At 37.4% G+C, this 144,179-nt stretch overlaps 1 protein-coding gene across 2 annotated transcripts; it reads right to left on the bottom strand.

The window, feature by feature from the left end:
• Positions 1-19,806: 19,806 nt before the first annotated feature.
• On the bottom strand, positions 19,807-76,818 carry LOC131037393 (mitochondrial outer membrane protein porin 5). 2 transcript variants are annotated; one of them, XM_057969530.2, is made up of 8 exons: positions 76,548-76,818; positions 76,240-76,308; positions 64,429-64,496; positions 21,611-21,721; positions 21,374-21,460; positions 20,810-21,018; positions 20,341-20,671; positions 19,807-20,178 (listed from the first exon to the last, which is right to left on the bottom strand). In XM_057969530.2, exons 2-7 carry the CDS (start codon positions 76,286-76,288, stop codon positions 20,365-20,367), a joined length of 831 nt encoding a protein of 276 aa, XP_057825513.1. In that variant the 5' UTR covers positions 76,289-76,308; positions 76,548-76,818; the 3' UTR covers positions 19,807-20,178; positions 20,341-20,364. The 2 variants fall into 2 exon arrangements, with proteins under 2 accessions (XP_057825513.1, XP_057825507.1); XM_057969524.2 differs by having other exon boundaries at positions 19,807-20,671; positions 76,548-76,817.
• Between the last annotated feature and the right edge of the window lie 67,361 nt (positions 76,819-144,179).

Below are 144,179 nucleotides of genomic sequence, written 5' to 3' on the forward strand. Positions count from 1 at the left end.
TGTACACAAGTTTTATGGATGAAGCAAATGTTGAAGGATATAAAGGTTGATTGTGATGCACTGGTAGTTATTCATTGTGATAACTCTGTTGGTATCAATATATCAAAGAATCTGGTATTTCACTCTAAAACAAAACACATATCTATCAAGTATAACTTTTTGAAGGAGAAGGTTGAAGCAAATGAAGTTAAACTGGTTTATGTGAACACTAAAGAACAAATTGCGGATATTTTCACTAAACCTTTATCCAAGGAATCATTTGAGTACGTAAGAGACAGATTGGGGGTTTCTACCCCTTCGACAGAGACTTGATTGATGCAGTTTGGCATCAATCCGGCATGCATTATCAAAGATACTATTCATTTTGGCACTGATGAAGGATGCTACTGCTCAGGGGGAGTAGTCAGCTTTGAGATTCAGAGGCTTATGTTTTTGCTTTGATGTCAAAGGGGGAGAGATAGTGATGTGAAAAATAAATTCAAAACTTTACAGAGATATTATTCACAGGGGGAGAGACATTGATATTCAGAGCTATATGCAAGAGATTGTTGGTTGTCTTCCATAGGAGGAGACATGTTTGGCATTTCTTGGTACTTAGATGTTTTTCACATCTAGTGTTGCCATCAATGCCAAAGGGGGAGATTGTTGGCCATTTGGTGGAATTGATTATGTATTGCATTGATGTTTTGTCATTGATGTCAACACTAGTTGTTTGGATGCTTTATCGGCACCCTTCTGGTCCCGGTAGGTTGAGTAATCTTTGGTTAACTTGGATCTGCCATGAACCAGTTGACTCTGATATAATCTGGTGATGGAATTGGCTTGTTCATGATACTTATACTCATATTTGGTGAGTTGGTTTTGGTATGGTGATTGGATGCTATCCTGCTTACTTTGAAGATTGGTTTATGGTTTCAACGAGGGTTTCACCGCCAGAGATTTTTGGTGGAGATCTTTGATGCATTGCATAATTGGTGTTGGTGCAGCTTGTGATAGAGTTTCAGGATTTTTTTGGTGATCATGTTCGAGACTTGGCATTTGGATATTATTGTTGAAGTGTGTGGACCTATACTTGGTCCCGGTTGATATAGGTTATGGACCAACAGTGATGTAACGTGTGGATATGACCTATTGTTGTATTTCTGGGATGTCTTATGTGTTGGATATTATTTGTTTTGGTCTAAGGCCGACATGGTTTGTAATTATGTAATTGGTTTATTGTTTGGTGGCTGACCTGATTGTTTATGGTCGAGGGTTTGTATAAATAAGATGTAAGATCTCATTGTAGATCATCATGGTTATTGTAAGAGGTCATGGTCAAGGAATGTAATGTGTGAATAATGTAATATCATTCAGGCAGAGGAGTTGGTCAATCATTGGAGATTGAATTAGGTCTAGAAGAGGATTTAGTCCTCTGGTATTGAGCTTAACTGGAACTGTACTCAGGCATAGGAGATGTTATCTTTTGCAGTTCAACACTTCTCTGGATTGTAGTCTAGATTTGTATGTAGTCAGTGAGACTCTTTTTGTGATGAGTGGTATTCTCTAGGTTGTTGGTCTTCCTGCAAGTGCAGGCCCCTTCATTGTAAATTCACATACTTACTGCAGAAGTATTATCTGACTATGGGTAGGCTTCCCACCGTGGTTTTTCCCTTTACAGGGTTTTCCATGTACAAATCTTGGTGTTGTGTGGATGGTATTTATTCTGTGTTTATTGTTTATACTTAATTGGATTAACTGCTATTTCGGTATTATTGTTTTGGGTTTCAGTATTGTTGTTTTAAATTGCTAATGCTTCTGATAATCTATGACAGCTGATTAACCCCCCCCTCTCAGTTGTCTTCCGGTTATCTAAATTGGCGAACAACTGACCCTTCACATAGCCACAAGGCTATCAATTAGCATACAACAACCCATAGGCGACAAAGAGAGACAAACTAAGAAGGGGTACAAACCCCAAACAAACAAGGTTAGACAGACCAAACAAACCTATCAAACTTGTAACAACCCGAAACCCAACTCAAGAGTGGGGAGAAACACCCAAAACTTGACAAAGAGGGGTTTACAAAAGGGGGCAGACTTCCCCTTCCACCAGCAACAAACAACTATCTAGGAAAAATTGTCATTAGGAACATTCAAAGAAAAATCAGGCAGGGAGGACCCCACAGAGTTATTGCCAAGCTTTTCTTGAAGACCAATACAACAAACTGTTGTTGCAGATTAACAACAAGAGTAGAATCACCAGGAGTAGAGAGGATTTACGGAGAAGGAGCAACAGAAGTAGGAGCCATGGGGGCAAAAGAGGCCACAACAACAGTAACAAGAGGGTCAGTGAAAGCTTCATCAACAGTAAGGGGCACCTCATCTCAGGAGGAGACATCATCCTCCTGAGAGGACTCGACAGAATCAACATTAACCATCAAGTGATCTTCAGAAGCATCCTTCCTTGAAGTAGCAACACCTTTGTGGGAGGAGAGAGAACAGTACGAAGCTAAGTGGCTCATTGAGAAGCATCTTCGGTAGTGAAAGGGGAGGCCCTTATAATCCAACAATTGAGTCTAAGGCCTATCCCCAACCATTAGAACTACATCCCTAGGGAGGAGCAGAGATATGTCAATATCAATTTACAGGCGGGCAAAAGTAGAATGACCCATGGAAGACGTGGCATCATCGACCTTCAAGAAGATTCCAAAGGAGTTATCGATGGCCTCGAAACAAGAAGGCTCCCAAAAATGGAGGGGAAGATTAGGAAGACAGACCAGAAGAACAACCCCTCGGAGAAGGAAGTTCACCAACAGAAGTTGCAACACTAGAAAGAGGAGCAGAAGAAGCCACAACTCCTTCTAAAAGGGCATCTATGGGGGGAAGAGATCCGCCGCAACATGGAGAGACATGTCGGCAGCAGTACCCACATTACTCATAGTAGGCACATCATCCACATAGTGACCCACAATAGGAGCGCCAGCAAACGGGGGCACAGGCACAGGCAAGGAGAAGTGTGCAACGATCGTGTTGCAGAGAGTGAGAGAACCCATTTCAAAATGATTATGTGGAAAAAAGTAATTGGGAAAAAGAGATTAGTTTACCAAGTTGTAATCAAGGAAGATGATGGATTTCCAGAGCCAAAAAACACACCAATGGTTAAATTTTCAGGGAAGAGGCAGGGGTTTACGAAAGGGTTGATCACTTCCATCGAGGCCACTAAAAAGAATTTGGGAGGATCACTATTTTCATTTAGGGTATCCTAAGAAATGGAATATGCGACCGGAAAGTCAAGAAACAAAACGCTCTCCTCCAAGGAAATGGGGATACATAGAGGTTGTGTCAGGTAGAGAAGGTGGATTCAATAAAATGGCAACAAAGTTCTGAAGGTTGAAAGAGGATAAGAACAAAAGCATAGAAAAAAATAAGGATATTCCAATAAACGAAGAGAAAAGGGTTTCCTTGCACATAGAAGATGAGGAATGCAGATATGCAGTACAAACATTGAAAGAAATGGGGCTCTTCATCAAGTGGGCCAGAGAATGGTCGGCTTTTCTCAAAGTTCAAAAATGGTGTGTGGAGGTATGGGGACAAGGATGTGTAGTCAAATCCCTCATGACTAGCTTCTTTATGGTAATTTGTAGAGATGCCAAAGGCAAAGATGATATTCTCCAGGGGGGGCCTATATGATGGATGGAATGGGCATCTATATTAAAGACTGAGAGTCGAACTTCAACCCCCTTAAAGCTATCATCAAAGAGGTTTCCATCTGAATCAAACTCTACAATTTGCCTCACAAATATTGGGAAGAGTAAACCCTTCAACAAATAGGTAACAAGTTGGGGAGATTCCTAAAGTTGGATGAGGCGGTGGAGTCAATGGATTCGAACGTGTATACCACGATCTGCATTATGTGGCAACCTATTCCCCCTCTCCTACAAGAAATAGAGTTGATAACAAATAAAGGTATTTGGATACAAAAGATTGGAGTTGAGGCTATCATTGATAGTTGCAAATCTTGTAAAAAGGATGGACACAAGTCAGATGAATGTTTGAGGAATGATAGGTAGGAGAAGCCAACCTAGAATATAGAGTGAGGAGTCAGAATACAAGCAATGAGGAGGTCCAAGCCAGTTTTTCTATAGAATGAATCCTAAGAGGAAGCAGTCCAAATGAGGAGCATAACCCCCAATATCAAAACATTCAAGACACTCAACACGGCAAGGCCATGGAGATCAAGGGTAGGGGAACATAGTTGAAAAATCTCTCTGAGAATCGGGGAGTGCAACAATGGAGTATCAGAATCCCAAATAGCTATTGATAAGGAGAATCTAGTATCATCTGATAATATTCACAGGTTGGAGAGGAAAAACAATATGGGCTTAGTCATCAATGGCTCAAAGATTGGGAGAACTCCGCTGACGGCCCTAGCACAAAGCAAAGGAGATGGAAACAGGCCAATCATTTCACCAAATAGAGTCTACCAAAGAAAATTCTCATTGAAGAGAAGTAGAGTCGAGGAAGTTATGAAGGAGGAAACGGCTGGATGTGGGACCTTTGATATTGGCAAGAAATCTGCAGCCAAATATAAATCTCCAGCGTTCCAAGTTTCTCCCAAAAGGCTTAGTTTTGGGGGAACAAATTTCTTAGGGCAAGGGGAAGAGGATCCTTTTCACATAGAAGAAGAAGAAGTCATAGAAAAAATAGCTATCTATCAAATAGAGGCAACCTCAAACAAACTAAATCTCGGAGAGAAGAAATGCAAGGGCGAGAAATCACAAAGGGTCCTCTTATAATTAGCTGGAAATGCAAAAGGCCAAATGAAACTAAGATCCGAGAAGGGAGCCCCCCTTCTCAGAGAGAAATGAAGCTCCTATCATGGAATGTCAGGGGTTGCAATGCCCCTGACAAGATGCACCTGATCAAAAGGGGTGTTGATCAGGCGCGCCTGGAAGTTCTTATGTTGCAAGAAACAAAGTTGAAGGTGGAAGATATCAAGGATTTCCAGAAAGGCTAGCAGGCATGGCAAGGGTCCTTTGTGGAAGCGGAAGGGGCCTCTAGAGGTTTGGAGGTTTTATGGAAATCACAATTGATTAAGGGTGAATTCTTAGCTCAAAATAAATTTTGATTAGCAATGAAGATTAAAGCTTTGATGGAAAATAGAGAATTCATCCTTGCAAATGTCTAGGGTCTAGCGTTGAGCAGAGCAAAAGAGGAGCTATGGTCCCAAATCTCAATTTTTCTTAAAACATGGGGTAATTATCATGTGATATTAGGAGGTGATTTCAATGCTATAAGGAACCCTTTGGAAAAGATTGGAGGGGTCAGGGGGTAAATAAACAACAACTAGATTTCCAATAGTTTATAGCAGATAATGAGTTGATAGAACCTAAGTTCATGGTAGTTACACCTGGACAAACAAGAAAACAAGGAACAAAAACATATCTCAAAAACTTGACCGCTTCCTATTGTCAAAAAATTGGAATAACACTCAAGTTTTATGGGAAGCATCGATCCTCCCCTACTCTGGGCCAGATCACTTTCCCATTTCTCTACTTCTCCAATGTGATTTGGTTCCTTTAAGATGCCCTTTCAAGTTTGAGAAAATGTGGCTACGAGATGAGAAATTGAAGGATCTTCTCGAACAATGGTGGATTAAGGTACCTCGGGGATTTGGAACCAAAGAAATTGTGGTAGCAAAAAAAATTGCAGTTAATTAAAGGGAAATTGAAAGAATGGAATCGAATACATTTTGGCAATATCTTTGCAAAAAAGATCAAAATTGAAATGGAGCTGGCAAAGGTAAATGAAAAGGTCATTCAACAGGGGATAACGGAGGTGGAGTTTCAGAAGGAGAAGACCCTACATCAATAGCTAGCGGAGATTCTTGCAAGAGAGGAAATATTTTGGCGTCAAAAATCAAGGAAGTGTTGGCTACGAGAGGGGGACCACAATACCAAGTTATTCCACATCTTTACAAAGGCTAGAAGAAGGATCAACAGAATTAGTGAAATTAAGAATCTATAGAGAATCTTACTAACTAACATGGAAGACATCAATGGAGAGGCAATATCCTACTTCAAAAAATTGTTGTTTGCGGATAATGTTGATCCTATGGAGAGAGATAGAGAAATCTTGGACTGAATTCCTCATTTGATCACAGAACAACATAATGCTAGGCTTATTAAATAGGTTTCTTTGGAAGAGGTAAAACAAGCTTTATTCTCTATGGAGGGAGACAAGGTGTCGCGTCCGAATGGCTTCCCCGTGTCTTTTTTTCAAAAGATCTAGGATAACACTAAAATAGATCTATGGGAAATGGTAGAGGAATCGAGACAAAAAAGATATTTGTCGAAGGAGCTAAATAATACTTTGATAGCAGTCATCCCCAAGAAAGAAGCAATACAAACTTTTGATGACATGTGTCCAATTTCCTTGTGCAATACTAGTTATAAAGTCATAGCAAAAGTCATGGAAAATAGATTAAAATGCATTTTCCCTGAGATAATTTCATAAGAACAAAGTGGTTTCACACCAAATACATCTATTGTAGAAGGATTCATAGTTGCATGAGGCGGTCCACTCAATAAGACAGGCAAAGACCAACAAAATTCTCATTAAATTGGATATAAAGAAGGCTTATAATCATGTGAACCAAAGTTTTCTACTCAGAGTCATGAATCAATTTGGTTTTCATACCTAGTGGATTGAATGGATCAAGAAATGTATATCCACTTCGCGTATATCTATGTTGGTTAAGGGAAGTCCACAAGGTTTTTTCTCCACCTCTAGAGGGATTAGACAAGGTGGCCCATTATCCTCCTTCCTATTTGTAGTTATGGTTGATGCTTTGGGAAGAATGATTAGCAAATGAAGAGAAACTGGCAAATGGAAAGGTATTAAGGTAGTGTGCAGGGTGGAGGCAGTTACACACACTCAATTTGTTGATCACACACTACTAATGGGAGAGGCCACTACAAGGAAAGCTAGAGTAATCCAAACCACTCTATACTATAGAATCTTTGGGCAAGTAGTTAATTGGTATAAGTTAGAATTCTATTGTTTCAACACATAGATGGATGTTCAGAGAGAAAATGCAAGGGTCCTGGGAATAAGAATGGGGAGGTTACCAAGGAAGTTTCTGGGTACTCCTTTGTAGGAGCTAATAGATCAAATCTTTGGAATAAACTTGTAGAGAATTGCTTGGGTCATTTGGAAGGCTAGAAAAGTAGGTGGTTGGCTTCGACGAGTAGACTTATTATGTTGAAATCGGTTATCTCAACTACTCCCTTATCCTCAATGTCGTCTTTGAAAAATCTAGAAAAAAATAACAACGATCATAGAAAGGGGAATGAGAAATTTTTTCTAGAATGGCAACCAAGATAAGGATAAAGTCCCACTTCTGGCTTAGGATAAGATATGTAAGCCCAAGAATCGAGGGGTGCAGGTATAAGAGTTTGCAACTGGTAAATGAAGATATGGGAGCAAAATTGGTTTGGAGTATGTATTCCAATCCAAATCAAAAGTGGGCAAGAATTATGTCAAATAAATACTTGGACAGTCAAAATGCAAAAAGAATTCTAACAGTGAGAAATTTGCAGAGGATCAGCCATTTGGAATTTTTTGGTGGACTGTAGGAGAGTGATAGTTGATTATGCCTCATGGAAACTTGGCAACAAGAGAAAGGCAAATTTTTGGATCAACTCATGGGAGACGCTTCCAAACCTGAAAACGGATTAGTCATGGTAGGAGATCAGAATTGTTGTAGAAAGGAGGTGGGGAACTAAGGTGGCAGATTACGTGGTTAGGGAAGATCATCAAGGAATTGTCAAATGGAGGTGGAAGGACCCCGAAGAACTAAATTTGGACATAGCCCTAGAATCCTGATTTAAAGAAATGTTGAATCATAGATACATTAAGCTTTCAGAGGAGGGGGACATATTGATTTGGTGCGGATCAAAAAATGATAAGTACTCAAAATTGGGTACAAGTTGCTTGATTCAAAGTTGGCGGAAGAAAACTGGCCATATCACTTGTGTTGGAATGCCAACTACCTTCCAAAAGCAAGATCTTTCACTTGGCTGGCTTTGGGAGTTAGAATTCTTACAAGAGACTGATTAAACAAACTAGGGTTCATTGGTCCCTTTAGGTGCATCATGTGCAGGAAAGATATGGAATCTACAAATCACCTCTTGCTTCATCGCCCTATTGCCCATGAATGTTGGTTGAAATTGTTAAGTACACTAGATTGGTGCCACCCTTTGACTGCCGACATAAAATCATGGTTTCAAAGCTGGGGAATAGGGGAGAGCAAATATGTTTATTCAAGCATTTGGAACATTGCCCCTTCAGCTTTGATATGGGAGGTGTGGAAGGAACCAAACCAATGCATTTTCCAAGAGAAGGAAGAAAATGAAGATCGATTGTGGAGTAGAATAGAACCTTCCATCTCAGAATTGGTTAGCTCGGCAGCATCTAGAGTGAATGTAAGAAAACATCCTTACAAATGGATGGATAGTAAGATTCAAGCACATTGGCCCCTCATTAAATTCAAGCTTGTTAATGGGCTTCAAAGGGTTAGCCCTTCAAAACATGGTGCTAGTCCAACAAAATGGTTACTACTAGAGCAGGGATGGATCAAGGTAAATTTTGATGGTGCTGCTAGGGGCAATCCTGGCCCATCTAGTGTTGGATGTATGGCAAAAGATTGTCAAAGCCAACTTATTGCTAGGTGTAGCCATCATCTAGGTGTGGGATCCAACAACGAAGTTGAAATCAATGCAACTCTTTTGGCAGTCCAATTGGCAAGCAGCACGAGGGTGGAAAATCTACATCTCGAAGGAGATTCTCATATTATTGTACGTGCTATACAAAGGGGCAAGGCCGAAAATTGGAAGTTGGATCGTGACATTCAACGTATTAAAAGTCTCCTCTCCACATTCTAGAGATATAAGGTTTCCCATGTTTTGAGAGATGGTAACAAAAGGCAAATGAATGTGCATATTTGGCTTTCGACCTCCAAGAAGGTGAGATCAAATTGTGGATTATCCACACATATGGCCAGAATATTGAAGGGGTTTGAAGGACATAGAGGATGGGATCCAATCGTCAAGGGTTGAGGTGGCAAGACAAGCTGGCAAAAGGTGTTTCAATTTAAATTTTGAATAAGTCGAAGCAGAGGCTCCATAAACTTTGTCAGATAGATTATTTAATGGGAGGTAATTGTATTGAGTTGTGAAGCATATGTATCCAAGCAGGAAGATCTTACCGTACTGTTGATGAGAAAAGGTGCGACGGTTCGCTCTTGATGGCCACACAAACCTAGCTTCGTACTCAATTTGATAGATTGGCTGACAAAGATCAAGATAATCTAATTGCTTACTCCCTGATATGTTAGATGCATTTAAGGGAGATCTTCGACCATGGTTGAGTTGGTGCGATCAAGATATTAGATTCACTCTACATCATTTATTATTTCAAGTGGCAATATGTTTTTGTGACCCTAAGTATTTTTCGAGAAGAGACTCGGTGCAATTTCAAGCGTTCGAGGGAAGTTTGAGTTACACTCTGTGTGGAAGGCCATTGTTGCAAGGGAATGAAACCAAATTTCTCCTTACATGCGTCAAAACCCATGGTAGCCTTTTAGGGACGCATTTCAAATGAGCGTCTATCGCATGTTTTTAAGTTTGAAGACCAAGATTTCTTGAAGAGTTAAAATCGTTTTAGAGATGAATATAAGAATGTTTAGTTGAGCTACAGAACCAATGCAAATACAGCCACAATGTTTTTGGTATGGTGTTTTGAATTAGAGTCCAAAGACATAGTGAAATGGCTGATTAGCAATTGTGTCAGAGAGGAATGGTGTACGGGCTTGGAGAGATTCATGGGTATGGCAAAGGATGGTGAAGGTTTTGTTTTCCTTGGTGGTGACTGGCTGCATGTGAGCGTGTTCATTCCTCCTCTGAGGTTGTTCCTCCTTTGGAGTGTCAGCTGCAACAAGGAGATGCACAGGGCCTCGGCCCAAATCGGAATGAATGGTGTCAAGGATTACTTGAGGGCTAAGCATGCATAGAGCATTAGGGAAGAGTTGGCAAAATAGGGGTTGCATGTGGAGCAACCAACACCAACGACGGCGGCTTCAACAGCAAAATGCAAACAAGGTAGGTCGATGGGATCAACAAAGAGCAAGTCGGTTTGTGCTCTGCTAATAGGTGAATCCTCAGGTCATAGAAACGACGCAGATGGATCCACATCCATGGTCGATCAGGCAGAGCTAGTGGTTGGCAAAGGCAAAGCTATTAAGGAAGTTAGTTTTGTTTCATTCTATAGTAACAATAATGTAACATTCAGGGGTAAGCCCTTGTATTTTGGAATCAGATCGAGGAAATGTAGATGTTTTGACTATTTGTTTGCTATAGATGGAATGGGGATTGTTTTGGTAGACTGCATAATTTTTTACTCTGCTGCTAATGTATTTCCTTCTAAAATATCAATATAAAGACATATTTACCGATTAAAAAAAGAAGTAACTGCGAAAAAGAAGTATTACCTTAATGAATTTAATTTATAATTGGACCACCTATAAAAGGCCTGTATAGAGTTGAATATTTTTTGGAGAGCTAAGGACTAACTCACATCATCTTTGATATGAAACAAAAAGGCAGAAAAGACCAAAATAAGTTTGGGAAGAAAGAGTTTGTATCTTGTGTACAGTAAAGACTATGGAAACAAAAAAGCATTTTATTTTAAATCGCAAGACACATGGTGATATCAGAAACAACTACATAAGTGATTTAACAACTTATTTTCAAGATTTTGTCAACGTTGAATGGGTGGTGAGAATGGGAGAGCTCATTATCAAGCTAAATTGCAGAAGATCAGCACTTCAGAATGCTAAATTAATTGGATCTACTGTCCCATAAGCTTTCTTTGACCTTGTGCACATTAAAAGTCTTCTAATTTATTCTTGTGCTCTTGCTTCCCAAATTCGTATTTGTAAATAAGCCTAGATAGACGCTAATATGATAAACACAAATTTGCCCCTTTTGAAAGCCAAATGAGGCAAATCCATAATTCTCCAAAACAAATAAAAATGAAGACGGCCTTGACTCATCAGGCAACTGCCCGCAGACCATGCATAGATAATGCTTACTTCTTATTAACTTAGAATGAGATTATAGTTGCCTTTGTAACTCATTTCTAACATCATAAAAGGAGAGCATTTTTTATTTCATTGTATCTCACAAACCCAAATCCTTATTAACGCTTCAAGAGCACAATTTTGGAAAAAAAATGTCTTAATGTTTTTCCCGCCTAGAGCAGTGTTGTGACCATTTCACACATCGCCCCATTGCAAATGGGGACCCCCTCTTTTTGCTCGTTTTTTTTTGCTCGCTTTTCGCTTCGCTTTTAGGATTTTGTTAGTCAGTCAGTTGTCTGGATTTAGGGTCTAGCCTTAGGGTTTTAATTAACGTCTTTTCAAGCCAGAATCCAGTCAGTTTTGAGAGTTTTTGAGCTTCTTTTGTAAGAATGCAAATTTTGAATGCAATAAATTCGCCAGAATGGTCTATTTTCAATTGGAATTTTGAGTGCAGAGCTTAAATTTGTCTAAGTATTGAGGATGAAATGTGAATTTTTGTCCAATTGACTAATTTTGACCAAATTTTGACTTTTTTTATTTTTGATCCCGGGCATTGGGAATGGTTGGTTTTTGCCTTGGGAATTGATTAAACTTGTAAAATCATGATATTTTGGCCTGTAGGAGCAAAATCGCTCCTGTCCCTCAGTGAAGGACCGGAGCTCGTTTTCAAATATCTTACTATTCCTGCAGGACCAAGATGAATTTCGAGTTGGAAGTGATGAAGAAAGGCGAGATCTTTCCATTGAATATAAATTGAAGATTTTCACGAACACAGAAATACCTCCAGGAGAAAAATCGCTCCTGTCCCTCAGTGAAGGACCGGAGCTACAAATCAAATATTGCTTTGTCCTTGCAGGATTCCAATGACCTAACAATTTGAAGATGTCCAAGGGAATATGTTTTATCAAATGAATATAACTTGAAGTGCAAACATGAAGGAGAATGACCCAGAATGCTAAAATCGCTCCTATCCCTCAGGAAGGGACCAGGGTGAAGTACATTGTAGCTCCTGTCCCTCTCCAAGGGACCAGAGCGATATTCTTCATAGAGCAAATTTCAGACAAAGATCAAGTCAAGTTTATGTTTGATGGCAAGGAAGGAGGTGAAATGAAACTATTGAAGACAAATTGAAGATTTTGAAGAGTCAACAAAGGACCCTAAATGCCTAGTTCGCTCCTGTCCCTCAGGAAGGGACCAGAGCGATTTTTGTTATAGATGATTTTCTTGCCCATTTTGAGTGGATCCCAAGGCATAGATGAATGGAATGGAACATGACGAATCCGTTGAATATAAATTTTGAAGATGACGAAGTGAAATAAGGCCTACAGAGCTAGAATCGCTCCTGTCCCTCTCCAAGGGACCAGGGCGATATGATGGTTATATTGCTCCTTATTCAAGTTTAGGACATTCCAAGACGAGGAACAAGGTGGCAAAGGCGTTTCAAGGCATTTCAATCAAGCACGAAGTTACAAAGGTCGTCACGTTGAAGGAATTTGCACTCAAATCCCCAGTTCGCTCCTGTCCCTCGGGAAGGGACCAGAGCGAAATTTGTATAAGGACATGAAATTTGAAAGTTGATCACGTCCCAAGTATCCAAGGGAATCGAAAAGGCTTCATTCTACACGATGAAGACAATTGCAAGTTGAACAAGGCAAAGACGAGCTCAAAATGTTGAACTTCGCTCCTGTCCCTCAGGAAGGGACCAGAGCGATATTGAATGCATTGGCTAATTCATGCAAAAATCACGTAAGGCCAAGACTTCACGAGGTCATACAAGGTTCAAGGCGTCTTTTGAAAGTGATATATCAAAGTTTGGAACGTCCAAATGTTATCAATCAAGCTAAGGAGTCTATATCGCTCCTGTCCTTTGGACAAGGACCAAAGCGATTTCATTAAAAACACTCATGCTCCTTCAAAATCAAGACAATGCAGGGATTGGCGAAGTTAAAGACGACCTTTGGAAGACAATGAATGAAGAACGAAGATCAAATGTTTACAAATTTGAGCCAGGACATGGAGATCGCTCCTGTCCCTCTCCAAGGGACCAGGGCGATATTTGCCAAAACACATGATATCCTTTAAAGATCACTTTGAGATAAAGTCGCACATGGTTTTAAACATCATTTCGAAGGCGATACAAAGGGAAATGGACGTTAAATATTACCAACTCGAACTTAAAATGGAGAAAAGACAAGGATCGCTCCTGTCCCTCTCCAAGGGACAAGGGCGATGATCCTTTAAACATCAAAACGTCTTGTGAAAAGCAAGTGGGACGAGCATGGAATGAACAAGCAAAGTTATTATTCACCATACAAGGAAAAGTTGATGTCAAAATGGAGAATTTCAAGTGAAAACGTTAGGATCGCTCCTGTCCCTCTCCAAGGGACCAGGGCGATATTACATCCAAGGGCATCTCTTCACACATGCAAGTCAATCAAACTCGAAGGACCCGACAAAAATAATGATTTGAACATAGAAATGCAGAGATTGAACGTCAAAAAATGCAAAAATCGAGACCAACATGATGGATCGCTCCTGTGCCTCTCCAAGGGACCAAGGCGATGAGTGCGATTTGGAGTTTATTAATCAAAGGTGGTGCGAACTATCAATCCAAGGTGGCGCTAGTAACTTCCAAGGTGGTGCGAATCTATATTGAGCGAATTTGCCAAGGCTTGAAGATCACGTTAAAGGGGAATTTGAAGATCACGTCAAAGGCAACTCAAAAGGTGGCGAATTGCTATTTTGCTAAGGCGATTACATTGAAGGCTATTTTCGATCTTTTTGCCTATGCGATTTTGTCCTTTTTGCATTCTAGAGTTAGCTCTCTCTTGAGGTATGGCGACCCCGAAGGCGGGAGCATCCACCAGTCGCTCAGCTCTCATGAAAGAAGATCAGAAGACCGAAGAAGTGGAGACCAAGATCGTGTCGAAGTGGAGCAACATTGGAGATACAAACTTGGGTAACTTCAGCACGAAGAAGTTTCGAGAGGTCCCTTACATTGGCAAACCATCACCTGTCGCCCGGAGAATAATAGAGAGTGGCATCATTAAGGCGGTCGGCTTTCCTCCAGCTGTTCAGTGCCATGAGTTGATGATCGAGTGTGCTCGTCACTATGATCCACAATCCAGGACGATCGTGTCCAAAGAGGGAAACATTTTGGCGTACCTTTCAGAGGAAGCTATAAGTGAAGCTTTCCATCTTCCAGAGCACAGGGACATGATATACAAGAGCATAGAAGGAGCCAGATCAGTGTACGAAGATGATCCAGATGCTTGTCTAAGCATTATCAATAAGAACTGGCTACTTAAAAGCCGTCCCCGTCTGAGCAAGGTCCCGAACACACCGCACAGGATTGACTTCCAAGAGGAGTACAGAGATTTGATTACCATGCTCAACCGAGTTACAGGAGCCCCTCATGCCTTCTATTTTGAGAAGTGGATGTTTTACTTCATCCAGGTGATCGTTCAGGGAAAAGGTACGATACATTGGGCTAGGATGATTAGCCATTGCTTAGACGTACAGTTGAGGAGACTCAAGGCTACTAAGTCCTTCCACATGAGTTCATATGTCATCTATGCCTTGATCAGGAGTGTTGAATACGCAGGACTACCTCACAGAGGAGTGATTGGAAGAGGACCCGGCGAGGTCAGAGCTTGTGATTCCTATGCCTACTTGCATCATCCGCCAGGGAGCAACTATAAGTTGATTAATGATACTTTCACGATGAACATCACAAGGACGTTGCAAGGTGGAATTCACAACAGGTTATCTCAGGATGCCCAGGAATTCATAAAGAGGTACGGTGCTTGGTTCATTCAGTTCCCGAAGTTCACTTATATTAGAGTGCATGGATGTCCTTTACCTCCATACATGTTGCCGAGATATCCGACAGACAGAATTGTGTTACTTGAAGTAACAAGACAGTTGGCAGCATATGTGAAGGCATTCAGACACAGACATCAGAATGGAGTTCCAGTACCTATCATTTTGGGTAATTCAGTTGAGGTATGTCCTAATGCTTTAGCTATGGATGACGCAGAGAGGGAGTTAGCCTTGTATTCTTTTTCATCTTTTGCTTTGAGAGAAAGCTTTGATCCACGTGGACATTTAGAGGAGACAGTCGGCAGGAAGTTTAGACATGAGTATCAGATTGAGGATTTTATGATGAATCTCTTAGATGATCTTGAAGTGAAACGAAAAATGCATTCCAGATTACCTTTGGATTTCATCAGGAAATGCAAGATTTATAGAGTGGCCGACCAAGCTCAGGACAATGGCAGACATATCTAGTCTTCCTATGATCGAGAAAGCAAAACAATAAGGTTAGATTGGAATGAGCCCGAGGTCGTGGATTTAGATACTTTGATGGCACCAGTCTTGTCTTGTACTCGCAGATGGGTTGACATACAACATCAGAAGTTGAGAGAACAAGGCATAGCCATGACTTTCACTTTGGAAGAGAAACCTGCCGAAGGTGGAGCTAGTGTGAGTGAAGGCAATCCTAATCCTAGAAATTCAGGTGAAGGAAACCTTCGATGTGCCAGTGAGAGCAATCTCCATTCAAGAGGTTCGAAGAGGAAAGAGAGACCTGGAAAGAGAGAATCTTCCAAGAAGAAACAAGAGGCTAACAGAGATCGATCATCCGGTACTTCTTCTAGACCAGAGAATAAAACAATTCAAGTGGAAGAATCCATGGAGTCGATGGTACAGAACGATAGGCAGGAGGAAGGACAGGCACAGCATGGGTCACCAGATGGGTCTCTCCAAGACTATGAGTTAGATGAAGACAAAGTAGACAATGAAATATCATCTCCTCCCAGACAAGAAGAAATAGTGCATAAAGAGATTCAAGTTCAAGAAACACGATCGATTATCCCAGATTGGTTGAAGGAAAGATTAACCAAGGTGATCGTAGTAGAGGACGAGGACAATGCAATTGATTTAGAGAGCCTTGTTGGATGCTCACATGAAGTAACAGAGAAGAGAAAGGCTACCAAGATGTCCAAGATGATTCGAGATGAGACTGGATCTAGGAAATTGCAGATAGCTACACCAGCAGCAGACAAATATGAAGGTGAGATCCTAGCAGAAGAATATGATATACAGACTTTTGAGTTAGGACCCTCTACAGCAGAACAGACTTTAGATGATGCCACCGATTCATTTGAGGCATTGAAAGACAAGCTTAGAGAAGAAATGGAGAAGAACAGAAAGCTTGAGAGAGAGGTCGGTGCATGGAGGACATATTTCAGTCACATCAATGAACCTTTGGGACGTCAGGATCCAGCTAGATCACCAGTGCAAGCACTTCCGCTTCAATCAATCAATGAAGCAGAAAGATTCAGGAACATGGTCCAACGTACAAGTAATTGGATGGATAGATCTCATACAGTGGCCATAGAGTTTGTTACAAGGATGATGAAGATTATTCATCAAGTTATCCAAGTTCTTGAGATGATCCACAATTTGATGATAACAGTAGCTGCATTCGCCCATACCAAGGATGTTATCATTCCTGTCTTGAAAGTTATTAGACACACATCAAGGAAGGTCTTAGCACAAGAGAAGATCTTGGATGGAGAATCTCACAGTTTGTTTCATTGGTCAACCTTACTCCATATGAAGAGTGTTTTCTTTGAAGACATCAGTACTAGATGTGGCCAAGTTGAGGAGGTGATCAATCCTATCCAGGACAGAGTATTTGAGGTACTTCGTACCATTCTTGGCAAAAGGATCGAAGTCGAGACAGATGTGGATATGCAGGAACTAGAGGATAGAATCAAAGTCATCTTTTGCAAGGACGCAAATGTTACAGATGAGCAGTATGATCAGATGTTTGCCACCATGCTCCTGATTGAAAGGACGAAGGAACTTGAACCTTCATGGGACGCAGCTCTTCTAGATGCATTCGATCAGGTCATCCACTTAAAAGAGAGTGTGAAGAATCTTCTCGAGATTCCAATTGCAGAAATCGAAGGAATCGTTTCAAGATTCATTGCATATGCTAAGAAAGAAAATTGGAAAGGGAATAAGATTCTAGATGAAAGGTTGTTACAGATGACATGACATCTTATTTCTCATTGGTTTATGTCTCCTAGGTTTTTGTGCCAAAATTTAATATTTGGCTATGCATTTAATATTGTTCAGTAAAAAGGAGGCCATTTGTAACAAACCCTAATTAGGGTTTAGGTGTCATGATCTTGTCCGTTGATCTACTTTCAATCTGGACCTTTCATTGTAATTGAGGATGCTATTTATACCCTCATTTTTCATTTCAATGAATAATAGTGTAATAATCAATAGTTGATGTAATAGAGAAAAGAGATTAGAGCTAGAAGCAATTTTATTTTGTAGCAAGATTGAGTTTTGAAGAGAGGAATTCAAGCAATTGTTGTACATGATGATTTGGAAATCAATGAAATATTGAAGTTATGGTGTTTTGTTGCAAATTTCTTGAGTTATCTTCATGGTTGTTTGATTTACTTGAATTGTGCTCAATCAAAGTAGCTTGTTAGTTTGAAGGACATTGTGTGAGACTTGATCTTTGGTAGGATTCGTAATCCAAACCACTAGCTTCTTGCTGATTGTAGGAACGCCTTGCGTGGTCAACTGGAGAATACTTTGAGTCCCTTAACCTTCAATCATTATTTTATCTTGGATATGTACCTTCGTGGTAGTGTCCATGATATTTGATGCATTGAATATCATTTTATTACCTTAGAAGATCGCACTAATTTCAATTGAGTTGTTATCTTATGGCAAAATTGAAGTTGGTTGAATCTTGCCAAGTCTTGTCCATACTAAGTCATTCATAGGGTTAGACTAGATTAGACCTCTTTCAAACCCTACTCCTTTTGTTATTTTTTGAATAGTTTCCTTAGTTTAGCAAATCTTGAACTTTCGGAATACGTAAGGCCCCTTGGAGGAAACAGCAAATCACATCATACCGCTGGAGGCTTGTCCACACGTAGAGACCCTACTAAAAGAACCTTGGAGTCTTCCTAACTGATCCTTTACACGAATCTTCAACAGTTAGAGACTATTTTCTCAAGAGAGGATAAGATGCCTATTGGTATTTTATTCTGTGTATGATGGTGTACAAAATACACGTCAACAAGCAAGCAAGCAGCTCTACGAGCTGAAGTTAGGAATAACACTAGCCTTTTGTCTTGGTAAAGCCTTCTAGGTTCTTTGTATTTTTCTACCAAGGACTATCTTGGCCAAGACCCTTCCAGACTTCAAACGTATACATGTTGCAGTTTGGCTGGAGCCTTCAAACATCCTTTCTAACAGAGGTCAATTATAAATAGCTAATTGGAGCGGCTGGCCTTACCCATGACACATACACAAATGCCAAAAAACAACATTAAGATCCCTAACCCATACAGGGAAAATCACTATAATGTTGAATAAAACTCGTACTAAACCATCTACTCTGGGCTAATTATAAACCATATAACTGCAATTATGAAAAGAGAAAAAATTGCCTGGAGAGATGCACTAGGATAACTGCAAACTAGAGTATGTACATGTCATTGGCACAAGACAACACAATTTAATAACGCGATATTCTTGCATTCTCCTTTTCTCTGCCACATGCACTTGCTAACCTCAAGACTGCATCAATTGGCATAGAGGTTTATATGTACGCATTGCACAAAACCAATAAATAGGGCAATTTCAGAGATTCCAACATTATTGGTTTTCATTGAATTTGAGATAAATAGAACCAGCTTTATGACATCAATGTAGTAATGAATATTCACAGCACTTGGTAATTCTTGAATTCTTGGGTTGATTTCTGAAATCTCTCTAAACAAGAAACAAATCATCCTCGTGCAACAATATTCCTGCACATATTGCATTTTAAGCAAGACTGAATCAATCTTAGTGTGCCTGCCAAAAACTCTTTACTGCAGGAAAATAAACTGGTTCTTTGCTGCATTGCTCCATATAGTTTAAACTCTTCTTTCTCAATTTAATAAATGAATCTTGCAATTTTAGAAGGATCTAAAGAAGTCATATTTATACTGCAATATCTGTGAATTGAACAAGAAGATAAGTGCGAAGGCAACAAAGAATTCATAAATTGCAAAATTTGAGAATGATTATTTGGTTTTGTTGTACCTCTTGAATATCTAGAAACGAAAATGATTTAAGGAAATAATGCAACATTAAGCAAATGCAGAAAAACAAATAGTTCCGTTTCTGCTTAGGGATATCTACACATGTAAGAAGAGTAGTGAACTTCAGTACGTACAGTATAATCAAGAGAATAAATAAATTGCAACCAATCACAAGTTGAAGTTGCAGAAAAGATATCTAAATGGTCAAAAGGGACCCGCCAAGACCATTGCAATCAAGAGGGACCATATAATCAAGAGAATAAATAAATAAATTGCAATCAACCACAAGTTGAAGTTGCAGAAAAGATATCTAAATGGTCAGAAGGGACCCGCCAAGACCATTGCCGTGACTTTGAAACATCTCAAAGTTAATATTTATTCTAGATATTTTCAAGGGCAATTAAAACTGCAGTCTTTTGCACAGTTGCTTTACATATATCAAACATTCAAAATTGCTGAGGTGCTTAGCTAAATTTCACAGGCATTAATTTGTTTCAAATCCAAGTTAAACTGTAGAAACCTTATCACAACTTAAAATGCACACACCCAAACTGCGAGTAAGAGAAAAAAGGTAGTGTGTTTAAAACACTACAAATAATTTAATAAATAACTGCCCCAGTTTTATTTCGAATAGAACTCTTGCTGCCTAACATAATTTAATAAATAACTGCACCAGTTTTATTCTGAATAGAACTCTTGCTGCCTAACAGCTAACACTCCAGGTCACGTCCACAATAAATAACCTAGCATCTAATCTCATAATTCATGGATCTTATTCAGGCACAAAGGAGCTCTAGTTAGATTACAGTCAAAGAAATTTTGTTCTTGTGATGAACTCCAATGCCAAACCAGGTGCATATTAATCACAATTCTTGGATAATAATCAAATAGATATCCCGCCTGAGTAAATTCTCGAACTCTACAATTACTCTGCTCTTGCACAATAAAAAAAGGATGATTATATATTCTTCAAGCTTGTATAAATGTTCCTAATCAATTCAATCTGACATCAGACTCCAGCATTTTGAAAAAGAATAAAGTAGCATATGCTTCCTGCAAAAATCAAAATGGCCTACTTTCCAGAAAAAATACCCTTTATGTTTAGAACAGGCAATCTCAGGGCTTCAATGCCAATGCCAAACCAATCTTGGGAGACTTATCAAGGGCCTTTGTGTCAAACTCTCCAGAAAGACTTAACACAGATTTGGGCATGAACTGATGCTGAAGTAGTGCACCAAGCTTCCCATGGTTGTTAAGCCGTGTTTTCACTGTGGTGATAGGGTCAAGAGCATAGGAACTACCAACAGTGAAAGTGTTCTTGTTTTCTGAAAACCTGCGTGAAATCTCAGCAGCAACAGATGTGTTTGCAAGAGGGTTGACTACATGCAGATATGATGCTTTCAAGGTGTCACCCTTGTCCGCCCTTATGAACAAATCAGCAAAACCAGTATAAGTTTCAACTAAAAAGTCTCATATATGTCATCAACACCATTGCATATACATACTTCATATTGTATTTATAATAAAGAACAGAGTTGATTAGGAATATCAAGATACATACAATATGACAGCAACACTGAATTCAGGTTTTGCAATGCCTATGCCCGCATTGTACTTCGTGAATAAACCTGAAGCAGTATCATATCCTACTTCACCACCAACAGTAAAAACCTCGCTTCCAATTGCCCCAGAAAAGTCCATTACAGTCTTGGGAGTCAAACCAATGCTTGAGCTGAAGCCTGCATGTTCATGCAAATATTGCATGTCTAACTGGACAAGGAAAACAGAAGGATAACCAAGAAATATGTAGATCAGTAGAAAATGATCTAAGACAATCAACACCAAACTAGACATTTTGGGGATTAGCAAAGCAAATCAAACAGTACAATCCATAAAGCTAAAGAATAAATGCCTATTAGTTTTGAAAAAAAAAATAGGAAATGCCTTAAGCTTGCACATTATGACACAGCATTGACATAATAAGAACCTAGATGCTTTATGACCCAATTATAGCAACAATGTTCCTGAGGATGCCCCAAACAAATCCTGTTAATTTAACTCCGCAAAAATTGATAAGCAGAAACTAGAAAATAAACCAACGTTAAATCTAAACCCTTGTACTTACCTTGCCAGATTTCTCATCCGGAAATTTGAAGCTAAGAACAGTCCTTGTACGAGGTATGATTTCATCAACAGTTATTTTAGTTGAGATCTGTCATTTAAAAGTTCAGATCTATTCTTAGAAATGTTCCAGGTAAAGTTAGCAAGGACATGACCATAATTGAGAACCAGAAAAACAAACTTAAAAGAAAGCCTAAAAGAAAGGTATTAAGCAGTTTAGTCATATTTTCATGTTACACACATTGGAATTTGTGTCCACTTTTACATCAATAGTGGAATTCTGGTACTTGTACTGTGTGTTAATATCACCAGAGAAAAACCCCCCTCTGTTCACACCAGTGGATGTAAAACCCTGTCCAGTCATACAATCAAGTATGAGCAAGTGGATATAAAAATGTGAAAATAACTGCAAATGATCATCAATAAAAAACCACGATACAACATTAAGAAATTATTATTCCCTTGTCTGCTAACCATTTAAACTAAAATTTAAAACAATCAACTGAAAACATGGATTACAAAATAATAAGGAATTATTATTCCCTTGTCTCCTAACCATTTAAACTAAAATTTAAAACAATCAACTGAAAACATGATTACAAAATAATAAGGGTTGGTGGAGTAACATTCAATCAGAAAAAATGCTTGTGTATTGAATCCCTCTTTGGTGGTCTCAAACTTAATTGAACACCATACATAACACATGCGTACATTTATTCATATTTAAATTCAAGTCTAAGTTAAAAATATAATGTGTTGAGAATCGAGATAACATAATAATAATAAATTAAAAATGCAAAAGTTGTGGTCTAACGTCACACTCCAAGATATTGTCAGTATTTTGTGCCTAGTGTCACTTTCTAAGATCCCCTGAGGTATTCACACATCGCCCCATTGCAAATGGGGACCCCCAATTTTTTTTGCTTTCTAGGATAGTGTTAGAGTCCTTTGCTATTAGCCTTTGCATTGGAGAGGAATTGATGGTCAAGAAGCCAAGAGTCAGGTGGATAGCCCTGTGTGAGGTATGAAGTTTGAATGAGTGGTTAGGGTGGTTGTCAAGCTCAATTGCTCAAGGTCTGCAATAACAAAATGGTAGAAAAGAGGAAGTCAAATGGAGCCTTCAAAGAACAAGTCTAATCAACAATACAAAGTGTTCCTTTTGTCATCTGAGTGACTTATATGCATCCCAATGAGAGGTGACTTTCAGAAGCAAAAATTTGACTAAGTATATAAAAAAATTCTACTGCTCCTCCCTCATTAGGAGCGAGATCCTTACCAAGCTCTCCAAGTCACTTAAGATACCTCTCATCATTGTTTAATATCTCAATTTGATCAAGGAATCCAAGGAAACATCAATTGGGTCAAGTATGTAGGCAACTTCAAGTGCTCGAAGTTGAGGGCGAAAAACTTCAAGTGCTCCATAGTTGGAGCAAAATTCACTTCAAATGCTCTTGATTGAGAGCGAAATTGATCTTAGAATGCACCATGAGCCTAGTTTGAAACACTCGAATGGATGAAATGAAGGAGAGTAAACAAGAAAACGCTAAGTGTCAAGTTTCAATTAACTTCAGGTGCTCCCCAATAGGAGCGATTTCACTTCAAGTGCCCTTTGATAGGAGTGAAATTCCTTTTTAGGCCTCCCATGAGGTGAATTTGACATGTTTTCATGAATGAACGGTTGAAAGACCTAAGGTTTGAGTTGATGAAGCAAAGAAAAGTGAGTGAGAAAGAGTTAAAATCGCAAGTTGGAGCGAACTTCAAGTCCATCACCTTTGGAGCAAACTTCAAGTGCATCACTTTTGGAGCGAATTTACCCCTAAGGCCTTGAATGAGTGTGATTTAGTGCATCTGAATTGTCATTAGTGAGCGAGACTTCGTTTTGGAAAACAATTTCAAGTGCTCCTTTGGAGCGATTTCAACTTCAAGTGCTCCCTAGTTGAAGCGAAATTCACTTCATGTGCCCAAGGTTAGGAGCGAAATTTGCTTATAGAGCTCTTTTCCAAGTTAATTTGATGCCTCCACTTGCATGAATGACAAAGTATTCAAACCTGAAGTGATGAAGGGTAGAATTGGACTAAGGTTTGAGAGAACTTCTATTGCTCCTTATTGGGAGCGAAATCCTCTTCTCTTGCCTCTATCTTGGAGCGAAGTCATCCTCAATGCATTCATTGAAGGTGATATGATCAATTCTGCGCTAAATCTTAAGAGATCAATTGGTAGAGAAGTGATGAAATAATGCTAAGCCTCCTTTACTTCTCATCATGAGCGAATTTGCTCCAACTTCCATTGCCCACCCTTAGGAGCGACCTCCTCTTATCAAACCTGCAAACCACATAAAATCAGACATTATATCAAATTAGGAAGTTATATAAAAGGTATACATCATGTGTGTTTGATACCCATTTGTTTGTTTTGCAGGAGATGAAGAAAGAAATCAAGGGGATCAGGTTGGAGGAGGATCGAAACAAGTGTCGTAAGGAGGAAATTTCAATGTCAAGGTCAAGAAGATGTCCTCAAGAGGAAAACTTCATCAGCAAATACAAAAAAACATCAAGGATGGTGATTGCAAAGCAAAAGGAGGAAGATTGTAAGATCTACACCACCATGCAAAGGAGAAAACTACATTTACAAGCACGAGAATGCCCAAGAGGAATCACAACTCACCGCACCATGGAGACATGAAGAGATCAGGATGACCAAAGGAGAAATCATACAATCACCCCAAGGCAAGCAAGCAAGGATGGAGGAATGACTCAGCTACATCAATGCTTCTCATCACCACTACTTTGAGCGAACTTGAAATGTTGAGTATCAAGAGATATCTCTCAACATCCCTTCATGATGAGGAATCAAGTCTACAAATCCAAGTCGAGGTGTCATCCCAATCACTACTCCAATCAGAGAAGTTCCACATCAACACATCCGGATTCAATGAACCAAGCTCATCATATGGAGGCACAAACTTCGAAGCACCTACCCCCACTGTCTATTGGCCGAATATTCTAAAGATGACGTATCCAAACAATGTAATTATTTCATTGGCTAAGAGGAGTTTGTTGTAACAAACCTGTAGCGTCGTAAATTGTACGCACTTGCTAGGGTGGTACAATTTCAAACCTAGTTTAGCACCCGCCTTGGCGCATTTTGCATTTTGCATTGCATTTCCCCTTTAGCACTTAATTAATTAAATTAATTAGGTCTAAGGTTCTATTTCATCATCTCCCATATCATAAAGTTGGGCCCTTTTCATTAAAGTGTGCCCCTTTCATTTTATTCTTCCAATACATTATTTAATCAAAAACCCTAATTAGGTCCTATTTTGAACTTGGGGGCTTGATTTCGAGGGTCAAAACATCTCGAAATCACCTGTAACTTCGGGATTCTCTCTAAAATCATCATATCCAACGGCCCTGAAAATTTGGTGAAAAGTTGTCGAGACCATGGCGCCCGGAGTGCACACGGTCCCGGACATTTTTCCCGAAATTTTAGGAGCGCAATCCAATCATAAAATAAAGCTTAACCCCACGAAATTGGCGGGAGATTCAATCTCTAAGTCGGCCTAAAGATAAAATTAAGACCTAGGGTTTCATATATAAGAGCTCTCTTTCTTCATTTGAAAGGGGAGAATTTTGGTTTTGAAGGACCTTCTATGCAGCGAAAGAGCAGATCTTTGAAGACTTCAACAACATTCAAACATCCATCCATCAAGCATTCTATCAATTTCATTCATCCATTTAGGGCTTTGAAGACATTGAAGAGCAATAGGGGATTACCGACTGAAGATTGGCTTGTACCCCTCCCTTGGGGTTGGGTATGATTTCATGTTGTTTTCATGTCTTTGCATAAGCCTCATTATATCATTTGTATTCATGCTTTAGATCACTTTGCATCTTGATTTGGAGCATTTACATTATCATTTACAAGCAATTAGGGTTTACTTTCTAGGTTGCTCTAGTTTGCTTACTTGCATTTTAGGATCTTGCACACACACAAGGTCTGCACACACATTACTTTTACAATACAACTTGGCTATTCGTGGAGGTGGAAATCACCAAAGCAGGGGTTTGACTAAGGCAAAACCCTATATAGCCGCCCACCATACCTTTTCAGATATAAGTGCAGGTTTCGGAATTCGGACGACGCCGCAAGTTGCAGATCTGGAAGAAGCAGACCGAGACAGAACTTCACACCAAGTTTCAGAGCAAAAGACCAGGACAGGGGCGTGGGGCGCCCTAGTCCCTGGGACAGGGGCGCTGGGCGCCCTGGTCCTTTTGTCAGACAGCAATTTTCAGCATTTTTGACAGCTTTTCAGGTTGCAAAACAGCAGTTTCCAGAGCAGTTTCAGGGGCAGAATCAGGACAGTGGCGCCCGCGCCCCCGTCTCGAACATTTTCATTCATATTTTAACACCGGGTATGCATTTACATTCTTGTCTTGTCCTTGTGTTTATAGCTTTCCATTATTTAAGTTCAATTCTGCAATCTTGTTATTAGTTCATACTTGCACTTTGGGGTTAAGAATTGAACTTGCATCATTCTATCTATCATTTGCAACAAAAGAATAGAAATCCTAATAGGTAGCCCGTGGCTCTCTCTTCCACAAAAAGAAGTAGCCAATTGTGTGATACCTCTAGGCTCTTTCGTATTCCACAAGTGTGTGATTGAAAGTGAGATTAGGACATGTTTGCTTAGTGTCACTTTTTCCCCCACACAAAACCCTAATTAGGGTTTCATTGTAAAATCTTGGCCATTGATCTCAAATTGATTTAAGCCATTGAATTGTATTGAGACCATTATAAAAGGCTCTAGTTCTTCATTTGTAAGGGTTAATATAGAGTAATAGAAGAGAATAGTGAATAGCAATTAAGAAAAAAGTTAGATTAGGAGAAGGCAAAGATTGTTGCCAAACCTTGTTGTAAAGAGCAACTTATTTCATTAAAGTTATGGTGAATTTGATTTGTTACTTCAACAACTTGCATGGTCTTTACTTCTCAATTTAATTTCATGTTGATTAGATTGAGTGGAAGAATTTGTTGAATGTATTTGTGTGGAATACGTTTAGTCCATACCACTAGCCTCTTGCTGATTGTAAAAGTGCTTTGCATGGTCAACTGGAGTCACATGAGCTTAACTTCAAATTGTTATACATCCATTGTTTATGCATTAATTTGAATAATAATCAATGTTAGATGGTAATGATTTGAACATCTTTGAATTATCCCTTAGAAGATTGCACTGAGCTTGTGTCAAATTGTTCAAGTTGATGGTGAGACCTTGCCCAGTAGGATTCTATTGAATCATTCATCCATTTTCTTCCATTCTTAGGATTAGAATAGGCTTCCTAAACCCTTTCCTTTTGTCCCTTTTTCAACTCAAGATAGTTTAGGATAAAAAGAATCACAAGACTGCAACATCAGATGATCGAGTTCCAGCGATTCAAGCATTCAACAATTCAACGTAAGTACCCTTGTGATTCCAGCATAATCACATCAAACCAACGAGCTTATCCACACGTCGTGACCCGACATGCCAAAACCTTGGAGTTGTCTCAAGTGATCCTTAAGCTAATCTTCAGCATTTGAGTAACTTTGTTCAAGAGAGGATAAGATACTTTTGGGTATTTTATTGTGTGTTCACATGTGCATAAAAAACACATCAATAGAATTGGCACTAGGAGGGGATGAGGGCAATGAATTCTTGAACAGTTGAACTCCAAATCATATTAATTCATATTTGCGAGGAGTAATCTTATAGCCTTCTTTTCACTCTCCTCCACACTCAACAGAATTAGGAGGGCGAACATCGAATTGCATATCAAAAGAAGTTCTCTTCCAAGTGGAGTCATTAAGGGAGAATCTACCTCAAATCTTTCAAACTTACATCCTCCTCTTCACACTCAACAGAATTGAAGCAAAAGAAAGGCATGATTGTGGATACATGAATAAAACAGTTGTTCAAGTCATACTTTGAAGCTGTCGCCAACAAAATTTACACAAGAAAGAAGGTGATCGCTAAATTGTCAGTTGAGCTTACAAAGGAAAATAAGTACCTCATGCAGCTGGAACCAGTTGAGCTTTCAAGCTAAATTTGAGATTTGCAAGATCTCTTTATTCCAAAAAATCAAAAAAAAAAAGTGAAAATCCAAAAAAGTAAAAAATTCAATAAAAAAAAAATTAAAAAAAAGAAAGATTTCTTGATGGAGCAACAACAGTTTCAAGATGAGCAACAAGTTGATATTCCTCAATTTTGGTGCAGACTAAATATACAACTATACCCACGTTGATTGTCAGAATTTGTAGTACTAGGGAAGTGTAGAATCCATGAGACAAATAGTCGATATGAAATGCATTGCTTGACATACCTATCAACGATGGAATCGACAACGCAAGGAAAGATAATCTTTTGGGATGTTCCCAAGCCAGAAGCTGAAGAAAGCAATTGCAGTGTCCTAGAGAGAAAGGATCCTCTTTCAAGCTTCTTATGGATGATCGAAAGTCAGCTTATTTTGAATGGTGAAATGCGTTTAGAAGACATATTGCTACCATTTTGGTGTAGGATTCATAATGCACCCCACTCCGAATTTACTTGCACATTGTGCGAAATGGCTATCAACCAAGTCAAATATCAGTTTGGATTGCTAGCCTTATTCGAGGAAGAGTGTATTGCAAACAGATCTTGGAGTGCACACCTTGCAGCTGAATTTAGAAGAACATATGAACAAGACGTTGCTACATCACCCGACAGTGAAAAGAGCCAATTGCAAGCTGATGACACAAATCAACTTGATGATCAATGTATTGCAATGGATAGCTCACCATACCTTGCACCTAAAGAAGAATGCCATGGAACAAAAGTTGAAGAAACAAATGAGAATGCTCAAGTAGTGATAAGGGGAGATCAAAGTGTTGAGCAAGCAATCAAAGAAGAAGATGACTCGTTCCTTGAAGAATTTTCGCTCATACTACAAAAGGAGATTATTGAGAATGAAATGCAAGAAGTTTCAAATAGCAGTCTTGAAGGAGAAGAAGAAAACAATCATATAGAGATGTTGAATGAAGAAATGCAATTCATCATAAGTGAGCCCAAATATGAAGAACAATTTGAGGGGGCACTGAAAGACCTCATGGAGGAAGCACAAATGGAGTTACTGCCAAAATTTTTTCCAGATAAACAAGTTGCTACAAGAGGCACAATTCATCATCAACTTCAACCTCCCGAAATATTATGGGATGAATTGCAAAAGGATAAGACAAGCAGTCAAGGCATCACAATTGAAGATTACTTTGTGTCCAAAGAAGATGAAGATATAGTGGAAGACATTCAAGCCACCAAGATGCTAGTAGATGAAGATCAAGGTGTGGAGACACCAAGGCATAAAACTCTACAAAACATGGATACTAGTGAGGATCATCAAGAGATAGAGAAGGAAAGTGATGCAAGAAGCATAGATGACTTGAGGGATTATCACACATTTGATGTTTCACCATCCCAAGAACGAGGAATTGAGTGTTGTACTATTCAAGATGATGAAATCCTTGGTGAGCATCCATCCTTACCATAAGAAGAAGGATCAAATGAAGGATGTCAAGTTGTCCTAAAGGAAGAACTTTCAAGCATCCTTGAAGGTGAACAAATGGAGTTAGAGAATGAAAGACACTTTGATTTGGTGTTTCCATCAATGTTAGCATTGGAGCAACCGCTAGAGAAAATTTTTGAAGAGCAAACACTCAAGGAGACTCTCATTTTCGAAGATATGCTCATGGAATTTAGAAGGATGCGTGGTTTATGCATAGAGATGAGTGGGATGTCATTGTGAAAGCAAAGAATACTACACTATTCTAAGGGGCGCTAAGCATATTTCAAGAAGAGCCTGCAAGTGAGGATCAACATGTTGTGAATGCTCGTGGAATGGTACATCACCAATGGTGACCTCCAGAAGCGGCTGATGATATCTCATCTTGTGATGTGAAGTTGGAAAGCATGCAAGAGTTTCCATTTGAACTCGAAACATGCCAAAACCTTGGAGTTGTCTCAAGTGATCCTTAAGCTAATCTTCAGCATTTGAGTAACTTTGTTCAAGAGAGGATAAGTTACTTTTGGGTATTTTATTCTGTGTTCGCATGTGCATAAAAAACACATCAACACCCCTATGGTTTTCACCCAATTTTTAACTTTTCCCTTTGAAGTAAATTTGTCAAACAGTTGGCTTGCTATATAAATGTAAAGTTTCTTGTTTGTAGAGAAGTACTCCAAAGTTTGCAATAGTTTCATACAACATTTATTATAATACTTTGACATTCACAGTAGATAACAAATATTTGCATCATGGGAAACAACTGATAGCAATCGGAATTTTCATTCAATAAACTGCAGATATATAATCAGATTACACTCAATACAAATTCAGGCAATCTCTGATCTTAACATAGCAAATCTGTAAAAGTCTACAACTGTATATTGCATGGCTCAGAATTGTGTAAAAGTCAAATCAAGACTAATCCCATGCCCAAGCAAATGCACCACCTCTCCATTCAAACCCATATGCCAAGGAAAGTATTGCCATATTATTAGAATAATTAATTCTTTTAGTCAATTACCTTTTTAGTGGTTCTATTAATAGTCATTTCGTTAGTCATTTAACTTTTTAGTTCATCATCTTAGTTGTCAACTTATTTAGCTTTTTAGTTCGTTTAGTCTTTTAAGTGCAACTATTGCTTCTTTTATAAGAACGCATAGTTTGATTTTTAGTGTTTAGCTTCGGTGTAAGCGTTTTAGCTTCATGTTGAAGCTTTAGTTTAACGGTTGGTTCTTTCTAGAACACCGTTTTGTAATTGCTTTATGTTAAAGATGGTAACTTCAGCAGATATCATGTATGTCGTACTTATGGAATTCTCGGGCTCTTATTTGTTTTCGGTTTGCTTCTTCAATAGCTGGAAAATGTTACGGTTTCATTTTACACGTCTCTATTCATACTTCATGTATCGAAGTCCTTGAGTGCTGTAACCGACTTTGATTTAGCTGGTAAACCGTTTCTTTTCTTTCGTTGGACTTCATCGGCTCATGATGTATGTCGGCGTGTAACTGAAACCGTCCTTATTGTCTCGTCTTCTACCTTCTTCTTGAGGAGTCTATCGGTTATTGAAGCAGGTTATTTATTCATGTGTCATGGGTTATTTAGAAGATGATCGGCATTCTTTGAAGGGTCTTTTGCTGTGACTTTGTATCTGCTATTATTTTCTGAGTTGATCATTTACATTCAGCTGTGAACATTTGAGTGCATAGATTTGTTCTATTGCATCTTCTTCTACATTATTTTTGTAAGCAGATTTTCTGATAGTCAACTTCTATTTGAGCATTATCAATCATTGTTAAAATGATTGCCTTCTAAGTAAGAAAGATATGTACTTATTTTGAGACTTCAATAAAATCTATCTTTAGGTGTGGCTGGGTTTTTCACCCTCAGGTGGAGGGTTTTCCCAGGATAATTTGTTGAGTTCTTGCTCTCTTAAGCTTTCTTAGATGTTATTATCTGTGTTTTAGCATTCTGGTTTTATTTTTAACATGGTATCAGAGTGGGTATAAAGATAAGATCCAGAATCAGATTGCTTAGTTTTTTAAGTTCTCTTTATTTGGAGCTTTAGTCTGCTTATTTCAAGTTTTTCATCATGGTGAATGGACTCAAAGTTGAAGACAGACTGGATGGTGCAGCCAATTAAACTTCATAGAAATTCAGGATTCTTATTGTGCTAGAAGATAATGATCTTCTTAACTATGTGAAGACTGTTGTAGATGAACCTTCAAATGACACTGAGAAAGATCAATGGGGGAAGAACAATCTCATGGCTAGAAAAATACTAATTGATTTTGTTAAGGATCATCTAGTACATGTTATATCCAAGTTGAATTCAGCCAAAGAGATGTTTGAGTGTCTTCAAAGCTTGTATGACTTCAATAGTACTAGTATTATCTAGCATTGAGACGTCAACTCCTTCATATCAAAATGGCTAGAGGTGAATCTGTTGTTTCTTTCTTTATGAAGATTACTGAATTAAAGGATCAGCACAATGCTATCGGTGATTCTGTTGAGGATAAAGATCTTGTTATGCTGGCCATGAATGGTCTTCCTCACTCTTGGGAATCTTTCATTCAAGGTATTAGTGGAAGAAATGAATTACCTAAGTTTGATCGATTGAGAGATGGAATGCAGATTGGAGGCAAGTGGAATTGGACGTAAATCTCATCATGAAGAAGATCATGTTCTTGCTGCCCATACGTCTAAAAAAAGAGGAAGGAAAGGAAACTTCAAAAGGAATAGAGATAGAAATTCTGATTCAGCTCCCGAATCTAAGAAAAGAAAGGATCTCTCTAGGGTACAATGCTTCAGATGTGACAAATTTGGTCATTTTGCTAGAGAATGTCCTTCAAGACTCAAGCCTCAAGTTGCTGCAACTAATGTTGAAAATGTTTCTCCTCATAGAGAGTCTAGTGAAAATTCAAAAGGGTTTTTATTTATTTCTACTCTCTGCAGTAACATTCCTACTGATAGTGATACATGGTTTATTGATAGTGGAGCCTCCTGACATATCACTGGTTATCGTGAACATCTCTCCAACTTGAAAGAAAAAGATTCGCATCTTCAAGTTATCATTGGTGATGATGCATCTTATTCTGTGAAGGGTGCTGGTTCTACTTCTTTTTAGTTGGATTCTGGTATTCCTCTTCTTCTGAGTGATATTCTATTTGTTCCTGATATTAAGAGGAATCTGATTTCTATTTCAGCATTAGAAGACAAGGGATATCATGTTGCTTTTGTTGAAGGAAAAGTTCTTGCATGGAAGAAGAATACCACCATACAATCTACACGTGAGATTGGTGTTCATCATGATAGTCTTTACAAGCTTTCAGCTCGTCCTATTCAAGCTTTAGCTCATGATTCTTCAAGCTCAAGTGAGTTGTGGCATAAAAGATTTGGTCACCTGAATTTCAAAACCTTGTCTTCAATGGAGAAGGTAGTTGTTGGTCTTCCAAAGCTGAATCAAAATCATGAAGGTGTCAACAAGGGATGTGCTCTAGGTAAGAATGTTAAGAGTACTTTTCATAGTAGTAAAAATAGAGCAAAGGATATCCTAGAGTTAATTCACTCTAATTTTTGTGGTTCTGTGTCAGTTGCTTCCCTTAGTGATTTTTGGTATTATGTTACCTTCATTGATGATTTTTCTCGTTAGTGTTGGATTTATTTTCTTAAGTCTAAAGAATCTGATGAAGTGTTGTCCAAATTTAAAGAGTTTAAAGCACTTGTTGAATATTTATTTAACAAGTAAATAAAGATTCTAAGATCTGATAATGGGGGAGAATATGTTTCTGGTTTATTTCATAACTTTTGTGTTGAAGTTGGGATTAAGAGGGAGTTATGTGTCCCTTATAATCCTCAACAAAATATTGTAGCTGAAAGAAAGAATAGGACAATTGTTGAGGCAGCAAAGGCTATGATCCATGATCTAAGATCTGATAATGGGGGAGAATATGTTTCTGGTTTATTTCATAACTTTTGTGTTGAAGCTGGGATTAAGAGGGAGTTATGTGTCCCTTATAATCCTCAACAAAATGTTGTGGCTGAAAGAAAGAACAGGACAATTGTTGAGGCAGCAAAGGCCATGATCCATGATCAAAGTCTTCAAACATTTTTATGGGAAGAAGCTTGCAAGACAGCAGTATACATTCAGAACCGTAGTCCTCATCAAATTCTAGACAACATAACTCCAGAAGAAGCTTTTTCAGGTACTAAACCTGACATTAGTCATCTCAGGATTTTTGGATGTCCTGTCTATTTTCATGTTCCAAAAGAGAAAAGAACTAAGTGAGAACCTTCAGGGAAGAAAGGCATCATTGTTGGTTATAGTGAATCTTCAAAAGCATATTGAATTTACATTCCAGGTCAAAAGCAGATTGAAATCAGCAAGGATGTGTCTTTTGATGAAGATGTACCACTGATAGAAAAGATTTTGAGTCTCCTGAGGACATAGATATGGCTGATCCAGATTCACCTTCAGAGATTTAGAGGAAGAATACAGATTTAGAAGATTTTGCTGATCCTATTGATCCAATTGATTCTATAGATACTTCTGCAGGCCCCAATATTACTCCAGCTATTAAGAAAAGACCTTTGTGGGCTCGAAATACTATGGAAGAGGCTGAAAAATATGCAGCCCCTCGTGGCACCTTCAGAGAGAGTAAAAGGCCTCATAAGTTTGCAGGATATGTTCCTTTCATGAGTCACTTTTTAGCATCCGAGCCCTCTAATTTTGAAAAAGCCTCAAATCAGCAAGTGTGGAAGGATGCCATGATGGAGGAATATTAATCCATTATCAAAAAAGATGTGTGGGATATTATTCCTAGGCCCAAAAGTAAATTTGTTGTTTCCTCTAAGTGGTTGTTTAACATTAAACATGCAGCTGATGGGAGTAGAGAAAAATATAAAGCTAGATTTGTAGCTAGAGGTTTTTCACAAAAGGAAGGCATAGACTATGACGAGACTTTTGCACCTGTAGCTCGTTATACCTCTATCAGAACTATTATTGCTATTGCAGCTGTTAAAGGGTGGGAATTGCATTAGATGGATGTAAAGACACAATTCTTGATTGGCGTAATTGAAGAAGAAACTTTTATTGAGCAGCCAGATGGATTTGTAATTCATAAGAAAGAATCTCATGTATGCAGATTGAAAAAGGCCTTGTATGGCCTTAAGCAAGCTCCTTGTGCTTGGTATGAAAGAATTGATCGATATTTGTTGAGCTTGGGTTTTCTCAAAAATGATGCAGATCCAAATATCTATTTCAAGGTAATTGATGATAAAGCCTTAATTTTAGTTCTATATGTTGATGATTTATTTCTTACTGGAGAGGATGATCTTATTGCTAGATGTAAGAAAGAGTTAACTTCTGAATTCGAGATGAAAGATCTTGGTTTGATACATTATTTTCTTGGTTTAGAAAAGTGGCAAAGACCAAATGAAATCATTTGGAGTCAAGGGAAATATGCTATTGATATTTTGAAAAGATTTGGTATGTTAGATTGCAAGTCTATGGCAACTTCCATGAAAGCAAATCTGAAAAAGTTACATGAGTTTGCAGCTCATTCAGATTTAGTTGATCCTACTATGTATAGGCAATTGATTGGATCTTTGATGTATTTAGTCAATTCAAGGCCTGACATATGTTATGTTGTTAACACTCTCAATCAGTTTATGAGTGAGCCTAGACAGATTCATTTTGTTGCAACTAAACATATATTGAGATATGTGCATGGTACAGTGAGTTATGGTCTGAAATATACTTCTTGTGAAGGTCTGAAATTGCAAGGTTTTTCTGATTCAGATTGGGCAAGATGTGTACCTGACAGGAAGAGCACTTTCGGTTGTTGTTTTAGATTAGGTTCAGCTATGATTTCTTGGTGCAACAGGAAGCAATCTTGTATGGCCCAAAGTACAGCTGAAGCTGAATATGTTGCAGCTACTACAACAACTAGAGAAGTAGTGTGGCTTCGTAAATTGCTTGCAGGATTGTTTGGACAGCCTTTGGAACCTACAATGATTCATTGTAATAACCAAAGTTGTGTGAAGCTTTCAGTTAATCCTGTCTTTCATGATAGAACCAAGCATGTGGAAATAAAATATCATTACTTGAGAGATATGGTTCAAAGGAAAGCAGTGGAGCTCAAATACATTTGCACAGAAGAGCAAACAATAGACATTCTTAACAAGCCACTTTCGAGAGTGAAGTTTTGTTATTTTCGAGATAACCTTGGTATTGTAGAGAATGTTGCTCTTGCTAAGAGAGAATCTCAACTTCAATGAATCTTTATATATATGTTGTTAATGAGTTTTTCTCTGTGAGAGAGAAGTTCGAGGTGAAATCCCTTGTAATGCATTTTTCTCTATGATGAAGAAATTTGAGGTGAAAGTCCTTGAGGCTCTTTCCACTTATACGGTAGCCATAGTGGATGTCATGTTGAGAGACTCCATGACAACATCACGTTGATAGATTCTGTGATGAGAGCTTGTGTTATTTCACCTATGGGAGTAGCCATGGTGAACATCATGTTGAGTGAATCCATGATGTCTATCACGTTGAGAGAATCCATGATTAAATTTTGTTGTTTGTCATGTTGAGAGACTATGACTTGAATATCTGTTAATGATATCTTCTTCGTTAAGAGGGAGTGTTAAAGATGGTAACTTCAGCAGATATCATGTATGTCATACTTATGGAATTCTTGGGCTCTTATTTGTTTTTGGTTTGCTTCTTCAATAGTTGGAAAATGTTACGGTTTCATTTTACATCTGTCTCTGTTCATACTTCATGTATCGAAGTCCTTGAATGTTGTCACCGACTTTGATTTAGCTGGCAAACCGTTTCTTTTCTTTCGTTAGACTTCATCGGCTCATGATGTATGTCGGTGTGTAACTGACACCGTCCTTATTGTCTCGTCTTCCGCCGCCTTCTTGAGGAGTCTATCGGTTATTGAAGCAGGTAATTTATTCATGTGTCGTGGGTCATTTAGAAGATGATCGGCATTCTTTGAAGGGTTTTTTGCTGTGACTTTGTACCTGCTATTATTTTTTGAGTTGATCATTTACATTCAGCTGTGAACATTTGAGTGCACAGATTTGTTCTATTGCATCTTCTTCTACATTATTTTTGTAAGCAGATTTTCTGATAGTCAACTTCTATTTGAGCATTATCAATCATTGTTAAAATGATTGCCTTCTAAGTAAGAAAGATATGTACTTATTTTGAGACTTCAATAAAATCTAACTTTAGGTGTGGCTAGATTTTTCACCCTCAGGTGGAGGGTTTTCCCAGGATAATTTGTTGAGTTCTTGCTCTCTTAAGCTTTCTTAGATGTTATTATCTGTGTTTTAGCATTCTGGTTTTATTTTTAACACTTTATATACATTGTATATTCGTAATTAATTCATTCAAGATCATCCATCCAATTATTTGAGCAATTATTCAATTATTTTTCATGGTATTAGAGCAGGTCGATGGGATTTTTTAGGATTTGGCAAATTTTTTAATAAAAAATTTGTAAGCCCTTACCTGGAATTTATTAGGAGTTCGCAAGTTTGCTGGGCATGCTAGGGTTTGTGTTCAGAAGTTTTTTTCTGCAAGGTTTATGGCCGTGGTTTTTTTGCAAGTTCAAGTCTTTTTGGGCTTTTGTTCTGAGAATTTGTGACTTGCAAATTTTTAAAATTTGTGGGTCGAATTTTCGCTTTTTTTTTTGGGCACGAATTTTTCCCACAAGTCAGATTTTCACGTTTTTTTCTACTCACAATTTTCAAGGTTCAGATTCTTTGTTTCTTGCCTAAGTTTGTGGCTTTGGTTTTTTCCGAAATCGCACTTTGTGCAGCGATAGCGGCGGATTATTTTTGCAGAGTCTGATTTTCACGGCCTGTTTTTGGTCTGCAATTTGTTTTTTTGGGCACATGACTTTTTATTTCGCAATTATTTCGTGATTCTCCCATGGGTTGACTTCAGGTTCCTAATCTCAGCACGATGGTGGGAAATTTTTCAGCATGTTCCTGATTTTTCCGCGTTTACGTTGGATTCTATGCACGATTTTTTCACAACTTCCGCCCACAATTTTCAAACGTTTTCTGGGCACACAAAGGGTTTCTGCAGCAGTGTTTGTTTTTTTCGCGACTTCTACGATTTTTTGACAAAAAAAAAATTTGTGCACTGCACATTTTTTACTGGTTTCTTAGTCTTTTTCGTGATTTTCACACTTTTACCAGACCTGCGGGGGCGGCGGTGGCTAGGGTTTTTCCCTAATATTTTTTTACTTTTTTTTTTAAATTGTTTTTTTTTTCCTGACTTTTTAAAAAAAAAAATTTTAAAATCAGAGGTTATTTTTTCGGCAAATTATTATTTTTCTGATTAATTTAAGGTTTCAAGTTTGCATGAAATTTAGTTTTCAAGGTTTTCCAGAATTTTGCATCTTGGGTTTCATGCCAAGATTTTTGCCTCGAGCATTGTGCCTTTTGTTTTGTTGATTATTTTTCTACAATCTAGGGTTTGCAGAAAATCTATGGGTTTTCAGCAAATTTTGATATTTGCACTGGGATTTGTGCCTCGAATTTCCTTCTAGTGTTTCAGATCCTTTGTGCAACGGTTTCTTTTCTGATTTTTAATCAGATTCTTCTGTCTCATGCCTTCACTAGGTTGACCTCGGTTTTCGTGATGGGTATCTTTCACCAACATCATGTTGGAACACAGTCAAATGTTCAACGGCCGCAACTACAACATTTGGAAACAACACATGTTAACGATATTTGAATATCGTTGCCTTGATCAGATTGATTTGGGCAAAGCCTCTCGTTCTACAAGTCCCAAGGTTTTCACAATTTTTTCCTAAAAAATTGTCTATCGCTTTTCTAATTATTTCCACAAAAATCATGGGAGGGTTTTGCTTTATTTTTTCCTCAAAAATCAGGGTTTTTCAGCATGATGTATGGTGTTTTGTCTTGCAACATTTTAGGGCTTTCACGATTTTTTCCTCAAAAATTGTTTGCGGGGGATTTCACGATTGTTTCCTCAAAAATTGTTTGTTAGGTTTTCACAATTTTTTCCTAAAAAATTGTCCGTAGGTTTTCACCATTTTTTCCTGAAAAATTGTTTGTTGGTTTTTTCGATTTTTTCCTCAAAAATCATCTATAATTTGCGAAGTTTGCGTGGGATTTTGTCAGTTTTTTCCTCAAAAATTGTGCTTTGTTACAGTCAAGTTTGGGTCACACTTGGAGTTGCCAGGGCGAACATCTACAACCGTGGTATCTTCCAATCTGTTTTGGAGTTGCTGGAGCAAACAGTGCTCAATACTCTTCTGCAAAAGGGTTTGTCAATTTTCCCTCAAAATCATGGTTTCAAGTTTCTATAATTCACATGTGACAACTCTATAATTCACGTGTGTTTGTGATCAAAAGACCTACAGTGTCTTCTGTCAGGTACTTGGTTGATAAAACGACCATTAAGGGAGGGTATTAGAATAATTAATTCTTTTTGTCATTTACTTTTTTAGTAGTTCCATTAATGGTCATTTAGTTAGTCATTTAGCTTTTTAGTTTGTCATCTTAGTCATCGACATATTTAGCTTTATAGTTTGTTTAGTCTTTTAAGTGCAACTATTGCTTCTTTTATAAGAATGCATAGTTTTCTTTTTAGTGTTCAGCTTTTTAGCTTCATTTAGCATTTTAAGCGTTTTAGCTTCATGCTAAAGCTTTAGTTTAACGGTTGGTTCTTTTTAGAACACCGTTTTGTAATTCTTTTATATACGTTGTATAGTTGTAATTAATTCATTCAAGATCATTCGATTATTTGAGCAATTATTCAATTATTTTTTAATATCCAGCAAATTGGAATACCAAGTCCAAAATTAATAATGCCACTGGTAATCCATCCAACTCAATAAGAAGTAAGAACTCATGTCCCCTCCAAATTGCTGATGGAAGATCATGACTAGAAAACAATGACTTTGTTGAAGGAAACGACCTCTTAAATGGAACAATCTTTACAGCAAATAAGATGCTCAGATGAGACAAGCTGAATTTCATACCATTTCATACACCCATGCTAGGATATACAAATCTGCACACATCCATGTTGATAGAACAATGCCTAGGGCAAATATATTAGCACAAGAGTTTATACAGCTTCTTCACATGCCTAAGTGATCTTAGTTCAAACCCACAACCTTCTGTAATAAGAGAATGAATCGACCAAACTTTCCAATTATTTATTTCTTGTTAAAGCACTTACCAAGGCACTGAAAAACAGTAACAAGGCAATCTCAGATTTCTTGAGATTTAAAGATTATTTTCATGGTTCAAGATTTTGGTGAGTTTGATTAATTTTGGGTGCTAGGTTAGATTCCTTTTTGCTAAATCTAGGATAAGCTTTGTTGTACAAGGCAACAAAAATCCTCCTCTACATCTATTTGTGCGGCTTTAACATTTATGATGCAGATTACTCTCTCAAACAGATAATTTAAATGCAAAAGAGTTATTTACTAATAGTTTTAAAGATGAGTGACAATCGAATTTTAGACCAGTGGCATTACATGCCCCACAATCCTAAATCATCACAGCAGACATGAATTGTTATTTGTATTAAGAGTAGATGATAAAAGGGGTGGCATTATTCTGTGCAACATGAGTGAGTCTGGAGTTTGATTAATTTTGGGTGCTACGTTAGATTCCTTTTTGGTAAATCTAGGATAAGATTTGTTGTACAAGGCAACAAAAAGCCTCCTCTACATCTATTTGTGTGGCTTTAACATTTATGATGCAGATTGCTCTCTCAAACAGATAATTTAAATGCAAAAGAGTTATTTACTAATATTTTTAAAGATGAGTGACAATCGAATTTTAGACCAGTGGCATTACATGCCCCACAATCCTAAATCATCACAGCAGACATGAGTGAGTCTGGAGCTAAGGCCTATCCTCAAGCAATTCCATAAGCCGACTCTGACTTACAAGTGCATCAAGAATAATTAAGAATCCCTACAAGCATATATTCACATTAATTGCAGCTTGAACATTGATCTGTATATTAAAACATAGTCAGTAACTATTATCACAAGCTTGATGCAATCTTAACACAACGTAGTGAGAAGAGAAATTCAACTACAAAAATCCAGGCTAATACACCACATTCTTGCAGCTAACCTTAACATCGATTTATAGTAAAAAATGATCTCTCATGGACCTGAAATACAATGAGCATGGAATAAAGGCCCGAATGAACTAAGCCAAAATGATTCCAACTATGAGTAACGTTGAATCAAGATGCATTGTTTTTGTCTCCAAAGTCTTGAGTGCTTGTTCCATAGGCAGATGTCATCTTGAAATGCCCTTTGAAGTATAAAATATAAATCACCTTCCACAAAACTTTAGGGACAGCGCCTATTAAGTACTCCAAGGTTTACATATACAATAGTACAATTTCTGTCACTTCCCCTCATGCCCCAAAGCATTCATGACTAACCAAGTCTTTCAGTGTTGCGTTACATTGGAATTAAAAGAAAATTGAGTATAACTGTGTTTTTCTTCCATGCTCATGTACACTTTCAATTTTCAGCTTCTGGCCTAAAAAAGCAACACGGTGGACCAATTTTTTATGTGTCAGTCCAGAGTACACCACTGTGAAATGAAGGGACTTCATCTAGATTGTGGAGGGGGAACCTCTTCCATAGGGACGCCAGCAAGAGGAGGGGGAACCTTGGGAGCATCAAGAATAGGAAGGGGATACTTGAGCATATACAATTTATATTTTAAGGGAGAGCTGCAAGGGTGGATAAAGTAGGTGTAGTGAATATCTAACTACACTTGGGTTTTAGCAAAAATCCTCTTTTATTGGCATCCCATGGGATGCATAGCATGTGAGCAGAAAACTTTATCATAGCCTCCTTCAAATTTAATTATAAATGTAATATTTCCCCTTCTCCATATGACAAGTATGGGCTAAGTAATCTATTAAAGAGGCCCCACTTTAGTCAGCAGCCTTTGTGATCTCATCCATTGGATTTCCTTTTTGGATCAATGGCTAAGGATTGCCCTTCCCTTTTGGGAAATCTATATATGGGTTTGCTTCCTTTCTGTAAGGATCTTGGGGCTCATTAAGTAATCTCTAGTCTCTATTCTATGTTGCTTCAACACCTTGCCTCAGGGAGTCCTCGGACTTAAAACTGTGTGCCTGTTGTGCCTACTTACAGTTCTCAGGCAGAAGCGCCTTACTAATAGGTGTTGGAATATTGTTCTTTAATAGTTTATCTATGCATTTTGCTTTGTTAGTTGAATCATAGATGAAGTTTGAACTAGCCTCCACAATACTCTCAAAACAGATGGAAGGTTGAACATCGAAGAGGAAACCCAATTGACCCATTCTTTGGTGCAACGCATCCCTTTTCCTTTTGTTTCTCTAAACCCTTTTTCCTCCTATCCCTTTTCACTGCAAATTTTAACACACACAGGAACCAGCTTTCTCTAGAGTTTGCTCAAGTGTTGGTGAAGCTATTGGCCTAAGCGTCCAATGTTGTTGTGCCCACACCATCGTGGACCTCCAACAGTATGTTCAATCAAATGAGGCACATCTTCGCATCCAATGTTGTTGTGCCCACACCATCACGGACTTCCAACATTATGTTCAATCAAACAAGGCACATCTTCAAGTACAAAAAGCAAAGAGGTAATTTGAAACATTGGCAAGGGCTCAGTTAGGTGGCACTATAGGAAGGATAAGTTTTGGGGATCTCATGTTTTATCTGCTTTTCCGAGATCATTAGTTCAAATGCCTCATATCTATTACTTCTCTTGTAGCCATTCAAAAGTCTTTTCCAGCTGATTTTCAACTAAACAAAAATTCATTTACAAGCCTTCTAAAATTGCTTCAATCTCAATGAGCTTCTAGAATTTCTCCAACATAAGCCCCACCAATTTCGTCCATTTTTTCTCAAACTTGAATGTTTCCAAAGTTTTATCCATAATCATGAGCATGCCTAAAGTTTTAAGAATTAAAAGCTTAACGACTGCCTTGATCAAAGAAGGATCCATACTCTGAAGCCTTTCCTTTGCCTTCTCTATCCCATAAAACATATCCATCAATCCCTTAATCTAGACCTTGGTGTCAGCCTCTTCAGCAATATTCCCTGATAATTTAAAAAATAATGAGTGCTCAAATATTGTTCTTACTTTCATCACCTCTTCTTGTTTCAATAACTAAGGGTTACAGGTTTAATTGTCTCCCTAATCCTTATAATTTTTTTCTTTACATTCAGCAAGTTTCTATGTATGATTCATGACATAACCCTTATGCCTACTATGTGAGTGAAGAGAGAGATCAATATTTCTTGGAGGCCAATTTCATCTCTTTTAAATGTCTATATGCACCTTGTAATGGAACAAAACTAGAAGTGCTCAACAAAGGTTGAGAGGATAAAGCGAGAGCTTGACAACCTCACCTTTATGTACTAAGCTCACCACCAGCATCTTGTTATTTTTATAGTAAACAATGTTTTGGACCCAGCCTCTCTTCCTGCAAGGAAGCAATAAAATCAATTCAAAGATCTTAATTGGTCGTATCCGAGTCTTACATCAACATTCTTGACCATCATATTTGTTTTGAGTGACACAATTGCCATACTATTCTCCAATAATTTGACTAGCATTCTGGAGATAAGAGAATCCTTTGACATCATCAATGATCAACTCCTAATACTTTGTTTTCTTGGTGGCATACCAAATTCATCTCCTACAAATGTTGTGGTGTGCTTCGCTTCAGCAACCCTAGTGCATAACTCTGTTTATAAATCATCAAAGCATAGTTGAACTACTCACCACTCGGCAAAACTCGCCAAGGCCTGAAAAAAAAAACTCAGCAAAAACTCGGTGAAAAACTCGGCAACTTAAAAACACACTTAAATTTAATTAAAAATGCATTTTTTTTGCAAAATTTAATGAGAAGATGCATCCAATGAGTCAATAAATGAGAACGCAAAAGAAACAAACTGATTCTAGATATACTTAAATGCAAAGTGTCTACAAAATCGCATCCTCGTGAGGAATGCTGATGGTTGGAAGCTTGGAAGCAAAATAGTAAATAGTTTTTGTAAAACCAAAAGTAAATACATCATTACAATTACAACTTCCTCTTCCTAGCTCTAGCAAAAACCAAGGGAGAGGTAGAACTAGAGGGTCTAGTCCTAGAAGTCTGCAGTGGGCGTAACTGTGCCTCCTTGCTCGGTATGGTTGGCTCATCCTCCATCCTAGATGAAGCTATGTCTCCACCTGCTTCTGGCACTGGCAATGACTCCTCATCCTCATCCTCTTCCTCCTCAATATAATCCAGCGTGAAATCAAATCCACCCCCCTCCTCCTCCATAGCCTGCCTCTCCAAATCAGTGATGTCATCCTCGAAAAACAATTGAGGCTGCTTTTGTGATGTCCAATCACTATAAGGATCTATATCATCCAAGTCAATTGGACCACCTTCTACTTCCTCTACCTTCCTTACGTGCAATCGAAGATTATATTGCACGAAGACAAAGTCATTGAGGTGTTTTTGCGCTAACTTGCTCCTCTTCTTCCTGTGGATTGCTTCAAACAAGCTCCAATTGCGCTCACAATTAGATGAACTACAAGGCTGACATAAGATTTTGAGGGCAAATTTTTTGAGATGTGGGGTATTTCCAACCCAACTTTGCACCAAGCATCTGCAAATTAAAATTAGGTTGAGAGTAACACCCCTTGCCGGGGTCTGAGGGTGAGAAAGAGGGGTAGAGAGATAGGTCTAGATCTTGGGGGAGAGAGGAGAGAGTGAGATGGAGTGTGGTAGAGAGGGGGGTAGAGGAAGAGTGATAGGAAGATCGATAGGTCTAAAATTCAAGGCAGAGTGAGATAGAGAGCGAAAGAATGTTGATAGGAGTATACTGATTACTGAAATTTGACTAAGTCTGAAAAATTAAAAGATCTTCTAAAACCTAGAATTTGCATTATAACTCCTAGAGATCTGAAACCACTCTCAAACATCTTGCCAATATATACATGAAATACCACTTATATTTAAATGTTATATTTCATGTATATATTCTGATGAAGAGAATGAAACTGACCTGAAAAAACAAAAATAGATAATTTTTTGACGTGTTTGGGCCTTTTTTTTAGTGTACCCAAGATTTTTATAGAAACTCACCGAGTTTTTCGGCGAGAAAAAGTCAAAAAAACTCGCAGAGCAGAAAAACTTGGCGAGTTTTGAACTCGCCGAGTACTCTGAGAGTTTTCTGACTATGCATCAAAGTAACCCCTTATAGATACTCCAGAGATCCCCTCTCATGAAATCTCTTCTTTTGGATATTTTGATGTGTACCATGGTGGAAAGAAAGAGGAGGAATGCTCCTCTAGCTAAAAGTGGCAAAGGTGAAAGCAATTGATCCTTTGCTCTATGTAAAAATGTGAGCATTGATTTAAGATATTTAACTAAATATTTCTGATGATAAATTATGGATGGATAAATCTATTTTGGAGGATCTGATAAACCTCTAGTTAACAAATTCTAGCACTTTGATGCTTCTTTTTTGGCCCTTGGGTGCCCTACCCAAATCACCAATATCAGAGAAAAAATTTCAACTTGTTATGTTTGCTGTGAAGGTTATGCCTATCCAAGCGAAACCAAGTGGAATTACCCACTTCAAAACAGTAAGGCACATCATGACAATCATGGATAAATGTATTGGATAAAAGCAACCAATAACTAGGAAGCTTTCCACAATGATTGTCACAAGTTGCTCAAGAGGTATGAAATGCAGTATTAAATAATCACAAGTGGAAGCCCAACATCGCTTCAAAAGTTCAAGGGGTTGAGCTTAAATGGTTAGAATGGTGTTTTCATTGTGGAGACCCATGTTCAATTCCCCATAGGGACATCTAAAGTGGAAGTCTAAGTTGTGACTCTTTGTCTTCCATAATTAGCTTCTAATATGGAGGTGGTTTCTAAATAAAAGTGGATTTCCAAGTGGTGACCCTTGGTCTTCCGTAAGTGATTTCTAGTGTGTTTGTTCCTAAGGAACTTGTATTGGTCTCATGTTAATGGTTGCATGAGCAAGATATTTATAATCAATAAGCAATTAAAAAAAAAATTGCTTCGAATCTGTGTGAAAAGACATGTCACCAACATGTGGTGTATATGTCTTAGTAGATGTCATCAAAATTTCATTTTGAAAAGTCAGCACAGAACTAAAATTTAATCATGTTAGTATTGGATGATCAGTTGATAACTAATGAAATCCATAAAAAGATTTTCATTTTCATAGAAGTATTCATAACTGCTAATAACCTAAGCTTCCAATTGTAAGACTTAGACTAAATACAAAAATAACAAGGATGAATGTGATTCTCAAGACGTTTTTCCATACAAGGCAGGTGTGCAAGGTCTTTGTTACACCAAAAAGTCCACAACAGAATAAGTAAGCCTCCTTTAGCAGGTTGTATTAAGGATGTTGTACACTCATTTTGTATTCTGGACATATAAATTATTAAGGACACAGAAGGAAGCTTCTAAAAGAATAGAGATACGTGCAACATTTAACAACATCCAATAAGCCTACCTAACTATGTTAAAAAGTTAGCCTTGTGACTATTTAACAAAATACACTAACAATTGTGGTTATATCTCATCATTTCCTCCCTACTTAGGGGAATTGTTTTCAAGTTTACAAATGATCAGAATTACCTCATACATCCAATCTCAACCATGAAAAAATCGAATTTGATGAAGTAGTTCCTACCAACCATAAATAGTGATGTAACACCCAATAGGTAGAAGCAACCATTGTTCTAAATTGAGGATTGGATCCATACCATGTGCCTCAAACATAGAAATAAATGAATCGGAAGCTGCTAAGTGTCCAGCATGCTTAAGAAATGAACATATAGTAGCCATTGAAGTAAAAGACATGTCAACACTTAAGTTGTGAATAGTCCAACTTAGAATTGTGATAGAGAACATTTTCACATGGCAACACCCCTCTCATTCTTTGTGTGTATAACTGTAAATATATAGGATACGGAATCTAAGACCAACAACCACTTTAGGCTTGATTATTTGGAATTTATAATGGCTTCTTCTGGAGTAAAATTAAACTTAAGTGTTCAGAGGAGCAAAGAACGAGTATTTTGGCAAGCGGGCTACTAGTGAGTGGCACATTATATCTTCTAAGAAAAAGGAGAAATATGTCTCAGTGGTATGCAACCAAAGTGAGGAGAATAGAACTACTTTCTCTCTGAAAGGATTTCCCTGGTTCTGCAAACAAATCACCTCTTAATCAAACTCAAACAGGTTCTAAAAATCCCTCTTATTTTGGTTGATTGCAAAAATGTCAGCAATCCTTTTCACAGATACAAGGATTTATGCAAATCCCTAATTATCAAATCCTCTAACAGCTTATCCCCGACTTTTGTTGCTGCTCCTCCAATAGCAAAACCTAGATGCAATTCATACCCTCTGAAGGGTGTTTTTACAAACAAAGTTGATTGTTCCCCAACAAAGTTTTTTTAACTTAGGGGATCAACTGCAAAAAGATTCTATAGAGTTGGTCCTTCAAAACCTATTTTCACGAGGTAGGTAATGAAAACTTCACTTTCTAATATACACAACTAGGTGAAGTTGATGATTGAATAATGTCACTTGCCCTTCTCTAGCTTTATTATCTATGGGCTTCATTTTGGTGTAGTTTCATTCAAACGCAAATCAAGATTTTGCTAGATCAAAAGGCCCTTGGCATTTTGGCATATGCAGGTTGTATATATGTCTAGGGAAACTATTTTTTAATCTAGAGAACAAATTTTTTACTAAGATGCCCTTGTAAATTTATTTCTGCAAGCTTCCTCTAGGGCTGAGAAACTTAGAAATGATTAAACTATTGGCTGGAATTATTAGAAATTTCCTTAATTTCAACTAAAAGAAATTCAATTTTCATAGCAGTTTTGTGCAGGTGTGCATTGTTGATATTTCCAAACCTTTAGCACACTCCATCAAATTAATTTATGAGCATGGATATTGACTTTGGTTTGTAACTATTAAGGTATGCCCTTCAAATGCTTCAAATGTATCCAAATGGGGCACAAAATCTCAAAATGTAACTTTCAACAAGACTCTAGGTTATCATAAATTTTGCTGCCAACAATGGGTTAAGAAGTTGGGTTCTACATATGCTGATTCATTTGGCAGAACCATGATTGCTTCTTGTTGATTCTTCTCTAGCTTGCAACAATGAGGAAGCTAATCATCCATGTGGAAGCTTGGTGCAACCTTCAGAGCCAACCTTTTTCAAAGATGATCAGACTTTGCTAAGGGAGCATGATGTTGAAGAGCGATAGATTATAGAAGGTTTTCAAGATATAAGTGAGTAAGATCAATTTATTTCCAATGAATTTTAACCATTTCTTAATCGGTGAGTAAGAAGACTAAAGCCAAATGCAGATCCTTCACTAAGTGTTGTGGGAGTAAACAAAAGAAAAGAAACTGCATGCTAAAGGAACAATGGTTTTTTTAACTATTTTGAAAATTGCTTTTATAGGGTTCATTCTCCTTGGATTCTATTATGGTCCTTATTTTTCCAACCATGAAATCCATGTCATCATAAATTTCACCCAAACATGATCGACTTGTATTAGCATACTTAATCATACTCAAACATATTCCACACAAGCTCACCACTCATCATCTAAGATCAATGCTTTTACTTTTTGGGATCTCTAAATTTGATTGCCTTCATACTATTGCTTCATTGGTTCTCACCATAGTAGCAAAAATCGGGTATAATAGCGATTTTTTGCAGACTATTGCTTCATTGGTTCTCACCCAAGTAGCAAAAATCGTTTAGGGAAAAAATCGGCAAACCAAAAGTATAAGATTTTTTGAAAAAATCGGCAAAAAATCGGATTTTAAGAAAACATTAAAAAATTGTAGAAAAAGAGAGAGAAACTATTTTTTTTAATAACTTCAAGGCATTTCCATAGCATAAAGATATAAAGAGCAAATAAAATAGAGTTTAAACCGTGAATTGTAGAAAATAATTTTTTGTTTTTTATATTCATATTACTGATTATATAGGCAAACAATCAGTTAAGTTTTTAAGAGGGCAGTCACCAAATACACCAAATAGTTGTCTAAGTCAGATCAAATATTAACTAAGTCTATGAAGTAACATAGATCAAAAGTTAACAGACAAATAGTAAAAGTGAAAGCCATTTTGAAGTGATCCAAGAATTTCATAGTGATTGAGGCAAGGAGTTTTGTAGGGTTAATTCATTATTTTAGAAAGCTTATCGAATCATATCCACAATTGCAATGCTTTATATCATAATAACAAAAATCATTTGGGGAAAAAATCGGCAAACCAAAAGTATAAGAAATTGGATTTTAAAAAATCATAAAAATTTATAGTAAAATAAAATAGACACAAACTACTTTTTTTTTAAACTTAAGGGCATTTCCATAGCATAGAGATATAGTGTGTAAATAAAATAGAGTTTAACCCATGAAATATAGAAAATAGATTTTGTTGTTTATATTCATATTGCTGATTACATAGGCAAATATTCATTTAACTTTTTAAAAAGGCGGTCACTAAATACACCAAAGAGTTGTCTAAGTCTGAGATCAAAGATTAGCTAAGTCTATGAAGTAGCTAAGATCAAAATTTATCAGACTGAGATCCAACTATTGGTAGGAATTTAGTAAAAGTGGAAGCCATTTTGAAGTGATCAAAGACTTTCATTGTGATTGAGGCAAGGAGTTTTCTAGGGGTATTAGCTAAGTCTATAAAGTAGCTGACATCAAAATTTACCAGACAAAGATCCAACTATTGTTAGGAATTTAGTAAAATTGGAAGCCATTTTGAAGTGATCCAAGACTTTCATTGTGATTGAGACAAGGAGTTTAACCCATGAATTGTAGAAAATAGATTTTTGTTGTTTATATTCATATTGCTGATTACATAGGCAAATATTCATTTAACTTTTTAAAAGGGCAGTCACCAAATACACCAAATAGTTGTCTAAAGTCTGAGATCAAAGATTAGCTAAGTCTATGAAGTAGCTGAGATCAAAATTTATTAGACAGAGATCCGACAATCCTTAGAAATTTAGTAAAAGTGGAAGCCATTTTGAAGTGATCCAAGACTTTCATTGTGATTGAGGCAAAGAGTTTACTAGGGGTAGTTCAATATTTGAGAAAGCTTATCAAATCATATTCCATAGTTGCAATGCTTTATATTCCCTGATGGCAATTGGTAAGTCTTTTATATGGGGTAGAATTCAACAAAAGGCATTTGTTTAGCTGAAGTAAAAGATTAGCAAGCCACTGGTTTTGGCAATACCTAGCTTGCAACTACTATTTTAGGTAGAAACAAATTTTAATGATTGTGTGTTGGAGGCTCTTTTATTACAACTATGTAAGCTTGTTTGTTGTCATTCAGATTTATTTTGTGGAGCACTTTAGATATATTGCTCACATAATGAATTGTATGTCTTTGTTTGAGCAAAAATTATCTATATCAATTATAAATTAAAAATCATATATCTATATCTACATATATTAAATATGTCTATATCAATTATAAATTAAAAATCATATATCTATATCTACATATATTAAATATGTCTTTGAACGTTTAGTGTTGTGGTAGAAAAACTCCATTGGTGAGGTAGCCACCAAGGTTCAAACCCCTACTGGGTCATTGAGCTCGTGGACTTTCTACCTTTGTTGGGTCGTTGAGCTCATGGATTTGAACAAGTGTGGGGAATGATGAACCCCTCGAAAATGGCCAAAATAACAAACTTTTTCGACATTGATTCCACATTGACTCTGATTTTGTCTCAAACCAACCCTATTTCGAAGCAATTCAATAATTTCACTCGTTTTTCTAGGGTTTTGCAAGATTGTACAATGATTTTTTTCACTTTTTTGTCATTTTCTGGGTTTTTAACATGATTTTAACGTGATTTAAATAGAAAAAATCTTTGAAAATTGGGTCAACGCTTGGTCAACGATTTTTTCATGAATCAGGATTTTTTGGGAGAATAAATCGGCTAGCTCCAGGATTCAGGATTAATCGGGTATAATTACGATTTTTTGCAGACTATTGCTTCATTGGTTCTCACACCTAACCAATCATCTCAAGACAAATGTGTGTGATGTGAATCGAGTCTTGACAACCTATCATGGTGTAAAAAAGTAAAACAAATTAAAAAGTAGATAACATATCAAAAAAATTAAAAATATTATATGAATTAAAAGTTAAAATTGCCTTCACAACACCTATGCCAACGTTTCCAACCCCTCATTTTTCTACTCCATCTCATTTTCATTTCTTCTGTCTACTTTCTCTTCCACCCACCATTGGCTTGTCCCCTCCTTCCCTATGCCTTTTCCCCTTTCCTCTCTCTCCCTTTATGCCAACTTCCTTGACCCTCAATTTTGTCACCATATTTTTTCTACGTACACTCGTATACTTGACCATATCCTTGCCAACTTAAATCAATTGTGATCCCCTTCTTCCTATGACCATATGATGGTTCATCTTACCCATCACCCTTCCTTTACTCAATTAGAACTTATCTTCATGCAATCTCCATTAACACTAGTTCTCCTCTTCTCCCCCTTCTACACCCTTTCCTCCCTCTTCTTGCCCTAATACACCACCCCTAGATCTTGATGATGATGTGCCTCCTCCCACTTATCTTCCTTCTCTAAATGCATGCTTCCACCCAATGGACATATCAAATAATGATAAGGCCTTCTCTTCTTCCCTCTCTACTCTTGTTGATCTTCCTACAATTGTTGATGCTTCCTCTCCACAAGGCTCATTTACTTTTGTGAATCTTATGTCGCACGTGAATAATCCTTATTTTGATGTGTATCTTTCCTAAGTGATGGAGAGGGATATGGCTTATATCACTCATGATGTTCATTCTCACTTCAAGTCTCCCACCACATCCACCTCTTAGAATGTTGTACCTTTCTCTTATTCTTGTCATGGCCCTCTTTCTTTAATAGGTGAGCTTAGCCTTGAGGGCAATGTTGAGCATGATCACAACATTGCCTAGTTAGATATTACATTGGATGAGTTGCATAATGATTAGGCATTGATAATTCTCGTTCTAAGACTAGCTTCACCATTTCTCCACCTCTACGCAATGCATCCCTCCTAGACATAGATCCATTCCCTTATGTTTCTAGGATCTCTTCCTCTCAAGCCACTCTTACCTACTTCTCATTCGATACCTCCCCTTCTACAAGAGGCATCATCATCTATTACTTATGGGCTCCATACTTCCTTTCCTACTATTACAACTTCCTTCCCACATGTTATTGCCTCTTCCTCTTCTTTTGACTTGGCTGATTTGTATACCAGACTTAAGGAGCTAAATATGCAATTGGATACTCTCATTCATTCTCACACAACCCCTCTTGTATCCCCATGGTTAATTCTTCCTTCTCTTTTGAAATGCTTGCATATCCTTCTTTTATTGGCATTGAGACCTGTTGGTAAACGGATTTGTTGCTTTAAGAAATTTTCTTGAAAAACTCTGTTTTGCCCTGTAATTAGCAACAAAGCGTTCACAACAGTTGAAGAATCACAAAGAAATGGTAATTCTTCTCTGCGTTTGAGAGGGGCAGCTCCCTCGTATAATGGGGGTATTTGGATTTTTCAAAAATTTAAAGAACGAACAATAAAGAAAGATTGAACGCCAAATAAGGTATGAATCTAGATTAAAATAAATTCCATATAATCAAGTTTGAGATACCACAACTTGAAATAAACTTCTTCACATTCAATGTTAAAGGGAAAGCATTAGGTAATCATCAATTAAACATAAGAACATTGATAATAACCCATGAGAATAAGTTGAACACACATACAAATTGATCTCTATTGCTTAATTTCTTGAATAATACTATCCAAGTCTCTCATACAAAGCTTATGAAAAAGTGGAATCCTTACATTGAATAATAATGAGGTATATATAGGTGAAGTGGTAACCACCTGAGGTAACTACCCTAACCATCTTTGTAACTACTTTATAACTTCCTCAACTTCTTGAAATAACTTCCTCAACTTTGGGAAAAATAACTACTTAGAATAACTACCCAAAATGAGAACTTAAGATAACTACCTCATATGAAAAGAGCCAAGATTATCCTTTATTACAATAAAGAAATAGAGATGAAAGAAAGGAAACTCAATCATGAGAGTTATTTACAAAGAAAGACAAAAACATGATGCGAGTAACACAACAAAAATGAAGACTATACAAAATGCAACTCTGCACTTATTCTAAGCTAACTCCTTGCATTGCCGATGAGGTTGTTGCTTCTGTAGGCACATTAGGTTGTCCAGGTCCTTTGTCTCTGAAGATTCTGAAAAGTCGAATGGCTGAAGTGACAGATTTTCCTTTGGGAATTAGGATGTTAGCTATCCTCATTTTCCATGTCTTCAAGTTTCTATGAATGCCACTTAGTTTTGTCACCATGCTGAGTGTCTGAGACATAGAGATTCTCAAGGAAGAGTAAATATCAATCAATTTTTCCATGGTATTTTCATTGAAGTTTGTCCTGTTAAAAAGCTGCTGATCTACCATGTTCTGGAAGCTATTCTGTAACACCTGCAAATCTTCCATCAATGTCACATCTGGGAGAAGAGTAGTGAGTTGTCCTTGGAGTTTGGTACACACTTGATCACATAAAAGCATGAGCTTTTCTAATTCTGATGAAACTTGATCTATGATCACTAGTTTCCAGTTAATGCTTTCTATCCATATTTCTAGATAATCTTTTTCATTACTAGGCAGGATTTTCTCAGTTGCAAGGGTGTCCATTCCAATTTCTATCATTTGTTTGAAATCATTCACAATTTCCTTCCAAGCTGCCTCCTCTTTCTTGACATTCTTCAAGTCTTGCTCAATAGTATTTTTCTTTATTAAGGCCTCATCATGGATAGATTTTGCTTGGACTAGGAAATCACATGCAAGAGTTTTGACCTTTTCTACCCAACCTTCAATTACCTTTCCATAGGCTTGGTACTTTTGAAGATTATCCATAACATTCCTTTCAATTTCTCCTTCTGGTGTCAATATAATTGGCTGGCGATCTACACTTAGTGGCATAGTGGAGGTATCAACTACGGATTTCAAGTAAGAAGACAAAGTGTGCACTTGTTGTTTCAATTGATCCTTGGATTGCTTATCCTTTTCACTTCTCTCCACCATCCTGGCTGCCATCACATTAAAGTTCTGAATATCAGACTCATGAGAAGAAGGTCCCATATCAATCTTTGTCACAACAAAGTCCGCAGAGGTGGCCTCATTTGTATCCTTCTCAGATATGGGTTGAGCAATCTCTAAGCACATATTCCTTGAATTTGGATCAGTCTTTATTCTTGAGGATACTTTGAGTTTCTTTGGTTTTTCAGCTCTTCCAAAGAGATCAGATATGCTACTAAATTCAAGTACCACCAACTTTTCTACCTTCCTCTTCTTCAATAGACTTTGTTCTAACCATGGGAAAGAAGAATTTTCTGTGGACTCTTGGGTGATTTCTTGTCTTGCTACCAGTGTTGTTGTCACCTCTCTGATTTCTTCAAATTGATCGCTTGGATTGCTTGGAAATGATGAATCCATGACTAAAGTATTTTGTTGTGCTTCTTGTCGTAGGGATTCAATAGGAACTGAGGGAGATATGGAATGCATTCCATCATCAAATCTTGTGTCATCCAGAATTTCCACTGGAACTTGATCCTTTACTTGACTTGCAATAGAATTTTCTTCTATGTCTTTTGCTCTGGATTTCTTCCTCTTTTGTCGAGGTTCATCACCACATGTGTTCTAAAGATTGTTCCTCCGTGGAGGGTCTTCATCTCCATCACTTCCTTGAGTATTCTGCTAAGAAGGAGTATCCCTAGCTGGAGTATGGGAAGAATGTAGCGAAGTAGAGCTCTCAAGCTGATTTCCTTTCCTTCTTGGAGTTTCCTTTGTTGGTCTGGTAGCAGTCATTTGAGTAATCTTCTTCTTAATCCAGGCTTCAGAATTCTTGATTACAAAACTTGTTCTTTCTCTGACATCTCTCATTTCCGGATCTGCCCAATTCAAACTGGGAAGTGGCTGGGACTGGACTTGCTCAAAATAGATAGGATCAATCAAATCAGATCCATCATCTTCAATGCCTTCTATGGTCCAATCCATCTTGAAATCTTTCATTTGCTTCAAAGTTAACCTTGTCCAATCTCTTTTTCTAACCTCGAACTCATCTTCGCAATCCTCCCAAAAGTCTTCGAGATTAGGAAAATGAAAATAGCCAGGACCTAACTTTAAGCTATTCTTGACATAATCTTTGCTATCAAAAGGGAACCTCATCTGGTATGGATACAAATTGACCCTGGATAAAGCTTTTTCTGCCTCATCTGCTCTTGAACTTGACTCACATCTATAGTGCCTGAGACAAATAGGGAAAGCTACCCCTTTATTCTTTCTATCTCTACATTTCTTTTGAACTGAAACCAATTGCCGACAAAGCTCAACTAAAATGAGCTTATCATCAACATATCTGGGTAACTTGTGTGGACAACCTTCAAATCCTCCTACTCGAAGATAGGTAAATCTCAGAAACTGGATGAAGAAACTTCCATATTTCTTTATCAAATTAGTGGCTTGCTTTGATATTCTGGTGGCAATGTCGCCTTGTAGTAACCTTACTACCCACATTGTGAAAGCATCATTCACCCGCCTGAAATACACGAAGCTTTCCTCAAGTTGCAATTGCTTGTAATAATGGTAAACTTGAGTTTCTTGATTCAGGACACCATTAGTACTTAACCCGGCAGAGATGACTGTTATGAAGAGGTACATCCACATTTCGAACTCAGTGGAATCAGGACTTCCTGTCACTCTATGGAGTAAGATAATCAAGTAACAAATCTCTTTGATGAAAAGAGAACGATGGAGTGTTTTTGGAAGCTGAGACTGTCCTCCTCGTGGCGCAACCATCCATTCTTTGGCCAGATTGTTGAGGCATTTGCTTCTATTATCGCTGAAGTATTTGTAAGCTTTTTGCTTATCGATGTGAGTGAACTTTTCCTTATATGGCAAACGAAGAATAATAGCTATTGAAATTCCATCAAGTTTGGCCATTAAGGATCCATCTACAACTCTTATTTCTCTTGCATCTGGATTATATCCTTTTGAGCATTCTAGTACCAAATCTGTACATTGAATTGATATGGGAAAACATGCTGCTTCAATCAAGCCACTTCCTGCCACTCTACAAGACAATTTTGATCTGTCACCTTCCATGAAGAACTTTTTGATTTCCTGCAAATTAATATGCCCAATCTTGGTATCGTGAACTTCTGGAATCATGGTGGTGATCATCGAGGCGTACTCATACTCTTGAGCCTTGTATTTCATGATGATGTGTTTTGCAGATTCTTATACTAAGAAGTTCTAAAGCGTCTTTTTATTACCAATTGCAGCAAATTGGAAATTTGTAAACAATGTTTAAAAATATCTCGACTCCCTCTTATCCCATAGGGTTGAAAGCTTGAAAGATCATTTAAAACAACACCGTGCTACTGTTAGAATCATTGCATTACGTTTCTTTGGGATAGTTTATTAAACAAATCATATCTCTCATTCTCCATATTTCATGATATCTGACACAACTCCTCCTTCAATCTGTATTTGGAAAGAATACTTATAACATATTTAAAGTTCCTTGTGATAGCGAGCATAGGTTTTGAAGTAAACCAACCCAGTATTCTTCAATGCATGAATGATATCGATTTGAACTGAAACTTACATAAGTTCCTCTATAATCAATCTCGATGTCTCATATCCTGCAAGGACACCTGAATCATAATCACGGTGTCCTATATCGTGTTGATGAAACCACATTTCAAGAACCTAAACCCCGCCACCAGCAGCTCGGGTTCCCCTCCGCGGAGCAACACATCAACAGACCCGGGTGATCTTACGCCCCAGTCAATGTCCAATCCGATAAGGATAGGAGTGATAGGAGTTTTAGAGGGGGGTAACCAGCGCGCTAGAGAGTTGTTTGCTCAGAGGGCGTGTTCCACTCGAACCACCGCTGTAAGATGACATCTTCTCTGAAATGCTGCAAGCCGACCGGAGCACTTCTAATTGCGATGTGAGACAAACGGCATCACCAAAATGCAAATAGAAGCGATATCATCGATGGCTAAGGAGAAACAATATCGCCTAAGGTGGCGGAATACACATTGCACTTTCGCAGAATGACATCTCCTCAAGGCATGCTGTGGGAGGAAGGAGATTACTGGCAAAAAAAAAAAAAACATGGAATTCGGTTGTAGCACAGGCGGAATATTATTCACTTGCTTGAGTATTTCTAACATCTTATCAACACACCCAACATCTTCAATACCTGCAAGTGGTCTTCAATACCTGCGAGTGGAGTTAGAGAGCACGATAGCATGCATATCTATCGGCATGCAAAGCAAATGGTGGAAGTAGTTATAAAACCGATTTCCACCATCCTTCCAGGCCACGTGGTGTATCCAATCCGCCAGATGGACATTCAAGGGGAAGGCGTTGTCTTTTGAAATACTCTCATCTTGCCGATGAGAATAGAGAGGATGAAATGAATGGTAAACTTGTTAAAGTTGGCCAACTCACCAATCAATATTTAAACCTTTCTCTGAAGAAACCTATCGGTCACTTATGTTATTCACCAACTTAGCGGTAACAACCAACTCACTTTTTGAACTTGGTGGATATGGGCGCTTTGATTATCCTACTAACCTGCCGCTAATACTTGGTCAACTGCCAGCTTAGATCATTGATGATCATGTTTTACTTTAAACTCTTTGAAAATGCCAATAGCAATCCAAGACAATACAATATTATCATTCATTTATTGGCAATTCGAGGGATCATTTAACTTGAAGTTTAGAAGTCAACATGTTACTTTGAATCATATCCTTTACTTTGAAAATGTTCATAGGATTGCAAATACAAATACAAAGAGTTTCTCGATTTTCTCAAAAACATGATTTGTGACCCTTCACCATCATAGCGTGAAGTACAATTATGACTTTTAAAGCTTGGGCGAACTTTGGGAATTCACGTATATTCCTTTTTTTTTACGAATACATCCAAATATATGACGAAGCATTCACACTAAAGTGACCCGTTTTTTTTTACATGGAAACGAAGAAGAATTATAGTTGTCAAATTTACAATTAGGATCAACAAGACCCTATGTTTTAATAAGTAAAATGATCAAGGAGATCCCTTGCATCATGTGAGACCATACTATAACCTATGTTTAACCAGTACATGTGACAATCCCATCTTAGCCAGCTTCTTTTCTAGTACTTTGGTAGATTGTGCTTTGGATTGGTTCTATATATTACTTAATAGTTCTGTACATTCTTTTTCTAATGCGATGTCAGGGTTTGTAAAACATTTTTGATGCAGGACAAATCTCTGAGCTTTATCAGTAAATTTGCAGTAAATAGAACTCCAATATCAAACAATTGCAAAACACACAATTCTGATGCCAATTTGAAAGACTCAAAACAATTTATTAAGATTTTGCCAGGGTGAACAAAGACAACTCTGCTACAGGCAACTTTGCTCCCAATTTAATTTTCTCTATTCTTGAGATCACCTCTATAATGCTATCTGCTCAAATTTTCTCCAGTTTACCACCACACTATATAAATTTCTTTCCTCAAACTTTCCTTGCACAGAACATTATATTTAACAGGCCTTTCTTTTTGCCTTATGCACCATCCTCTATTTCTTATCCTTTCAATTATTACACCCAAACTTAAATCTGCCTGCTCAAGCAGCCGCAAACATTATTCCAATCTGCTCTTGCCTTAGAGCCTTCTCCTTATGTAGGTCTCTGTTTTTTTTTCTACCCTTTCCACACACTGTTCCCTTCTCTCCTCTCTCATGCAGCAAACAACAGGCCATTTTTACCTTCTTCTCCCCCTCGTTTCAGCTTCCACACCAATTTTGTTTTTTTAAAAAGAGTCTAATATTTTCTTATCCTTTCATTTTGTGGAGACTCTTTCCCGTCCAAGTAAATTAATAAACTTTCATACTTGCAAACTCTATACCATCCATGTAAAATAATAAATAACTTCCAGACATTCAAATATAAAATAATAAACTTTGTTTTTAGCAACAAATTGATCAAAGTTCCACAATACCCCGGCTGTGAAACATCAATATAAACTGGAAAATAAAATCAAACCAGAAACTTTGACTCAAAAAACTGGAAAACCAAAACATATATTTTTTATTGATCCAGATTGCCAGTCCACCCGGATGCTCCGACATCAATTTTCAATTCAACATGGAACCTAAAGTCCATCTTACACGATTAATACAACGTGAGCAATATTCCAATGAGTGTGTTAGGGATTGTACTTGTGTCTTTTCCTTGGTTGGTGATGGGTCTTACAACTACTAACCACCTTCTATATGCTCTTTTTCTAGAAATTATCATGTCACATCTCCAAGTGAAAATTCACATTAGTCCATATAATTATCTTCTTGATTTGTCCCTATTCGACATCCAAGCTCGACAAAAACTACAAGAACTCAATCTCCTCAACTATGGCAACCCTTCTTCCCTTCTTCTTCCTCTCCACCCATACTTCCTACTTGTGAATCTTCTCCAACCAGCCAACCAACCTCCTATCTCCCAACACCAAAAAGAAGAACCTTCACACGTTTAGTTGATCCTCTCTAAAGCATATCCTACAACTTCTTTTACAATCTAAGATGATCACCCTTCCACCTCTCACATACAATAATTCTCCTATGTGTGATTGTTTATCCCTTCCTCCTTATGCATGCCATAGGATGTCAAGCCATTCTATCAACCAATTTCAAGCATTAAAGAAAAAAGTACAAGAACTTATTTATGATAGTTCTATCACAATCTCTCCACATGATACACCTCCTGCATATTCTCATGATGACGATACTAATTGGGTAGATGTGCCCAAACCAACACATTCTAGAGCTTTCACCTATGATATACATGATAATTATGAAGCCTATTATACACCTATAGATACTTAAGCTATTTTTACACATTCTTACCTACTTCTCATCTAGATGTTCTTTCGAATTTTCACGTGCAACTGGTTCTATCCTCTTCTACTTATGGGTGATTATATATCATAGGTTGACCCTATTCTCATATGTTGAGGCCATATGCTAACATGGCTTACATTTCTTTTTCCCATGTTTCTTAGCATATGCCCTCCCTATGCTACTTGATACTTCTTATTCTTATGTCAAAATCATATGCTTGCATGGATTTTTATTTCCTTGTTGCCTAGCATAAGTCTTGCATATGTCCTTTCTACTTTTGGTTGTCATATGCTAAGGTTGTAAGCTATTACGCTTTCTTTCCTTTTTCCATGTTGCCCAGCACATGTCAATATGTTCCTTTCTACTTCTCATTCCTATGCCAAAATATATGCTACTTCATCTTACTCACATCATCATACTCCTCATGTTATCACTTTCCTACCTTGCCTTGTACTACTCACAATGCTACATGCCTAATCCCCTTTATGCTAAGTATATCAGTCATTTTCCTTCACACTATACATAAGATGACCTTCCTACTTTACTACTGATCACTCCTTTGTTCTACATCATCCTACTCACAATTATCAATTTCTCCAACACTGGGCATCAATTTATCCTTCTCATAATTTCACGATCCTAATACCTTATAGTTCTATTGACACTATTCATAGTATCCCTTACATAGCTTTGTTTCATCCTATTCAAATTACCCATGTCTTTACCTACTTTGATTTGCTTCATATCAATCACATTGTCATTTTCCTATTTCTCTATATATTGTCCACTTGATCATTTTCCTACCTTCACTATCCTGCTACACCTTAATTTGTATGATATGATAAAACCTTATCATTCCTCTTATCACACATCACTCATGTTATCCCCATGCTTACATTCTTATCTGACATATCCTTATTATCTTTGACTCTTTGCTCTCCCTAAGGTGACAACTCCATGTGGGTGAAGGCCATACATCCATTCTTCTATGGAGGCATCACCTCAATCCATGTCACATTCAATCTTGATTCCTAGGTCTTTTCTACTCTTACGTTCCTACAATTTTCCAATGTCTATTTTAAAGCATACTTTACTTTGCACTTCCTATGGAGGCAACCTCACAATCATATGTTTGGGAAAAAACTCTCCTCTTTTAGGTATTGTTCTTACCATCCTATGTCACATATGGCACCTTAGCACCAACTAACATTCCCTTTCTTCTTATCCACCTTTTTATTCTCTTTGAATTGATTGCACCTCTCTTTACATACAATCAATCAAGGGGGGGAGGGGGATATTTGAGTGTCTCTATCATAGCCATAACATAGTAGCTCTATGGCCATGGCACTTTGATCAAAATGGCTCCTTCATCACTAAACATATGCCCAAATGTATCCTTTATCATTAAACATAGACTCAAATAGCTCCTTCACAGCCAATTCTATATTTAGGTGGCTCCTCCACAACCAATTCCATATTAAGGTGGCTCCTTGCACCATTTCTGATCCAGGCAAGCTTCCATGGATCCCCTATTCTTTCTCTCTCTAAGTTAAGAGAAAGTAGATGATAATTTATAGTATGTGATTCTATTTTTCTACATGCTTCTCTTAACCAACAATAAGTGCTTCCTCTTGTGTGTGTAAATTGCAAGATGCTTGGGTGAAGGAAAGTTCAAGAAACAAAGAGCATAGCTATATATCCTTTAAATATTCAGTATTTTCTATGCGATGTGGTTTACTTTAGCATGCTTGTCTCCCTTTAGATTGGGAGCAAATTATAGAGCCAAAAATTGAATACTTCATATTGTTTACTTTGTTTTGCACCCATTTTGGTGTCTATAACCCCTAGTTGTGATTAAGACTCAAATCCCTCATTCCCAAGACTGAAACCCCTCACTTGGCTACCAAATATCGATGCCCAAACTCCTATTACCCATGCCATAATTGCTATTATTGCCCTGGACACAAGCGCACCCCCTAGTATCCTTGATCCACCTTGCGCACGCTCATGTCCAATGCATTTTAAAAGATTTAATGCTCACCAAAACCCTAGCAATTCACCTTAGATTGTAACAGCTACTTCATGAGGAAAGTCTCATAATGGCAAAATAAATCTTCAGTTTCCCTCTCTCACACTCTCATCCCTTTGCTAGTTCTAGGTTGTACTACGTTTTCTAAAGCTCTATTATGTTCACCTACCACTCTTCCATTGTTGAAACCTATCTGCAAAACCTTCATTGTTGCAGATCAGACCTCTATTGGCAAGCCCTTGGCACACCAAGTGATCCTCCATCTCCCTATTTCCTCCACCATGGCACTGCACACCACAATAGTGGTAGCACGCCCTCTAGAGTTTTCTAGTTGCATCTATTGCACACACCATAGCACCTTTCACTTAAGTATCCCACACTCCCAACTTTTACTACTATGTTGAGGCTGAATCATGCCATCCTAGGTGACTGACTAAGGCAGTCTACAAAACATAACTTACCATCTTTCCCCCTCCAAATTCAAACAGATATTACGGCATCTCAGGTGAAGCTCTCTAGTTTTTGCCCATAGTTTGCTTAACCGAAAATTAAGGCAAGGAATTTTTATAAAGTTACAAAGCAATCTGACACTAGAAATGATTGGGAGTGCACCCTAAACATGAGCATGCCCTACCACACATGAGTATGGACTATTGAACACAAGCACTTCATACATTTTCCGAATCTTCTCTAGAACTCCAAAAACATCCTTCCAGGCTCTCAGTCCTTCACCTCCAAATTTGTTATAGACATCAAAAATAGGGATCCATTCCTCAATCTATCTATTTCATATACAGTAGCATTTTGATTCCTGATTCTAGTGTTTCATACTTAGCATAGATCAGATTTATTTATTGTTTTACTGATTTATCGCTATATTGAAGGAGTAAATCAGATAGTGGAAGTGTATTAACACATTAATGATCAAAATAATAGGATGATCTTGGCAGCATGTTTATTTTTGTTTTACACCTTCCCAAGTTGTTTCCTTATTCTATGGCAAAATCAATTTATTTGCACCTACTTGTGACCCTTTAACTTTATCAATTGTTATTCTCCCTCAAATTACATTTACAGCTTCTTGTAATCAATTCATAATTTGCCCGATAGCTAAACATTGTCAAACCTTACTTACACCAAGTCAAATAAAAAACAACTAAAGGTCATGACTGTCCAGTTGCATTTCAGCCTTCTGATCGCTGTCTTCTTGCAATCCATAATAGTGTGATTGGCCATTAACACTTGAAAACTTTATAACAAAACTCCACCTGTATCACCAGCTTCAAGTCTATAAAACTAAGGGACTACCAAAATCAATGATGATGATCACTGCTCTTCAATTTACTCTCTCCTTATATTCAAGAGATATTGAGTAATTCCTGGTACAGCAACAAGGGAGATTTTAAATTTCTTGTTATTATTAGTCCCTCACATGACTATTTTCCACTTATATTTCTGCCAGTTGTACATGAACATTTATTGCCATCTCCTACAATCTTTACCTGCAAACTCAACCATGTGGATCCCTCCAAAAGTCTTGTAATTGTCCCTCTCAGAAAAAACCTCTATACACATAAAACAAAGACCACATGAAAGTAAATTAGTGATTGTAGTAAAGTACAATAATGCTTGACTTCGTAGGTAAAGAGTGTCAGGAGATGGCCATAAATGTTCATGAACAACTGGTAGAATCATCCTTTTGACTAACCCAAAGTAGAAAGGGTTATGTTAGATTTGTAATTACCTTCTAGCTCTCTTTATAATGTCGGTTACGTTAGAAGGTGATGCTGTAGTAAAATGACCCCAAAGAATTAAAATATGTTTTTGTTTGCTGAAAAGCAACCACAGGGTATTGACATAAACCCTCATGGCTCTCTCCGTCCATTGATGTACATAGCTACCCCACACATCAGGAAAATAAAACTTCTAACAAACAGGCTGATCTAGTAGAATTCCCTTAAATAGCGTGCTAAGATGCTTTGTTTCATCTTCTTGAGAACAAAGAAGCACTCTTCCTGGTTATAAAATGAAGAGCTGTGCAAAATGTATTTCTTGGTTATTTATGGATGATTATGCTCTTTTTCATCACCCTCTTCTTAGAATCCTTCAGTATTTTGCCATCAATCTAACACTGCATCTCCATGATGCAAAGCTACTGTTTGAAATTTTGTTAATTCTTAATAATGTTTGATATAAAAACAGGATACCTTACCCATCAAAGCTCTCAACTAAATGACTTCACCACAAGCATCAAACGCTTGAAATAGCAGTTCTGGTATTTAATAGCATATTTTTATGCACATGTTTAGCAGCATATCTAATGGGATAAAGCTCGTTTTTAAATATTACTTCATGTACACTCATCGACTTTAACTAGTAACTGCCTAGTAATTATCTGTCATATATCAAGCTTGCATGTTAAATTAAACAGGTGTTTGAATAAAATTGCAAATTATATTTAGATGATCCTGAAAGGTTTGCCTGGCAGAATCCTCATTAATCTCATAGTTGTTTCTTGTCGTCTAAAATTAGTTTCAAAACTTGCTTCAGTATTTTGCCACCAATCCAATGCTGGATCTCCATGCTGAAAAGCAACTGACAGACTTTTTGGTAATCCTCTATAATCTTTAGATTAAAACTAGGATACGTTACCCATCAAATCTCTCAACTCAATGACTTCAGTACAAGCATTGAACCCTTCAAATAGCAGTTTGGATATTTAATATCATATTTTTATTCAAATGCTCAGTCGCATACTGATGGAATAAGCTTGTTTCCAAATATTATTTCATGGACACTTGCCAACTTTAATTAACAACTGCCCAGAATCTATCTGTCGTATATCAAGGTTTCCTATTTAAGTAAAGAGGTAATTGAATAATATTGCAAATTAAATTTAGATCCTGAAATGTTAGCAGAAATTGTTTTGTTAGTCTAAAGGTAGTTTCAAAACTCACAACTTGGCAAAACTCAGGAGTACTCACCAGGACTCATAAAAAACCTGGAAAAACTCAGCTAGGCTAGTTAATGTGCGATTTACTCAGCTACAAAAATAGCTCGCAAGTTAACAAAGTACTTGGAGAGTTTGAACTATGGTTTTTAAACTATATCTGACAAAAAGCAGCTATAAACTTAGAGAGTAGCGAGAAGCTAACTACCACATGCTCCCATGCTTGGACTGTATTGGTAAAGCTGAAGCGAATAAGCAGTCAAAAGAAACTATGTATTAACCAAATTATTCAAGCACATATATGCAATAGGAAAGTCTTGCAATGTTACTAGAATATATGTTTAAAAGCTGCAAACTATATTAGGTACAATTAAATAACTCACCAACCCATCTCCAGAGTATGTTGACACGGTAAATTTTTGTTCATAGTTGTAGTCCTTAGTGAGAAGATCTGCAAGTGAATAAGATCATGTTCCCGAGATGAATATAGACATTCAATCCTTGCAAACTACAAATTATAGAGCTTATTGAAAAACAAAATGACAAGAAAAATTCAGATAAAAATGATATCAAATTACAATTAAATATATTCCTGTCCACATGAGTAGATATATTCAGGATTTCCTGCTTGAGGTGGGTTCCTAGGATTGGGACAAGGTTCATCATTGTTTGAAGGCTCCCTCAGTATCTTGATTTCAACCCCTCTACAAAAAATTTCTCAACAATTCTAGATTTGGTTAGGCTACCTACTCTCCATCTGCAGTTGAAAAGATAGGTTCAGTGGATCTAAGTGACAAATGACTAAATGGTGATATGATGATGGAGAGGAGGGACAAAAGGCAAGCCCTAGAAAGCAAAGTGGGGAGTCCCTAGGGACTCTATAACTCCAACTCACTGTTGTGTAGCATGTCAGAAATCTTGTGAATAGTCTAGGCAACTAAGAAGAAATTCCAGGAAAGGTGAAAATTTGGCTATGTCGGAAATTCCTTCCTTCAGGACAGAATTCCAAGAAAGGTGAAAAATTGACTGAGTGTTTGAAATTTCTTCCTTCAGGGCATAGTTCTTGGAAATCATGAATATTGGCTAAGGCATGAAGAATTTCTTTCCTCAAGGTAAGGAACAAATTTCTTTCCAAAGGAGAATTTCCTTCACAACATGAATTCCACACCGGGTTGAATTAAAGGTGGAAAAACAATTTCTTGACAAGGAAGGAATCAGGGATGAACTGAACAAGAAATTTCCCCCAGGAAAAGTTTTTAAAAATCCATTCTCGGGCATCAAATCACCATCCAAATTTCAAAACTTTTTTACAGATTTGGATTCGTAGGAGAATTTTCTCTCTCCTGGACCGTGGAACCCTAATTTGGAAATTTTCCTAAAAAATAGGAAATGTGCAGAATTGATGAAAAACCTTCTCCGAGCAAGGAAAGTTGAAGAGACTTCAGGAAAATTCTTCCTGAATCAAATTTTCCATCTCCAACAATTCCAAATGTGCAGGAGCGGATATACGACGGCAGGGTCCACTTGCATGGCGAGGATCTATTGAACACATGGCAGTAGAGTGGTGCATTCATTACCAGAATATTTGACCAAATGGTGACCCGGTCATTTCATGTTGAATTTATGGCAGATTCTTTTTGCATGCAGCCGCTGCATGTGGAAATGATGGAGCATTTATGACATAATGGAGTGATTTTTGCATGGATGAATATTCAACGGATGTTGGGCGAAGTTGAAAGAGGTGGTGCATTTAATGCGCAATGGATGCTATTTTGGGTACTTTTGAATTAATTGTATATGGGTATGATGGGTTATTAATTGGAGATTCCCACCTTGTTGCATCTTGAGTGGAGAATCTTTTAGGGAAAACCCTAATTAGGGTTTGCATGTAATCATGGCCTGAGGCCTATATAAAGGGGTGACCCCCCTCATTTAACAAGAGGGAGCCTTGTATGAAATTGTTGCGATAAGTTTTGAGATAATAATAGTGAAACATTGTTCTCTGATGGTGTCCACTTAAGTTATTTTTTCAAAACTTGCATGGTTTCACCATCCTCACTTAGAGTAGAAGTAGTATTGTGCTTTGATTTCCATGGAGAATGTAATGGTGTTTGATGAATTTCCATGGTTCATACTTTTTGCATCTTGTTGATTGTAAGTTGCAATGTAAAGTTAACCTAAACCCCCTAAATTTGTGCTAAGTTCGATTGTAGATGGTCGTTTGGATTGCGCCATTTTTGGGTATTCAAATGTACTTTCTCGATTTGAAAATCCTCTAGCATCCTGTTGTGACGTATTCACACATCGCCCCATTGCAAATGGGGACCCCTACTTTTTTGCTTTCTGGGGTTTGTTTCTAGGTCTTTTAGGGTTTTGTCTATTAGCCTTTGCATGTTGAGTGTTGCCAGAGGGATCACTAAGAGAGTAGGCTCTATTTTAGCTAAAGGTGAGTCAGTGGATGCTCTGGGTTAGGGTCATCTTTGAAAGTCTTCCTTAGGACAAGGTTTTTCTCTTGTTGCTAATTGTGTCTTGTTTGAGTTTGAGGAGGTCAATGAATCTTGGTGAGTGAATATCATCTTTGAAGGTCCGAGTTAGGTCAAATTGGTGAGTGATAAAGTCTGGAATATCATCCTGATCTTCCAATGTCCTGAAATTTGGCTAAGTCTGGAATGTCATCCTGATCCTGAAATTTGACTAAGTCTGGAAAATTGAAGAATCCTCCGAAAACTAGATTTTGCATTATAACTCCTAGAGGTCCGAAACCACTCTCAAACATCCTGACAGTATATATGGAATATAACTTAAAGTATAAGTATCTTTCTTCTTTCTTATACTTAAATGTTATATTCCATATATGAACCCTGGCGGAGAGACCAAAATGTCAAATTTCGCTCCTGACCCTTCCAAAGGGTCCAAAGCGAAATTCTCCATAAGACACTCTACTTTGACCCAAACTTAGAACTAACTCATTCCCATGCATTATTGAGGGCAAAACACTTGTTTGGATGAAGAAATGTGGGAAATGAAGTCAAGATTTGAGCCTAAATGTAAATTTCGCTCCTGACCCTTCCAAAGGGTCCAGAGCGAAATTCTTGTAAGACCCTATTTTTCACAAAATCTTGAGCTAGATGTCAACTTGAAGAGCAAATTCAAATGGTCATGATGGAAGGAAGCCTAACAAAGTGTGTCCAAGGCATGAGAAGGAGAAAAGAAGTGTGAAATCAACCCAAAACTAGAATTTCGCTCCTGACCGTTCCAAAGGGTCCAAAGCGAAATTCTCCCTAGACACTATTTTCTCCCTTGTTTGGGCCAACATCCTTGTTCCTTGGACATGGTGGGGGTAGATTGATATGTTCTTGCCTCAAGAAGTGATTGAAAGCATTGAGGAATGAAGATTTTGACCTAAGACATGGATTTTGCTCCTGACCCTTCCAAAGGGTCCAAAGCGAAATTCATATTTCCTCTATTTTGCTCTTTAGCTTGACCAAGTTTAGAGCTTCTAAGGAATGGTTTGGAGGACTTGGATGCATATTTGCCTTGGAGAGAAGGTTTGAGGCAATAAAATGATGGAAATCAACCTAAAAGGAGAATTTCACGTCTGACCCTTCCAAAGGGTCCAGAGCGAAATCCTCAGTTTGACCCCCTATCTTGCCTAAAATGATGAAAATGACCTTGTCTTGAGCTAATTTGATGGTAGATTCACTTAAGTGAGAAGAAAGGAGCTTGACTTTGATCAAGTTTGAGAGAGAATTGGATAAATGAAGTGGAAAATCAACCAAGAATGAGGATTTCTCTCCTGACCCTTCCAAAGGGTCCAGAGCGAAAATCCCCATAACTCTCATTTCCTTCCTAGTTTTGGCCAAGTGTTGGTTTCTAAGGCATGTTGGAAGGTGGATTGATGTGTTCTTGCCTTGAGAGGTGGTTGAAAGCATTGGAAGACGAAGATTTTGCCCAAAGGATGAATTTCGCTCCTGACCCTTCCTTGAGAGGTGGTTGAAAGCATTGGAAGACGAAGATTTTGCCTAAAGGATGAAATTCGCTCCTGACCCTTCCAAAGGGTCCAGAGCGAAATTCATTATAAACCTCATTTGCTCCCTTGCTTAGGCTACAAATCTTGTTCCTTAGGTGGAGAGTGATGTATTTTTGCCTTCCAGAGAAGATTGGAGTTGAAGAGATGAAGAGTTAAGCCTAGGGTCCAGAGCGAAATTCCACAAAACCACTCTTTTCTCCCAGTTTTGTGCCAAGTCAAGTGTGGGTCAAGGTGAGATAGGATTGGATATGTCCTTAGGAATGACTTTGAGTTGCTAGTGATCAAAAAATTTGAAGGAGTTGAGCAAAAACTAGGATTTCGCTCCTGACCCTTCCAAAGGGTCCAGAGCGAAATTCCTAAGATCACCTATTTCCCTTGCAAATCAAGTCACTTTTGGTTTTTATGGCTTAGGGAAGAATGGAGCAACGTTTCCTTGACCTTTGAGGTGAGTTGAAGTGAGAGACATATTAGGATTTGTCCTAAAATGCAAATTTCACTCTTGACCCTTCCAAAGGGTCTAGAGCAAAATTCCAAGAAGACACCCATTTCTTCCTTGTTTGGACCAAGATCTTAGTCCCTTGGGCATATTTGGAAGTAAATCAAAATGTTTTTGCCTTAGGAAGTGAATGAGGGCGAAGGGAATGAAGAATCAAGCCTAAATCTTGAATTTCGCTCCTGACCCTTCCAAAGGGTCTAGAGCGAAATTCTTGCAAACACCTATTTTTCCCTTGGAGAAGGTCAAATCCTTGGTTTTTATGGCGTGGATGGAAGTGAGATGATGTGTCCTTGCCTTTTGAGGTGGATTGGGGTTTGAAAAAATGAAGAAATGTGCTCAAAACTAGAATTTCGCTCCTGGCCCTTCCAAAGGGTCCAGAGCGAAATTCCTAAAATCCACCTTTTCCTTCCATTTTTGTGTCAATCTAAGTGTGGATCAAGGTAGATTGAGCTTGGAAGGACCCCTAGGCATGCCTTTGAATTGATTGTGGCCACCAATGATCAAGATTTTGAGCTTAAACTAGGATTTCGCTCCTGACCCTTCCAAAGGGTCCAGGGCAAAATCCTAAATAGGTCCTGTCCCTAGCCATGATTCTTAACGAAATTCTCCTTTCTAGCCATTTTGAGGGTCTAGCAAGTTTTGCCATGTTGAGAGAGGGATTCAAAAATGGAAGTCCGGGTATGAAAAGTGAAAAGAGTAGACTTAGGTGAAGGAAAACAAGCAAGTCAAGAATTTCGCTCCTGACCCTTCCAAAGGGTCTAGAGCGAAATTCTCAATTTCACCTAATTTGCTCATGATGAAGGTCAAGAGACGGATTCCCAGGCCTTGGTGGAGAGAAGACTAGTGTATGCTTGCCTTGGGAGACATTTTGGAGTGGGGAAGTGATAGAACTTGAGCCTAAACAAGAATTTTGCTCCAGACCCTTCCAGAGGGTCCAAAGTGAAATCCTTAAAGACTCCATCTTGCTCCAATTTTACCTCAAACTTGGTATTGGTTGAGATTAAAGGGATCCTTAGGCATGCATCTAAGCAAGCATGGTCACAAAGTGAGAAGAATTTACGCCAGGAATGCAAATTTCGCTCCTGACCCTTCCAAAGAGTCCAAAGCGAAATTCTTATAGGGCATGTCCCTGGGGAGAATCTTGAGCAAACTTCATTTTAATGTCTTCTTGTTGATGATTTAAGGTAGGAAATGCTATGTTAGAATGAATCCATTATGTGTCCTTAATCACCTTTTGGTTGGTTTTGCAGATGGAAGAAGACCAGGCCAGGGCAAGGACGACCTCTTCCAGTCCATCATCATCAAGGACATTCCACATGCACAAAGGGAGGACTCAAGGTGCTTTGAAGCGTTGGAAGACTAGGGGTGTTCAAGGAGTTCAAGTTAGCCTCAAGACCTCATTCTACCACAAGATGACAAAGAAAGGCTTTGCCAGCAAATTAGGGCGAGATATGCTACTGGAGAAGGAAGACTTGACAATAAGGAAGCCTGGTCAAGCAAAGGAAGTACATCATTCATCATATCAAAGACAGAGGAGGATCAACCAAGTCACAAGCATTAGGCAAGGTGGCATCCCAGTCATCATCCCTCCGATCGGATTGGTCCACCTCAACGTGTCTAGATTCAATGTACCTGACTCATCGGGGACGGGACAAACTTCGAGGCACCTACCCCTGCTTCCTATTGGTCCTCACTCTTGGAATGTAATTTTCTCATTGGCTAGAGGAAGTTTGTTGTAACAAACCCTAATTAGGGTTTCTATCTTGTAATCCTAGCCATTGGTTCTAAGTCAATCAGAATCGTCTGTTCGTAAAGGGCTCCCTATATAAAGCCTTGGCTCCTCATTTGTAATAGTTAATAGTTAACAAAGAATAGTCAGAGAGTAGAAAATAGTTAGAGTACAGTAGAAAGAGAAGGCAAAGATTGTTGCCAAGATATTGTTGCAAAAGACTTGTAAACTTCATTGAAGAAATGGTGAATTCTATGGGTCGATTCAACAATTTGCATGGTCTCTATACTTCTCAAATTTGATTTCATGTTATTAGGTGAATGGAAGAAATTCGTATGATCAACAGTGAAATTCGTATATCCATACTACTAGCGGTTTGTTGATTGCAGACTTGCCTTGCGTAGTCAACTAGAATCATTCAGCTTAAGCTTAACTTCAATTATCGCTTCTTCATTGATATGCATCAACCTGACGGTGTCCATGCTTGTAGCGGTGATCTAAACATCATAAAGCTTTCCTCAGAAGATCGCACTAATCTTGTGGAGATGATCCTAGGATGTCAAAGCAAGACTTAGTTAGAATTTCATCAAAGGTCATTCATTGCTCTTACGTTCTTAGTGTTAGAATTAGATCCTTCTCCAACCCTTATCCTTTTCCCTTTTTTAAAAATCAAGGATCAGTAAAGACTCATGTTCCAGTGCTATCCAAAGCAAATCAGACGCTCAGGTCATCGAGTGTAAGTCCCCTTATGATTCCAGCAAAATCACATCATACCGCAAGAAGCTTATCCACACGTAGAGAACCTACATATCAGAACCTTGGAGTAACTTCGACTGATCCTTCGGCGAGATCTTCAGCAGTCGGGAAACTTTGTTCAAGAGAGGATAAGATACTTTGGTATTTTATTCTGTGTTTGGTGGTGTACAAAAGACACATCAACACATCCCTAGAAGATTGCATCGGTTCTTGCGGAGTTATAGTTGATCTTGGCGAAGAGAGTTTGGTTTATTTGGAATTTGTCCAGCAAAGCACTATTCATTGTTATCACTGCCCTTAGGAGTAGATTTAGATCCTTCTAAACCCTTTCCCTTTTACTTTCAGGTCATTTTAGTCCGTTCGAAGCAGAAGCATCATAGAATTGCCATATCTGATGATGGAGTTCCAGCCACAACAAAGAAGTGAAAGAATGATGCAAACGTAAGGCCCCTTGGATTACCAGCAAACACATCAGCCAACTGAGTCACGTCCGTAGTATAAAGGAACCTTAGAGTCGATTGTTTGAACTTTCTGCAATCTTAGCATGCAATCGTACTTTGATCAAGAGAGAGTGAAGTGACCATTAGGCAACTTTATTTTGTGTTTGATGTAGTAATAGAAAACACGTCAACAGGAGGGTTTGTCGATTTTTCCTCAAAATCATGGTTTCAAAGTTCGGTTTGGTTACCCAACCTCAGGTTGGATGGATTCTGGTATTCTTGATCATTAACACTTTGAAAATCCTAGGAGGGTCTTTGTCGCAGCAGAGTGTTCTTTCTGTTGGTGATCAAAAGACCTGTAGTGTCTTCTGTAGGGTAGTTAGTTGATACAATGACCATTAAGGGAGGGTTTTAGAATATTTAATTATATTTTAATTAGCTTTATTTAGTTATTTATTAATGGTCATTTAACTTTTTAGCTTTTTAGTTTTCACTTAGACAACTAGTTCTTTATTTAGAACGTCGTCTTGTAAACTCTTTTTTTCAGAAGTCTCATTGAAATTTTGAGTTCAATTCAAATGAAAGGCTTAAGGTTCACAAACTCTTACTGAAGTAATTTGTAAACCGTTGATTTAAAAAGGAACAAAGGAATCATGCTCATCCACTGACTGACAAGTCACTGAAATCTCAAAAAGGTTCAACCACTGTTGATCATTCTGCATCCAACAGGGTGAATGCAAGCATCAATCTTCAAAAAGTTCTAAGTAAAAGATGGTGGGTCCCTTCCTCAATCCCATCATCATCTATGACAACCATTAGATAAAATGCCAACTAAGCAAATTGAATGGTCTACACTTACATACTTCACAGGGTAGCTTTCTGAGGTGTCAGTAATGGATTCACGCCATTGGTCAGAATGGAATAAAGAGGCCCACACGCTTAAGGCAATATAAAGAAAAGGTTGGACATAAGACTTAATACCTAGAAAAATAAGAGAGTAAGTCTCAAGAACTCATGGGGGTGTTGCACCCATTAAGGGGCTGACAAAAAGTTGTCAAAGGTAAAAGGTCCACAAACCATGGATTTGATCCTGTAGCATCCCATCCAATGGTGTATAAACCCCCCAGGGTAAAAAGGAAAAGATTAGTAAGATACACAAAGATTGTGGAAAAAAAGAAATTTCCTGCAAGACCAGAATACAAGCAGCCATCAATCTGAAAGCAAAATAAAGTTGTAAAGGCCCATGCTAGTATGTGCAAAGAATCCAGATCAAAACAAAGACTTATACAATTCAATCAATGGAAGAAATCAAGGATTCACTACAACTTGGGAGCAGTCAACTGTTGCAGTAGCAGCAGTTCACTGAAGATCAAAGTTTTCTATGCTCTTGCATGCTTTTCTGGCAGTTTAAAGCAGAAGTTTTGTTTTTATGTAATTAAGGCTAGATTCCTGGATACTTTGTATACATAAAAGCCTAGAACTCATTGTAAATGATCATAAGTACTATAATTTGTAGTAGTGCCTAGTTATTTGATTTTCAAGTATTCTAGCCTTCTAAGACCAATATTTCTTCTGAAAGATTTGATAGAGATGTTGTGGCTATGCTTTCTGCTATTCATCAAAGTTAACTGTGAGTTTATGAATGGAGAAGGTCTAACCTGTTATCAGTATTAATTTTCTTATCTCTTGCACTTCGTTAATTGTGCTCAAGTGAATCTTAATTTTAGATTAAATTTTGTGCATAAGAAAACCAGAATACCAGATTGAAAGGTCTATCTGGTTTGATGTGTAGCCTCTTTTAGTTAGTGTTTTCTTCTGCCCCTTTTCACCCCGGTTGGTTTTTAATTGTTAGCATTACAATAGAAGGAACCAGCCTCCTCCAGATGTTGTCCCAGATTTTGGGGATTGCAAAGTCCCAGCAATTCTGTAAATATTCCTCCCAACAGTTACCATAAATGTTTTGTTAAACATATAATATTAATGTTTAAACCATAAAGAGTGAGTTGGGGAATTAACAAACATTAGTTATTACTTATCTTTACACTAGAATTGTAAAGTTTTTATTAGTAATGAAATAATTACACCTATTACTTCTATTTCACCCTGCAACTCTTATTTTCCTGTAAATGCATTCAACCAAACAAGGGCAATAGGAGAAGTTTTCCATAGAGTTGTGCATACTGAAAAATATTTCATAACAAGTATAGCCCTGCCCATAAACAACAACCCCTTATCAAAGACATTTTCCATGATCTTCACCCTCCCTTTATGGCATGCCCCATCGGAATTACATCCTTCACTGTCACAACTCCGGCTTCATCATCACTAAATAAACTCAAGAAAATTGTCTTACTCCATAAGACTTCACAATTTTCTGATGAGATCAAGACAAACGGCTAAGTAGGGAAGCGATCTCGTCACTTATTAAACAGCAGTCTTATTATTATAGAGTGGCAATCATAATCTTAATAGATTACATCCTGTATAACAACCAGATTGCAGCCTTTATCTTAGTCAAATACAGTCATTAAGACTCAATGCAATTTAACAAAGATTCTTTCAAGAGTTAAGGATGACAATGTTCAAACATTAAATCTGAAATATGGGAAGTCGTGGGTTAACATCAAAACATAATCTTAAAAACAGTAATCCATTATTAATCAAAACTAATTATTAGTAATTCTTAATATGAGTGGTTAGACATGCAGCGCTAGGCTTATGAAGGGTACATCCTTTGGAAAGGGTGTAATAATATAAGTTGTGACTCTTTGTCCCACCATAAGGGATATAAATAAGAGACAGGATTATTGATAACGGGGACATGGGAAGGAGATCAGAAGTTAATAATATAGAACTGTGCTCAGATAAAGAGAATTGAAATCAGATGGGAGGATCATCAAAGGATCAATATAGAATTGAAAACGAGATAGATATCTGAGTATAAGCAGCGGATCAGACTGCTATAAGGCAAACAGCAGACTTGTATACTGATATAATGCACAATGGAATATTGTTAGGAATAATAAGCCAATGCATGGCATGTACTAATAAGCTATTCCAATTATTCTTACAGATCTATATCCGTATAAATAGACTGAGATAATATCAATAAGATTTATAATACATAAGAAACTAAAATTTTACTACTCTAGTCCTTAGTCTTTTACTGCTCTAGTCCTTAGTCTTCTGCTAATGCCTATGGAGGATGGGCTAGATTTGTGCTAAGGGAGAGACGATCTAATTCCAACCAATTAGGTGGTCCCGAGATAGGGTAAGGATCAGTGTTCCGTAAACCTTGAGGGAGTAGTCCCAAAATGGGGTAAGGGCCTGCATCCGTAAACCTTGAGGGAGCCTGTTGTAATTTGGTTTCTCAGGGCCCTGGTAACATAATTACCCCTTCCTCTCTTAGGGTTAGGTGGTAACAAGGTTAGATCACAATATAGAGAGCTATGAATTATTAAATATGGAATTAATTGAAAAAAAGCATAATAACTTGATAATGCATTCATTAATGTATGATAATTGTTGAAAACATGACAGGCTCCTAGTAGGGGACATACACTTTAAACATCCAGAGGTCAAAATACACTTATTGTTTGGTAGATAGGCCAAATCTCCATAAGCCTGATCTGATATTCCATTCTATACAAATAGCTAGTTCTATAGATTTCTCATGGATACTGCTCCTCTTGGGACTCAGTCTCAATTGGTATTTTCACTACTTTTAAAAATGAGGATATGATGTAATATAAGGTCAAAGAGAGATGGAAGGAATTGGAGTTTGGAACCTCCAACCAAACTACTCATGTAAAAATTTTGGTAAGCAAAAGTACGACATGGGAATTAACCATAATCTGTACCCTGCAAACATGATACACCATCTTCACTCTACATCCAACCGGGCAGAAATGAATCCATGATCTAACAAAAATAAAGGAAACCCTACACATGCATGACTAATTCAGTAGCAAGGGATATATGCAGGCTACAATGAGAAGAAGCCTTCACACACTTTATAATGAATATCAGGAAAGTGCTTAGCGTGGTGCATAAGAAAAGGAGACATCTGAGGCTGAGATATACAACAGTTTGTGCTGCTGCCACCAACCGCCAAGATGCTTTAAACATTACAAAGAGTGAAGTTTTTCTTTTAGGGAAAATATTCCAGTAAGCTGCCCATGCAAGGCTGGAAACCTTGACAATAACACTGTTTCAACAATGCAGAGCCTGGATGTGAACAAAGAGTTGCAATGAAAAACACTGAAGAAAGAGTAAATAAGAAAAGGCTGGCGTAAACCATATAATGGCAGGTAAGTTGACAAGCCCTTTTCTTCAAATATGCGCCTAATCGCTAGGGTAAGCCCGATGTTTTCTCTATCATTAACGTTTCGTAAGATTTTGGATAGAGGAATATCTATTTTCTCAAAATTCAAATGCATAAACAATAGAACTTAACATATTTGGTTTAACTTGGCTATGAGACAGAACAGAAAATATTTAGCTCGTTGAAAAGCATCTGCTTCTTCATGGATCCATTAACTCAATGAAGCAGAGCGATCGAAACTTTTCTCGTTTATTTACACACAAGTCCATCTGGACTTTAATTCAATAAATTCCATAAAAGCTCCATTCATTGAATTAACATGAGCCGAAGGATACATTCAAAATCCCTAATACAATTTTGGATGCCTTTCCGGATAGGAAAATATTCAAAAGGAAGGGGCAAATGTAGAAGCTGCTTACCTTGTGCCTTCTTTCCAATATCAGAAAACAGTCCAGGTCCTTTGCCCATCTTTACTTTCTGGTCCGATACTGTTAGATGGAATGCAAAACATTGTCAGATGGGCGTTATGTGCTTAGAAAACAAACAAAGCATTAGGAGCATGAAAAATAAAAGCCTTTAACTAAAATCTGCAACATTTGAAACAAAACATAGGTTACCAACACGGATCAGATCAGACATTTCGGATATAATAATGAGAATTGTTGAGCATGGGAAAGAACGGAAGAGTGAAGCATGTTCAAGAGAAATGCAAAGGACAATTCTTTACCTAACTGAGATGTGGGTGCGATGGGCTGAGATGAAATCAGGGGAGGGGCAGCTCCAGCATGAAATCGATCTCGAAACCTTGGCGATGTGGAACCGCACAAAACAAGGCAAACAAAGAAAAGCAAAATATATAGGCCCTTATTAAGGGCACTTCACTGCTATCGTGCACAGCCACACTCTGCTAAATCACCATTTTATTTTATTTTGCTGTGTTTCATCTGGGACGCTGAATGACAAAAATAAGAACTTGCAAATAACTTAACGTAGGTACCCCTCTCCTTGTAGTTATGGGCATTCTTCTTGTATGTAGAGATGAAAATTGCAATTTAGGTACATCTTTTTATTTGTTAGGATTTATTTTGATTCTTTAGATTGAGTGTAATAGTTTAGTATATAAATAGTATTTTTATATAAAAGTTGGTACATATTTTAAATTTGATTTGAGTCAGATTTCATCTTTAATTCAATTATTATCAATTTTAGGTTAAGATCATCGGTGTGGTCTTAAATTTGATCTAAACTTAAATTGTACTCTTCAAAATATTTAAATCTTATTTCTTAATCTGTTATTTTTAGATTTGGATCAAGAACATAAATGTGGACCTAAACTTAATATGAACCTAACTTTGATTTTCTAGAGGATCTAGATAACATCCCTAATTTGATTGTTTTTAGTCTTGGGTAAGTGTGGTCATAAACCTAGTTTAGGAATTGCACATATGACCTTGGAACCCCTATTTTGCATAATCAAATTTACTCATGGACCTAAAGCAACGCTTAACCACTTAATAAAGCATAAAATATCTAAATTTGAATGTTAGAGGGATGTATAAAAGGACAAAGCCCTAAGTCACTTAAGATAAGTGGTCATTGATACATCATTGATTAATAGAAAAATTACAAAGTAGGTTGCATCAACATCTACAATTTGAGGACATATGCATAGGCATGTGTGTTATGTTTAGCTTATCTACAAACTTGTTATAAAATTGTTGAATTAGTATAAGGGGCTTGACTAGAGTACAAGGTGGGAAGCTAGTCAACTTCCTTTCCCTAGCATAGTAAGTTCCATTTATGCTTTTAAACGCCACTATTTTGAGAGAACATAAAGGTAAATAGGTTGCTAAAAAGCAGAGCCTCGTGTTCAATGTCATAAATGATCCATAAACTAGGATGGATATTCCATACGCTAGTCATCAACATGTAGATTTAATGAAAGCAAAAGTGTTGTAAACTTTTCAACAATTAACTTCCCATGCAATGTGTAAACAAGAGAAAACATCATGTGTAGTCAATAAAAAAAAAGACTACATTACTGAAATCCACGTGTAGTAGAAAGCTCTAGAAAAATGTGACTAACAACAAGGTTTAAAAAAACATTACTTCAATGGACAATACAACCCTTGGCCAATTAGGCACATAACCACATGAATCTTAATAATTTTAGACCTTTAGACCTCTAACATGACTCTCTTACAATTCATATTAGCTTGCGACAATGGGATTTTCACTATGTAATCCAATGGATTTTAACTCAATTACCTTCATGAACTATTGCAAATCTCTCAAATTCATGCTTGGAATGTGTAGTGCCCAAACAATTATTTATTTTATAATATACAAAGTTAGGATATTTTTTATTAAGATATTTAAAGGACTTCGGATTTTATGTATTTAATTGTGACTAGAACAATATGTAGAAATGTAGGCCCGCTCATGGGCTTTCTAAGGTTAATCTTAGCGCTGATGGGGGGTCGGACAGTGTTTGGGTCAAGCCGAAGCTGTCGTGCCCAAACTTTTGGGCACAAAAACGGAACAACAAAAATTTTTTTGAACAACATGAACTCGCAACATATCCTACATTATAATAACTTTATTAGAGTTGTGTCTTATCTAGGATGTAAATAAAATTGTTTACTAAGGTTGGGTTAATTAACCAACTCGAACGAGCGACTTTAATTGGCAGAAATTAATCAGTGTCACGGATTAGTTAGCTACCTCAATTACCTTAATTAAGTTGTCGCTAATTAAAAACGAGGGTTAATTGGTTATCTTAATGTATTAAATCATTCTCGACCATAAAATGATAATGTTATAAATTAATTGATGCACACGCAAATTAATTATTTAAATCCAACCGATAAGGGTTCGAATTTCTATAATGCCATTTGCCCACTAAAACCGATATTAAGCTAAAGCCAATTCTAATTTCCCTGAACCCTTAATTTTGACGATCTAATTTTAATCCGACCAAAACCGGTCTCAAGGGCTTATGGTTCATAAAATTTAATTTACAATTTCTCCCTTTAAATTTTCCCCATGCACAATATAACCTAACGTCCACAATTAAATTGAGGAAAATCTATTGATTAATTAAATAAATTAATTTGATTTAGTGTATAGCGCTCCAACTATATTAACTCTCCATTTTTTTTATTTTTTTTACCCCTTTGAGTTAACTATATTAAAATTTTAATTCTCTAAAGAATATAAGCATATAATAATTTAATTATTTAAATAACCCTAATTATTAATTAAAATATTAAAATTCAAATCCAAATTTCCCTTATCTAATTCAAAATTCCTTCAAATAAGAAAACCCTAATTAATAAAATGCTAACCCTAATTATTAATTAAAATATTAAAACTTGAAATCAATTTTCAAAATTCTTTTTTAAAAAAAGAAATTCCTTAATTCATAAAATGTTAACCCTAACCCAAAATTGGGTTAGGGTTGCATTTCTATTTATTCCCCACTTTTATTTTATTTCTTATTAATTTATACCCTAACCCGAAATGGGTTAGGGTTTATTATTTTTTGTTTAGTGTGTGTGTGTGTGTGTGTGTGATTGCAGGTACGGGGACGGATTAGGGCATGGCGGCCATGGACATGGCGAAGGGTTTCGAAGAGGGGGAAGAGCGGAGGTAGTGGCGCGGGCTCCCCCAGACGCCGTTGTGCGTACACACAGTGGCGGGCAGCGCTGCCCACTGTGTGCACACACAGTGGCGGATGGTATTACCGCTGCCCACTGTGTATACACACAGTGGCGGGGCACCGCTCACTGTGTGTAGCACAGTGGCGGGGCACCGCTCACTGTGTGTAGCACAGTGGCGGTCACGGTCGTTCCACTGTGTCTACACATAGTGCAGTGCCTCCTGCGCCGCCCACTATGTGTAAACACAGTGGCTCGGCCGTGAGCCGTCCACTGTGTTAACACACAGTGGCTCGGCCGGATTTCCTCGATTTCCCTTTTTTTTTTTTGTTTTATTTTTTTTTATAAAAGTATATATATAAATATATATATATATATATATACATGTATATATATATATACATGTATGTACATATATATATACATGTATGTACATATATATATATATATATGTATATACATATGTATATACATATATATATATCATGTATGTACATATATATATATGTATATACATATGTATATACATATATATCAACCTATATATATATATGTATATATCAACCTAATAGGGTTAGGAAACTTATTTGGTTAATTTTAACACAGAAGCATGCAACCCCTATATATTTTTTTTTGTAACAGAAATACACATAAGTCTTACTTTTCTTTTTATATTTAAAAACTTTGCAGGAAGGGTTAAAATAATGACAGCTTATGCTTTGACTGATTATTTCATTTCCTAGGTGTGTATTATTTCAATGTGCAACATTTAGAAGTTATTAATATATATATATATATATTTTTTTTTATTTTTTTTTTATTTTTTTTTTTTTTTATTTTTTTTTTATTTTTAAACAGTCATACAACATGTTTTCTACAGCAATCTACTTGTGTTTAAATACCAGTTTTTTTTGTTTTTTTTTCAGTTATGCCTAAACAGAGTTAAAAGTAACAAAATAACAGTAAATAAACTTTGCAAGAAATTACTCAAACATAATGCATTCTCTTTTTTTTTCTTTTTCCTTCCTTAACTTAAATTTGCAGAAATAAACATGACAACAGAATTCTGTTTTTTTTTTTTTAAAACAGATTTTGATACAATTTACAGCAACCTAATAAATGCTCAGAACTTAAATAAAAGGTACTTTGCATATAGAATATTTGAATACCAAGGTGCACATTTATAATGGGTGATAATAACCCCAACTAGTCTCTCATTCTTAATGATGAGAACTTGAATAAAAGAATACATTTCTTTAAACAGAAATAAAAGAATCAACTTAAAGCCCTTTATTTACATTTTTTTCTTTTTGCAACAATTCATAAATTACATTTTTGCTTTTCTGCATCTAAATAGGAAATCTGAATCTGAATAAAAATCTGCAACCAAACAAATCTGCAACTCCTAGATTCTTTTCCCGGCAACCTGCATGTAAAATTTTAGGGCTGTGACCATGGGATGCTCACCTCCTAGCCTAGGCTTACCAGAAGCCACCCCCGAGCTTGGAGAATCAAGACCTAGATGGGGTTACAACCAAGCAATACAACAAGCAAAGGGGAAAAGAAATCAACACAATAGACACATCCCTTCCCAAGCTAAAACTCCATCACAAAATGTGATGCCTTACTAGGGTGGAAGTGGACCAAGTACCCTAGGGGAGAAATCTGCTAGATAGAACTCACAGCCAACTCATGGCATCCATGAAAGCATAACCAAAAATCCTCCTTAATCCCTACACCCTTATGACCCCCAAAAAGGCAACCATGCCATATTTGCACCCCCTTATGACCCCCAAGTGAAATAACACAAAAGAAAAGCAGCAAGGGTCTCATGGACAGACCCTTGAGATCACTCTCAAAATGAGAGCCTCTCACCCTAAGGGCTGTCAAGCTCCTTCCACCCCCAAGACCGATCTTTCCTCCCAAGGAAAGGATGGTCTTGAACACTCCCCAAACACAACAATACATAAAACAGAAATAAACAAGATATCACTTAGATTTTTACAAGTACAAAATAAGGAAATACAACAATTCTCATTCAAGCATTCCAGAACATTTTTACAATTACATAAGAGGGAAAAGTAACACCAACCTTGACCTGCGAAGGAAAGTCTAGGGGAAAGCTTGATGAAGAGTTGCCCAATCCTCTAATCTTTTTCGGCCATTCCTTAGCCCCAAATCTACTATCCCTAAAACTGGTTTTCCTCCAAAATTTCTCCAAAAATCTCCAAGGATGGAGAGTGGGTGATTAGCTCACTAAGCTTCCATTCTTAGCCTAAGAAGGCCTCTCTCACTCCTTCCAACCTCTTGGATAGAGTGAGGGATTCCCCATTGGATTGGTCTTCCCTAGGTCTTACACACTCCCTAACCTAGGTACCTAGAGAAGGGAAATGGAATGGGGAAGAGGGATTACTCCTTTCAAGAAGGTTATCCTACCAAGGATGGCATTCCTATAGATGGAATTCGTCCATCTTGGGAAAACCACTTTTTTGGGTGGTTAAACAAGTCCTAAGGGAAAGACACATGGCCAATTTTGGCCTTCACCCATAGGTACCCCACGAGGCCTAATAGAAATGCTCTAAAATTGACTTTAGGAGTTGATTTGACCTTCAGAAAGTCCACCTAAAGTTAACCTACGGGTCAACTCTAAGTTGACCCTCCTTGTGGCTCACTAACCTAGATTTCTTGGTTCCTTCAAGGATAATTAGGAGATATAACAATTAACAAAAATAAAACTCTCCAAAAAGGTGACATGACAAATTGCTAACACAACATACTACATAGGTGTCAAGTGACACTACAAAATAATTCCACATCACAATACACACGTGGCAATTGTCCCTTAAACGATTTAAACAATTCAATAAATACAATTTACACTCATGCAACATTTTACATTTACGAATAAAATACAATACATACGGGGTGTTGCCTCTCCAAATAGACAACCCCTGGTTTTACGAACGCACATAGGCCTAGGCTTGATTCTCCATAATATTTCCATGGTCACATGGATAATTTCTTGCACGTCTCAATTTAAACATTAGTACTTCCCAATAGCCTCATATAATATAAAACACATAATCAGAATACAATACATTCATTCTGCAAAGACTTGTCATTATAAAATACGATTTGTCACAAATCAAAGCAATTCATCATAATCCTCAAAATTTAATCCGAAGCAAGGGTGGGTCAAGGTAAATTTTGATGGGGCTTCGAGAGGCAACCCAAGAATTTCAAGAGCAGGGTGTGTGGCTAATGATGCAGAAGGTAAGGTGGTGATTAAAGGTGCCCAAAGATTGCAAGATGGGACCAATAATGAGGCGGAGGTGCAAGCAGCTTTACTAGCAGTTGAATTGGCTAGCAATCTAAAAATCTCGAAGGTTAATTTGGAAGGAGATTCTAAAATTGTTGTCGATGCAATTTTGAAGGGTTCATCTCCAAGCTGGTGCATAAACAAATTTATTTATGTCTTTTCAATATTTTCGAGTTTCACACATTAGAAGGGCAGGGAATGTGGTGGCGGATTTCTTGTCCAACGTGGCATGTGATTTAGACCCATTTGTAACCAAATGGTGGGATAATGTTGATAATAAAGTGCTTTGGACAGCCTAGTTGGAGGTTGATGCCATTGTTCCTAGTGTCTTGAGATGATGATAAGGTACTTGCTGCTAAATTAATTGCAGAATGCTTGGGACATGCTCTCACAAGGACGAAACCAAGTCTGAAGTTATCCGATGACAATTGTGAATGAGAATGTTTAAATTATTGGTGGCAGGTACTTGCCATAAATCTGCTTGCACTTATTTATCCATGGAAAGCATGCAAGTTCAACCAATTTGGCAAGGATGAGTGGCGGGGTATGTTGATGGCACCCTAAATTTATTAATGGGGCTAAAACTGGCAGGTTGTTTTTGTGTGGCTCCCAGTGCAGTGATCGCTTATTTTCTCAGAGAAGGAGTGTGAAATTAGTAATAGCCGAAGGCTGAAGGAGGTGGTTGCACTAAAATATCTGGAAGGGATGGAGGAAAATTTTACTTTGAAAACAAAGAAACAACTATGCTCGTTCCTTGGACCTATCTCGGAGAGGCGACTATATGGCATGTTTCTTTTCAGTGATGAGAGATTGGTGAAATGCATACAAAGAATCATGGGGGAATCCATTGGTGTGGTGGCCTACCACTATCAGACCAATATGGATGTGTATTCTCTCATCCTAGTTTGGGGGTTGGAGTTAGAAAATTTTGTGGTGTTGGTTGAGAAGGTGGTGAATGCCATTGTCCCAGAGGAGTATCGTTTGGGAATGGAGTCCATTTTGGAGTGGGTGGTACCAAGGGAGGGGTTTGACATTTGTGAAGGCACGAAAATTTTTCAGCGTGTGGCTAAGGAAAAGTACATTCCTTTTGTAAGAAGGTGCAATGATAATTGGAAGGTGTTATTTAGAGAAGAGGCGCACATTGGTTGGGAAGCTTTGAAGGTGTTCATGGACTTGATAGAGATTGAAGCTTTTTTGCAACAAGCTAGAGAGGAGGCACGTGAGTCAGAAGGTGGCGGATGAAGGCTGAGGAAGAGGAAGAGGGTGGCAAACAAACCCTAAATGCTTCTCCAGGTAGCTTCCAGTGTTCTCTGTTGCATGGTTTTTTCATGGTTCTTAGGTCTATGGGGTTAAGCCTTATAGGTGTTTTCTATATTTTCTACAAAACATTCCAAATTTTGTAAGCATTGTTTTGTTGATACCTGCATTGAGCGAATTTTGTATGCTCGAAGTTATTGTATAATTTTTAAGGGATGATGGTTGCATGGGCGTTTGAGGTGGTAGTTTTTTGGTCCCCTATAGTTGGTTTAGATTGGTGACTTTTTGGATTTTTTTTGCCATGTGGTTTTTTGCTTCTGGTTAGACCTTTTTGTAAACTTTCTTTAAATATTAATAAAATAATAATTATTACCGATTAAAAAAAATGTAGAAATGTAAATTATATCTATGTTCAATCTCTTAATTTTAGTTTTTGATTAATCTAATTTGTGTTTCACCTTCGCTAACTTGTACTGATTTAATTTTTAATTATACAATATTACCAGAATTTGATTTGAAGTGATTTAAGGAATTTAGAATGATATACTAATGATGTCTCATTTTTTAATTATATGCAAGGTATTGCATCCCTAATTAGGGAGAGAATGTCATAAGAGAGGATGGAGTCATGCTTGAGTAGCACATAGGGTAGAAATGAGTTAACGTTTCCTAGTTGATTGTCATGGTAGGTGTCACTCTTTTTCATTGTCATGTTAAGTCTTTTTACCCCTTTGGAGTCAAGGACCTTTTGTAGCCATTGGTCAGTGTTTTGAAGGATTGAAAAAATTGAGTTTATGATTGTTATGTGATGCGAGAGAGATGTACCATCTTAGGATAGTGAAGAGGGGAAAATCTAAAGCCTAATGGTTAGTGTATAAACCAAATAAAACACAAAATAATGCATTCAAGTACACAAATAAACCATTATACCTTAGCTTATACTCTTCCTCTGATTGAGCTTGATGAAGTAGAGGCACCCTTGTTTCTCTACTTGATTTTCTCCTTTGATGGTGGATTGTGGATTACTCTCCACTACACAACAAGATTGGATTTGGATTGGACTCGAATGATGATGATGGATGGGAAGGATTTGGCTTAGATGAGGGAATATTTGGGCATTATGATGGCATGATGGATGATTTTGGATCTCAAATGGACAACATAAGATTAGATGAAAAGTGGATGATTTGTGAGGAGATTGATTTCAAAATGAAGGGTTGAGATTTATTTAAAATGGAGGAGAGGATTGAGAGGACAAGGTGTGAGATTCAAGAGATATGTCATAAAGGTATTTCTTGTCTCCACACCTCTCAAGGTACATGGGGAAGAGCTCTCAAATACATTGGGAAGAGAAAAAGGAATTAAAAATTTCTTGGAGAAAGGGGAGAGGAATTAAAAATTCCAAAATAAGAGGATGTGTGGGAAGACTAAATGGATAAAGGAATTAAAAATTCCTCTGGAAGAGGAGGCATGGGGAGATTCAAAGAATTTGAATTTCTTTGAAAGGATCAAGGTGATTAGGGATGTGCAAATGATTAAGGAGTTTGATTAGGTAGCTTAATAAGTGATTAGAGTGCAAGTGGGAAAGTTAGGAGGATGTGACATGAGGAGAGAGAATGGGTGGAGACATTTAAAATTGAGGAATAGTGATAATCATGCTTAAAGGTAATTAATTAGGCTAGATGAGGATTAAGAAAAGTGATTTGTACGAATCACATGATTATCTTAGTTAATTGAAATTAATTAACTAAGTAGGGTTTAGAAGAAATAAATGACATTTGAAATGATTTTTTAGAAGAACGAGAAATAATTTATTTATTGATAAATTAATTATAAGGTTATAATGATAAAATTGATTAAATAAGATTTAATCAATTTTAAGAGGAAGAGGACTAACACAATTAATTAAATTAATTATGTGGAAAGGCATATATTAATTAAATATTAATTTAACTAATTTTAAGCATCTACATTTTGCCCCTCTTTGATATAGCATCATAAAGTGATGTTATATCAAATAAGAATAAAACATAGTGGATGGAAAGGATAAGGACTAGTAGCATGATGCCCCAATCATAGATGAGATGAGGAAGTATGATGAGGAGGTAGTGGTATGCCCCCTCGAGAGGACATGCAGGTTCTAAGAACACGGGTGTGCTCTCGAAATGGATTAGAGGACTAGAGGATTGAGGATGAAAGCATGTAAAAAGGATAAGAATGATGAAGGGGGAGTGAATGAATTGGAGTCTCCAAGATAAATGGATGAAATGAGATGAATGAATGAAATGAAGTAAATGGATGGGATTTCTTGTTTTGTAGATGTGGAGAGCAAACCTAGTTTTGATTTTGCAATGGACTATCTACACCACTAACTATAGAAATCAGGATGTTGTGAATATCCAATGTGTGGACTAGATACTTAGACAATAGGTATCTTAATGCACACAGGTTTGTAGACATCGCTAATGGTATAAATGCGAAATTGTAGGTTCGTGCAAGAGAAACCATCAAACATGCCATACCACAAAAAATATGCCTCATTATACACCAACCAAGATATATAGATGACAAAAGACAAGTTGGTTGGTGCTAGGCCTACAAATGGGAGGAATATCATTGAGATTTGGTTAACACATCGCAGATGGGTGTTTGGATTATGTGCAAGTCAATATAAGCTCAGATAGATGGGAAAAGCTTAGTATGATGAGGAAAGCTTAGTGTGAATGGGATAAAGCTCAGTTTGATTGGATAAAGCTTCGTGAGATGGGGATCATAAATGGATTGGATAAGATGCAAGGAGAATAAATGATTGGATATGATAGGACTGGATTGTGGATATAGGATAAATGGATGGGGACCAATGACAAGGGAGAATCAAGGCTTGGTAAAAGGATGGATGGATGAAGAGATTGCTTGGATAGGAGATGGAAGGATTAAGTAGATGGATGATGATAGGATGTGGAGGACTAAAGGATGAAAGAAAGGTGGAATGGGGATCCAAGAACTATGTTGCAAAGGAGTGCAATGCCCCACATTATTGTAATACCATAAAAATGGTCCTAACCAAAGGCAATTAAATAAATCTTGAACACACAATTAATTCTTTAATCATCAAATGTCACATGGCAAATCAATAAATCAATATTAATTAAATATTTATTTAATTAATTGATCATTCCAAGTAAATCATTTCTAAATAATTATCCTATTTATTTTATTGAATATCCTAGCATATTTAATTAAATAAATCAATTTGCCATTAAATCATCAAAAAATGAATTAATTGACAAAAAAAGAATTAAATTTTGAGAAAAGAAATCAATTGGAGATAATCTTGAAAAACAAATTAAAAATTGATAAATAATCTCAGAGAAAGCAATTAAAACAATTAAATATTAAAATTGAATAAAATAGAGAATAAATCAGTTTTTCTTGATTTTATCTTAATTTTAGTTCAATTTCCTTTGAAACTGAGAAAAGCATCCAATCACATCAATTCACCTGGATTGTGCTTCCTCTTAGAAAATCTTGACCACTCATCATCATTTGATCTCAGCCATTGGTTTTTTTTCTGAATTTTTTATAAATTTGGGCTCTCATCTCTCATTCAAAGATCCTGGAGAATATATTGTTATTATGTTGTTTTTGCTCTAGGTTCATTGAGAATTTGCAGAGATATTGCATATTAGTTATTTCATACTGCTTAAATCGTGTTAGATTAATCTTGCATATCTAGCTTAAATCTTGCATTCATTTAGCTCATATTCATGCTCATATAGATTTAAAAATCCTTCATTTAGGTGTTGTCTAGTCACTGGATAACTTAGCAATCTGAGAGCAATCTAAACTCGCATCTACTAAAAGGCAATGGGTCACTTTGTAATGGTTTATTATTCGTTGATTATTGATTTACTAACCATGCATCTAATGACTTAATTGAAGTGTTGTGTATTCTAGATACAAATGCAGGTCCACTTTTCACACACACATTTTTGGTGCCCACCGTGGGGCACTAAATTCAATACTTTGGCTTCAAAATCACTTTTTTTTAAATCCTACAGGTTTCGTCTGTACAATCTCTGTGAAATATCGTACAAGTAGCATTACTGTATCGTATGATATTATGTTGAATTTTCTGTTTTATCATACGAACCAGTAAATGGACTCATACAAATTTCTGCTCTGAATATCTGTTTTTGTACTCTATCATTTTATGTTCAGTTCTAACTCGTACGATAAAAGGCTTTTGTCATTTTATTCTGTGATAATTGTCGTACGATGTTGTATTCTGTTGGGTTAAAACAAGTTTCATTCTTCAGGTTTTCTGTTCAATTTTGATTACACTGACACTAACCCTGAATTGTCTTCTGTCTACCTGAGATTTTCACAGCCTAACCAGTTTCTTGCAGAACGCTTGTCAAAGAATTTATCAATCAAACATACGCTTGTCAAAGAATAAAAACAACATGACTACTGATGCGTTGTTTTTGCAGGTTGCCTAAAGAGAATCAACCAAACATCGTGTATTCTTTAAATTCATTTTGAGGCACCTAACTTGCTATCTGGTTAAAGAACAAATCTGTATTTTGTGTTTTAAGAGAATTTTGAGAGGCGGGAGAGTATGCTCTTATCTGTATAGACAATCAGAAATCCAAACCCTTGAGGCATTTTCTTTAAGTTTGAGATTTGTATATCTTTAGAGGGCCTTCCCTCCCGAGGAGCTAATAACTCTATAGCCATTATGGTCGGTGAGAGGGGAATGACCCAAGTGGGAATGACTAAATGCCAAGTACTCCAACCCACTATAAAATAAACATGATTTGATGAAAATCAAGTCAACGGCAGTGCTTGGGAATAGCTCTCCTTTGTACCTTCGAGTATATTAAACCTTGGTTTTCAAGGTTGGGAGACCTCTTAATTGAGTTTATACCTCGACGCGCCAAAAAGACCCCTTACTAGTTCCAATTCAAATTAGAAGCTACTTGGTTCACCTCCGAAAGGTTGCTAATATTTGTGCAAGAGAGATAGTAACTCTCCCAAGACACTTGCCATATCATGCCCCCATTAGCGTTTGGAGTCGGCTAATACGGTGTTGAGAATCCATTGCATGAGACTCAGCAGTCGTATTCTGATTAGCTATTGGGTGTGTACCTAAGTCAGCAAGCAAAGGTTTTCTTCTCTAAGCCAACTTCCATAGGGTTTGCATGTTGTGATTGGAGTTATTATTCGTATTACGTGTTTTCTGTGTTTTCATCCTTGAAACTGAAACTGGAATACCAAAAATGGAGAAAACAATACCAAGTAACTCAGTGACAAACTCTGTCAGTGTCAAAAACTAGTCCCTGTTGGTCATTCAAAATCAGTCCTACACCAAAAATTAGTCCTTGTCAGTCATTGAAAACTCAAAATTTAACCTCTATCTAGACACAGTCGTACGAGTCTTCTGTTTTATCGTCTTGCTTCATATTCTGTGTTATACAATATTCCATCAATCCTAACAGTTTATCGTTTGAGCCTGAATTTTGTGTCATACGATACCGGATTATCTATCATCCTATTTAGGGAACTATTGTTTTCTCCTGCATTCTGTGTCGTACGATAAATCATTGCATTGAATAATTTGTTGTTTTAGACATACCCATCTATCATACGGTCTTGGGCAGCAACTTCTACAAAACAGTATTGTCATTTTCTTGAAGCTATTGCACTGTCGTATGGTCTTGTAAAACTTGTCGTACAAATTTTTGATTTTGTCAGTCCATAACAGTCAAACTTGCCTAAAACAGTTTACAACGAGCCTAAAACTGGTTATCATCCTCCTGAGCATAAACAACCTTGATAGTGTACCCTTGCAGTTGTGTTGCACAATTTTGTTGATCATCTCTAAGCTAGTTCAAACAACATCTTATCAAACCTAAGTTAACTTAGATAATATCTTACACAAGATAGATCATTCCTGAAACCAGACCATATCTTAGTTACTTCACTCAATCACTACGTTAAACAAACAACTAGCTACAATTTGATCTTGACTTCTGCAACACATCTAGCTTTCAGTCCCATCGGTTGTAATGCCCATTCAAACCAGAAGTTCTCGCAGCAAAACAAACAAAGGAAAAGAAACACCCTTTTCATCAAACGACAATCCATTATTTGTAGAAAACCTCATCTCAAATAGACCGTCATTGTCACAAACACCTATTTACGATCTACCAATCTTTGGTCAACCCCTATCTCCCACCATGTCTGGAGAAAGGAGGAAAAACAAGTTGCTAAACACAAAACTTATCACGACATTAGTATCCATGATACCAACAGTGATTCCTCATCAAGTGAATCTGAAACCTCTGAACCTCCAGAAAAACATATCCATAAATGTCAAAAGGATAAATATTTTCAAAAAATGATGAAGGTTATCATGGCTAGAGAAAAAGAAGACTATTTCCTAGAACTAGCAAAACAAGGCGCTAAGCTTCCTACTGGTTATGATGTGGAAACCCTCGTCACTAAAGAAGAAGAGACACCATTGGGAATGCTAAACAAACAATTACAAGCATTGCAAACTAAGATCACAGAACTGAAAAACAAAGATAAATCACCAAAACAATATTCTTTGGACACAATATGCCCATTCCCATTTGACAAAAACCTTTACATGCCTCCATTTCCCTAAAATGTAGAAATACTTAAGTTTGAAAAATATGACGGGAATACAAATCCTCAAGATCATATCAGAGAATTTTGTGCTTTATGTATGGATTTCATGCATGACCAAACGTATCTCATGCGCCTTTTCCCGATAAGTTTAGGGGGGGCAAGCTATAGAATGGTTCTCAAGTCTACCTATGGGAATAAAAACTTTTGAAGAATTAATCCAACTATTTCTACAACAATACTCCTATAACATTCGTCACCCAGTCACTATGATAGAGCTTTGCAATACCAAACAAAAAATAGGAGAACCCTTTCTCACTTTTCTCCAACGATGGAGAACGATGTTCTCTAGATATTCATGGACTATTCCAGATTTTGAGAAAATGGATATCTTTGTTAACAAAATAATCCTTGAATTGAAATACAACATCCAGATGCAAGTACACCCTGCATTCAACAAAATGGTAGATGATGCCCTCAGAATGGAAGATGTGGTTATAAAAAAGGGAGATATATCACTTTGGAAAGAAACATCGCAAGGTTCTAGTTCTAAAGAAAAGAACAAATACTGGAAATACGACAAAGATAACAACAGAAACGTTGTTAATGATGGAGTGGTAGACAATGTTAAAGCAAAAACAAAATCCACCATATTTAACTTGGCTAGTGGCACACAAGCACTCAAGGCAGCTGAAACTGCAGCAGAAAATCCGTCAAAAAAATCAAGAGAATGGTTTAAAGAGAAACCTTGGCTTTCAAAGCCTAAGTGTGAGTTTACTCCTCTAGATGAATCATATGAATCAACTTTTAAAACTTTAATGGCAAATGATCTGATAACATTCCTAGACAATTCTAGACCATATGATCCATAAATTAAACCCAAATGGTGGAGAGAAAACGAATATTGTGACTACCATCGGAACAAGGGACATAACATAAACAAATGCATGAAACTCCTACATGAAATTCAAGGTCTCATCGACGCTGGCAAGATCGTTGTTGGAAATCACATGACTAATGGTGATCATAAGGCCTTTAAAGATCCCTTACCGACTTATGAACAAGGAGATTCCTCAAAATCCAAGGGAGGTGCTAGAGTCAATTATACCTACACTAACAACGACAACGTGATCAACATGATTGAATCTTCCCAACCTAAATATTGCAATGTGATCATAATTAAAGATAAGCAAAATCAAGCACAAACTGCTAATGCTGTGACCCGCACTCTAAAGAAGGTTACTCTCCAAGGAGCTAATTCCTCAACTTTTGCTCAAACAAAATCAAACCTACCAACTCTTTCAAATAGACAAACAGACACAATCATGGCCAAATCAAAACAGCTGGCTTCATCATCCTCTCCTGGTTATAACATTGTTGAACAATTGAAAAGAACTAATGCTCAAATCTCCATTTTGGAATTGCTTAAGATCTCTTCTCCTCATAGAGAGATCCTGGACAAGGCTTTGCTCACCACTAGTGTCCCTAAAGATTTAGATGTAGATCGGTTTCAATCTATGGTGGGTCACCTGACTTCACCTCATTACCTCACTTTCTCTGAAGAAGATGATAAATCACTGAATCACTTGCATAACCAGCCATTACATATCGAAGCTATGATCCATAAACACTGAGTTAAACGTGTTTTGATAAATGGAGGTGCTGGGTTGAATATTCGTACTTACAATCTACTGACACAGCTGGGATTTCCTAAAAATGTCATTGATCCAACAAAGAAAGTAACAATCAAAGCTTATGATGAAGAAGAAAGAACCTCTAAAGGTCTAGTACTATTACCAATCAGGGTAGGACCTATGGAAAAAGATGTCATCTTTCAAGTCCTTGACCTTCCTCTTTCATACAACATCTTATGGATTCACGAAATGAAAGCAGTACCATCTACGTATCATCAGTACTTGAAATTTCCTTATAATGGAGTTGAAGTCAGTATTCCTGCTAATACAAGCTATACCTGTAATGCATTAACGCAAAGTGTTGATGCTTTTATTCCTCATAATAGAGCAACCTCTACAATTGAAAGTTCAAAATCTTTGTTGAAAGATTTAGAGAAGAAATTGAAAATCACAAACACTGGCATGGATGGATGCAAGATAGAGCCTGTACTCTCACTAATGTCTCTTCCTCCATCACCAAGACAGTCAGGAAAACCATCAAACGTTATGAAGCCACAAATATCAAATCCAAAAGTTATTTATAATGGTCTCTTTATACAGTCCTCTACTTCCCTTGCAGATGAAATAGAAGAGGATGTTACTCTCAGATGGCTTTTCAAAGAAGATAGCGCAAACAAAGAAATACGACATTGTGAGATTTCCCCGATACAATATGGTCCAGGCTATAAGATGCTTCAACGCATTGGATATTTAGGTACCGGTCCTCTAGGCAAGCGTCAAGAAGGTATTGTTGAACCTATTTAGTTACAAACTAAGTCTGCAAACGATAAAGATGGACTGGGATACGATCCAAGAAAGTCATCGGATCAGAAATGTACTCCTCACCATCAACCTAAGTGGAGAAAAAAGGTACTACCTTAAACACCATAGGAAATTAATACTCAACAAACTCAGGACGAGTGTGACGATGAACAAGAAGAATTACCAACCCAGAGAGAGGAAGCAGATGGTAATCAAGTTCCGATCATATCAGCTATAACACTACGGGAAGTAGAAATCCCAGAGGATATAAGAGAAGAAGTATATAGGATCAGAGAATTGTTTGCACCACAAAACATTCTGGTCATATATACTGGTAGACAACAAGTAGAGGATTAAGAAATTGATCCAAATGAGTATGAATAGGGTCCAGGCCATCTCTCAGATACATCTACTATAGGAACTTCAGAAGAATCCAGTGATATCACAGATGATGCACAAGAGTTTATACACTTAAAAATGCAAAAGGAAATAGAAGAAATCAGACTAAAAAGACAAGAAGACTATGAACAACAACTGTAGGAAGAAAGGATACAATAAATTTCTTCACCTACTAACTCTACCTCTAATGATATAGGAGAAATCAGGTATGGAATGACAAAAGAAGAATTAGAAGCTACAGAGGCAAGACCAGTCATCAATCCAAAGAAAGCTGAATGGAACAGACTACAGGGATTAACATAACCATCAAGGTTACGTCCACAAGTGTGTCAAATACAAGTGATCAATGAACCAAATCACGAAGGAACTTGCAGCATCAAAGATGTAGGTATTAATACTATATATACTTTTACTAAACCACTTGAAGATGAGTCAGAAACTTCATCTTATGACTCTAATAACTCAGACAAAAGCTCTATTTATAACAACAATTATTCAACAACACATTATGACTACTCTATCATGAATATTGAGATGTTGTCTGCTGACTCTGTTACTATCACACCATGGTATGTGTAGACACCTAAAATTGTCATGTCTAATTAAATAAATATTTTTATTTATTTAATTATCTAAGCCTAATTCTTCTATTAATTAAATAAATCTTTATTTATTTAATTAATTCATTTATCCTCTTCTAGCCTTATTTCTCATTTAAATAAATACATTTATTTATTTAAATTATCCTTTTCTTAAATTAAATAAATATTTTATTTATTTAATTGATCCCACTTCTACTATTAATTAAATAAATCTTTATTTATTTAATTAATTCATTAGCCTTTTCTACTTATGACACATGTCATTCATCTCTTAATTCATACACTACCTACCCCTTTCATTATTTTATTATTTTCTTTACCTACCCTCTAATCATAGCCGACCTCTTTTACACCTTTCAATCTTATCCCTCTATTTATTATAGTGTCTTCTATATAAGGAGATGCTTCCTTCATTATCAAACCCTGGCTAATCGATTTATGCACTTGACTACACTACACTTTTCATATGAGATCTTACTTGCAACCACATTTCCGTTCTTTATTGAGCTCTTGTGCACATAAAATCCGAGAGAAAATATATCAAGCAAGATCAATGGAGATGGGAAGAATGGAGATCCAAACCCTATTGGACATGTGATGGTATAATCTTTGTGATTTCATTTGATTTGCATTGTCTTAGGTAATCTTCATATGTTATGGTGGATCTTTGTTGTTGTTGGGCTAGGGTTTTGTGGTTGAATTCATTTAGTCTTTCAACATTGTTGTTAATCCATTTTCACCATATACATTTTGGCACGCCCAGTGGGACTCTTGCCCCTTTTGCATTTAACATCCTTGTTGCAGATTTTGTGTTTTGAAGTTGCAGATCTAACATTTTCGATAGTATTTTGGTATTTTCGCGTCTGTGTACTTTCAAATCGCGTTTTTGGTTTTCTGTCACATCTACAACATCTAGGATCGTGTCCACACCCTCAACAGTATTTTTTTTTTTTTAAGAAATTTCAGAAATTGCGTCTGTGTTCCCTAGTCGCATCTGTGGGGTTTTCAGGCACGTCTACATCCAGAAGCCGCATATGTGTTTCACAGAAGCGTGTCTGAGTCCAAAAGCTGCGTTTGTGTTTATGGTAACCGTGTCTGTGTGCACTGATTTCGTTTTGGGGGTTTTCATTGATTTAGTTTTTAGTCATTTGATTTTTTTGATTTTTTTGATTTTTGATTTTTTTTAAGATCTGGTTTATTTTGAGCTAACATTTTCAAATCTAGCTAACGAAATTGGTGCAGCTTGTCTTGAAAGCAAAAAATAGTTTTGTCGAAGGCCCCCATTTCACATAGTCTTTTGGATCTAAAATTTACCTAACTTGTGTGCTTGCAAGAAGGGTTGATCATTTGAAACAATCCAAACTACTAATAAATCTTTGTTGCAGGTCCTTGGCAAGGGTTTTTTTGGATCTTTATTATGTGCCTTGTTTTCATAGACTAGCAAACACTTCAATTGGTGCACTAAAATTGAGTCATTGTCTTTTGTGTCTTGAGCAATAGGCTCTTTTTGTTTAATCTCTAGAGGGCCTGTCTCCCCGTGTGGTCATTAGGACTACTAGTGAGGAGAGAACGACCCAAGTGGTAGCAAAAGAAAAGCCATCTTCTTCCAAACCACTATAAATAACTGTATTCATGGTGAAAACTATGAATAATGTGTGTTGATTAGTTCATACTGACACTATGTCTCCCCATAAACCCGTTTGATCAAATTTATTTGATCATTTGTAAGGCGTAACCCCTACCGGTTGGGAGCCTTCTATATTTACAGAGCTGAAAGTGCCGCATGTATGGCCACACGAGCGGATGCCCTTACTAGCACCTTTTTGTTTTAGAAGCCAAAATCATTCTAGTTGTTGGGGCAGGAGGTCGGACCTCTGGTAGCGGCCCACACACAGACGATTCTTAGTAGAGATACACAGTTCGCCACAAGGAGTTTTTGTGGGGACTGATGCTTGGCTGCCCCGAGAAGTGAGTGTCGAGGGTGGAGCTAGTGGGGTCAAGCATCTAAGTATCCGCTCTGAATAGCGTAGCCTTGGGGGAAACTCCATGTGGGATCAACAACTATTGTCTTGGCTAGCCATAAGAGTTATGCTTGACTTATTTTGAACAATCAAACATTCAAGACCAAACATCAAAACATTGTGTCTTTTGTGTTTTCAAGTGTATGCAAAATAATTTTACATCAGACATCATACTTTCTTTGAGTCATTTTGAGTCTAAACACTTGCAAACATTGAGTTTTTATCAACAATGTCTTGTCACGAAAAACAGTCAAACATTCAAATTTGGTCACAACAAAGCAACTTCACAGATTGGAAAAAAATTGCACAAATTTTGCAGAAATGCGTCTGTGTCTGATAGAATAGCGTTTGTGTCATATAACCACGTCTGTGAAGGGCAAAAATGTGTTTGTGTTCTCAGAATCAACATTGCATTGACAAAATCTCAGACTCGCGTCTGCGTTTAACAGAACCATGTCTGTGTCAGGAAATCGCATCTGTGCAGTATACAGGCACGTCTGTATTTAGAATTAAAAAAACTTTTACAGTCCAGCAAACAAACACAATCAGTTTCAGAATTCTTGAGCTTCCTAGGTTATTTCTTCAGGTTTTCATCTAGCATTCAACCTATCTTTGGGTCTCACAAAGTCCATCATTGCTTTACACCTTACATTACATTCACATTTGTCTAAACTTGAGTCAAAAGGTCACTTGCTTGTCCTCATCATACTTTGGCAACACACTACATACAACAACATTTTGCTAAGTGGTCCCTCATCAAGGTCTATCACCTTTGGATCTCATTTGGTCTTATTTAGAGTCAAGGTCAACTTACCTCATCAAGAGAAACTATCCTCTCTTTGGAAGTCACACCTACTCTACTACATACATACTTGGTCTTACACTTTGGACATTGCAAGTACACCTCAGATTCATTTACATTCCATCCAACTCTTGGTCTTCCATACTCTTTCCATTTTCATCTAGTCTCACACATCTTGGTCAATACCTAGTTCATGGTTGAAACTCATTCCCAAAAATCTAGGAGAGAAGCTAAAGAGGCTCAAGAGTCCGCAAACATGAGTTCCTATGAGTATGACAATGATATCTTTTTCAATTCTGATCATACTACATTACCTGACATGGATGCCTATAGAAACATTCCAAATGTTGAGAACATGGACACTACAAACAACAATGATACACACAATGACAATATGGACAACTTCTTCGTACATTCAACAAAAGTGGAAGACACCATTATGAATCCCCATTTCAATAGATTGGCTGAGGAAATAATGAGGAGAGATAGAGAATACTTTCTACAAGTGATGGCACAAAGTGGAGCCAAGATACCTCATGATTTTGACATGTCTCAAATAATGGAAAATTGACCTTTGCAACAAACTCACCTCAACATGGACAAAAGGAGGCCTAATAGTGGAGGCAATAGAGGACCACATCTTGTACCTGAATCACCATCATCTTTGTTTCAAAAACCAGAGGTCCCATACACACATGGTCAAGCATATGATACTCATCTTTGCCGACCATTATGGAAGTCTTATGCAGAGAAATATGCTCAATCACATATCAATGCTAAGGATCAACCACCAAAGCAATTGGATATTCAAAGGCATGCTCAAAATTTGGACACAAGGAAACCCCGAGTCAAATTTGGGGGCAACACACTAGAACAAACTCATGACATGCCTGTAGAGTATGTTATACATAGACAAAGCAGATATTTCATTCCTCAACATGACTCTATACCAAGTGATCCATATACGCAGCATCATTATAGACCTCCTCCATATGAACATGTGTATTATCAATATCATCCATACGTGCAACATGCTCCTCCTCCAATTGGTGCCTCAAGCATGGGGTATGGTCCAAGAAGTCGATCTCCACCTAAGAACAATTTGGAGCAACAAATCAGGGACTTAAAAAAGAAAATGGAGGACATAAATACACCGAAGCCAACTTACACAATGAGAGACATATGTCCTTATCCATTTGACAAGAGCATTCCAATGCCTCCATTTCCTACACACTTTCTGACACCTAAGTTTGGTAAGTATGGAGGAAAAGGGGATCCTAAGGCACACATAAGATAGTTTTTCATAGCTTGCATTGAGGTAGCTTCAGAAGAGACATATTTGATGAGATTATTCCCACAAAATTTAGGAGATCAAGCTATGGAATGGTTCTCCCAACTTCCACCTGGAATTAAGTCTTGGGGTGATCTAGCAGAGGCATTTATGCAACATTTCTCATACAACATAGAGATAGACATATCAGTCACTACTTTGTGCAACACCAAGCAAAAGGATGGAGAGTCTTTTTCATCATTTTTACAAAGATGGAGGAATCTAGCCAGTAGATGCTCCTGTGAAATTCCAGAAAAACAAATGGTGGAGATGTTCACCCAAAATGTTAACAAAGACATTGGTTATGACTTAAGAAAAGCTTGTTTCTCCACCTTCAAGGACGTCATTGAAAAAGGCTTAGCGATAGTAAAGGTCATAATTGAACAAGGAATCATTAAGATATTCAAGGAAAACAAAGATTACTTTAAAGGAAAAGACAAGCCAAGATTTTGGAATAAAAACAAGAGCACAGTCAATGATGGTGTTGTTGATGCCAATATAGTGCGACCTAAAATCATTTTTTCGGGATCAAGCTCTACAAATAGTCAAGTGAATACTCAAACAACTTCTAGATCACGAAGGAAGTACACCCCATTGGGAGAACCACTTGAGTCAGTTTTCAAGAAGCTAGTGGCAAACAAAGTAATCACAATTCCAGATTTTCCTCCATATGAACCAAAGGTTAAACCAAATTGGTGGAATGATGATGAATATTGCGAATTCCATAAGAGCAAGGGTCATAAAATAGGAAATTATCATCGACTGAAGAACATCATACAAGATCTCATTGATAGAGGTGACATTGAGATTGAAGGACACTCATCCAATCAAGAACATGAAATGTTTAAGGAACCATTCCCAAAACATGACAAGGGAAAAGTTGTAGCCATAAATGATCAAACCAACTATACCAAAGCATCCTACAACTATGATTCAACTATCAATCACATCTCAATGGACAATTATGTCTCTACCATTATCATCAAGGACAAAACCCCTGAGAATTCTACCCAGAGACCCAAGATTATCCTAAAAGGCGTTGGATCTTCTTCCGAACCTACCTCTGAATGTAATGTTACAACTCGTCGAGGTAAATTTACTTTGCAAGGTGCTGCAGCTAAAAACACTGCTTCCTCATTAATCAAGCCTAAATACGACCTTGTAGAACAGTTAGGGAAGACACCTGCGCTTATATCCATCCTTGAGCTCTTACTCATATCCCCTACACATAAAGCTATTCTTGACAAAATTTTGAGAGACACTTTTGTTCCTACTGATCTAAACGTGTACCAGTTTCAAGCCATGGTGGGATACCTTTCCATTCGACACTCCCTTACATTCACAGAAGCCGATGATGCCTCTGTAAGTCAGCCACATAATGCACCTTTACACATTGAAGCCTTCATACACAAACATCAAATAAAATGAGTCCTGATAGATGGAGGAGCAGGTCTGAACATTTGTACATTGAGCACTATTAAACAATTGGGATATTCTGATAATGCTGTGAATTCTACAAACAAAATTACCATCAAAGCATATGATGATGAAGAGCATTCATCCAAGGGCACAGTCACCTTACCCCTCAGAGTTGGGCCAGTTAAAAAGGATGTGGTTTGTCAAGTACTAGATCTTGATCTCACATACAACATATTGCTAGGACGTCCTTGGATTCATGAAATGAGGGCGGTCCCATCTACATATCACCAATGCATTAAGTTTCCTCACAATGGAGTTGAAATAACAGTTAATGGAGATCCTAATCCATTCATATATTGCAATAACTTGAGACCAAAAACTGAGACCATCATTCCCAGTAATCGTGAAGCTGTTCCTTCTTCTGCACACATTGATCCTGAGTCATTAAAACCTTCGACATCAAAACAAGGTGAGCTTAAGGGCAAATTCCAGGACAAGGGCATGGGTGAATACACTTTGAATTAGACCATGTACTTACAACAAGTCATGAATTCACCAAAAGAATATGGAAGACCACATCCTAATAAGCAGGTATCTATCATTATACTCAAATGGGACCCTACTATCTTTCAAAGATGGGGTGAACTAGAAGAGGAAGACTTATACAAAATGCTTTACAAAGACCTTGAAAATGATACACAAGATCACATCAGTATACCATGTGAGAAGTATGGCAAAGGGTTCAAGATTCTACAAAAATTTGGGTATGATGGCAAAAGCCCTCTTGGGTTAAGAAAGGAAGGCATCATTGAACCTTTACAACCTGAATTGACATTCAAAAAGGAACGCTCGAAGGGACTTGGTTTCATGACTTCCAAGGTCCACACTCAAAGGATAGAAGAAGCATTACAAATCAAAGCTGCCAAAATTCAACAAGAGAATCGCTATTCCACAGACTCCAATGAATGGGAATGGGGTTCAGACAAATCCTCTAGTGACTAAGAACTCACCAAGACATTCAGAGAACCAAGTGAACCAATAGAAGGAGATGAATTTAATAGGAAATTCAAAGTTGGTCAAGAAACAACCCCAGAGGATCCCAAACAGTCTTTGCCTCTAGGTCCTAGGTTGAAATCACATAGAATGAGAACACCTGTCCCGAAATGCGCTACTAGTGATGATAATTTGGATTTGTTCACGATCAAGACTGATGAGGAGAGTGCCAATGATGACCTCGATAACTACCTCGACATACCTGAATATAACTGTATCTTCACTCTTAACCCCGCTAACTTTGAAGACATCGAAGGCCTTCCCCTTGTTCACCGCCAACTTATTGACTGGGACCATGAAGGACCTGCACAGTTTGACACATTCCAAAATGATGAAGCCCTTATTGACTATCTTGGCATACGAGAGGAGATTCCCCCTAGGGATCATAAAGCGGGATACACTATAGAACTCAACAGCGTGGCATATTTTGGTGAGGGTGTCAGATCTTCCAGTCGCAAAAATATAAAAATAAAAACGAACCAATGGTCTTATGGCGAAAACTACACTATGGCGCTGTCTGACCCCAAAAAAGTAAAAAGAAAGGACGTATCTGAGGGCAAAAACCTCTCTGAGGCACCCGAAGATGGAAGGCTCGACATTCTCCTAGCATCATATGAGGAAAAGTCATCCATGTTGGTAGAAGAGACTATCAAAACAAACATCGGTACAGAAGAAGTTACACACAACATATTCCTGGCTCAATCTTTGACAGAGTCAGAAAGGTCAAAATTCATAAGTTTCTTCACGGAACGACAAATCAACTTTGCATGGTCATATGATGAAATGCCTGGATTAGATCTGGATTTGATAATGCATCATTTGACAGTTAAACCAAGGGCAAAACCAATGAAACAAAAATTAAGAAAGATGCATCCACAAGTGGCATTACTAGTCAAAGCAGAGCTTGAGAAATTATTGGATGTCGGATTCATACACCCAATTGATTATCTTGAATGGATCTCCAACTTAGTGCCTGTCAGTAAACCAAATCATAGCATTAGAATATGTACAGATTTCAGAGACATCAACAAAGCTTGTCCTAAGGATGATTTTCCATTACCAAATATTGACTTGATCATTGATCTCACAGCAGGTCATGTGATGTTATCTTTGATGGATGGATTCTCTAGTTACAATCAAATAAAAATTGCATTCGAGGATTAGCACAAAATGACATTTACTTGTCCTTGGGGAACCTTTTGCTGAAATGTCATGCCCTTTGGGCTAAAAAATGCAGGCGCTACATATCAAAGAGCCATGACTACTATTTTTCATGATCTCATGCACATTACTGTGGAAGATTATGTTGACGACCTCTTGGGCAAATCAATAGACAGAAATACACATTTGGACATACTTACAGTCATCTTTGATCGGTTGGAAAAATATAAAGTAAGATTAAATCCCAAGAAATGTGTCTTTGGAGTAACCTCTGGGAAGCTCCTGGGATTCATTGTATCAAAAAGAGGAATTGAAGCTGATCCAACAAAAGTCAAGGCCATCCTAGAGATGCAACCACCACGAAACATTAGTCAGCTTCACTCTTTTCAAGGGAGACTTCAATCCATATGAAGATTCATAGCACAACTTGCAGATAAATGTAATCCCTTTCAGCACTTGCTACATAAAACATCAAATTCAAATGGGATGATAACTGTCAATAGGCTTTCTAGATACTCAAAGATTATCTTCTGAATCCGCCAGTTTTGATGCCACCAGTTCTAGATCAGCCTTTATTACTATACATATTAGCTACTTCAACAGCAATGGGGGCACTCTTAGCACAACAGGTTGCTGAGGGTAAAGAAAAGGCAGTATACTACATCAGTCGCACATTGGTGGGATATGAGCTAAATTACACACCAATTGAGCGTGCATGTCTCGCTGTGGTCTTTGCTTCACAAAAATTATGACATTACATGCTGACTCATAAGACTAAGTTGGTTGCAAGGATTGATCCATTGAAGTACCTTCTCAATAAAGCAACGCTTACTGGGCGACTAGCCAAATGGGTAATGATCCTGAGTGAATTTGACATCGAGTATGTGGACAGAAAAGCAATAAAAGAACAAGCCATCACAGATCAGTTAGTAGATGCCCCCATGATAGATGATGTTCCTCTAATTTCAGAATTTCCAGATGAATCCATTTTAACAGTGTCACATGCAAAGCCATGGCAACTATACTTTGACGGCTCATACACACAGCATGGGGCAGGAGCTGGCATCCTCTTCAAAACTCCTCAAGGGGATTCTATACCAAAATCATATCGATTATCATTTCCCTCCACTAATAATATAGCAGAATATGAGGCATTAACAACTGGATTACGAATTGCAGTTTAGTGGAAGATCTGGGAACTTCGTGTTTTTGGGGACTCTCAACTTGTAATTTGTCAAGAAACTGATGATTACCAAACAAATGATGAGAAATTAATGCCTTACAAAAGAATGGTGGATGACCTAAAACAACATTTCACAAAGATAGACTTTGAGTAGATACCAAGAGAGCAGAATCGAGCTGCAGATGCCATGGCTACAATTGCTTCCCTGATCGATCTACCTCTGAATGAGACCTGCTATGAGTTCTTGGTGGATAACCTTTTGGTTCCTTCATATGGAATCACTCCTACTGAGATAATATGTGTCGTCGGTCCTGAGTCCCAGTTATATGGTTCCATCTTCACATACCTTCGTGATAATACCTTTCATCCTGACCTATCCGATAACCAATGTCGCACTTTCATTCGCAAATCTTCTCAATACGTCATTTTAGCCGATGTCTTATACCATCGAGGTCTAGATGGCACTCTTCTTAGATGTTTGGAAAGCGACGAAGCTCAGATTGCATTACATGAAGTACATGAAGGGATATGTGGTCCGCATTCTAGTGGTCCTACCTTAGCCAAGAAACTTATCAGGACTAGATATTACTGGCCCAATATGGAAAAAGATTCATATCAGTTTTTCAAGAAATGTAAGCAGTGCCAACTTCATAGAGACCTCATTCATGCGCCAACACAGGAACTTCAACCAATTGCGACTCCTTGGCCCTTTTGTCAGTGGGGACTCGATCTCATAGGCAAGATTCACCCTCCTTCTTCCAACGGTCATAAATTCATTATCACTGCCACAGAGTATTTCACAAAATGGATCGAAGCAGTGCCTCTCATGCAAGTCACTAGAAAATAAATTGCTACATTCATTCTCAACTATATCATTTGTCGATACGAGATTCCTGTTTCCATTATCACCGATAACGGGCGTCCCTTCAAAAATTAGGATGTTCATGAACTCTGTGATCACTTCCATATTTCCCATCGTTTCTCCACACCATATTACCCCCAAGGTAATGGTTAAGCTAAGGCGTCTAATAAAAAAATCCTTAAAATCTTAAAAAAGACAGTCGACGACGCTGGCCATAATTGGCATATCCAACTTAATCCCACACTTTGGGCCTATCGCACAAGTGTCCGCACACCTACAGGAGCTACACCCTATTCACTTATCTACGGCGCTGAAGCTATCTTGCCTATTGAGGTCGAGCTACCCTCTTTATGAGTCTCTTTGCAAAACATTATCAGTGATGAAGACTATAGGGTCTCTCGCTTACAAGAACTTGAACTATTGGATGAACAAAGACAAACTACTTTTAATCATCTCAAGGCTTATCAACAACGAATGAGTCACAATTACAATCACAAAGTCAAGCCTCACACATTTGAGGTAGGTGATTTGGTTCTCAGAGAAAACCCCAAAAATCAGCAAGACAAAGAGAAGAAGGGCAAGTTCGAACCAAACTGGCTTGGTACTTACATCATTACAACAACATATGGATCTGGGGCATATCAGCTCTCAACCACAGAGGGTGAACATTTAGAGGATCCTATCAATAGCATGCACCTTCGCAGGTTTTACACATAGCTCTTCAGAGTATCCTAATTCAAAATACAAAAAAAAATCACAAAACATAAAAATACTTACTTGCTGAAAACCTGGCAAACGCCTTGTGACAACAAAAATAAAAAATAAAAATAAAAATAAAAATAAAATAAAATTGAAAAAATAGAAAAATATTTTGTCCAACGATGAAAACCACTTCGGTGGCGCCTTGGGCAAGTACCATGGTGAAAACTGGGTCACCAGCACCATGCGTAAAGACCTTGCTCCTCCCTCCTTCAGGATTCCATTTCATCCTTCACTTTGCACACACTCACAACCTATCCATCCACAATAAAACTTACCCATTCCCATCATGGCTTGTTATTGATCTACCTAAGATTGGTTTGCCATTCATAATAAACCCCTTTTCAACCTTTCCATCCATAATAAAACAGCTCCTATCTGTGGCTAAGACAAATCCTACGTCTAGTGATGGGTGTGGAACTAAGAGCATCACACGTTCTGAGGAGTACAATTTCTTCCAGTTCTCTTTCGTCTATCCACGCACAATCCACAATAAAGCAACATTTGCATCGCCAATCCATAATAAAGTTCTGTCTTCTCCGCAATAAAGTATCAGTTTCATGGATTCAGTCAGTTTCAGATGAGACACAGTAGCAAAAATGGGCTTCAACAAATCAAATCTTTCAACAAACTCAGACAACATTATGGTTCAGTGCTATCTATCCTTTTGTGAAAGTAAACATTGTGACCACAATCAAATAAGACTTATACAAGTGACAAGAGACACTAAACTTGAGGACTACAGTGGATGTTGGTGTCAAGTCTTGGTTTTCTTTTGATTTTATCTTTTTGGTGACATGTCTTTTAGCTTTTCCAGGATGTCTTTGACTAGAGATTCTATCTCCAGGATGTCTTTGACTAGAAAGGCGAGGATGGGGTATCGTCACCTATTTTTCTTTGCTGTCTGTGGATTGTCTCTTAGTAATGCTATGACTTGTCCAAGGATATGAGGACATTGAGAGTCTAGTATGAACTGGGGCATTCCTTGTTTGTGACTGTCTTATCTCCATGCAAACGGGTACAATGACTTTCTGGGTCGAACATATGCCTCGATTGTCATAACCTACTTGCCATAATAAAGCTCAATGATGATAACGCACAAGAAGCTCTTTCACTTTTATATCTTCTATCTTCCATCCCCCTTTCTGGATTGACTTCCATCGTCCTTCCCGAGTCTGTGTAGCCCATTATCACATGACTGAGTATAATGACACACCAAAAAAACATTTGCATTTCATGTAGTTGCACCTGCATTACCACATATAAGCATTTCATACATACATATGGATATCAAAATTGTATCACATCCTGCACACAACACATGTTAGCACATTTTATATTCTCATCATGTAAATAATCATTTGCATTATCATATTCATTAGCATTTCACACATTCACATTTGCATTGGCATAACATATTTAAAAACATAAAAGAACAAAAATATTGCATTTCCTCATATACATATTTGCATCCCTATCATAAGCATCACATAGAAACATACATCATGAAACATCTCATCACATAGGTACACATGCATATAGCTACCGCAAAGATGAGTCATCTCATATATATATAAAGTGTCATGATACAATGATGTGAAAATCATATGGCTACAAAATCACCCTAAGGTGTCTACATCATAATACAAAATGGTACAACACACTGATACATAGGGAGCCCTCTACGACTATGATGAAATCCCTCCCTTGGAGCCGCCTGGCCTCAATAGAGTCTAAGCCCTAGAAGGACCCGTCCCAGGATCATCCCTCTTGTCCCCTCTATCTGGTGGTGGTGGAGGACCCATAACCCCACCGCTAGATGCCTGTCTCCTCTGGCTCTCTCCCGTAGCTATCGCTGTCCGCAATGGTTTGCGGAAGCTCCTCGCCTGCTGCTCTGGTGGCACTGCCCCGTAATATAGGTCTCGCTAGTAACCTATCTCCTCCCCTATCTATAGAACATAGGCATATCTAGCCCCTGTATGCTCTGTCGCCTGCCTCCTAGCCCTCAGTGCTGTCTCAGCCTCAATATAGCACTGGATAGCCTGATCCCACTCATGCTCTATCTCCCTCAGTCGCCTCCTAAGCCTAGCTGTCTCCCTCTCCAGGTCCTGAATCTCATCTGCCTGTCCCTGACAGATCTCCCTCAGCTCAAGCAGCTCATCCTCCTCCTCCTTGGCCCCCTGTGCCTCTACATGTGGCTCTGCCTGTGGCTCCCCCTGTATTGGTGCCTGTGCCTATGCCTATACCTGCCTCTGCCCCTGTCCCTGCACCTGTCTAGGACCCTATGCTACTGGCACCTGTAGTGGCAATCCACCACGACCCCTCACCACCCGAGCCTATCTCTCCTCCCCACTCTCTCTCCGTGGAGCCACCCTCCTCTCTCCAACTGCACCCCGCCTCCTCCGTCGGTCTCTACCTCCACCATCTCCATCTATCGCCTCCCTTGGGTCTGTCAGTCGTGGGAATGGATGCTCAGTCCAATATGCAATGTACTCTACATCCATACCTGCATCCTCAATATCCAACCACATATCCCACGGTAAGGGAATTATCTCCACTAGCTGCATCACGGCCTGATTATATGACAACAATGGCCCAAAATGTGCCTGATACCTGACTGTTCAAGCATACATCCCAAAACCCCGTGGCATCCACTGAATCCTACCAAACTGTCTGCCCACTCTATCTACCAGCTGCCTCTCCAATACATAGGGCATCCGCCCAATCAGATATCTACTTTGGAAGGTGTATGGTAACTCTACTACATCATCCTCCCACGATTCACACTCTCGGCACGACCTCCATATCACAGTGTTGATCTCATCCAAGACTCGACGCCAGTACTCCAACCTGCCAATCCATGGCTATGAGGTAATCATATCATACAAATGAACGAAGTTGCATCCATGACCCTTGCCTCTGAAATGTATCGACCGTGTCACTCACAGATGCTCATAGGCCCAAACCTATAGTAATGTAACTCCGCAGCCCAATCCCACAGATCCATGATAAACAAACTGATGCAGCTCATAATACAAGTGTGCTAGCACACACGGTCCCCAAGCATATCTGGTGTGCTGTGTAACCAGTGTCTCCAAGGTGCTCCCCCAGCCCACAGCCAACCCTTGTGTCACCCTATCTGGACACAGGAACCCACTGATCACTCCTCCTAGCACTGCTGGTAGTGTCAGTCCTGTCACTGTCATCGTGTCCCATGTCATTTGTCTAGCTCTCATCTCTAGTCCGGGATTCTGAAACACTCATCTCAGGGCCTCCCTATCTCCCTCTCGATCATAAGGAATCAACTCCCCGTTAATTGGTACCCGCAGAATCTTGTGTACATCCTCCAAGGTGACTGTCATCTCACCCATCGGCAAATGGAAAGTGCAAGTCTCAGAGTGCCACCTCTCAGCTAATGCAGTCAGCAAACCCATGTTCGCCCAAAACTTAGGCACATACAAAATGTGGCATAAGCCCATAGCATCAATAGCAGCTCTCTCATCAACTGTCAGCTCAGCTCGCAATCTTTGAGTCAATGGGAATCTCTCTCGTGACTCTAGCATAGGCAAGTACTCCTGCAAAAATGCAAATCAATCATGTCAGTTATAGTGACACTCACTGTTCATCACAAAGTGTTGCTTCTATCCTAATGGTACTCCCTGTTCATCACAAAGTACTACGTCTAGTGACACTCACTGTTCATCACAAAGTGTTGCTTCTATCCTAGTGGTACTCCCTGTTCATCACAAAGTGTTGCTCACATTTGCACTCACTATTCATCACAAAGTGCTGCTCATATTAGTACTCACTATTCATCACAAAGTACTATGTCTTGGTACTCACTGTTCATCACAAAATGCCTCAACCTATCCTAAATCTTCCCTAGAGGACCTGCTTGAGTGAATCCTCTCAGCAACTTATCCAATCGACAGCGTATGTTCATCACGGAACTGTCGATTTGACCTTGAAGACATAAACGTGCTTACATATTGCACAAATGCGTCTTCTCGGCATAGACACACCTGGCACAAACGCAGACACGCCTAGCCAACCCAGATGCGCCTGACACCTACGTAGATGCGCCTCCACATTTTTGACATTTTTTGACATTATCCTAAGGTGCATTTATTTCTCTACTTGACATGCATTTATGACAACATTTATTACTACAAAGTACAAGGAGGTTTTACGGTACTTACCGACTCTCTTGCATCTACTGGCCTCTGATATCGGCGAACGCGATCGAATCTATGCACCAATGCCATCACTGTTGACTTCTACTACTCTATCTCGCTCTGCACTCTGATCTCTTAGGTGTGTGGATGATAATGAGGATGTTTTCCCCTCGTGGTCTATTTTATAGACTACCCTAGCCCTTGTCTCCCAAGTCAGTCTTCATTATCCCGTGTCTTTGTCACTCTATTCTATCCGGTCAGTCCATTCTATCCCATCATTCTTATCGAGAGATTGTCTATGATCTTTCTAGACATTTTCATCCAATCTCTCGAGGGGGCATATTAATCCCATCTTGGGGCAACTCTGTATCAGTTCATCTTATCTTCTTTGAAACAACGCGACAAGCTGCATTGTCTCAAAGAGGGGCAAAATGTAGACACCTAAAATTGTCATGTTTTTATTTATTTAATTATCTAAGCCTAATTCTTCTATTAATTAAATAAATCTTTATTTATTTAATTAATTCATTTATCCTCTTCTAGCCTTATTTCTCATTTAAATAAATACATTTATTTATTTAAATTATCCTTTTCTTAAATTAAATAAATATTTTATTTATTTAATTGATCCCACTTCTACTATTAATTAAATAAATCTTTATTTATTTAATTAATTCATTAGGCTTTTCTACCTATGACACATGTCATTCATCTCTTAATTCATACACTACCTACCCCTTTCATTATTTTATTTTTTTCTTTACCTACCCTCTAATCATAGCCGACCTCTTTTACACCTCTCAATCTTATCCCTCTATTTCTTATAGTGTCTTCTATATAAGGAGATGCTTCCTTCATTATCAAACCCTGGCTAATCGATCTATACAGTTGACTACATTACACTACACTTTTCATATGAGATCCTACTTGCAACCACATTTTCGTTCTTTGTTGAGCTCTTGTGCACATAAAATCTGAGAGCAAATATATCAAGCAAGATCAATGGAGATAGGAAGAATGGAGATCCAAACCCTATTGGACATGTGATGGTATAATCTTTGTGATTTCATTTGATTTGCATTGTCTTAGGTAATCTTCATATGTTATGGTGGATCTTTGTTGTTGTTAGGCTAGGGTTTTGTGGTTGAATTCATTTAGTCTTTCAACATTGTTGTTAATCCATTTTCACCATATACAGTATGTAGTCCAGTCTGAAGTAGGGAATGATGCTAGAAGTATGTCGGTTGGGTTAGGTCCAATAAATACTAACATAAATTTTGATAATCGTGTTGTAACTCTTCTCGGTCTCAAGGAGCCTACGCAAGGTAGTCTTTTGGAACTCGACTGGTTGGTCCAAAGTCATGATGATAGTACCGTGAACTCCCTTGAACCTACTCAAACTTTATCCTTGATACATCCTGAACTGATTGACTATACTCTTTATAACCAACCTTTGAATATACCCACCTTCACCAATGACTACACACTAGCCTGCTATCTTCATGCAACAGAACCAATGAACTCTTCCACCAGTGAGAAAAGCAAGAAAATGACTGAAACAGACATCAATATCTTAGTCACAAAAAAAGAAAAAAGAAAAATAAGAGATTTGATGGCGAAAACCACATTGTGGCGGTGTCAGAATCAAAAATAGTAAAAATAAAGGATGTACCTAAAGGTGAAAACCTCTCTGAGGCACCTGAAGGTGAGATACTTGATATGCTGCCAAGTCACTTCCAAGAAAGGTCTTCGATATTGATTGAACCAACTCAACCAGTCAATATTGGAATTCAAGAAACACCACATATCATTCATCTAGCTCAATCACTATCAACAGAAGAGTTAAAAGATTTCAGCAACCTCTTTTCAGAAAAGAAGATCAACTTTGCATGGACATACTCCGATATGTCGGGACTAGATCCTGATCTCATCATGCATCATCTCTCTATAACACCAAGAGTTAAACTAGTCAAGCAAAAACTTCGTAAGATGCATCCTCATGTGAAACTGCTAGTCAAGGTTGAGCTAGAAAAATTGCTAAAAGTTGGATTTATCAGAGCTATAGACTATGCATAATGGATATCAAACATAGTACCTGTATCAACGGCAAACAAATCTATTAGAGTTTGCACAGACTTTAGGGATCTCAACAAAGCATGTCCGAAAGATGATTTTCCATTGCCCAACATTGATATGATAGTAGATATGATTGCTAGATATGAGATGTATTCATTAATGGATGGATTCTCTAGTTATAATCAGATCAAGATAGCTCCTGAGGATCAAGAAAAGACAACCTTTACATGTGCAAGGGGAACTTTTTGTTGGAATGTTATGCCATTTGGACTAAAGAATGTAGGAGCAACTTACCAAAGAGCAGTAACCACTATCTTCCATGATATGATGCACAAAAACATGGAAGATTATGTTGATGACACCCTAGTAAAAACCATGAAGAGATCTACGCATATTCAAGAACTAGGCCTCATACTGGATAGAATGGAAAGATTCAAGCTCTGACTAAATCCTAAAAAGTGTGCATTTGGAGTAACATCAGGAAAATTGCTTGGTTACATAATTTCAAAGAAAGGAATTGAGGTTGACCATGAAAAGGTCCAGCTATAATGGAAATGCCTCTGCCCAAGAATATTAGTCAAATGAGAAGTTTGCAAGGACGTATTCAATCAATAAGGTGCTTTACATCTCAGCTAGCAGACAAATCTCGACCCTTCACAAAGGTATTAAGGAAAGGAGTTCAATACAACTGGGATAAAGATTGTGAACAACATCTAAAACAAATCAAAGATTATCTTTCTAATCCACCCATATTGATGCCACCAATTCAAGGTAACCCATTGATTCTATACATATCAGCTACAGATACTTCACTGGGGGCACTTCTGGCACAACAAGATGAGAATAAAAAGGAAAGAGCCATATATTATATTAGTAGAACATTAGTGTCTTATGAAATGAACCATACAATCATAGAAAAGGCCTGCCTGACATTAGTCTTTACGTCACAAAAACTAAGACACTACATGTTAGCACACTCTATTAAGTTGGTAGCTAAGATTGATCCACTCAAATATCTTCTCAGCAAAGCAACGCTCATAGGAAGATTGGCTAAATGGGTCATGGTTCTTACAAAATTTGATATTGAATATGTGGAACGTAAAGCCATCAAAGGATAGGTTATTGCAGACCAACTTGTTGATGCTCCACTTGAAGACAACCAACCTCTGTATATAGAATTTTTGGATGAATCAATCATGCACCTTACTCAACAATCATGGAAGATGTTCTTTAATGGGTCTTTCACTCAACATGGTTCTGGTGCTGGAATACTTTTTATTACTCCTCAAAAATATTTAATTCTGAAAGCTTACAAGATTCTCTTGCCTTGCACAAACAACATTGCAAAATATGAAGCATTGGTAAATGGGATCAAGCTGGCCATCAAGTGGAAGATTGTTGAATTACACATCTATGGAGATTCTCAACTCATTATCAACCAAATCAATGATCTATATAAGACAAGAGATGAGAAACTGATGCCTTATAAGAGAATGGTGGATGATCTCAAGAAATACTTTACCTTTGTATCATTTCAGCAGATCCCTAGATCAACAATTAGAGCAACAGATGCAATGGTCACCTTGGCATCTATACCACAGCTATAAGAATCTAATTTTCACTCCAAATTCTTGGTGGAAGAATTAAATTATCCTGCCTATGATTCTCCCGAGTCTCAGATGGTTTGTTCTATTATTGGACATGGCTCATCTCTCTATAGCCACATTTACTCTTACCTGTGTGACCAAGTTGTCCCAGCTAATCTTTCCTGAAATGAAAAAAGGAATCTAATCTTAAATGCGTCATAGTACATCATCATTGCTAATGACCTATTGAGGCAAGGTTTAGATAGTACTTTGTTTAGATGCCTTGAAACTAAGGAGTCTCATCGTGCATTATCTGAGGTTCATGAAGGTGTTTGTGGATCCCATTTGAACAGTCTAACTTTAGCATGAAAACTACTAAGGGCTGGCTACTACTGGCCAGACATGGAGAAAGAAGCTATAAAATTTGTTAAAATCTGTGAAAAGTGTCAGCTACATGGGAACCTTATACATGCTCCAGCAAGGGATCTCATACCCTTTGTTACACACTGACCCTTTCAACAGTGAGCATTTGATCTAATTGGCCAAATATATCCTGCATCATCTAACAGACACAAGTTGATTATAACTGCCACTGAGTACTTCACTAAGTGGGTAGAAGTGGTTCCGCTCATCAAAGCAACTGGTAAACAAGTAGCTATGTTCATCTTTAATTATATCATCTGCAGGTATGGTATATCTCCATCCATTATAACTGACAATGGAGGACAGTTCAAGAACAAAGATCTAAATGAACTCTGTGAAAAATTCAAAATAAAACAACACTGGTCATATGTGTACTACCCTCAAGGTAATAGACAAGCTGAAGCCTCTAACAAGAATCTGTTGACTATCTTACACAGAACAGTAAATAAATCTGGAAAGGATTGGCATCTGCAACTCAATCCCGCCCTGTGGGCTTATAGAACAAGTATCAGAACACCTACTGGGGCTACACCTTTTTCTTTGGTGTATGGGTCCGAAGCAGTATTACCTATTGAAGTGGAAATAACATCTCTAAGAGTTTATTTGCAAGGTCTTGTTACTGATGAAGACTACAGAATAGCTAGATTGCAAGAACTCAAATTGCTGGATGAACGTCGACAAGTGGCGTTTGATCATCTAAGAGCATATCAAAAGAGAATGTCTAGAGGTTATAACAAGAAGGTTAGACAATGAGAATTTCAGGTTGGTGACCTTGTTTTGAGAGAAAATCCTAAGAATCAATAGTTTCGAGAAAACAAAGGGAAGTTTGAACCCAACTGGTTGGGTCCCTACATCGTTACTGCAGCCTTTGGCTCTGGTGCCTATCAACTCTCAACATCGGAAGGAGAACAACTCCGTGAACCAATCAACACCATTCATCTGAAGAAATTCTTCACCTAAATATTCTTTGCTCCAATAGCCTATGTAGCTAAATAGTCCTGAAGAAATCCAAAAAAACCAGAAAAAGTCTTGAAAAAATAAAAAAAATAAGAAAAAGTCCTGAAAGAATCCTAAAAATCAGAAAAAGTCTTGAAGAAATTCAAAAAAAAAAAAGAAAAAAAAGAAAAAAAAAAGAAAAAGAGAGAAAATGCCTTGGTGAAAACTTGGTAAACAAGCACCTTGGTAAAAAAAAAAATGATAGGCGCCTCTTGTACTCAAGCACTCCATTTATCAACGCAACGTTGGCATTCCCGCTTTCATGCATCTTTGCTTTTGCTTGTACATATTTCAGTCACTTTTGTGACATCTTGGTTCATTGGAACCCTCATGGCCTGAAATTGATCAATGTTCTAGTCTTAGGATAATCGACAAAGCAATTTACATGTCCTAAGCAATATAAACCAAGTCATCTTTACGTCAGTGAAACTTGGTCATCCACTTTGAGTCAGTCACCTATCTCCTGACTATTGAAGAGTTTTATCACTGAGTACACAAGCAAAACAACATTACTGAAAACAATCACTAAACAGTTTGAGCTATGCATGAAAATTTTCTTTGTCTGTTGTATTTTATATTGGTTTTCAATTATTATCCCTCTGAGTAACTCGAGGAAGTCTATCTTGACTAAGAGGCGCAAGGATTGGGGGCATAATATTTTCTTTGTTTTCTGCTTGTAGGAATGTTTCTGATGATCTGGAAACATCTAAATTAGCTAGGTGTCTGTGATAAGAGCCTTCACATCAAGGTGAAATCGCCACACATACCTCGACTCTGCTTATTTGAATGCTATAGGGAGGTTCACATCATTTCTTTGTCTATTTTGAGGGAATTTCTTTATCATGCAATCCAGGTCCTTGCGGAATTTGTCCAAGGATATGAATGCAAAAGGGTCATTGCGGATGAGATAATTAATATTGCACATGAAAAGAAATGAACTCTAATCTGCCTGTTATGGTTGTAAAATGCTCAATGATGAAATTAAAAAAAAATCAGTGACTAGGTTTAGGTTGCATTTCATTCTGCACTTTGTGAATTGAGAGCGATTTTGATATGGTAACAATGATCTCTTTATCTTCTGAATGAGAGTTTGAAGCTTCATCATTTCTTAGCTAAGTGGTCTCTTCTTCATTGTTTCTCTGATCGAGTACTTGTGTATTGAGATGTTTAGCTATATACATAAGTATTTTATACGGATTCATGCATTCATTTGAATTTATCTTATTGCATTGAAAAATGAAACAAATTTGCATTAATAGTTACTCATTCTCATCATTACTCATTTTCATCCATTTTATTTGCATATGAAAACAAACATCCATATTCATCTGCATTGCATTACATCCATACTAAACAGATATGCATACATATAGAATACAACATATAGAAAAGCATCTTATAAATCAATTGACACAAGTACAATGAATCAAATCAAGATCTCGTATATATAAAATGATCAATTTTCAGGGTACAAAATAATGTCAACTGACATATACAAACTCCCATTGGAGCAAGAATTGTAAGGGCTACAAAAAATGGGTGTGTCTACAAAAAATCTCAGAGCTACAAAAAGAAAATCTAGCTCTCTGTCTCTCCCTGATCGCCAAGTGGTGGAGGAGGTGGAGCTTCTGGCCTGAGTCTTGCCTAGGTGCCCGAGCTCCCTCTGATCGAGCCATATAATGTGAATACGGTACAACCTGTTGTGCTACTGGAACTGCTATGCTGTAAGCCGCAACATAATATGCTTCCTAACTTATCTGATGGAGAACCTCCTGCTGAAGAGCGTCTTGCTCTACCCTCATCGTTGCGACCTGATGATTGTGCTATGCTCTAAGCTCAGCTAACTGATGATCTCTCTCTGCTCTAAGATCCACCAGCTATCAGTCTCGCTCCGCCAACTAAGTCTGTGCCACTTTCAGCTGTGACTGCAAACTCGCTAGGTGTGCTCTCATCGACTGAGTTGCATCGGCCCCTTGATCCCTCGCAGGCTCTCTGCCTCCATCTCCGCCTCCATGCCTCCTCCATCTCTGCCTCTGGCTCCCCTTTTCTTCTCTCTCCTCTGCCTGACATGTCTCAGAGCTGCTCTCTCCTCCTCTCCACCACCCTCCATTGCCCTCACCCCGCTCACCCTCACCCCAACCATTCCTAGGGATCCACCCTCTCCTCTCTACTGCCTCCCACCAGCTGGTACCCTATTGCTACTAGCACCAGGATCACCACTTGCCTACCTTAGAGCCTTGACTCTCTATCCCTTCCTCTGTCCATGTCCTTGTCCCTATATGAGGGCATCATCCTCTACCTCCTCTATGCGAGGTGCCTACTCAACCGGATCTGTAAATATCGAGAATGGATGTTGCTGGAACCAATCCCTATACTGGGGCAATACCCCTGCATCTGCAATATCATCTAAATAATTCCATCCGAGTCATTGTAACTTAATCAACTCCTGCATGCCCAAGGCGTATGATAGCCTAGGCCCCCATCCCTACCTCTCCTCATCTACATAATGTGCATATGCAGTAAACTCTTGTGAGATCCCCTGAGGTCTACCATATTGCCTAATCACACGGGTAACAATAAACTGCTCGACCACTATCTATGATCTACCTATGAGAGGCTGTGTCATGAATAGGTCTCTACGCACAACCCTCCAATCATCCCAAGGATCCAAACCCCTGTAAGGTCTCCATGTGACAACTATAAGATCATCCAGCTATTGTCTCCAATAATCGGTCTTGCCTAGATGGGGCTGCGTCACATATCCAACATATCTATAAACAATGGGTTGTTGTGGATCTCTAGCCTCATCAACAATCAACCTGCATACTGGGAGATGCTCCCAGGCCCATACCTGCAAAATCAAAACTCTGGCAGCCATACTCTTCCCCTCCTGGTAGACGATCTCATGCATCTCATGATACATGTGTGCCAATATACAAGAACCCCATCCTAATCTCTGGGGGTTCTCAACGAGTCTCTCCAACATCCTACCCCATCCACATAAAAACCCCTGCTGCCCCCTATCTAGCATAGGAAAACAGTCGATAAAACCTACGAAGATGCAAGCCAGTGGAAAGTCCTCACTGTATTTGGTCATCATCTCATCCCAACTGATCGACCGTGTCAGAATGTCCGCATCATGAAATACCTGCCTCAGGGCTAGAAGGTCAGGACGTTGTGCTGAATCATAATCTACCTTATCCCCAACAAAAGGGATATGAAGAACCTTGTATACATCCTCAGGAGTGATGGTCATCTCCCCAACTGGAAAATGAAACGTATTATGCTTTGAATGAAACCTCTCAACTAAGGCAGTCAACATACCGTGATTCACACGGATATCAGGCAACCCAAGAAGATGAGTCAATTTGCACGCATCAATATGTGCCTGATCTATATCTGATAACTGATGAACTAATGTCATCATAGGTGGATATACACATCTGAATAACACATGGGGCAATCAAACCTGCAAAAAATCAAACAAAAGATCATTAGGAAACATTCCAAATTAGCCTATAAAGGAAGCAAAACATCATACAAATCTAACTAGATCAACTGCAAAATTAGAATTTCCAGTTTACACCTTCAAAAATGCTCACTGTTTTCCAAACGACAAAACATCATAGAGACAGAAACTCATACGAGTTAGGAATTGGTCTTATACAAAAAAAAGTCTGATACGACACAGGACTAGCTCTAAAATGACAAAATGGGCTCTTTTGAAGGTTCTCGTATGACAAAAGGGTAGGTCTAGAATGACAAAACTAGTAGACTTAAATGATAAAACAAAATTGATCAATTTGTCATACGAGACAGGATCCTATCTTGCATGACAAAACGAGATTGCCTAACTTAAACATGCCAAAAAAATGAAAAATTCAACAAAAAAATTCAAAATTGAAATGAATAACAGGCTTAAGATCGATCACTTACTACTGGCTCATAGTTTTGAGGTCGATTATGTTGTCTCTGGCACTCGAATCGATGCACAGGAGTGGGAACCACCATTTTTCTTCACAGAAGGCTTTTTGAATTTTCAAACTTGGAGGGTTAAAATGAATTGAAAATGACACTTTTACCCCTTATATAGCCAAAACCCTAATTTTTCAACTTGCTCCGATGGACATGAAAATTGTACCCTTAGCTATTTTGCCCATCTTGATTCCATTTTTGAGATTGAAATCAAAATGCGAGATCATTTTGTTAGTCAATTTCATAAAATTTTCACCACTTAGCGCTCAATTTCTCAGTAACCAACGTTGAATCTCAATTTATTCTACAAATCAACTTTGTGCTCAATTTATCGCTTAATTTTCAAATATTCCTCTGAATCATTTGCGCTCAATTAACTTATAATCACTCAACAATTGCATATAATCGTGTACCCTCGCTATCTTTCGATTTTGCTCTCGAGGGGGCATACTGATGACCTTATGATCTCACATCTTCAATGTCGAGAATTTAAAAAAAATCTTCGTTACAAGTCAAGCAACTAAGCTTCATCAAATCAATCTCTAGGGGCATATCAGTTTCATCGCTTCAAATCAAGCTGATATTGTCGTTGTTTGAATCAGTCTCTTAATGTTAATCAGTTTCATCACTTTTCATCAAGCTGATTATTCATTTAAACTCAATCAAGGGTTTAAAGAGTTTCTTTGATCACACACTCAATCTAAGTAGGTGTTTAGTTTCATCGCATCGAATCAAGCTGGACAATTTATCTTTTCTCATCGTGTCTTGATCCATCAAGTTCAAGATCAATTTTATTTTCGCTTTTTGTGTCTAGTTCAATCAAGTTCTAGACTAGTAAGATTTGCTTCTTGACCAATCAAGTTCAAGTTCGGTATCTTTTCTCTCTATCATTCCTAGTTCAATCAAGTTCAGGATCGGTTTTGCTTTAATCAACTTTGTTCAGTTTCATCGCTTCAAATCAAGCTAAACACCTCGCTCTTCATCTGGTTTGTGATCAACCAAGTTCAAAACTGGTATCTCCTAGACATCAACATTTTCTTTGAACCAACGCGCTTCTTGCACATTAATTCAAAGAGGGGCAAATGTAATACCCTAAAAATGGTCATTTAAACCATGAGCCCCTAATCTCGATTTCATCACCAAGGTCCTAACCAAAGGCAATTAAATAAATCCTGAGCACACAATTAATTTCTAAAATCATCAATGTCACATGACAAAATCAATAACCAATATTAATTAAATATTTATTTAATTAATTGATCATTCCAAGTAAATCATTTTTAAATAATTATCCTATTTATTTTATTGAATATCCTAGCATATTTAATTAAATAAATCAATTTGCCATTAAATCATCAAAAAAGGAATTAATCGACAAAAAAGAAATTAAAAATTGAGAAAAGAAATCAATTGGAGATAATCTTTAAAAACAAATTAAAAATTGATAAATAATCTCAGAGAAAGCAATTAAAACAATTAAATATTAGAATTGAATGAAATAGAGAATAAATCAATTTTTTCCTGATTTTATCTTAATTCTAGTTCAATTTCCTTTAAAACTAAGAAAAGAATCCAATCACATCAATTCATCTGGATTGTGCTTCCTCTTAGAAAATCTTGACTGCTCATCATCATTTGATCTTAGCCGTTGGTTTCTTTTTGAATTTGCTATAAATTCAGGCTCTCATCTCTCATTCAAAGATTTTGGAGAATATATTGTTATTATGTTGTTTTTGCTCTAGGTTCATTGAGAATTTGCATTGAGATATTGCATATTAGTTATTTCATATTGCTTAAATCATGTTAGATTAATCTTGCATATCTAACTTAAATCTTGCATTCATTTAGCTCATATTCATGCTCATATAGATTTAAAAATCTTTCATTTAGGGGTTGTCTAGTCACTGGATAGCTTAGCAATCTGAGAGCAATCTAAACTCGCATCTACTAGAAGGCAATGAGTCGCTTTGTAATGGTTTATTATTCATTGATTATTGATTTACTAACCATGCATCTAATGACTTAATTGAAGTGTTGTGTATTCCAGATACAGATACTGGTCCATTTTTCATACACACAATTATAAGAGTGTGATTAAGGATGGAAGGATGGTGGATGAATGATGGAGGAAAAATATAGGTTTGTGTGTTCCAAAGCATGCATGGATATTATTCTTCCTCTAGCTTGATCAAGATTAAAGGTATGAATGGAGGATGGTTTTGGATAGGATGAGGGATATGAGATGGAGGATATGGATATGATATTCAATATCAAAGATAGGAAAGGAGAATGAACTTAGATAGGATGTGGATAGTGGATAAAGGATATGGAAGATGAGGATGGTAGGATGAATCTTGCCCCCAAGTGTAGAGTACAAGAGGATGAGGGGATTACACATGATGCTTGTTTACCAATTTTTCATCACGGTACTTACCCAAGGCACCACAAGAAGTGGTTTTCACCATTGGATGGATTTTTTCTCTTTACTTTTTAATTTTAATTTTTTTAAAATAGTTTGGATGAATCGAATTACGATAAGGATGGTGGATAAGGGGATGTAAAAGGTAGTGGATGCGTGAAATGGAGATGGAGGGAGGACTCAAGCATCTAGTTTTATGGATGGTATCCCTTGAAGATGTGCAATATTGAACCAAGATAACTGAAGGTATGCTCATAAATATTGGTAGAAGTATATGGGAAGATGAAATGGATGGAAGATGGAGAAGGATAATGATTTATGCAAAAGATTGAATTAAAGGGACGAGATTATGGAAAATAAATGTTGGATGATGGATGGGGTTGTGGAAGACTTGTGGATAAATGGATGGGGATGTTGGGAGGATCAACATTGGCGCACACCTTGAAGGGTGGTGAAGTCATGACGGAGAGGATTTTAAAGTAGATGGAGGATAAAATATGGTTTTTGGGACATGCGGACCCAAAATAGATGAAGGGCATGAGGGACTTAAGATAGTGGATTTTGGGACATAAGGACCCAAAATGGATTTTGAATATGGAGGATTTTTAGATGGAAGATTGGAGGACTTATGAGTGAAGGGAATTGTTGGATTAGGAAGTTTGGATGCCAATTTTGATTTCTCTTTGAGATGCATTTCTTCTATGAGTACTTTGGGAATCCACATGGTTTTTGATTTTTTCTTTTTGGGCCTTTGTGGCCTTTTGGATTTTTCTTTCTTTTGGATCATATTTTTCTTTACTTAAGAATGTCTTTTTGAGGGGACATGTTGATCCTTGGATTTTTTTGGATTTATAGCTTTATGCATTTTATATTTGGCATCCAAATTGCTTCCAATAGAAATGGTGCGGGTGCATGAGGATGAATGACAAAGATTTTATGGATGGGATGATGGAGGGAGAATGTTGGAAGGAATTCAAAGATGTGTGCCTTTGTTTATCTTCCTTAGGGATCATTTGAGGTGATGGAGTGGTGGATGGAGGGATGTAAGGACCCAAGATGGATGGAAGCGATGAAGGGTTTAGCATTGATGATGAAGGAATGGAATTTAGGACATAAGGACCCAAAAGGGGTTTGGAAGATGGGCGATGGAAATGTTTGGATTTAGATGGAGGGATTTTAGATTCAAAAGAGATGGAAGGTATACTAACATCTTGAGCATTATCTCTATAGCCAAGGCCATATGAATTTGTATTTTCTTTGACTTGAAGGGGTTCCAATATGCCTTGTTCATGAAGGCCTAACCCTTTTCCTTGATAATTCATTTTTCACAATTTTTTTTCCAATGGGATACTTATTATTCTGGAAACAAGATGTGAGTCTATTTTGAGGGGGATGGGATATGGGAGGGATTGTAAGCTCTTGGAGGAAACTAGAGTGAATGAAAGTGGAAGAGCCAAGTTGATAGGTATGGGATTCATGGATATCTTGGATACGGGTGATGGGATCTTGTGTAGGAGTGGGATCTTGTTGGGGATTAGGAGGAATATTAGGATATTGGGATGGATTGGGATCATGACATGGTGATGGAGAAATAATTTGATCTTGAATTGGGATGGGATCATGTGGTGGAGTGGAAGGGATGATTGGATCTTGAGATGGAGTGGAGGGGATGGGATCATGAGATGGAGTGGAGCAGATGGGATCATGAAATGGAGTGGAGGCTAGACATGAATTTTGAGATGTAGAGGTATCATGAGATGGAGGGATTCCTTGATCTTGAGGTGGAGAGGAATCTATTATAGCATGCTCTGGAACAAGCACTTGACATGTTTGGGATCATGGGGATGGTATGATGTTGGAAGATATTGATTCTTCAACATGGGTAGATGGGGGGATGGTGGTATCATGAAGCTTAGGAAATTGAGGGTTGTCTTGATTCAGAGGGGATGGAGGTGGATGGAGGACTTAGGGAGATCGGGCAAATTTGTTTGGAGGTGGGGATTTTTTCTCTTTTGCTAGTATTTCTTGGATAAAATTATGGAGAAAGGACTTGGAGGATGGGGATGTTGTGGATTTTGGAGGATGAGGATTATGCAGAGGTTTAGTGTTATATGGAGGATTGGGATTATGGATCGGAGTACTGGGATTAAGACTTGGAGGAATATGATTTAAGGGACTTAGATGGGGAGTGGATATGATGGAGGTGTTATAAAAAGATGGGGATTGAGATGTAGATGGGTAGAAAGATGGAGGTATACATATTGGATCAGAGGAGTATGTGGATGAGGGATAATATGAGGACATGGATGGGAGATAAGATGGATTTCCCTTGTCAAAGGTAGGGTAAGTATAAGGAATGTGAGATGAATTGGGATTGACTTGGTAAGTGGGTTGGGGAGGGTATGACTAATAATATGATCCATGAAATTCCATGGGAATTTTCTCATACCAAACTTTGAAGTTTGGATGTGGATTTTGGGTAGCCATGTAACCTCAAAATGTTGAGAATGGGGAAATAAGTTGGGATTGGATGAATGGACTTGATCAAAAAAGTAATGAGATGATGTTAGATGAAGATGAGGACTAGGACTTAGCAACTTTGGATTTGATTGATTGGATTCGATTTGATTTTCTTGGATTGGATTGGGTTGGCTTTGATTGGATTGGATTGGTCCTTGGATTAGGATAAGATTGATTTGGATTGAGATGAAACCTTATCCCTTGGATTAAGACTTAGATGAGGTGTGAAATTGATGATGTGTACCACAAAGCAAGGTGAAAACCAAGCTAGGTAAAATTTAGACCTTTGGATTAAGGTACAATTGATCAAGCCTTCTTCTACTTAGGATAGACTTACGTTCCTGAGCAAAATAGGGCAACAGGATTGGAGTTTTGATCAACCCAAAATGATTAAGAAAAGGTACTTGGGGGAGATTCTTTCCCAAGCACAAGAGCCAATTGATGATTGATTATAGATAAAGGTCTAAATAAAACTTTCACAAAGTGTTGACCTTGGATTAGGATTGATGATTGATTATTAAATTATTGATTGACTGGTTGATTGGGATTTTGGAGATTTGATTAGGTTAACATGTTAAGTCCTTAAGGATGGAATGAAAATGATAATGAGAGAATGAATTGATGATAGGCAGAAGAAGGGGAAGGTTACTCGAGACTGGATTGATGATTGGATAGAGATATTAGTTGGGGATTGATGATCATTTGGATGGATGAAAATTGATTGGGGATTTAGCTCAAACAAAGATGATGAAATAAGGGTTTGAAAATGACAAAGTGAAAATTGAAGAGTTTAGGTGAATGTTTGGTCAAATTTGGGAATGTTTTGGATGTTATCTACTCTTGGCAAGAGAAATCAAACAATGACAAGCACATTGGCCAAGGCAACGCTTTATGACAAGCATAAAAGTGAAAGGGGCCTAGATTAACCCAAAAAAAATTCACTTGTTTTGCACAAAATTGAGACACTCATCAGACATACAACTTAGGTTGGAAGATGGAAACCATTCAATAGGCCTCTCACATAAGAGATACCTCAAACAAGCGAACAGATAGAGATTTTGGTAGCACTAGCTCCCCCTTACAGTGCACTCACTTCTCGGGCATGCCAAATTCTCTTACCCCAGAGATCCGAAGATATTTTAATTGAGGGATTCCTATCTCATCTTGAGTGGGTACATGAGAGGTAACTTTGGGGTACGATCTGCATCCTCTGCACCATGAATGTTGGATTTTTGGCTACTACAACAAGGTTCTTAGTGTAATTTTTGAGGGATCACCAATCCAATGATGGATTCTCGAAGCAAGCCACTTAAGGCTCTAACTGAGCTTATTGGTGTAGGGAGGGGCCCCACATACGTCAAATTCACTCAACACTTCAACTGCCTGACCAACTTATTTATATAGCGGCTCAGAAAAACCCATTCGAGATCGCACCAGGAGAGTTGATATCCCCAACGTGTCCCAATTCGAGATACTCTTGTGGGGTGATGAAATCCCCAATAAAAAATACCCCTCAACTACAAAAATAAAAATAGGGTGTTGTTGATCACTTTTTCTCTTACACCCAAGATCCATGAAGGCGAGGGGAGAGGATACCCAAGTGCAACGGTGGGTCCACCCAACACTAAGTGTGCAAGCGCACCAAACACATAAGACACATGTTCATTCTAAGCCCACATGTTCATGATTTTCTAACTAGAATGCAAAAAACAATCTAAACTTAGTGGAAAACAAGTGTCTTGGACAAACGAGCTACAGGAAAACAATTAGTAGTCTAATTTTTAGTCTTGGACAAGCGAGAATAACCCTGCAAAACTAAAAATTTGATTAATATCCCAAAAATTATAAGGATACAGTGCAAGTGCAGATGTTGCAGCGCTTGCGCAGACGTTGAAGCATTTGCGTAGATGTTGAAGGAGACTGTGCACACGTTGAAGGAGATTGCGCACACCTAGTGAATAGAAAGCAGGAAATTACAAAATTTGAAATTTTTTAACTTTTAAATTCAAATTTTACCTTTTGCGCAAACATTGATTCCTAGCGCAAAAGTTGGTGCGTATGTGTATGCGTCAAAACAGAAAGGATTAAATGCTTGTAGAGTCAATTGAAATTTTTTAAATTTGAAATTCGGGCGAGATGTCTGACTCATCGCAGCCGCTAAATCAAAGCACAGACATTGTGCTTGTAAACCAAAAATTCACCTAAATTGCTTGAAAACAAGAAATAAAACTAACCTAAGTTTGTTTGTTTTGTTCTTTTTATGCCTTTTTAAAGTGTTTTTGTTATTTTTTAACTTTTAAAATAGAAATAAATGCTAAAACTAAGCTTTAAACTTAAGTGTCGAAAGACACTACGGAAGCGTCAAATGACAGGCGCATATGTTGATTCTCGAAAGCTGCAAAATGGCGGCTTAAAATTTTAAATTTAAATTGCATATGTCATTTCCTTGCAGAAACGTTGAAACAGAACAACAGAAACATTGATTAGTAGGTGGAAATGTCGAAGCAGGAACCTGCGAGCTAAAATCACAAAAACTCAAAGAAATGATTAGCAAATAGGGAGATGGGTCCCATCGGGCGTGCCAAAATGAAGAGGGGAAAATATAAAGCCCAATGGTTAGTGTATAAACCAAAGAAAACACAAAATAATGTATTCAAGTACATAAATAAACCATTATACCTTATCTTCTACTCTTCCTCTGTGTTGGTGCTCAAAACCACAGATTGGAAAACTTAAGGGTTTGCCAAATCCTCAACTAATCCAACTAGCCTTGTCCAACAAACAAGGATGGTCAAAGACCAAATCCCTCTACACTTAAGGCTCCATTGAACCAAGGTGGGTATACCTTTCTCTCTTAAGCATTAAAGATGTTATTTAAAGTGGATCTAAGCCTTATGACTAGCAAGTGCAAAACTGGCAAATAAATGTTCTGCAATAATGCTTTATTATGTGCTTTAAGTGAATGCTCTTTAAAAGAAAATGAAAATGATTATGATTGTATATTGAGAATAAGATGCTTTCTGGACTTAAAAGAAATATGCAAAGATCAGTTCATATAGGGTTTGGGAAGAATGTTTCTCTATCAAGGACCTTAAATGCCTAACAAACTAGGACCTTAAAATATAAATAACAGACCAGTGCCTCTATCCAAGGATATTTATGACATTTTGTGGACAAGAGATCTTATCAACTCCAAAGACAATATTAATCATCAACTATGAAGGTTTCAGTACGTGTTACACAAACAATGAAAACCCAATCTCACATTTAATGCAACGACATGTGATTCACATCATAGCAAATCTATAAACATATTTATCAAGAGGACAAAGATAATCATAAACACAAAAGTGTACACAATATTTGGAAAAAGAAATAATGAACCTTGTATATTAATCTTCAGGAAATAATTGCATACATAAGCTGCACTTGCAGATACTCCATTATAGATTGCTTGCACAAAATGATACTTCTTCTTCCTATAGAATTCCCTAATACAAAATGACATTTAGTCCTTACACCAGTATGTTGTTCTCATGATTCTTCTAGATTTCACATAAAAAATGATTCCCTATAAGTATGTGAATCCATAGGCACATATGAAAGGACACACCCTTTCATACACAGGAGGGAGTTACAAACAGTTGTTTTCCAAAGGACACACCTTTTGGTTTACAAATATAATTTAAAAGGAAAACCCTAAAACACCATACTGAATAATGCTTTAATAATATATCCTTTATCCTTTGCTTTGATAACATTTCTCGGCAAATATTCATCATCTCCTTAATATCTCCTGCACATAAAACAAACCAATCAAATCCCTTGATTTTAAACATTAACTACATACCACATTTGATTAGGTAATAATCCTTCTCCCTTATGTAAAATACTTATTTAGGATAATTCACTTAAATCAAAGTATTAAACACTTGTAAATATTTATTCATATAAAATAATTTACCCCAATGATAGTTTTTTCATAACCTAAGGTAAAAGATTTTATATGGCAAATAGAAGCATATACTTCCCTGTGCAAAAATGATCTCCGTGGAAAAAATTCTAATACCTCTTCACCTTTTAGGGCACTTGAATTAGGTTAGAAATATTTTATCACATGAACATACCCTTGCAAATACCAATCAAAACATTAAGTACATGATATAAATAATATACCCTAATAAATATATTCAATTTATAAACCTAGGGCAAATAAAATGCATATGGAAGGATCACTTTAATAAATAAATGTTTTTCATCACTTTACTTATGGTAAAAATACATTTTCTCCAAAATAATAACAATCATGCTTTGATCTTTAAAACATTAAAACTATTTACCCTAGTGTAAAATGTCCAATTTACTTTAAAGGGTAAAAAACATATAATGAAAATATTCTAATAATTTTCAAGATTTAAAATGACAAAGTATATTCACTTGTATTTATTCAAAGGAAGTTAAAAATATAACCAAGGTCTAAGAATACTTCCTTTGTATTTATGGGATGCTGATTATTATAAACAAACACCCATTCTGCTGCCCGTAATTGACTTATAGTATCGCTGTCAAATTCATTAATATTATCTCATGAATTTGAGTATTGAAGGATAGAGCTAGATCTCTATTTTTATCAGGTAAAACATGCCTCTTTTAATCATTCATTTTCAGCTTAAAAAAATGGCCTGGACTGTAAAAATGTGAATTCAGTTCTAGCCACCGTGCATTCCAAAACGGATTGATTAATCACTTGAGTGCTTTGTTATATCTTTATCGAAGATCAGGGAGACTTATTTTTTATTACAATGATCTCCCGATGAGTTTCATCCTTTGCCAACCCGCCATGTATAAAGTGTTTTGAACTTTATAAGTCCCATATAAATATATCTCTTATCCAAATCATTTATTTAAAATGATTTAAACTTATATTCCATAAAAGTATTGTAGCGTCCTAAAATTGTGACACTTGCAATTTCGACCGCATTTGGGTCTTCACGATGGCGACGCAACACGCAACCTGAATGGAGACCCCGAAACTTGATTATGACACTAAAAACTGCATTTTCTTGCACCCTGGCCTGAACTTCTTTTGCACCCTGCTGTCCCGGGAGGTGGGACCAGAGCGCCCAGCGCCTTGGTCCCCCAGGACCATGGCACCCAGCGCCCTGGTCCCCCAGGACCATGGCGCCCAACGCCCTGGTCCCTGGGTCCTATTTTGGGCCCGGTCTCTTTTGGACTTCGGGTCTTTATGTTTGCAAATTGGAAAATTATCTTTCCTGGTCGGCCTAAGGTCGGGAAAATCAGTCTATCAGCCCTAATTGACAAGTATATAAACTACATTTTCCTCTTTCATTCGATAGGATGATGATTATGGAAAAAGCGTGGAAACTATACTCAAGCATTCAAGCATTCAAGCATTCCTTCAAGCAATTGATCATTCCGAGTCTCCATTCAAGGCTAAGTGTTGCATTCAAGACAAGGATTCAACCATTGAAGATGAGATCACATACTACATGCTACATACAACATACAACAATACAACAAACAACAACATCTATACCTTCGCACATAAGGATACAAACATCCTTACAACAAGGTATTAGTACTTGTTTTACATTACATTTACAACAATTTCTCATTTCTTGGTTAATTCCAAAACCGGGGTTTGACCTAAAGGCAAACCCCTAATCCCTAACCCCCCAATCGTCTTCGCTTTTTTGTGTGTAGGTTGCAGGTACGCGGCTGAAATTGAAGATCTGGAATCCTTGTGCAGAGACGAACAGATCCCCCTTCGTTTCGCGGATTTTTCGGAGGACCGTGTGCACGCCGGGTGCCATTGTCCTGTCAACTTTTGCTCAAATTTGCAGGACAGTGCCATATCGACATTTTACTGCTAATTCCAGGTCCGCAGCTTCATCCTATATCCCTATCTCAGTTTATAAGCGAATCTTTGTCACTTTTTATGCATTCCTAGCTTAATTCTTCTATCAACATTCTTTACAAAAGAGGGTAGCCTTGCTTTCTTAACCCTTGAAACACATTTAGCATCCAATCTTGCATTGTGTGGGATTGGATCTTGTGGGTTTCAACCCCTCTTTTGAATGTAAAGTCTCTCCCCTAAGTGAAAACCATCAACCCTAGTGAATCTCCCTTCTCTCTCCTTGGAGTTGGAAGAGGGGAGAGCAACTAGGGTTCGATCGCGATTTTCCGCTTTACATTTTGGTGAACCCAACATGAACATCCTTTCTGATTATTCATGGTTAGATCTGAAAATTGGATTCCTTGATTACATTTCCATGTTTGATCTTTGGCAAAATTTTAGAGGTTAATTGCATAAAAACCCTAAATTTTCTTTTTAAGTAATTAAACTTATGAAATATTTAATTGTTAATGCTTGTTTCAGATCTGCCCTTCTATTACAAATTATCAATTCATATTTGTGCTTTGATTTTGAAAATTAAGTGGTTAAGTGTCAAAACCCTAATTTTTGAAACCCTCTTGATTCAACCTTTGTCTGACAATTTCACTGATCAAAACATCTCCAAATCAGCTGTAACTTTGGATTCCGCAATAAAATCACAATATCTTTCATCCCTGAAAATTTGGAAAAAAGTTGCGAGGACCGTGTGCACTCCGAGCGCCATCGTCCCCGACATTTTTTCCGAAATTTCGGGAGCGAGATCTTACTGTATTTTCCTGCTAAAATCCAGAATTTTGGCTGATTTTATCAATTTTAACACCTTCAAAATTACAGTCAAAGTTGGTCTAGTGATTGCTTGGATTGAGGCTTCTAATCATTCAAAAATTGTCGAAACTGAAATTTGTGTCAAAATTGTGTTTCTTACAGTCCTAAATCTGAAAAGTGTGTTGGCATTCATTCAAAATTTCAGTGATTTATTCAAATTTTTGCAATATGTGACTTGTGAAATTAAGTGCTTAATTACAACAACTTTGATTTCCGCTTTCAGAATTGAATTTTGCGTGAAATTAAGTCAACTTTCAAATTTCAAAACTTACATTGTTTTTGGTATTCCCTCTAAAATCATAAAATTCAAAATTTCAGTTTCCCTCTCTTTTTCAAAATTCAAATTTTGCATTTTTCAACAATCTTGGTAGGGTTCAATTTTGAGATTGCAACTTTAATTTGGCCTATCTACAGATCGTAAAATCACTCAATTTTTTCAGGTTAGCTGTAAAATCATCATAACTTTCATCCCTGCAAATTTCGAATAAAGTTGCGAGGACCGTGTGCACCCCGAGCGCCACGGTCCCGGACATTTTTTATGAAATTTCGGGAGATTGTCCTGATTGTATTTAATAGCTTAAATCTGGAAGATTGGCTGGTTTTACCAAAATTTGCTACCTCTAAAATTCAAAATCTTCTCTAGTGCATGAGTTTTACAACAATAAGCCCTACTTACACTATTTCCGTTAGACGAAGCCTTAGAATTAAGTCCTTCCAAGGTTTAATTACTGAGGAGATGGAACCTAATTTGAATGGTCTTTTTAACGAGGACATGGGTAATTCCTTTAATCCTCTTAATGATGAAGAAGCTCTCCATGAGGTTTCTGTAGAACAACTTTCAAAATTGGATAACCAATTTGATGATTTTCGACAATGGATGTCTCAAGAATACCCTGATAGTCAAGCTCTTCCTTTAATTGAGGGTCTAAAACGTATGCTTCAAAGTGCTAAGAATGGAATTGATATTTTGCGTGGTATTGCACACATTGTGGATTCGAATGTGATGCCTATGAAAAGTTGTGCCGAAACCTTAGGTTACACACAACCTCCTACTCAAGTCAATCATTCTATTCCTTTGACGACTCCTATTGCTAGTATACCTACTTTTACATCAAACATAATGACTACTTCAATACAAGACATTCCTCCTATGATCACTAGTCATGGGGGCAATCCCTCTTCTTCAATCAACCCTCTTCCTTCATTCAATCCGACTTCTTCATTCATTCCTTCAATAAGTGTTCCTATTATATCACCACAAATGAACATGACACAAGGGGGCAATTTGTTTTCCATTCCTCCTTGTAGTGTTCCTCTTGTCCAATCATCTCCTATGACTAACTATCATAGTGTCCCGCCACCTTACTCTTTACCTTCTTTCAATAACATAACACCTCCATCACAATCTAACACGTCTAATATGAACTCTTCGACTGAAGCGACCATTAACAATCTTGCACAAACTATCTCTTCTTTACAGCAACAAATTGCCTCTATGAACCAATCTAAGTTTAGTGTGCCCACATTTGATGTTGTGAGCCCACTTTCACTTGACATTGTTTGAGCTATCCCCCCTAAACATGTTGAAATTCCGCATTTGGAGCTTTATAATGGTAAGGGTGATCCTCTAACACATGTTAAGACCTTTCAAACAATATGTACTGATTTTGCTTATGACCAAAGGTTGCTTGCAAAACTGTTTACTAGAACATTAAGAGACAAAGCCCTACAATGGTATTGCTCGTTGCCTTCCTATTCTATTACTTCTTTCGAACAACTTGCAAATGTTTTCATTCAACAATTTCAAAACAATATAAGTCCTAAAGTTACTTTGATTGATTTAATGCATTGTAAACAAGGTGTTAAAGAAAAAGTGACTGATTTCATTGGTAGATATAAACATTTGTATGCTCAAATTTCCTTTCCAGTGCCTGACAATGATATTCAAAGAATCTTTATTTCTAATTTACAAAAAGACATTAGAGAAAAACTCCTGTTTTCTGAGTTTACTTCTTTCCACCAGTTGTGCGCAACTCTTCACAATTATCAACTGACTGTGAGTCAAATGGAACAATCACATCCTATGACTCCGAATGATAAGGGTGATAGTAGTCAACAATCATTTGGGAAGTTTAAACCGAACAAAGAGTCCATTAAATTCAATGAACACATCATCAACAACAACGTGAATGCAGCATCAGGTGTGTCTCCTATTTCTAAGTTTTTCAAGAGAGAAAGAAAATTTACTCCTTTGAATGAATCATTGCATAGTATTATGAATAAGTTATTGGAACAAAATGTGCTTACTCTTCCTCCTATAAGGCAAATTGATCCTGCAAAGATTACTTCACCTTATTTTGATAACAAATCTTTTTGTCAATTTCATCGTCAACCTGGGCATGATACTGAAAAATGTTTTTCTTTAAAGGGTAAAATTCAAGATTTGATTGATAATAATACTATCTCTGTTTCTGGAGTGAATGATAAAGGCAACACATCTGTAGCTCCTCCTAACCAAAATCTTCAAATTTTTACTGATCCATTACCTTCTCATACCTCTAATGTGATTGATACTACTGATTCCTCTGTCTCACCTAATGATCTCGTGTCTATGACTCCGAATGTGATTAATTTTGTGGAGCAACAAAAAATCCCTAAAGAACCTTCCATCACATTTGATTCCAGAGAAACTATCAGAGCACCTGATGGTCCTTTATATATAGTTTCAAAAGTCAAGAATACACCTTGCCGTGGAGTGCTTATTGACCCTTCTTGCATGGTTAATATCATTACTGAAGAATTTCTTTTTACTTTGCAATTGAATCAAGTGATCTATGACAAAATAGATGTGATTGTGAAATTATTTGATGCATTTTCTTCTCCTGCAATTGGTTCTATTACATTACCTATTGAGGTCCATAACAAATCCCTTGATGTGGACTTTGCTATTATTCCATCATCTGAACAATTTCGTGTGAAGCTAGGCTATCCTTGGCTATCTTCCATGAAAGCTATTGCTTCTCCTATTCACAAGTGTTTGAAATTTCCCCATAATGGTGAAGTTGTTACTGTCAATCATAGTCTCTTTAAACCAGCTGAAAGAACTTCTAGCGTTCCTATTGATTATTTTTGGCCTAAACAATTCCAATCTCTTCCTCCACGAAGTGATCATCTTTTCAAATCTTATCAAAAGTGGAAAACAGATATGATCCTATCTCTAAGTGAACCTAGAACACCCAAACTTGACATTCCTATCATTCTTGAGAAGGAAGTTCTTCCTTTGAAAGATAAAACTAATGTCTTTCCTTAAGAAGATTCCCAACCCATTCCTATGGATGTGACTATGCCTATAAAACTTCCTAAAAGTAGACCTATCCCTCCTCGTCATGATGGACTTGGTCTCCTTCCAAAACCAAATAATCCTCCTTTATATGGAGCAGTTCCTCCTCCTTCCTCTTATGGAGAGAAGAGACCTTCCTCTTGTCCTATTGTTCAGCCTAAGAGACCACAACCTAAACACCCAAGTGATAAGGATGAGAACATTCCTCCTCCTCAATCTTCTCAACTTCCTACTAAGACTAGATGAAATCGTTCTGCACGTGAACGCTGGCGAAAGCGTCGTCTTAGAGCTCAAACTTTGCAATCCCCAAAAACACCTTCAACAAGCATTATTCCATTTTCTCCTCAGCCGACGATTGAGCCGAAATCTCCTAAACATAAGATGCATGATGGTCTTGATCCTGTGCGAGTTAAAGATCCTATTTTTATAAATCTTGATGATGACATAGATGAAAATGTTATTCATGATGAAAATGTTACTCTTGTTCATTCTGATAGTGAATATGAATATGTTGATGTTGATAACCATTTATCTAACGCATTTTCTAAAGCACTTATCCTAGCTCCTAGATAAGAACACCGTGGCTTGGGATATGAACATAGCCCTTGTTTGGATCTTGTGATAGCTCCATCTGCTGTGTTGGATGTTCCTCCTCTAGCGTGTTTCCTACCTTCCCGAAATATTGATCAGCAAGATCGGGGGGTAGATGACAAGCTAGACTAGTTTCATTAGCATAGCAGACTCTTTCCTCCTCTCTTTTGTTACTTCTTCTATGTGTTATTCTCATTCTTCTATTTGTTGTCCTTAGTGTTGTCTACTTGAGGACGATGCAAAACGTTGAGATCTCTTTTGGTCTCTCTCATGTTGACTCAAAAGACACATGTGTTCCCTTCTTCTAGGTGACCTTCCTTGATTGGGGAATGAAGAACAATTACACATACATACATATGATATACATGAATTATCATACAAAATACTGACCCCGAGGAAAGCGAAGTCACCTTGTGCTTTGTGTTTTGTGTCTATTATCCTTGGGCTTATCTCACACTTGGGGGCTAAATCCTTGTGATAACGTGCTCCTTTCCCTTTTTCATTTTCTTATATGTATCACTACCTTAAAGCAATCACCCCCAGTGAGGCGTGTGCGATCACTTTAACATAGGGGGGCATACATCCCATTCATATCTTTTCAAGATACTTGAAAATTTCTTGACAAATTTAGCTTTGTCTTGAAAATTTTTGATATCTTTCTTGCATGACTCATAGTGAGGGAACCTTGCTACTGACAGTCATGGTTCTCCCTCGTGATCTTCCCTTTTACCTTGTCAATTGAAGTCGTAAGATCCTTAGTCCACTGGGGTCTTGGTGTATCTTGCCTCCTTGACATGGTGAAAGTCTTTCAATATTGTTTCCTTGTACTTTACCGAAAGTATGAGCGTACGCTTATACTCCCGCTAAAGTGGGGGCTAAATGTAGCGTCCTAAAATTGCGACACTTGCAATTTCGACCGCATTTGGGTCTTCACGATGGCGACGCAACACACAACCTGAATGGAGACCCCGAAACCTGATTATGACACTGAAAACTGCATTTTCTTGCACGCTGGCCTGAACCTCCTTTGCACCCTGCTGTCCCGGGAGGTGGGACCAGAGCGCCCAGCGCCCTGGTCCCCCAGGACCATGGCGCCCAGCACCCTGGTCTCTGGGTCCTATTTTGGGCCCGGTCTCTTTTGGACTTCGGGTCTTTATGTTTGCAAATTGAAAAATTATCTTTTCTGGCCGGCCTAAGGTCGGGAAAATCAGTCTATCAGCCCTAATTGACAAGTATATAAACTACATTTTCCTCTTTCATTCGATAGGATGATGATGATAGAAAAAGCATGGAAACTATACTCAAGCATTCAAGCATTCAAGCATTCCTTCAAGCAATTGATCATTCTGAGTCTCCATTCAAGGCTAAGTGTTGCATTCAAGACAAGGATTCAACCATTGAAGAGGAGATCACATACTACATGCTACATACAACATACAACAATACAACAAACAACAACATCTATACCTTCGCACATAAGGATACAAACATCCTTACAACAAGGTATTAGTACTTGTTTTACATTACATTTACAACAATTTCTCATTTCTTGGTTAATTCCAAAACTAGGGTTTGACCTAAAGGCAAACCCCTAATCCCTAACCCCCCAATCGTCTTTGCTTTTCTGTGTGTAGGTTGCAAGTACGCGGCTGAAATTGAAGATTTGGAATCCTTGTGCAGAGATGAACAGATCCCCCTTCGTTTCGCGGATTTTTCGGAGGACCGTGTGCACGCCGGGCGCCATCGTCCCGTCAACTTTTGCTCAAATTTGCAGGACAGTGCCATATCAACATTTTACTACTAATTCCAGGTCCGCAGCTTCATCCTATATCCCTATCTCAGTTTATAAGCGAATCTTTGTCACTTTCTATGCATTCCTAGCTTAATTCTTCTATCAACATTCTTTACAAAAGAGGGTAGCCTTGCTTTCTTAACCCTTGAAACACATTTAGCATCCAATCTTGCATTGTGTGGGATTGGATCTTGTGGGTTTCAACCCCTCTTTTGAATGTAAAGTCTCTCCCCTAAGTGAAAACCATCAACCCTAGTGAATCTCCCTTCTCTCTCCTTGGAGTTGGAAGAGGGGAGAGCAACTAGGGTTCGATCGTGATTTTCCGCTTTACAAGTATTATTTATCAAATTCAAAATTGAATCTCGATCCTATATATTTTATCTTTCAAAATGAACTTATATTTCCTCTTGCAAAATAATAATATTCTGGCTGAATAATAACCTGCAAACATCATACTCAATAAACTTTACATTAGCCAAGAAGATATTAAATGAATTCCTTGATACCTGGGATTTTGCACAGAGCATCCTTGTATCATAAATATTCAAAAGAATAAACTATATTATTATAAGATTAATTCAAGTAAGAAATATTAACATATGAAAATGACTACTTGAATTAATATTATATTTCACATGAGAATTTAAAATAAGTTGCAAACAAGGTCGCTTTGGGAAAAATAGCAAATCAAATCATGGAGGATTAGAAACTGTCATAATGATACGTTGTGACATGAAGAATTCAGAGGAATATTCAATTCAATATGAAAGCTCAATGGGAAAGATTTAATAATACTCAAAGATGACTTTCTTTGATAAAAATTTATCTCACCATTGAAAAATATAAGAAAATGCAAATGGAGTGGCTTTAAAAAAGTGGCAGACGATATCATAGGAACCTGCAACTTGGTACGGGGGTTATTTAATATACATAAAATGCAGAAGAACAATTAGATTGGCATAATAATGCTTAAATGAAGAGAAATTATGATTCAAAAAGACATACCTGGAATGATTCCATATTTGCAACTACATACATACCTGAAAATCAACCACTTGACGTATGCATCAGAATAGGCTTTCAGGAGCTGAAATGGAAAAGTATACCTGAACATAGGTGTCTCACATGATTTCTCCAGTGAACTCGTTGTCCTACATGAGTTTTGGAACTCTAAATTTTGAAAAATCTAAGGTTCCATCAATGGCTCTTTCTGGGGACGTATGCTCCCTTTGAGCATAGCGAGATCTCAGTTATCTTTGGAAAAGCAGACCATTAGATAGCACCCCTTCTATAGGTTCTCCTCTAAATAAAATTGGGTGGCCTGAGGCCCCCCCAAAATTGACAATATTCCCTTTCCTTTGTCAAATACCTGATTTTGGTCATGTAGTAATATGCACCTTCTGAAAACACTATTTGCTTTACCACTCCCACTGCTTGATATATTGTTCATTTTCCTGCTATAAAACCTTTTCCAATATATTTAATTAACTTCCTTGTTATTTGGGTTAAAATGTGATACACATAATCTCTTTCATCCTCTTGTATCAACCTTAATTGAAATAAATTATATCTCAATAGTATTTTACCCTTATTCTTATATTCCTTTTCTTCCTGAAAATTTTTGAAATCTCTTTTGTCATATGTGAATTTCATCTGCATATGAGTTTCCAAACACCATTCAAAATTCCCATTTTTATATTCTGCAACATTCATTTGAGGGAAAATACTTGGTAAAATTTTTTCCTTTCCTTTTTCTTGCAAAGTATTCGTGCCTCCCAATGAAATGTCTAAATTGGGATTAACACAATCTATGTTGCAATTTTTCAAACTTTTTATTCCTTTGGGATTATGCTCCATATAGTTCATTTTTACCATATCCTCATTTTTGAAAAATATCTTATTGTCCTCAAATAGTAGATTAGGGCACCCATCACATATGATCTTACTATAATGTAAACTTGATAAAAAAATTATATCATCTTTAAACACATTTTCTTTTTCCTTGTGTTTTGGAAATACCCGATGGCAATGAAGACTTCTCCTTTTAAAACTGCTTCAAACTATGCAAGAAAATAAAAATTTTAATTTCTCATGCGGCCTATTTTGGAGTAATTTCATTGCTGACTAACTATGTATCCAAATACCACAAAAATTGGCCAAAAGTTATGATAATTGAAATAAAACATGGGTTTTATTTCAAATTTCAAGTATCTCGCCAAATTTTGATACTTGCTTTGTAAATTGGTCTGCTAGAGCTAGTCGTGGGCAATATAAATTTAAAATAACACATCAAATGAGCTTCAATCTCTGTGAAAATTAATATAGAAGCATTTGACATCAAAATATTAAGTGGGTTGTCTTCTGATTGTTCAAATTCAAAACTTTTTATGACGCATTTTTATGTCGGGATCAGTCAAAAAATAATTAAAAGGCAGGTCAGAACTTTTCTGATTCTCATGAAATATTATGGGCACATAGTCCCATATACCAAAGAAACTTTCACCAAACAGTTTTCGAAGATCTTTTCTAAGCACAAAGATTTTAATCACCAAAATTGACAACCTTTTAATCGTAAAAATTTCATTGACAAACATCTGAAAACTGTCTTTACTTCTGCCTTCAAAAATATGAGAAATAGGCTAACGAAGATCTGAAACTTGGAAAATAGTTTTATTTCCATACAGGGAATCATGTGGACCACTTCATCTGATAAGATATCTATCTGGCCAATAGAAGTTAAAATCCAAAGAGAGCACTTGGTCAACATTGTAATCCTGCAAACAACAATTCTGAAAAAACTCCATTTGGTTTTAGCCAATGAAAAATAGCAAATAGATTCACAACACTTTGAAATTTAGCATTGGGCTTCATTAAGATGGAGATAATATGCACAAATAATTATTTTGACATAAGGGTTTAATGGGAAAGAGCTATCAATGCTTGAATATGACCTTTGAATTTGTGATTTATACATTCTAAGAAAATGCACATAGATTAGCCTCAAGGGAAACAAGATCTGTTATCAAGAGGATCTACAATTTGGCATAGAACATATTTATGATATACAAAATTCATATGAACAACTAAATTGACATAATAGTGCTTAGGTGAGAAGAAATTATGATTTAAAAAGGCGTACCTGGAATGATTTTGCCTTTGCAACCACATACATACCTGAAAATCAGCCACCTTGTTCATGCACCAAAACTGGTTTCTTAGAGTTGGAAATGGAAGAACCTGCTTGATTATAGATGTTACACATGATTGAACATAGAAATCTTCTTTTTGACATGAATCTGGAACTCTAAAATTTGAAAATTTTAGGGTTCCAACACTCTGATTGAGCGTGATGAAGTAGAGGCATCCTTGTTGCTCTACTTGATTTGCTACTTTGATAGTGGATTGTGGATTGCTCTCCACTACACATCAAGATTGGTTTTGGATTGGACTTGAATGATGATGATGGATGGGAAGGATTTGACTTAAATGAGGGAATATTTGGGCATTATGATGGCATGATGGATGATTTTGGATCTCAAATGGACAATATAAGATTAGATGAAAAGTGGATGATTTGTGAGGAGAGGAGACTCCAATTTATAGATTGGAGGAGGCCAAAATGGAGGGCCAAGATTAATTTCAAATGAAGGGTTGAGATTGATTTGAAATGGAGAGGATTGAGAGGACAATGTGTGAGATTCAAGGGATATGCTATAAAGGCATTTCTTGTCTCCATACCTCTCAAGGTACATGGGGAAGAGCTCTCAAGTACATTGGGAAGAGAAAAAAGAATTAAAAATTCCTTAGAAAAAGGGGAGAGGAATTAAAAATTCTAAAATAAGAGGATGTGTGGGAAGACTAAATGGATAAAGGAATTAAAACTTCCTTGGGAAGAGGAGGCATGGAGATATTCAAAGAATTTGAATTTCTTTGAAAGGATCAAGGTGATTAGGAATGTGCAAATGATTAAGGAGCTTGATTAGGTGGATTAATGGGTGATTAGAGTGCAAGTGGGAAATTAGGAGGATGTGACATGAGGAGAGAGAATGAGTGGAGGAATTTAAAATTGAGGAATAGTGATAATCATGCTTAAAGGTAATTAATTAGGCTAGATGAGGATTAAGAAAAGTGAATTGTAGGAATCACATGATTAGCTTAGTTAATTGAAATTAATTAAATAAGTAGGGTTTAGAAGAAATAAATGATATTTAAAATTATTTTTTAGAAGAATGGGAAATAATTAATTTATTGATAAATTAATTATAAGGTTATAATGATAGAATTGATTAAATAAGATTTAATCAATTTTAAGAGGAAGATGACTACCACAATTAATTAAATTAATTATGTGGAAAGGCATAAATAAATATTTTTATTATTGCAATGTCTATCTTTCACCTAACACACCTTTACATAAATCATGTCTTAAGCATGGGGGTTTATTGAATAGATAGAGTATTCACTTGTTTATTTATGACTTGCATATATTGATAAATGCTAAGAAGATAGTTCCAAAAGGATTAATATGTCATTGATGGGATTATTATTATCACTTGATATTTTTTTTGAAATAATGTTAAAATTGTAAGAAATAGGGTTGAGAGCTTATGAAATTCAATGGAGTGATGAAGATATGGTCTACATTCTACCAAGGTTGTGTGTTGTGGTAGTGCTAGTTAACAAATTGTGTTCTCTTCAAAATGTTACAACATTGACCCTTAGCCCAGATAAGAGAACAAACTATTAACAATAGTTAGAGAAATTGCAATTACTTTGCAACTTTTCTTTGAATTTGAGAGGTACAACTCCCTCTTATGATATAAATTTAGGTTTTTCAGGGTATTTTTTAAACCAAAAAAAAGAAAATGTGTGACTTTTAACCAAAAAGCCTTAAAGGAAAAGGAAAAGGGAAATAAATGACATGTCAATAATGAAAGAACTTTCCCAACCAACTACTGACAAAGCCACTGTTACACAATATTTATTCAAAGATAAACACTATACAACAATGATTTAAGGAGGAAAAACAAGTACTTCAATAACTCAATGCATAGAAAATTTGAACAGAATAGCATCCACATAAGAAGAACACAAATTTATCCATTGTAGCACAAAGTCTAATCATATCAGATAAACTGTTCAGAAATTTCCTTGCTTGGTATTAAAGTAGCTAAACTAAATTCATATTTCATTGTCTTTCAAGAAAGCAACACAAAGTACACATCCCTCTTATTTCCCCCAAAATTTCCCCTTTTATAACTAACATCCATTTGCAGTTTCTAAGTAATGGCAACTGGGAAAGTAATGGTCTTGAAAATGACCATTTCAAGAATTACCCTTTGCAAAGCAAAACTCATCAAAAATATCTTTTACAATAAACCCATACCATACATAATCCTAAATTTCTATTTCTTCACCAGGTACTAGATTCTTCCCTACAATTTGATTTTCAATCATCTCTACCTTTGTTTCTTCTTCAATTAGTACCTACATAATGACTGAAAATTTCTCTTCATCTTGTATATATTCTCGAGCAAAGTTAGTCAAATCGAAGAGGATGTCCTCCTGCATATGTTCAACATCAGGCTGTAACATTGGAGCTTTCCCTTTGAGCACCATCTTTCTTGTTGTTTGAAAGACCAATTACCAGGGTTTCTTCTCACAATTATTTCCTCTTGCAACTATTGTTCATGATTTTCGGCATGTTCTGCAATTTTACATAATAAAGGTAACTGTCTTTCTATATTCAGCAAAACTAGTTTGTTGTTTTCATGCAAGGGGATGTAGTCCTTGGATAATATTCCCTTGTTCGCTATCTAGCCATTTTAAGTCAGGGTTAATGACCGGTAACTAGTTATCACAAGGCAAAACCATTATGACAAAGAAAATACATTATCAATGATAGTGTGCATTACTTCAATCAACTTAAAGGGTGGTGCATTAAATATTATCTACAATAGGTGACAATATCAAATGCTCTGACTCGTGCCACCACCTTTATGTGCCTTTAGCCATTTAATCAACCATTAAGAAGGGTACTTGCAAATCTTCATTTGATCTATTCCTTGAGAGTTGTGTAATGTATGACAATCAATTAACTGGAGGCTTATGGAACACACAACAAGAGATTTGAAATCTCTAATGACCCGATATCAGCTTATAAGGGGGTATCGATCATCGAAAATAACCAAGCATTTTGAGTAATGTCAATTTTTAGTTATTGCCCGATCACCTGATAAATAATGACTCCCCCTTTGGAATCGTGGCATTGGGTTAAATTAGAACAGAAGAACCTTTTAGGTTTTATTGATGAAAGCATAATCGATAAAGAAGACCGCTAGTAAAATGGAAGCATGAATTTTAAGTTTTTAAAGAAAATGGAGGGTGCACTAACAATTGGCTCTAATTGGGGACAAGAACTGTTAAGGATGAAGCAAGGGACCTAGAATCTTGAGCAAGACCAGTGCTTATTTGTTGGGTTATAGAGTCAAAAAACATAGAAAGAGGACAAGGCATGGCTTTGCAGAAAGAACAGAGGAGAATCAAGGTAGGAGACAAACCGAGCACACCAAAACAAACTAACACTACAACACACCAAAAACTATTTACAAATATGTACGAGGGTGGGAGCCCCTTACCCCAAGAAAGCCCCAGATGAATCATGAAAAGCCACTAACAGGCTAGGAAAATTAGATACATGTGTGAAACAATGGATTGTGGTCATATGATGTAGCTAAAGATAGCAGCCACCTTGCAGTCGTCGTAATATTAGACCTCCAACTGATAGACTGCAAAAACTTCTCAAGCATATACTCCTCCTCAAATAGCCATACCTCTGAATCATAATCCACAACTTTTTGTTTTGTTTCAGGCAATAAGGAACCATCCAAAAAGATAACTAGACTATCTTCTTCAACAACCAATTCAAATGACTTATCCTTTTTGAGCACCAATTCTCCACCCTCTTGTTTTTTAGTTGAAGAATTATCAACCATGGTTTGTTGGCAAGGCATAGTAACTTCATTGTCTGGAGAATAAACATCAATAAGAATCTTTAAACACTAATTGGGAATGCAAATATTATGAGCACGACCATCTTCTACTTGTCTACAGTAGCCAAAAATATGGGATTCAACATGAATACAATTTTCTTCTATTTGCAACATGGTTTCAAAACTATCTTTTTCAGAAACATTTTCAGGAATATATTCCTTCAATTTGATTTTATCATGAGAGGGAAATGAATTTTCATCAATTAATTCAGAGATAAAATTTGAAGAGCGTATTGTCTCTAACCTTTGAATCTTCACAATATTTTGTAGGCACGTATAATGCATTAAATCTGCTCCCCATTTTCATCACTATTGCTATATTCTTTTCTGATGCAACATTAATCATGATTTCACTTTGACGCAGAAAAGAAGCATAAAAAATCAAAGATTCCTTTCACAAACCATAGGATAAATCAGCTTTAGGGTAGTTGATGACTATGGTTTCTAAATATCATTTTCTACTATCATGGGTTCAAATTTAATAGGAACCAGATCCTCGCTCTTTGCATACACAACACCTTCATTGAGAAAGCAAGAGGATTGAAAAAATAAGTCGTTTCCACCTTCAACTGATTCAACCATGTTACTTTTACATGCATGCATTTCTTTTTCTAATATTTTCTTTTCTTCAAACCTTTTACCATAAAATGACATAGCCATACCTTTTTCAATGTTGTCGATGTTGCAAGTGAGTGCCTCTATCCTCACTTCAGTAGCATGGCCATTTTCATCCTCCACTCCACACTGAAAGTCATCTTTTGAACCTTTCAAGAACCAATTTGGAATGAAGACAAACTTGTTTTCATCTGGTAACCAAAGTTTACTTTAGTGGTGAATTTTCGCCAATGGCGAATATTTCACGTCGGCCATGTCGGAAATGGCGAATATTTTGTACCGTTTGGGGGTGGCCATGTTGCTAGAACATTATGAATTTCTGTCATAGTCATGGCCCGATCACCATATGTTTTATGCAAATAAATGTTTCTATGCGATGATTTCACCAATACAATATATGGTGGACACACGGTAAATTTAATTGTTTCGCCTACACTCTCCGAGGTTGCCTTAATAGATGACCTTAATTCGCCTATAGGCATGTGAAGATTTGTTAGCCAGGGGGACCCAATTCGCCTAACATCTTGTCGACGCGTGTCTCTATTCACCCTAACTTTCGCCAACTATATTATATTTGGCTATTATTTGGATGACCTATAATTGCCTTGAAAATTACATAAGTTGTATTTGGACGACCTATAATCACCTCAAAAATTATATAAGTTGTGTTATAGTTACACGGGATTCGCCAAATATTTGTATACCATATAAAATTCTCGCAGAATTCGCCATATAAGGATTGGTATAAATACATGCAAAGATCAGATCTATTTCAATATCTCAACACAATCTGGTGGGTTCTAGGCTCTGAATTCTGGTCAATAGCGAAGTTTCAGACCAAGGAAAATCATTGTTGTTGAGTCATTGACTGTATTGGCGACTGCTAGTGACCTAAAGCCTAAAAGTGAGCGATCATATTTTTGAAGTGGTATATTATACATTATAGCCTATTATTGCTTCTTCAGCAAATTGATATTTTTTTGGCAGCCTTTATTTCATTGGAGATGTCGAATAGGAAGAGGGGTAGGAAACCTGAATGTGGGGAAGGCTAAGAGAGGCCAACAAAAAGTAGAACATTGTCTTCGTACTTTGGCATTGGATGTGAAAATTAGGAAGGTACATCATCACAAGTACAAGTACAA

Source organism: Cryptomeria japonica, chromosome 6 (genome assembly GCF_030272615.1).
Source record: "Cryptomeria japonica chromosome 6, Sugi_1.0, whole genome shotgun sequence".
NCBI classification, from domain to species: domain Eukaryota; kingdom Viridiplantae; phylum Streptophyta; class Pinopsida; order Cupressales; family Cupressaceae; genus Cryptomeria; species Cryptomeria japonica.

Excerpts from the sequence above, each read along its gene's own strand:
- LOC131037393 (XM_057969530.2), bottom strand. The coding sequence starts at position 76,288 with ATGGGCAAAGGACCTGGACTGTTTTCTGATATTGGAAAGAAGGCACAA. Across the intron at positions 64,497-76,239 it reads TATTGGAAAGAAGGCACAAG|ATCTTCTCACTAAGGACTAC; the intron begins GTAAGCAGCTTC and ends ATTCACTTGCAG. Across the intron at positions 20,672-20,809 it reads TTCAGTGTTGCTGTCATATT|GGCGGACAAGGGTGACACCT; the intron begins GTATGTATCTTG and ends TTTGTTCATAAG.